This window comes from Vidua chalybeata, chromosome 1 (assembly GCF_026979565.1).
Source record: "Vidua chalybeata isolate OUT-0048 chromosome 1, bVidCha1 merged haplotype, whole genome shotgun sequence".
In the NCBI taxonomy this organism is placed as follows: domain Eukaryota; kingdom Metazoa; phylum Chordata; class Aves; order Passeriformes; family Viduidae; genus Vidua; species Vidua chalybeata.
This window is the reverse complement of record NC_071530.1, coordinates 74,038,245-74,182,423: the sequence shown is the minus strand read 5'-3', so window position 1 is coordinate 74,182,423 and position 144,179 is coordinate 74,038,245. Positions and strand designations below refer to the sequence as shown.

The 144,179-nt window shown below is 34.8% G+C and overlaps 1 protein-coding gene across 1 annotated transcript; it reads right to left on the bottom strand.

The window, feature by feature from the left end:
• Positions 1-43,822: 43,822 nt before the first annotated feature.
• Positions 43,823-139,465, bottom strand: CDH9 (cadherin 9). The gene is made up of 12 exons (XM_053951267.1): positions 139,432-139,465; positions 109,564-109,879; positions 89,254-89,548; positions 69,360-69,479; positions 67,049-67,216; positions 63,157-63,344; positions 61,547-61,800; positions 60,130-60,266; positions 58,649-58,770; positions 48,437-48,554; positions 48,098-48,349; positions 43,823-45,279 (listed from the first exon to the last, which is right to left on the bottom strand). Exons 2-12 carry the CDS (start codon positions 109,792-109,794, stop codon positions 44,792-44,794), a joined length of 2,373 nt encoding a protein of 790 aa, XP_053807242.1. The 5' UTR covers positions 109,795-109,879; positions 139,432-139,465; the 3' UTR covers positions 43,823-44,791.
• Between the last annotated feature and the right edge of the window lie 4,714 nt (positions 139,466-144,179).

Here is a 144,179-nt window from a genome sequence, read left to right as displayed (position 1 = left end):
GAATCTCATGCCCAATGAATGAACAGAGGTAATTTAACTGGAAGAGCCATCTGCTACCTGGGGATTGGCTGAGTATCAGTCAGCAGGTGGTGAGCAATTTTAAGTGTGCATATTTTTTTTTTTTTCTTTTCTTTTGCTTTCATTTACTTTTTAAATGACTAGTGGTAGTTGTTACAGTAGTTGTTGCAGGGGTTTCGTTTGTTTGTTTGCTTGTTTTTGTTTTGTTTTGTTTTAACTTGTTTCAATTATTAAGCTGTTCTTATCTTGACCCATAAGTTTGTTGGTTTTTTTTGTGATTCTCCTCACCATCTCACCTGTGGGTGGTTGCATGTAGTTAGACCAGGACACCACCACACCATCTAACTAATAAAAAAGGAATTAGCTTTCAGTGCATCTTGGCTCACCACATATCCTCAGAGAATCAGCTGGCCACAAAGGTATTGATAGTAATTAAGAAAACAGATATAACCTTGAAATCTCTGAAGAGACTGGTCAATCTAAACAATATGAAAATTGAAAAGGTACACAGTACTTTCTTTCCTATCAGTTATGAACAAGAATGAAATAGGTCTCAGCTGAAAAAAAACCTGAGAGATGCCTTTATTTTTGGTGATTTTTTTTCTCTATCATTTGAAATTGTTACTTTGAAAGCTTATTCAGAGTCAAAATAGTGGGTATGGTGTTTTTCTTATCATAACCAGACAAATGAACACACAGAGTTTTCTTAATAAAAAGTACAGGCACTGCTAACAGTGGATCTATCATTAAAGAGACATTTAGTAAACATTTTTAAGGACTAAGAATGAAAACAACAGTTCTGAGAAATTCTCATGTTGCATTCTGAAGGCCTAGAAATGGTACCGTTCCAACCTTGCTCCCAGGATGCAGAGAATCATTGCAAAGAATTCCACATATGGTGGTTGGGAAACAAAAGTTTTAGAGTGCTTCACAGTAAGGTGTTTCCTCCCTTGGGATAATGTTTTGGGTTACGTTTGTTGTTTAAATCTTCTGAAGAAAAAGTCATTAAATTTAACTTATTAGCCCTGTTAACAATATTTTTTCTCCATCCCTTCAAATGGGTAATCTGAAGGGAAAAACCCAAAAAGTTGCTGCAACATGTAAAAAAATAAAATGCCTATCATCTTATTTTTGTTTCATTTTTTTCTCAGTGCTTTCATAATATATGCAGTCAGTAAAAGGAAAAAAATCCAGAAATGACTGACACCAAACATAACTCAGTGTTCAATCAGTGACATACCACGCGTATTGTGTTAACACAGATTGTAATTACTTTCTCACCAAATGGTATGCCAGATCTTTTCACTGAATAAATGTATGCAAGTGATGTGCCATCATTCTATCACTGCCAGTTTAATAGGCATCTCTTTGAAGAGAAGAAGGAAAGTGAAGGTATTCAACTCATTTCTTTGAACTTGCACAATCAGTATTGAACAGCTATGTTTACTAGGGAACACAGAGGCTTTTATTAAAAAGTTGTATAGAATTAACATGTAAAATGATGATGAACATGAAGGAAAAACAAAAGCCTTGAACCTAAGGACCTTTGACAGTACTGGGACATGAAATTCCGTTCACTAGGAACACAGAAGAAAGAACAACACAGATGGGATGAACTTATTAGGTCTGTACTCATTCTTTCTTAAAAAAAAAAAAAAAAAGCATAATTAACATTTTGTCTCAAATCAGTATTGCAGATCCTTTTGGTCTGGAATCTCTCCTTAGAGGAGTATACTATTTTCCTTGTATGTTTTTTCTTGTGAAACAACCATCTGATACCTGTGAAGATAAAATAATACTCTAATGGTCTTTTGTGTGATTCTAGAGCTGACATAGCATTGATGTGTACTGCTGAACATAAAACATATTGTGTCCACAGCATGTAGATTGAGCTGTCTGACACTGCAGCATGACAGGACAGTAAGGGAGTGAGAAGGAACAGCAGATACTGACAAAATGCTGAATTATAGCAGGTTAAGCCATGTTTGACATGCTATAGGGTAGCACAGAACAAAATCAAGTGATCTTGGAGACAAAGCAGCAGCAAGCTGTAAAACAATTTCAATTTGACAGCTTCTGAACAGCTACAAAACTTCTCTCAGTTCTGATTCCTCTCACTAGGATTATGGGATGGATGTCAGTTTTATGTAAGTTTGTGGGCTGAGGGGAAGAATCTGGGAAGGAAGGGAGTTTCCCAGGTGAAATGGATACATAAATAAATTAGCTTCACACAGACAATAGATTTCATTTTACATGAAACAAGACTTAGGCATTTTGTTTCAGGCACTTTCAGTAGAAGGAAAGCCAATGCAAATAAGGAGTCTAGACTTCATTTGCGCTAGACCAATTTTTGGCTTTTATATGTTACTCAAGGATTTTGGTAACTCAGCTTGTAGAAAACATCTTTTAAATCCATTCTCTGTCTGAATCCTACAAACCCTGAAATTAGAATGTTATAAGATATTTTGGAACAGAAAAGGCTCTCCTTTTAATTCTTCTAAACTGATGGAATGTTTATCACTCTAAATCGGGACATACAATTCAGATGTTGAGTTAGGCCTATTTTGGAACATAGATTTTTTTTGTAAAAATAATTTTAATTCCTCACATCTAGATTGTAATCCCTATATCCAACTAGCTCTGAAAGAAGGGATTCAACATCAAGTCTTGAACTACAGGAGATATATGATATAATTGACTTTCAAAAAATACACCTCTGCATGGGTTTTTCAGGAAATTTAAATGTTTTGTTCGAGTCTCTCTTTTTGACTGTTCAAGTGGAATATTTGTGAAAAATATCTGCTGTTTTCCTTTTCAGAGCATGGTGCTAATAATGGCAGGATCATAGGTTTGATCCCTGTATGGACCATTCACTTAAGAGCTGAACTCGGTGATTCTTCTGTGTTCCTTCCAACTCAAAATATTCTGTGATTTTTGTGATTTGTTTTCAAAGACAAGACCAGGATACATTATGGGAAATAAAAATGTGATTAGGACCATTTTATTAAGTACAAAGTCAGGAGAGACTACAAGACTTTCACCTCCTACAAGAGATCACAAGGTATTTCTAAGTAGTATTTCCTAATCTAACTGTTTCATGATGTTATTCTTTCTCATAAAAAAGTAAAAATTTTCATATAGGAAACAATATTTTTTCCAGTTAAGTATTTCAAAGGTAGCTTTAGCCTACTCAGGGTTTTGAGGCTTCATAGTTTCAACAATGTAATGCCTTGTCCTGGTTTAGGGCAAATTTTGGCAAGAAACTTCTGAAGTGGTCTTTTCTAGAAAGAAAATTCAAGACACCTCTCCTCCAGCCTGTTTGGGAGGTAAACCTCTTTTGACAAAAGTGGAAAAAACTTTTTATTTAGCAAGAAAAGTATGGAAAAAATAAATAATATTAAACAATAAAACCTCTCGCTGTTCTGAAGAGATGACAAATTCAGAAAGTCCTTTTTGTGGGGTGTAGCTCAGCTTGCTCAGTCTCTTATCAGTCCCTCCTGTGCTGTAAATGTCACATCCCAGGCCCAAATTTTTAGTCCAGAGCAGGACTGATCAGTTCCAAGAAAAAGAAAAAGCCACAGTGCAGGTAACCTCTCTGCCTCAGCTAGCTAACAAAACTAACTAAAAGCAAAGGAGAGCTCTCTTCAGCTGTCTGTGCTGCAGAAAACGCGCATCTAGAGAAATAGAATTCCAGGGGAGTTAAAATGAAGTTTCTGGACTCACAAACTGTGCACCACTGCTTCCCCCTCCCTTAATTCTCAGATCTGGTTTTAAAGGTGCAGAACTTATTTCTGCATTAAACAGACAAATGGGGTTACAATTCAGCATCATAAAGTCACCCCCGGATACGCCTGAAGAGTTTCCATGGTTTCTTCACTTTTCTGCATTAATTGCCATGAAAAATGATGATATTCACAAACACCTCCCTGTTACAGGTTTCTTCTCTAAGCTCACAGTATTTTTGAGGATTTGACCCAAAATTATTCCTTCAGTATAAGGACTACTATATCTATACATATATAGTTATATTTTTTTTTAAGAGAGAATTTTACACTGAAAGAATGCCACAGGAATAAAAACTTAAATTCTCATCAATAGTGAGCCATTATAAGAGCAACAGAAAAAGAGACATTTGTTACTTTGAAAAAAACAATCAATGAATGAAAACACAAACATAAATTAATAAAAAAATAATATGTAATCATAAATCAATATCTAGTAGGTCTCTATTTCAGGAGGTAAAAAGATTCTTTAATCCCAAAAAAATCCCAACCTGAACTCTCAATCTCATTAATATATCTCTAAGAAAAATAATGAAAGCAAATTTGGAATAAAAAGAAAGATCAGAAGCAGGCAAAAGCTTTTAGATATTATTAACACTGACTTAGAACAGAGGATTATAAAAAATTTGTCAAATCAAAATAGATCTCAATTGTTTGGGATAACTGATACAGTGCTTTTTGTTTTCTCTGTTATTTTTTAGTATAAGTCATTTTAAGTTAATTAAGTTTATTTCTCATTGGTCTGTAATTGATCTTTATTTTTTTTTCTTTTTAAAATTATCTGTATTGATCTGTTTATATTCTTTAAGAAAAAAATCTGACACTGAAACTGAATTGGTGGAATTAAAAATATGAGAGACATACATGAGTAAAGAGAATATAAATAACCTTTTACTCCATAATTTTGTCTGTTATTTATATAAGTGGAAATAAAGGATCAAATTAGTAACTAGATCAATCTAGGTCTTTGAGTGTATGTTAATTTATCTGAGAAGAACTTAGTACCCACTCAATGAAACTAAAAAATAGTACATGAAAATTTCACAGAGAAATGTGAAAGCTAAATGTGGATGGACACTTAAGTCTAATAATCTAAAACATAATAGAATAAACTTTTAATTCATCTTGGAAGTTTCTCTACAACTCTTAAAACATACATCTTGAATGATTTAGTGTAAACATTTATTAATTAAATTGAGGTGGAATTTTTCCTTTTACTACTCTAATTTTTCTTGATGCTCAGACTTCCAGTCTCTATTGAACTTTATTATGTTTTTGTTTGTTGGGGTTGCTTTTTATTTTTGTGGGTTTGGTTTTTTTCCTGGTTTTTGAGGTTTATTTAATTAGGATGGTTTTGTTGAGTTTTTTTGTATATGGAATTTTTAAAGTTTTCTCACATTGTGGTAATTGCTAAAGTCATATTTATATGTCAATATTATGTGTGAAAATTTAAGAATTGGGAAGCCTCAGTAATTTTTCTCTTTGTACTTTTTATCAATACAACAGGTTCTTTAATGTCTGCAGGGATCTTGGGGATTTTTTTTCCTATGGTATAAATTACATAAACATTCCTGAATTTTGTACTCCTCCATAGACCATTTAAGTTTTTTTCTATATATTTTTTCCCCCACTGAAGTTTGTAATCTATACTGGATTTCTATGTTACCTATAAATCCACTTAGAGTTCTTAATAGTACATCAACTATTAGAGTAGCAAATAAACTAAGGCTGTCATCTCTTGAAATCTAAGATTTGAAACATTTTCAACACCAGTTTTTCATAAAAAATGCTATCTCAATTTAAAAACAAAATTACAGGTACTTTGATTTTCTCTGAGATATTTTCAGGGCTGATAAAAATTTGTGGTAATTTCAGTAGCCCTAATGAAAGATAAGAGACTAGATTCATGTCTCCTTCAGGCAGGAACAAAGCCAGAATTCCTGCTATGTTTAGATTTCTATATTTTTTTTTAACATGTATTTAATGTTGATGAAAAATTCTTGACCGGAAATTCTAATTAATACTGTCCTCCAATGCAATTATTCTAATAATGGCAGTAACACCATGAATAATCTTATGATTTTGTTGTGTATCAACAAGTTTATGTGGTAATTGCTGTGCTTATAAGAGGTAGGAGATCATTCTTCCCACTTGCTGATGAAGAGTTGTTGTACAGACAGAATGAAACTGCTTCCTTGGTTTCACAGGAGAAATCTGTAAAAATCCCAGGGATTGAACTGGTACTTCGATTTGGAATCCAACTGGAATCCAGATGACAAAATCTTCTGGGTATCCTGAGACTTAATTTAGACATATTGTATGAATGCATATTGTTCCTACACAAACAGTGCTGGGTTAATTTGTGGAGAGGTAGCTTGCTGCACTGACACAGAGTACAGTTCCTGCAATCAAAGATAATGATGATTATCTTCATAGAATCAGTGCTAAAAAAGAACCTCAATGGGTGTTGATCAAAGTTCAATAATGATTATTGAACTATATATTCACTAATGACAAAAAATCCACAAGAATTCAAAGACTGTGTAATCACGACTTGATGATCTATGAGAAGACAAATCTCAGCCCACTGCTGAGACTCATGACTGGATACCAGTGAAGCTCTTGATTTTATTTTTGAGATATAGGTAGTGTTCACAGAGAAAGTAAAGAAACTAAGCACATATTCCCCTGACTTACCTTTGGAATGGACTAAATCTAGTAGATCTTTTGAAAATCTGAGCCACTGATTTCTTTTTTCAACATCATCCATTTGAATCTGTCCTTTTATAACAAACTTTTATTTCCATTTTGTAATCTTAAACCCAGTAAATATATCATATAAATATATATCTCACACTGTCATGATTGTCTGTTTTATCATGCTGAATTGTTTTTCACACTTCAACAAATAGAAAATCCAGCAACCTTAAATTCATGCAGAAGATTATTATGACATAATTCATTATATTGTTTGACAAACATTATCTAGCCAGGCATTATTATAAGCAACACTTATTGCTTGAGTCCTAATTATTTCAAAGGTATAAAAGCTGAGTTTCCCATAGCAACATGGGAAAAATTACACAGGTGTCATATAATGAAACATCTGTGTTGGAGTTTAGGATTTTTTAAACTGAGGAGCAAAGATGCTTCCCAATTATGGGTAAAAGAAGATTCATCTTCCTACTAATTTGGCACAAATTGAAAGGTTAGGTTTTTAATTGCTTCAAAGAAGAAATTGGACTAATACAGTAAGAACAAAAGAGCAGAGTGCTGTTGTAAAGAGCAATGCAGTCTCTAATTCTGTATTAAGCAAAAGTAATCAAAAGACATTTATACAGAAATAAACATAGCTGTGAGCAATCTGTTTCCACTCAGTGTGCTTAGACCTTAAACCTCAAGCCACTGAAACTGGTTTTATGTGATAAGTATTTTAGAGCAGACACACAGCAGGTGCTTGCCATTGAAGTTTGAAGTTGACTTTTACACGTCCTCCCAAAGGAGCAGCAGATGGTGATTCTGCACTCTGTAGGTTCTTGGGAGGTAAGAAAGAAAGCAAACACAAGAAATTTGCTTAATTTTCAGAAGTCCTGCATAAGGGCTAACATTCCACATGCTTACCTTTTCAAGTACTGCTCATACAAGTTCCATTTGAGGTGTTATCAAGGAGGAGGCAGAAGCTGTGGCCTTTTCTGCTTGTGTACAGACCCAGCTGGGTGAGGACTCTTCTCCAGGAGCTCAGGCCCCAGCATAGATCCTCACTATTTTTTTTTTCCCTTCAGCTCACTTTCAAATCATCTATTTTATCTACTCTGTATCTTATCCCTTTCTAGAACAAAATGCCCCAATATCAGAGTGGAGATATCCTTCTATGTCTTGTTATGCTGATTGTTATGTAAAATCAGTAATGCTGGACAGAAAGGTATATCAAATTATCAGCAATTTTCCAGAGTAGATATTGCTGATCTAATTTTCAAAATCTAGAAGCATTCCTAAACTTTAAGGCTCAGATCTATAACATATTAAAACATTCATAAAAAGTAGCTTAGATAATAACAAAATTTTCAGTCAAGGTTTTGTATTTTCAGGAAAAAATATGGATTTTCTACTGATTTGTTTTTAGTGCAAAATGTTTCTTTCTTGGAAAGCTCTTGAAGTGTTTGCAAAATAATTTTTTTGGGTGAGAAAGAGTTTAATTTTTTTACTCTTCAGACACATTCATTCTGTCACAGTGACTGTCAGAAGAGCTAAACAAAGCAATACCTTTGAGTATGTGTCTTAACACAAAAGGATTACTTGTGGAAGTTTTAGCAGTTGCAAGGGTGCAAATTCTGGATAAAAGTCTAAACTCTAATTGACATTCAGTGAAAGGATGTTATAATTCAGAATGTCATGGTCAGGATACAGAAATCATCCTAGATTATATAGGAAGATAAATGAGATACTGCGTTGGAATCTTTTTGCAACACAAAACCTCTTTTCCAGGTTTTCCAGTCCTGTTCTCATTCTTGAAAAGTATTGCAACAACCACATCATGTGTCCCCTGGCCTCATACAGGTGGAAGATCTATTGCTGAAAAAAGAGAAGAGAAGAGAAGAGAGAAGAGAAGAGAAGAGAAGAGAAGAGAAGAGAAGAGAAGAGAAGAGAGAGAAGAGAAGAGAGAAGAGAAGAGAAGAGAAGAGAAGAGAAGAGAAGAGAAGAGAAGAGAAGAGAAGAGAAGAGAGAAGAGAAGAGAAGAGAAGAGAAGAGAAGAGAGAGAAGAGAAAGAGAAGAGAAGAGGAAGAGAAGAGAAGAGAAGAGAAAGAGAAGAGAAGAGAAGAGAAGAGAAGAGAAGAGAAGAGAAGAGAAGAGAGAAGAGAAGAGAAGAAGAAGAAGAAAAGAAAAGAAAGAAAAGAAAAGAAAAGAAAAGAAAAGAAAAGAAAAGAAAAGAAAAGAAAAGAAAAGAAAAGAAAAGAAAAGAAAAGAAAAGAAAAGAAAAGAAAAGAAAAGAAAAGAAAAGAAAAAGAAAATCTCAGATTATGCACTCTGATGAACAGCAGGCATCCCCCTTAACTGATGCCATATTCTAATTTTTTTTATTCTTGCAGACTACAAGAAAAAAAAACAATTTTTTTTTTTTTTTTGGTATCATTTAGCAGGCTTTTGGGGCCCTATGTATACAGAGCATTTCATGTGTCATTTGCGGGGGCTGGTGATTGATACCCAGATACAGAATTGGCTGCCTTTGGTCTTGACATATTTAAAAACTGCAGGCTTCCCAGTCTTCCCCATATGTTCCATTTATATATTGAAAACTAAGAAAAAGAAGGCGGATGTACAAAAGAAACAAAATGTTGGGTAAAGTGAAAGTTTGTTCCTTGGTTTATGTCTTATGTTTACAGATTCTTTGGCAAGAGTTGCAGACCCATGTGGATAAAACACTTCTTTGGAAAGCTACATTGTACATGTGGAGTTTAATTTCTCATTTGTGGTTGTGGTCTTTTCTCTAAGATTCAACCTACTCGGTTGCCTGTTGGTAAGGTGGATCACCAGTTTGCTAGACATCTGGGAGGATGCTTACCAGTGGCTACAAGGACTTCAATACTCTCTTAATTTGACCCAGTGGTATGACAAGATTATGTAGAGTTTCAATGCCCTGGTTCTCCAGCTGCAAAACAATAGCAATATCACAGCTTTACTTTAGAGTGGTGATGTGAAGACAATTGTGTTAAAATCTGTGAGGTATTTAGTTATTATAGTAATGATGTTTCAGAAATATATTTAAAAAATAGGAAAATGGATTTTTTCCCCTCTCAATGGAATTTCAATTAACTTTTGTGACTTTTGTTTTTTTAAATTTGAAAATAATTGAGATGAAAGTGTATGATTTTTCTCTTCTGGAAAAGTTAGCAATATTGAGAGAAACATGTGTGAGCTTGTGTACAGGCTGATAAAAAAGGAGGATCACCAAAGGCTGACATCAGATTAAATTAATCTGAAATGAAACAATACCATATGACCTGTGGGACATGTACTGAGATATTCTAATGTCACGATGTTGGTTGTCAGTAAAGTCATTAATCCCATAGGAATACTCCGTCTTTTTATATTAGGAGAAATTTTAACTGATTTCTTAAGGAGCTGACTATACAAAAATAATCCTAACTTACTTCATTAGAGTTCATCCTATTCAGCATCATTTATTTTATATCAGAATTACTCTTGGTTGGAAAGATAGATAACACACTTCAATTAATGTCTTCCTAATATAGCAAGATGGGTATAGTATAACATGCTTTACAAGATATTTATCTTCATGAGGTGCCTAGTCTGTCTTATGTGATTAAGAATTAATAATACGACATAAAGCAGATAATGGACTTGCCTCAGATAAAGTATATGTTCATACATTGTCATGAGATTATGGGAAATTATGCCTTGATGATTGTCAAGTAAAAAAATAAAACACCTTAAATTTGGAAATGTGAGGAGAGAGAAATGCAAGAGGAGCTCAAGGTCTTGAGGATGGGTGGAATGAAAGAAAGGACTGGTAACAATCAAAGAATGATTGATGAAATAGGTTTCATGCATTCCTCCATGTAGCTTCTTTCTTCAATGCATCTTGATACTTCTGTATTGAAGCATTATTCGCTTCCTTAATCCATCTTTGAGGATCATAGTGGTCCTAGAAACAGGAGAAGTGATACATTTTACTGAGTAGCATAAATAGCTGCATCTAGTGAGCCAGACACCTCTGCACTGTAACTCTAAACCAGGTGAGGGCTACGTGTTAAAAGCAAATGTCATAAGAGGAATACTGGTGAGGAGTTTTCATAAGCAGTTGGCTGTACTTGGGATTGGGTGAAAGCTATCTCAGTTGTTGCTGACAGCTTTTCACCTGTATTGAGTCCCTTTTTCAAAGCTTTTTGGATTTCTTAATTTTTTTTACTCTAGTAGAATAAAGGCCAGAAGGACAAGGAAAAACATGTCTCTTGTGGAAATGTTTAGCTCCTCTCCTTTTGTTCTAAAATCCATCTCTAAGATGGCTATTGTCTCCTCTCTTGCTCTTGTCAAGGGCTGTAGTGCTTGAACCCTTCTGTCAAACAACTGTACTGTAAAACAGAGAGAATTATCAATTCTGCTCTTTTCTTATTTCTATCAAGTTCATACTACTTGTATTCCTCTGTATTTTGTAAATATTGCTCTTTCAAGCACTGTTGTCCAAAGGCCAATTTTTTTTCTTGGTTATGTAAAAAGTCTTAATGTGTCACACTTACAAAAAGATCTTCTGAAAATAGTAACCAATCTGAAGCTTTGCATGAATCAATATTCTTTGCTAGCTGAGCATAGCCTGTGAATTTCTTCTTTTTTTTTTTAGTGAATGTCTTCTTTTTTTTTTTTTTTTTTTTTTCATTTATTTTGATATAATGAGAGAATAATACCGAAAATTTTTGGTCTAAACATTTGGTGTCATATAAATAGTGTCAAGAAGTGTGTTAAAGTTCATGCTTATTATGATAATCCTAAATTGACGTTGTAATAACAGCAAAAATGTGTCTATATAATAAGAAAAGCCTATTTTATTTCAAAAAAACAGTACACTATATTTTACATACTAGTTTTGCTAGGCATTACTCTATTTTTCTGGCAGCTTGTAACTGTGGAAGAGTCTTTTTCCTGGAGGGAGCAGCCAATTGTATATGGCTGATGAAAAATTTGAAAATCTATAAAAAATTGTGTTATGATTTTTTCATTTTGCAAGTAAATAGATATTATAGGGGAATATAATTTTTGCCTTGCATGCAAACAACCTCATTGCAAATGTTTAATTCAGACATGAAATCTTGAATGTCAGGTCAATGACTATGTAAATTTCTTAGAGTCAGAAGTTGGAAGCACTAATTACTGGCCTTTGTGCTTACAACTGACTTCAGAATTGTTCAATTCATTATGCTGCTTTCACAATAAATCCCAGAAGCAAAGAAGCTTGTCATTCAAAATGACATAGCACATTTTATCCTGATCAAGACAAAGAGTCAAGGAAGCTGACCCAGCAATGAAACTCTGACACTCTCTATGTTTAGTGGCCCTGGCAGTCCTCTGCTGGTAAAATCAACTGTAGTTTAAGTCTGTGATTATGTAAGATTTCAAGTATCTTAATTCCCCTTGTTTTCTACAGAATTCCAGCTTCACGGTACTGGCTACCCATAAAAAGGAGGTGATTGATCAAATTTCTACAGTGTTCTCTCTATGTACAGTCTTGCACAATGCAACTCTTGCCTGCTTTTAAAAAGTCAGTGCCTTTTGCTAACTGAAGTAAGCAACACATTTTCCTGCATTTTTCACAACAACAGAGTTCCATTATTATTGGTAATTTCTTCCTATCATAAACAGTATCTGAATCTGTGAAACACTAGCAATGCTTGTTTTTTAATTGATTTCCACACCCACACTCCCCACACGCTAAATGGCTGATAAATGAGAATATATTACATCTTTGAGGCTCTTTCCTTCTACTGACCCCTCACTTCAATGAAATTGCCACGAATGCCTTTGATATTACTTACTTCTGCATATTTGAGAGAAAAAAAATCTGACAAATGGAAAAGTCCCTAAAAAAAAATCCAACAAAATGGGTAAGATAAATTATCTAGATTAATAATTTTAATGACTTTTTTTTATTTTTATTACACTAAATTTGGAAAATAATCTACATATCATTGTGGCTTAAAAGTAATCCGGGTATAATAAAATAACAAGGTAGATTTAAAGAAAATATTTTTTGTATTGGGTTTTGATAGGTATTTTTACTTATTTTGAAGTTTTATAATAGATTTTAAACATGTTTTGAAGATTTTCTCTGAAAACATAAGGACTGGGCACTTGGTGTGGTTTTAAATGAGCCTCTCACGTAAACAGTTTGTTTCAGTGAGCTGTTTTTAAGAAAAAGACCAAATATTTTAAGACTTACAGTATAATTATTAGAATTGTTGATATTGTAATTGGGTCCAAATGTGGCACTCAGCTGCTGTCAAGTATGCAGCAAGTATACAATGTACAATTAAATCAGTCATGACAATGCAGAATGAACTTTGGTGTTAAAGAATGAGAGGTATTTTCTGAAATTGACTGTAACATTGTTTGCAAATAATTGTTACTGCATAGAAGAGTTTCCTCCCTAGTCCTTTTCTACTCTCCCCACTTGACACCAGAGATAGATGTAAAGAAGCAGCATATTTACTTTTTGTATTTACAATTTAAATAGCACTACAAAAATTTAGAAGAAGAGGAAAAAAGTAATAATGGTGTTCTGAGGCAGAGTAAGAATAATAAATTGTGTTGTGGAAATCAAAGTCATTGTCTTATGTTATTAAAAGACATCACTTCTCTCTTTTTTCAATAAACTTTAGCAAGTGTCAAATGCCTTGAAACGTCTATTTGAGTTAAATTTTTGACTCCGTGCCAAACATTTGCCTTTTAATTCTAGCATTATCAGCTTACTAGCTAAATATGATCAAAAACAGAAAAATCACCATCTGTGGTAATATCATTCATAATAAAGATATTGTCAGAAAGGATGTGGAAAGATTCACTCACACTCATGGTAATTTGATATCATGGGCACAAAGTCATATACCATAATATATTCAGTTATTTTTGGTGTGGAAATAAAATTTCCTCTCTCTGACCTATTTTTTTTTTTTCCTTCATTTTCACCCTCCATTTAATCTGATAAAACCCCTCCCCAAAACAAAACAAAATACAACAAAAACCTACCAACCCCCCCCAAAAACAAAACAAAACAAAAAAAAAAAAGAAAAAAACCACAACCAAACAATCAAAATCCCACAGCTCCCTTCCCCAAAAAACCCAAATGCCCAAATCCTTTACTCCAAAATATCTTTAAAACTGTGCTGGTGTGGGGTTGGTGTTTGTGCTTTTTTGTTTTTTTCCCCCATGTCTAGTTTACAAGGGAAGAGAAAAAGAAAATACCAAGTTGTGAATATATTTTTCAGAATCAAATTTGTGGGGCTTTTATTTAGTCATAATAATTTAGTCATTGTCCTTCATATAGCTTGGAGGAATCTATCGTTCTTGGAAGACATTTTTCACTTAGCACGGAGAATTGAACCATTTCATTTATTCTTGATCCTGTTCACCCACTTAAGTCAAGCATATATGCAGCCCTTCTGTAACTGAAGCCACAGTTCATGCACCATCGACAATTGCTGTGAGTTTGTATCCACTGATTTGTGGAAATTGAGGTCACACTTCATGGTCCTCCAGTTTCCCCTCTGAAGATGCTCCTGTGGTTGGGTGCCCTGTGGCTCTCAGTGGGTGGGGTGTGTCTGTCTGCAACACATCTGCTACTCCACTTTCTGCTCACTCCATTCGTATTCAGACCTTGTGAAACAAGCTGACAGTTCATCCTCAAGGAGCAGCTGCAAAAGTATTCAGTTCAAAGGATACTGTTAAAAAACAACTGCAATTCCTTTTCAGTCTTGTTAGAGCTGCTCTCTTTTTTACTCCAGTTCAAGCTAAGTCGTATGAAGAATTACCAGCTGTGCAGCATTGATTTGAACTGTAATAATGTGCTTGAAGATTCACTTCTAAAACTAAGAGGAAAGCTGAGCATTCTTGCCAGTGTCAATGGCAACAGTTATTGAGGTTGTCCATAGGCTGAGGGTGAAAGGTTCAGTTCTCTTTTTTCTTCCAAATCCCTATCAAAACTTTTATGTCAGTTGTGCAGAATTATGGTGTCCTTTCTTTCTTTCCATCAGACATACTGTGCAATTCCTGCATGCCCATGTCTGTGTTCAGACTGTGACATAACTCAGGAAATCAGCTATTTTATAAACTAGGATTAAATGTAGCATTAATTTTGCAGTAAAGTCATTAGTTGCAGGTGAATTACACCATGAGTTCTGTTTACACAGTGAAACACTGTTTGAAAATGTCATTTCAATGCAGCATGTTTCTTTTTTGTTTTGCCCTAATCCTCATTGTTTCAAGCATCACTGTTCCAGAAAGAATGGCTGAGTACATTTCTTTTGGTAGTTGTTAAAAATATACTGTTACTGAACATAAGTGACAGTTTGCTTACAAATAGACTATTTCTGGGTCTCTGGGCGGGAAAGTCCCATTGTACTCCCAAGACACAGCTCCAGCTATGAGTATTGCTCTTGCAAAAGATTGAAATTCCACTCCTCACAGCAAATGATGTTGTGCCTTACATGAAGAATGCCAGACTGTATTTCTAGCTTGATATTGATCACATGAAGGTGTTACAAATGTTGCATAGGAGTACATGATCATGCATTCTGGAACCTTACCTATGTGGCAGGTAACAGCATCCCCTTTTAAACGCAGGGTGTAGCCTAGGCTTTCTCTTTGTGCATACAATCTAATTCACATTAGGTCTTACCCTTGTGTTTCTGAGGGTAAATATTATGGAGCAACATAAAACTTGGCCTCAAGGTCGCTAACACACTGCCATGTAGATTCACTCAGAAGGTATTGAAGCTCAGGTTTTGCAATAGTCAGGATTTTGAACAATTGCACATATGCTGGCTTTTCTGGAAATGGCTCTATCAATAATGGTAATGAATCAATCAAGTGTCAATGCTTTATTTTAAGCAATCAGTTCTATTTAGGCTCTGTTATGATCTCACTCCGACAATGCTGACTTAATATATTTTAATGGCTCTGAATTAAATGTTTTGGAATTTCTACTCCATGGGAAATTCTTCAGCAGCAATGCTTAGATTCAAGACGAGTAAAAGCAAAACAAAAGCCTAGTCTTTCTGAGAGATGAAAATTTAATTTTTTGAACAGCTCTAATAAGCAGTGACATTAGTTTAGTTTATGCAAAAGATACATTCCTTCTTGAAGAGCAGTATTTTTCCATACTTTAAAGTTTGCTTGCTTAGTTTGGTTAATATATCCTCTCTTTCACAAGACAACTTGATATCTGTGTCCTCCCACCATGGCCTCAGTGAGACACCTTTTCTGTTATGCTGAAGCAACTGATCAAGAGCAGCTCTCTATTCTGCCAAGGTAAGACCTACTTGGATATCTGTACCTGAAAGGACACCAAAGATAAGCTCAAGATTTCCCAGAAAACTCTTTTGCATATAGCACAAGTTAGTAAATATGTCACAGATTGCTGGCTGCAAAAGGAGATGCACTAATTATATTAGGGAGCAGGATGTTGAGTGGATTATGAAAGGCAGTTTTATAGTTGCTTTTTCTTTTTGGCTATGACTGTTTGGGAATGTTGTCTCTTGGGACCAAGAGGGAGTGGGACTGGATTTTTCACATGGTCTTTGTTTTGCTGTGGAGAGATCCGCTAATTATTCCAGTTACTACTAAAGGGAAGATGAGAAGACTGAGAGCTGAAGGTAAAACAGCTGCCTTTCTTTGTAAGGGGATAATGCCCTGTTGGAAACTGTTCCCTACATAGAAAATTCTATGTATCTGTACTCTTCTGTGAATTCTGTCTGACTCTTTTTTTTTTTTTTTGTGTTTTTTTTTCTTCTTTGTTTGTTTGGTTTTTTTGTTTTGTTGTATTGATGTAGCATCTTGTTACATTTTTATTTATTTACTTATTCTTAAAAATATTTAGTAGATATATGGTCAACCTATAACAGCACAAAACTGGAATTGAATTACTTAGTTGTCTTTGTGGTCTGCAAGACACAAGAATATTATATAGATTCAAATCATACTGCCTTGGTTTGCCTGTCTGTCAAATAGGATAAAGATGTGTTGGAAAGATGTATCATAAAGATTTTATAATTATTTGAAGATGAGCATCCAGTGCAAGCATAAGATGGAAATTTTGAGGAAGATATAGGAATTTAAAAAGGAAATTGTAAAGATGCTATATAATATTACATACTATCAATCTTCCCTAATGTAATTTTGTAGATATTCCACTACCTCCCCATAGATTTTTTTTTTCTTATTTTTCTTTTCTTCCTTCTCCAGGTACCTTTAGAAAGCATCTATTCCTAGGTCTCAACATGACATAGATGGAATTGATTGTAAACTCTGAAGCATTTTACATGTTAATACCATATGAATGCCAAGGTGATCACTTCAGCTGCACTGTACAGTTTAAGGTCTCTGTATGGTATCTGGTTTTGTTCAGTTCTTGAAAAGGTTTTTGTTGTGGTTTGACATGGAAGTGAATTTTTTTCAGGAAGTTGGGTCAAACCAATCAGTGGTCAGGTTTGGATATTGGCACCTGGAGTGACCACTGAAAGTATGGACACGCCTCTGAGAACACAGGGCGTTAAAAGCAAGAACTCCCAGGAGAACTGTCTCTTTGGTTCCAGTCTTCAGAGAGTGCAGACTCTCCCCTGCCCAGCCACGGGCTGGGTGCGGGAGGGGAAGCCACGCGGCCTTGTCCAGGTAGGCCGAGGGGCTGAGGGTCTGGAACCGAGCCAGCTCCTGCCGACGGAAGGGTGGAAAGAAGCGGAGATGCCTTTGTTCCCCCCCTCAGAGGGAAAGAGACAGAGAGCCTGACGGCACCTAGAGATTTGCTGGCAGAGGAGAAGCAGAAAGTGGGGGGATGATGCCCAATGTGGGAGTCGAGAATGCTGGGCAGAGATTTCAGCCATCCAGGGAGTCTGAACTTTTAACCCTTTCTGGGAAATGAGAGCTTTGTAAAATATTACTCCTCCTCGATTTGTAGTGGAAGAGAGACAGTCCGGGACCTGAGATGTTAGAAGAAGAAATTTTCAGGTGGGAGGAGATGATGGAGTAGCTTTTGGCTGGACTTTTCTTGTTAGCCATAGACTGAACCAAATTCTCCTGCAACAGAGACTGCATTTTAGGGGAATGCAGTAGTGACCCAAGGAGACCTGCTTCAGCAACCACCAGCGAAGGAATGACAAGAACAGAGGAAAGCTGAGGAGGGAATGGTGATGCCCTCTGTCTTCAGGAAGAAGATGATCTCTGTTCCTGGACCCTTGGCCCCAGGGGAAAATGGGGGGAAGTGTAGTCCCAGGATGAGAAGCGGAACTGTTGTATCTTTGGGTCCGTGGCAAAGCATCCTTAAAGGAGCCCTATGGGCAGTCTGTCCATGCACGGTGGTGAGAGCACTGTGACATGGAAAGGAGAGTGTCACACTGGCAGATTTTCTCCAGGCAGTTGCCATGTGTGACATGGAAACACAGGAGGTGGCAACTGTGTTTCCTGGTGGGGGGGGGGGGGGGGGGGGGGGGGGGGGTCGTCTATGGCACAAGAGAGACTCCTCTCTCCCTTGGTAGATGGAGTATTGATTATCTGAAGGGTTGTAATTTGATCAGGAATCCCGGGTGATGTTTCATGGTGGTTGTTTTGGAAATTGGGAGGAGGAGGGTGTTTTAGAGGGTCTTCATCCTGGATTTAGTCCGTGTGTCTTCTGTAGTAGTAGTTTAATAAAGTTTTTTTTCCCTTTGTTATTAAGCTTGGGCCTGCTCTGCTCTGTTCCTGATAACATCTCACCGCATTTATTTGGGAAGGTGTATTTTCATGGGGGCGCTGGCATTGCGCCAGTGTTAAACCATGACAGTTTTAAACTGTATTTCCTATGGCACTAAGGTTATCTGCTCATATTTCATCTATCAGTAATTTCTGAACTGTTCTTAAAATGTAACCAGATTTTAGATGTGATTGGAAGACAGACTCATCAATCAATTCTACATGTGAGGAGCAGACAAGCAGCTATTAATTTTGTCAACTAGCTGTTTTCAAATGCTCAACTTCTTCAGCATGGTCAGAGACAAGTCCGTGCTTCTAACAAGCTATGTCATAATTATCTCTGTCAGCAATGTTCTTCCTTGTCTCTGGGGATGAAGACTTAATGCTACAGCCAATGAAAGGAAGACTAAGGAAGTACTTGCATATGGATAAACAAGTTTGATCAGTTGAATGACTTTTTTTGTCATTTCTGTCAAATATTTTCACTCACTAGATCATTTTTTGTTATAGATTTGAGATCTTTTCCTTCCTTTGGAGTTCTATTTTTTATAGTCTTTACTTCCAAAAGCCTTCCATTCCCAGCCTCAATTTTTGCTACCTTTGCATGAGTTTCGACAGATCCACTTGCACCCAATACCTCATATTTTTTTATACCATTTTGTTATTTATGACATTTTCTGTCAAACTTGCATTTATCGTACAGTCTGACAAGTGATGTTGTGCAAACTAGTCACGTCTCTAACTATTGCTAAAATGCATCATGGGGTTATTTTGGGCAAAAAAACCATTACAGGTTTTACTGGAAATCTTTGGGTTTTTTTTCCCTGGAAATCTTGAATCCAGTAAGATTTGAGCAAACCTGATTATTTTTTTTTTCTACCAACAACTAATTCAGCTGAAGCCTTATAACCATTTCTCCCAAGCTTGCAAAGTATTTGCATGAACTTTGAGAACAGATCACAAGAGTGTTCTGCATTATTCCCAAAATATTCAAAGATTGCCTTTAAGGAATATACACATGAAAAAAATTGCTTGCCATAAGAGAGTATTTCCTGTGTTTCACTATTTTTTAAAAGTCATTGCCTGAAATTGCTCATATTTTATCCAACAGTAGGTTCAGAATTAATTTTCGTTTGTTTCTCTTCATTATTTTCTCTCCTATGGCTTCTCATTTTTCCCTGTACAGAGAGCTCTTCTCTGCCTTGCTATATTGCATCTCTGGTGAGGCAGAGATATATAAATAACCTCAAGTATATTCAATTCTCATTGGAATTGAGGACAGGTAAATAAAAGTTAATGGAAGAATTGGGCTAGAGAAATAATAAACCAAACAAAATATGTATAAAACCCATTTGAAACTAATAGACATTAACTTACATTTCTGTAACCCCTGTTAGGCCATCATCTGACCTAAGAAGAAGATCTGGATTAGTAATAGGTAAAATATGGAGTTCTATCAATGACAAAAATACTTATGTCCCTAATTCCTTGTAATATCCATGTTGTGTAGGTCCTTGTGGTGTATTGTTGAGTCTCATTTCACTTCATGAGGGTTCTTTGAATAAATGTTTCTAATGCAAATGAGGCAAGGTAATTCTTCAAGGACTCAAATAAATTTATTTTTCTTTCATGTCTTTTATTTTTTAAAGTAATTTTCATTTTTAATATATGTCAGTCTTTTTAATACTGTTTAATAGAGACATCATTGAAGTGAAAATGAATAAGTAATACTGTAAATTGCTGGTTCCTATATGTTTTAGTATATTTATCCATACAAATTAATTTGCAAATTCAGTATTTTTGATCAAGGTCAAGGCAAATGATTTATTAGGAACTTTTGAAAAAAATCAACACAACAGAAAACAATTCTTCTGTTAGCCAGTTAAGAAATGGTACTGGTTTTAGAAAGAAATCCTGGGGCTCTGCTTAAGCCTCATTGATTTTTAGTGGGAGTTGCTGGACCTATTGAAAAGAAAATAGATACCTTTGAATGTTCAGCAACAAAGAAACAGCTCCCATCTCTGTGTTTCTCTAGTGACAAATGTTGGCTGGCTTCTCAGCACAAAAGAAAGGAGCTCTTTTAATAGACAGAGCTTATACTTGCAATTCTGATGCTGCCAAGCTTGAAAAGGAAAATCCTACCACCTCCACTTTCCTTATTTCTGGAGTCAGTATCACTTGTAGGTAATGAACCAATGGACACATTGCAAATCTCTGTGTACCAAGATGAAAAAAATCAGGATTCAGATTACAAAGACAAACAGCAATCCCTAACAGCAAAGTAAAAGTAATCATTGCAGTAACGGCATCAAGAACCTTCTGATTTGATAGTTCAATATGAAGGAGTTTCTCATGCAAATGAGGAATATGGGGATTTCTTATAAGTAGTAGAATGAAACAAATATCACAACAATTGCTGGATTGAAGCAAAGTTGTGATTTACTTGGTCTGTTACACGTTAAATCAGCATGGAACAGGTAGTAATAGTAGTTTTGGCTAGCAGGCAGAAGGGCAAAGCAAAGATAGTTCCTGACTATTTGGACTGTAACCTGCAGTCCTGCATTTGTGTGCAGCTTTTCAAAGCTGCTGGCAGGGCAGGAGTGGGAAGAAGCCACTGGTAAAGGGCCAGTTGGTTCCCTTTGCTGAGCATGGAGAGAACGAGGAGTGAAGTTGTAAGCAGGCTCACAGCAGTTGATTAGGATAACAAGGGATCACCCCTGACTTTGAGAACAATTGTGAGGACAGTTTACAAAATTAATACTGGCACAGTCCTGCAAAGTTGGCTTTCTTGTTTAGAGTGTGGTTATTTATTCCTTTTAATAGCTAAAATAAGCTATTGTGTAGATGTAGTGTCATATATTGTATAACGGAAAAAGAAAATGTTGGTATCAAGTCATTCTAGTGCTATTCTTAATATATAATGGGATGCCATTGAATTTAATAATCTGTAGTAGATGACTTAAATGCTGTTTGGAGGAAGAAGCATTTCGTGATAATGGTGGCTTCAAATATTAGAGTGCTATCTCACCCCAGTCACTCCTCTACTAATTATTTATGTTCACCCTTGAAAGCTGCTCCATTCGCAACTAGAAAGGAATATCCAAGCACTTTGTCCTGTGCTGTTTTTGAATATTAAATTACATTCATATAAGCAGATTTTTTTATTTATTTCTCTAAAATGCATAATTTCTTCATGAGTTTAAGTGCATAATGCTCTCTGTACTTTACTATGTGACTCCCTTTACCTCTATAAAATTTGATTTTATGCATAGAGGAGATGCTTTTCAGGAACTTTTCTTCATGTTGAGTTTCTGTAAACATTTGAACTATTTCTACAAAATAAAACAATGACCCTAATAGTATATTCTTAGGAGAAATAGGAAATAAACACACCATACTGCTGTAACAGCTTTTATTTTATTCTTTCCGTAGGTTCTAACTTTCTAATTAATTTTCTGTTAAGTGTCGTAGTAAAAACAGAGAAATATAAAAAACATTGTATGTGATTCATTAAAGCCTTCATTGGTTCAGTCCTCTACTTCTTTACAAGTCCAATGAATTACTTTCAATTGCATATATGTGATTATTTATATCTCAGCCAATTTACTCAAAGGATGTTGCAGAACACATTAATATTTCTGCCAAAAAATATAAAATAATCATCTCTATTGTGATCATTGTAACTTTGATTTGCATCTGTCCATTTAATCACAAAGAAGAGGAGTATCATCATTGTGCTCTTGCGTGGGTTGTGGATATCAGAGAATTGTCCTATCATACTCATTTCTGATATTTTTTTTTTAGGTTTTTAAAGCAAGTTTTTTTTTGCAAATCTTCATGAATTCTGAAAGACATAAAATGTCAGTTCACTATTCCTATAACCCCTGTTCTTCTGCCTTGCATATGACATCTAAAATTCATCACAGATGTTTTTACATTTTAAGATGGCCCATTTTAGTGGGGCACCACATGAACTCAGTGATACTAAAGTTTTTTTCCAACCTAAGTGACCCTATTTCTGTGAATATATTGTTTTGTATAACTTAAACCACTTAAATATATAATTTAAACTCAAATGAATAGCTAAACTAATAACAGAACTAATGCAATCATTCTTTTCTAGCCTTTTCTCTAAGCCTTTAGCATTTCCAGGAATTTTCTCAATCCCAGCTACTCATGAACACTTTTATAATAGTGATGTGAGGTTTCTCACTTTTTTTTTTTTTTTTAAAGAAAGAAGAACAATATTTTGGTAAACCCATATAACTGCCATAATACAAATAGAAATAGTACACCCCTTTTCTGTCTCTTTCTAAAATCAGAATGACTATCTATTATAGAGGCATATTTCCTAGCAGAAAATATTCAAGGTGTTCCTTACTAACTAAATTTGTATTACGGTGCATATAGGGAGCCATGAAATTCCAGGAGGGTAACACAAAGAACAAGGGCAGTCAGCATGCTTTTCACAACATTCTGAAACATAGACACAAGAGGATGAGGCGTGTGAACATTAAATTTTAAAAGCTTCTTATACTTCAGAAAGCCTTTAAAACTATAAAAAATTTAAAGGACTTATAACAACTACATATGCACAGTCATCAAAAGAGGTTGAAATATGTTTGGAAAGATCAAAGAGGAATATCTTACATTATCATATGATGGAGGAAGGAGAAGAGAGGGAGAAGGGAGAACGAGTTTCTGGAGTTTGGTGTCGCAGGTGAAGAACAGAACTGAGGATAAAGGTCTGCTTTTCACAGTCTTTTCTGGCACGCACTGTTTGCCACCTTCACTTTTTATATCTATCTTAGTGCTCCTTAGAAAATTGTAGAAGGAGGTGGGGTGTGAAAAGTCTGAACAACCCATGATATTCTGTGGAAAAGAAATGTGCCAGTTTTAGTGCTTGAATGGCTGTAATTATCATATTGTGGGCGAAAGTGCTGAAAGCTTAACATTTCAGTGAAGTATGGTAGGATTATACAATGCAAGATGTTGATATGTACCTATAACTTGCATATGATATAGTGTGCCATTAAAAGCAACAACAGAACACCCTTTGCCTTTAGGCTAAAACCATATGTGAAATTTAGGTATTTTCTAAAGGTCCCTTTATATGGATTCTGTGGATTATTTTCAAAAGGCTTACATTGTGGCACTTGACAGTTCAAAGTGTTCCTTTGGTTTTACTATGGTGAGTGTACTGCCAAACTTGGGATTTCAGTGCACTCCCTCCTAAGCAATTACAATGTCTTTCAGGATATATACGGAGCTATTTATTCAACTTGCATCTTTCTCTCTTTTCTTCTGTCTTCTTTCTTTTTTTTTTTTTTCACCTTAACTTAAGGGGTGATGTCAGGTTAAATTTTGATTGAGTTTTATATTTATGAAGTTTTCTTTAAAAATATAAAACAAAGAAGCCACAAAAGCAAACCAAAAATGAAATTGACAGAAAAACATGCCATGTATTGGGTTTGCATGGCCAAATTTTAGTAGCAGAGGGGCTACAGGGGTGGCATCTGTGAGTAGGTGCCAGAAACTTCCTCCATGTCTGGCAGCACCAATGCATGGCAGTGCCAAAGATGGATTTGCTGCTGGTCAAGGCTGGGCCAAATAGAAATTACGGTAACACCTCTGTGATAACAGATTTAAGAAGAAGAAAAAGAAAAGTTATTGTGCTGTTGTAATTGCATCCAGAGAAGAGTGAGGTGAGAATATGTGAGGGACACTCTGCACACACCAAGGTCAGTACAGAAGGTACTGCAGGAGATGCTCCTGGTGCTGGGTCTGAGATTCCCCTGTTCATGGTGCAGGCCATGATGACACAGCTGTGCAGCCCTTGGAGGACCACAGGGAAGCAGAGATCTACCTGCAGCCCATGAAGGGGAGCCATGATTGAGCAGGTGGATGCCTGAGAGGATGCTTAGAACCTGTGGGAGGCCCATGCTGGAGCAGAGTCCTGCCAGGGACCTGCAAACTCATGGAGAGAGGAGCCCATGCTAGAAGCAGGCTGTGACTGAAGGGCTGTAACCCAGGGAAAGTGACCCACATTGTAGCAGTTTGTGGAGAACTTTTGCCCATGGGATGGACTCACGTTTATTAATGGAGAGCTCTCTCCCATGGGAGGAACCCCATGCTGGAGCAGGGGAAAGACTTCTCTCCCTGAGTAGTGGAAGGGATGTATGATGAACTGATCATAACCCTCATTCCTTGTCTCCCTGTGCCATTGGGGAAAGGAGATAGAGCTGAGAAGGAGGGAGGGTTGTGGAAAAGGTGTTTTTAAAGTATTATTTTATGTCTCATTTTCCTGCTCTTTTATTACATTTTATTAGCAATAAATTCAATTAATTTCTAATTTGAACCTGTTTTATCCATGATGGTATTTAGTGAGTGATCTCTCCCTGTCCTTATCTCAACCCAGGAATCCTTTGTTATATTCCTCTCATCCTCCAGCTGTGAAGGGGACTGATAAAGAGGCTTTGGTGGATGCCTGGCATCCAGCCAGGGTCAACTCACTACAACAGCCCCCACCCCAATCAATGTGAAACAAAGCAATAGTCTCACAGATATATTTGAGTTTTTTTGTGTTTGTAACTGAAATATTACGTTGTTGGTTAAGTGTTGAAAAGAGATTAAAAATTAAAAAAAAAAAAAAAAAGAGAACTAAATAATTAATATTCATTGTTCAAGTGGGTGAATGCAAGTAACCTTCCCCAAAAACAGCAGTGAATTCCTCATGGTAACTTATTTCTGTGTACTGTTTCACTTTCTGTTTGTTGCTCTTTATGGGTTTTTCCAAAACCATTCATGGTTTGTGCTCAGATAGATCGCAATCGTTTTGTCTCCAGATTATCTTGCCCAGACAGGGAATGCATTTTGTTGATTCAGAATTCAATTTATCCCAAACACTTACAGTTGGTACCAATTGCTACTACTCTGTTCTGCTAAAAAACAGTTTCTGCTTCTTTATGTTTTCCATGTTATCACTCTAAAATCTGTACCTGCTTACTGGATTTTATCTTGTGAGGTCTGGAGTCTTCCTGTGAAACCTATACGGGCCATCAGTGAGGTGCCTCTTTCACCACTTTCTGCACCTGAAGTCACGTAATAGCTCTTACCATACACTGCACTGAATATGAAAGATCCCCTAATTTGTCAGTGGTAGCTGCTCTTGGTATTTGGTGCTTTGCAGTGAAGAGCCAGCAAGAGTCTAAGAAGATTTTTGAGCTGTTTGAGAGACAATAGCTATCCATGATAGACATGAAAGTATAAAGAAACAAATAAAGAACAGATTCCAGTTACTTCCACTGTCTGTTCCAAACTCACATATATCAAAATTGTTTAACCTGTAAGAGCCATATTTTGAGATTTTAATATTATCAGGCCACTGAAATGAGCAACTTCATAAAAGTGCTTAGATGCTTTATATACTTAAAATGTCCATGAGGCTTTTCATGATCTACTGAGGTTTTCAAAAAGAGGTGCATTGCTTTATGATGCCATTTATTTCCTCTCTCATTTCCTCTCTCCATGTGTTTAATGTTATATTACAAAAAACTACAGTATTTTTCCTCAAGAATAACCCCAACATATTTTGTACATGGCATAGTTTGGATTTATTAAAACTCAAGGTAATTCTATTAAGTAACCTCTGAAAATAGGTGTGTGCATGTACAGTTCCATATTTCTGGCTGCCCTATGAGGAATACAGAAGTGCTGCACATCATATTTATAAGCTCTATCTTGAATTCTTTCTGTAAGTAAGACTCCCACTGAAGCCATCAAGCAAGTTACTTTTACAAGGAATGCAGACTCATACTCAAAGTGAATATTTCTTGTTATAGAGCAAGCCAGGGGATTCTGAGGGAATACTTAGTTTTGCCTTTAAAAGTTACAATGAAGTTTTAAGCCTCTAAACAATAGCATTACAGAAGAAGAGGAAGGGCTGCTTCCCAGCAGCACTTCCCAGCATAAGCAGCAAGCCAAGTCACTTCTCATCAGATGCCTCATAACAAAATATTGGATGATGATTTCTGAGGAAAAAAAAAAAAAAACAACATTTTTGTAAACAAATAGGCAGAAAAAAGGAAATAAAATTATACGCCTGTGTCAAAGTGTGGCTTTAACTTCTTATCCTGCACATCTTTACAAAAATGACAGACTAGATGTGTTTACTTGTGTTTGGATTGGCATATGCTTTTTTTTCTGCATGTCCTAATTGCCAGCAAAGACTTTTGTCAGAGGCTCTTGCAATCTTTCTGTCCCAAGTTATCATTTGCCTGTTTATTATGTTCACATAATGTTGTGCTCTCATTATTCATACATTTTGAAACATGTGAAGTCTAAATGCATTATTTTAAAAAACAAAAAGTAAACATACTGTTGAAATATTTTGAAATTTTAAAGCAGTTTTGGCTTCACCAGATCAGAATTCTCAGTTGCCATAGTAACAAAATTATGCAAGAGGGAATTAATCATCATTACAATCATTCCTAAGTGTTGAATAGCTGCTCAAAGTTTTGCCTCTTGACATATTGCAAATCTAAAAGTTCAGAATTTTTGGAAAACAAACCAAATGGCCCTTGGTTGTTTTTTTCTCTACCAGCTCACTCTGACATACAATAGTTTAGCAGCCTTCCCAAACATAACAGTCAGAGTAACAAATTATTATAGTTCAGTGAAAGGTGGTCTAATATTCAGGAACAGTAATGAGCCCTTGCCTTTTGTTCTTTTCTCATCAAGCCAAATTCCTGTAATATTCTTTCACTACATATGCAGAGTAAAAGATAATGGACAGTATTTTAATTCCATTAGCACAAAAATTGTAAGACATTTATCAGTGTCATAATTTATCATTATCATCTAGTGTGTATATGCCACCCACTAATTTGTATTGGGTTTGGATGGCCAGGTTTTGGTAGCACTGGGGGCTACAGGGACAATTTCTGCAAGAAGCTGCTGGAAGCTCCATCCCCTGTCTGATAGAGCCAGCTCCAGGATGGACACATCATTGGCTATGGCCAAAACCATTAGTACTGATGGTAACGCCTCTGCAGGAGCAGATTTAAGAAAGGGGAAAAAGTTGCTGCTCAGGAGAGATTTCAGCCAAAGAAGGGAGGAGTGAAAATATGTGAAAGAAACTGTTCCAGATGCTGGAGCAGAGGTTCTCCTGCTCAGCCCATAGTGCACACCATGGTGAAGCAGACTTTCTCCTGTGGATACCCACAAGTGAGCAGACATCCATCTGCAGCCTCTGGAGTGTCCCACGCTGTAGCAGCCACAGGCCCTGCAAGGCCTCCCTGGCAGTCACTTGCCTAGGATAAGACATGCTTAGTCATAATGACTGGACCAAAGAAGCCCCTCTTCCATCTTCGGACCCTTGTTATCTCTCTGTAAGACCATAGGTCATATTTGCCTCGACCCTTACTATTGGACAATTTCCCAAAACCCCTGCACCCTTATATAAACCCCCATTTCTGCCCAGTTCAGTAGAAGAGCTGTCACTGAAACCCTTCTGACACTTCTATTCCTATAAACTTTTCAGCTGTGCTCTAAACTTCTGTCCAACAAGGTTTGTGTATTTACTAACTGCGCAGTGCACGTATAGAGACTTCAACTAGCTCTGAACATGCCAAATGCAGTGTGAAGCCTTTCATAGCACTAGGATGCAGAGCTACAGGAATTATATTTTTGGGAGGTCTGAGCATCATCCACCTCTGCTGGGAAGGTAGCCATCTGTTAAATGATCTTTTACAGAACTGAACAGAGATCTTAGTTCTCTCCTAAGAGATAGGTAATGGCAGGTTTTATATATGTCTGCACATATAAATACATACATCAACATTTACATGCATACACATACATACATATACATATATATATAATAATATATTATATATATTATTATATATATATATTATATATATATATATTCCCTATTAGCTTTTATATATATATAAAAGCTAATAGGGAAATTTCCAGGCTCCAAGGCCAGGTCATGTTTCCACATGCTGAGAATTGTCATATCTGTAGCTTCTTTGTTTTGCTATAGCAAAAAAAAAACTTTTGCAGGTGAGGGGAGGGGATGTGGGAGAAGTTGGACACAGTAAATTGAATGGAAATGTTTCTTTCGTATATTTGAAACTCCATCAGTACTAGTCAAAAGAAAATCAACAAAAAACAATCTTAAACTAAGTTGCCTGAGATGGAGAGAGTGATTTGAAGGGAGTGCAGTTTGACAAGCCTATTTTTTAGACCATCACTTTAAAAAAAAGGACCAGCTCAGATTCTTGTCTTCTCTCAGAAAAATTTCTATATTTTTTCAAATAGTTTTTCAAGTAAGTTTTTCAGGAAAAATTCCTTGGATTAGGGATTTTTAATATTATTTTTTTTCAAGGCCCTTGATTTTATACCCCCGAATGATTAAAACAGAATATCTAGTAACTCCCTGACACATCATATCAATTCACAGCAGCATCCCGCAGTAATGCGTCTTCTTTTCTTGTATTTTTTAGTGCTTATGCAAACCCTCTTGGAAAGATGATTCCTACAGCTGAGGTATACTGCAATTAGTATAGTATAGATAGAGAAGTGCATAATATGCACAGTCTATAATTTGTCAATGGTAGCCTAAAAAATTGGTTCCTACCCTGTAAGAATTCTTGAATAAAAGTATCTGATATGCCAGATCCATCTCAGAGAATCAAGAGTGAGAAAATTTAAAATTCTCTGTTCAGTGCTTTATCTGCAGAGTATGCAGTGGATAATTTATGTGGCAAATATTAAGTAGTAACAGTATAAGAAAATATGAAAGAGTTCTTCTTTTATGAAGCTAGTTATGATATATATGAAATGGGAAGGTAGAGAAGGTCCTTTGGGAAAATACTATACAAATAGCAATTAAATACTGTATTGTAATGAATATACTCTAGGGGATAAAAGAAAAATTCTGCAGGCATTTGTAGTAGCATGTCCTAGCTCTCCATGAGTCTGACTTTCTTACAGACTAATAAGCAATTTCTGCAATCGCAGAATGGTTTTGATTGAAAGGAACCTTAAAACCACCTTGTTCCAATCCCCCTGGCATGTTCAGGGACACCTTCCACTAGACCTGGTTGCTCAGAGCACCATCCAACCTGGCCTTGACCACTGCCAGGGATGGAGCATCCACAGCTTCTCTGGGCAACCTGTTCCAGTGCCTCATCACCCTCACAGTAAATATATATTTTGTAGAGAAATCTGAAATAGTTTGCTTTTTTACATTAACAGATTTGCCTACTTTTTATTAAAGATAGTAGAAGAAGCTGTTCCCAAGAAAAAAAATAGTGATCTCTGCTGTACTTGTATTAGCAGCAGTTGCATGTACAGTATAAATTGTGCTATTTTTTTTAAATTTATTTTTAGCATGCAATCTTTAGGGCTAGTACAGGTATTTATATATTTTTAGAGTAGCTTTACAATAAATTTTAAATTTCTTTCATTAAAAGTAAAAAAGCCAATTCTGCATTTGCCAGTTATAGACACAATGGGGAAGAGGACACTACTTTATCAGAAATATGGTACTAATGACTGCTGTTTAGAACAAATCATTAGTTTGGTAAACATGAGCAACACATTTCTGCCAGATTAGTACTTTTAGATAAAGAATAGGAGAATTTAATATACACAGGGACATTCAAAACTGTGTATTTGTTATGACAAAAATGCTTCCAGACATTGATATGTTTCTAAAAACATTAAGATTTCAAGTTTTGTGAAACCTGAACTTACTGGTACCATTCAGTATAATGGTAATATACATCTTAACAGAAATTTGAAAATTCAAACAAAAGTGGTTTTCTATTTGCATTTTTTATTTTTTTTTTTTTTTTTTTTGTTAGAGCAGAATATCTTAAGTCAAGAAAAACACCTAAAAATAAAATGTAACATTGATGTCATTATCTAGTTATTCAGCTGTCAGCAATACTGGTCATAGTTTCAACAAAATAAGCAGTAAAGTTGCTGACACTTAACTAACTAGCCCAGAAAATTAGATCCTGTTTTCCTGTGTATATTTATGTTAGTCGGTTTTTATGTGCTACTTAACAGCGGAAGCAGCAACATAGTAAGTCTTTTATCCACGGTTTCAGTAGTGTAGCAAGTTTTCTTTCATCTTTTTTACTATTTTTTTTCTTCTAGCAATAATAATATTGATAGTTTAAAAATCCCTAGTTTTGTGATTGATGTCAGTAAATGAAGACTGCATCCCTCAACTGTAAGAAGTAATTGAAGTTTTCACAGTATCTGAGAACATTCCCATGGTGCTTTATCAATAAACCAGAATTTCCTGTATGCTACCCTCTCGCTTAGTGCATGAAAGAACATGCTTGAGGGCAAAACCAAAGGCATTTTTTGACACATCAGTTCTAAACTTTCCCAGCCTTTTAAAAGTAAGTATTAAAATATGTATAAAAATTCTGTAACTTCACTATAATTATGAGATCAGGTGGCAATTATTTTCTTTATGTTTTTATTGTGGTTCACAAATGGGTAATAAAGAGTTAATATATTTAATGTATATGGCTTTAATGAGTTTTAGTTTTTCATACTGACATAAAATAACTGGCCTTGGAGAGTAATGCGAGATTTTTTTTTTACAAGAATCTCCCACAGGTATATCCTGTGAACTACAAAATCTAATTTACAAGTCTTTCAAAAAGACAAATTAAATAGCCTATTTTCCTTTGACTTATTTCTGACCCACCTTTCCTCCATAGATACATCTCCCAGAAAAATACAAAGAACTTGCACCATTTTTCTCTCCAGTCCCTTTCCTTCCTACCTCTTTTTCTCTTACTTTTTTTTTTTTTTTCCCTTAATTTATCTCTTAACAATGTCTTGCTTATAATCTTGATTCTGGACATGACAAGAAAGATCAAGAAAAAAGCAAAGTAACATGGGAGAAAGTTCTTTTTTATCCTCTCTCACTCTTGCTCATGATGCTTTGTGTGTGTAATAGTGTGTAATAGTAAATTCTCTTACGTTGAACTTCAGGGTATTTTGGAGTGTGAAATGTATTGTTGCTCATCAGTTCTTAGATGTGTTTTCTTACCCTGGGGCAAATTATTTGTCCAAATTCAATAAGCGTTCTGCTGTGGCTTCCTTGGAAACCACTTTCCCTGAAGTAGTTAATGTCCTCTTATTCTCTGCTATTGAAAAGATTAATGACCCTGATTTCAGTATTTGGCATTGCTGATAATCTGATCTTCCTTAATTATTTCCATAGCACTCCTAGTTATCCTACCAATCTAACCCATTTTTGTCCTACTTCTTTGTGTTGAAAAGCCTTGTGCTTATAACATAAAAAAGTTAGACTTATCATCTTCCACTGTACATTCCAGCTATACAGCCATCCTCTATTTCCTTGTCTACATTTAGCAGGTTCCCATTATTGTTTGACAATAATAAATTCTGAGTGTTTTATTACATGTTTTAAGGACAGGAGTACCAGGTTACAAGTTTAACTGTTTGCATTATAATTATTACTAAGACATGAGATCAAAAAAAAAAAAATTGGCATCTTTGTAAAAGAATATGGAAATAATGTAAAGCAGCTATATAAAAAGTGGTTACTTAATCTTTCAAAAACTTGAAAAAACTCCAATGATTTTGCCATAGCTGTATTCATACAATGACTGTGATCCAAGACACTGTTTTTTGGTTTTTTGGTTTTTTTTTTTTTTTTAATATAGGTGCATTGAGTTGCTGTGAAAGGTTATAATTACTAGTCATATGGCCTTCTAGAATACATGTTCTGGCAGTAACATTTATGATGGCATAGGCTTAACAGTTTTAGTAGTTGACTCAACAAATCCTATCAGCATTACAAAATCACTAGGATACTGGAAGAATTCTAAACCAATAAGAACTAAGAGTTGTATTGGTGTATCCTCAAATCTACAGTCTTGTCCTGGTGAACTTGGAGATATTATCCTTCTAAATGGAGAATTAAATTTAACTTTCTCTAACAGTTTGTCAAAACCTATATTGCATAAAGATTTGAAGGGAGTTGTCCACATGATGCATATGCAGATGGATGTGACTCTTTTCTAAGAAGAATGCAGATATATTTTACAGAAAAATCTAGGTGTAGTTTCACTTAACAAAAGCAGATTTCATAATTTCTTTTTGTTTTGTATTGCTTTTTAAATTTGAAAAGAGTCAACAAGTTATATAACACAATTTAACAAAATCCCAGTTAGGTTTTTATATTTTATTATTTATATCATATTATATTTATTTTATTCTGTTAATACATGCCTCTGAATATCAGGTTCCCTCTCTAATTATTAAGTCCCACTACAAGACTGAAGCTAACAAAATCTGTCCTGACCACCAACGGAAAAGAGACGTGGCATACAAAACTTATGTACTTATGTAGCAAATGCAAAATAACATCCCTTTTCTACAAAAAAAAAAAGAAGAGAAGGCATACATCTCTCTTCTACAAAAAGAAGGAAAGTAGGCATAAAGACTGGCTGTGGAAGAGCTGTTTCGACTTTGAGAGTTCTGATTTCTGATCTGATGTAAACACACTCTAAATTGGTCATGTGTGTTCCTTTTGCCTAAGCTGCATGGTGCTATGTAGCAGGCTCTTTGGCTTGTATCTTCATTTTCAGACAAGCTGCTTCAGGTGGGCAGAACAGCCTTGCCAAGGGCAGCCGCATCCTTTTCCATGAAGCTGGGGAACTGGAAGAGTGGAATGTCATATCTTACCAAATGTCTCTGAGGAGCACAGCAGGCGCAGTGGGTTCTGCAATGTATTTCTGAAGTTGTCTGCCTATCTAAATATTCATTCAACTGGAAAGATGTATTGGGATACAATATCACAGATTTGAGTATGGATTCTTGTAAGAAGCATGTGTCAAAAAAAAAAGATTCAGAAATATTGCAGAAGGGTAGGGGAAAGCAGTAGTCTTGACTAGAGACTAGGTTAAAGAGAGAAATGTATTGAAATAAATACATCCGATTTAGCTCAAAGTTGGTTCTTGAGGCCTTGATTGTATTTTTTTCTGCATTGTGGTTTAACCCCAGCTGTCAAATGAGCCCACACAATGGGGTCATTATATCACCTTTCCCTCTGGATGGAGGAGAGAATAAGAATGGTAAAAGGTAGAAAACTCATGGGTTGAGAGGAAGATAATTTAATAGGGAAAGCAAAAGCTGTGCACACTAGCAAAGAAAAAGAAGGACTTAATTCATTGCTTCCCATGGGCAGGCAGGTGTTCAGCCATTCCCAGGAGATCAGGGCCCCATCATGTGTTACAGTTGTTTGGGAAGACAAACACCATCAATGCAAGTGTCTCCCTCTTACTTCTTCTTCACCCAGCATTATATGCTGAGTATGATGTCATATAGTAGTTCAGTTGATGGATTTCAAAATGGCAAGTTTCTGAGCATTTGCTTTTCTTTAAACACAACTTTTTGTAGAAATCACATTCTTATTCAGTGATGTCTTATGGAAGATAGTTAGTCTAGGGTTTTTTGCCCCCTATGGATTAAGACTGCAACCATCATTTTGACCAAAAGACATCAAAATTGCAACAATCCGCTCTTCTTCTTCAATCTATGGGTGGTCAGACCTTCCTACTATTATAATTTGTCTCTTCCATATAGATTTTCTTAAGCAGGATCCTTATTTATCTATCTAAATATCTATTATTCAGATAATAATAACTAAAATCTCTGTGTACCTCCTTTGCATTGCAAACAAATTCTTCTAAAATAAACAAATATATATATTTCTATATATATATAAACGTTGATAATTCAGTGTCATTTCACTCTAATATGCCCTAAGGGGTCAATTAACAACAACCTGAGATACCCTCACCTTCCAGGGTGGGTTACAACACACTCCACAAAATAGGCTTCAAAGTCAAGGATTTGGCCTCAAATATTTTATTGTCAATATAAGCCAACAGCAGCAAAATTGTGGACATTTTCCTCCAGCTTTCCATGTGGGAAGCTCCATGAAGAAGTAATCCATGTTCCTAAGTGTGTTTTTCAGGTTCTGCTTTATTTTGACCGTTGTCATCCTCCTCCCGAGTGGCACAGACTGTGATTCAGGGCAGCGAACCCTGGGTCTATTTCTCTGAATGCAGAAGCCCATCCTTTCTTCTTGTTAGGGTTAGCAGTTTTGTCTTTGAGTGATATTTTTGGTAGCCTTCTGGGTGACAGAGGAAGTGGCATAGAAACAGCAGAAGCCTGTGCTCACTAGGCTTTTCCTAGAGAAAAAAATTAAACTCTCTTCCTTTTTTTTATGTTTTTGTTCTCTATATATCTCAGAATGATAATGGCAGTACAGCAAATAATTTCAGTGCTATATTATACAAAAAAATGGGAAAGAATAAAGGAAAGGTCCACATGGGAATGATAATATTTATATGTGAATGTGGTGTATGAAATGTGTTTATGCTACTGAGATTTAAATTTCCATATCTGACATATTGGTGATTTGTTTTTCTTTGATTACATCCTGAGAAGCAGCACAAGAAATGTATGCTGTTAGCAGTTGATACATTGAATGTCATGTTTAATGTTTTTCAAACATAATCAAAATATTTAATATTTTCTTGTGGTTTCTTCTGTATAATGCTGAAATTAAAGCAAATGAAACATCATATTTTTTTAATATTCCTCGGGAGTGCAAGAGAACCTATAAATGACACATACTGTGCTGATTCAAGCATATTGTTGTATTAGCATAGGCATTTCTTTTTGAAAATATACACATAAAAATCGCAGCAGGGTTGTAAGTCTGACATTCTCATGTCCCATAGGCTTTATGCTTATGTGCTCAGAAATGGAGACCCTTTTCTTAAAAAAAAAAAAAAAAAAAAAAAAAACCAAAAAAAAAAAACCACCAAAAAAAAAAAAAAAAAAAAAAAAAACACCACAAAAAAAAACAAGTAAACAAAAAAAATGACCAGTAAAGACAATTTAATAGGGATATTTCAGATGCAAAGAAAAGTTTCTCAGTGGAGAATCTCTGCAGGACCAGGTCTGCGCCTCAATACTATGCAATTAAAAAAAAAGGAATCTATGTACAATTATTTAATTTTGCATATGATACTCTGTAAAAGGGTAATGTTTTTTTTTACTCCTTCATTCTCTTTCCATTCCTTATGTCATAGCACATGGTTCTCTACTGAATTACTATTTGGTCTTATCATAGTAAATTTTAACTGTGAGGAGGAAACAAGCATCTACATTTTTCTTGGGGAAATAATTTTATAGTGTAAGAAATATCAGTGTTTTGATATTGAATTTCCTTATAGTCCATCTATATATCCCTATTCATACTTCTATATTGAATATCCTGTATTTCTTAAGAGAAATATCTTGTAGACCAGCTCTGTTATTTAGACTTTTTTTTCCTTTGTTCTTCTCAAATTTCAAAGGTGCAGTTCTAGTGTGGAAAATTGTTTGCTCTTAAGGACATTTCTTTTTCATTTATTTAAGTTATTTTAAGCATGTTATAGTTCACAAACAGGCCAAGTTGTTTCTTAACCTATGTGATATCAGAATAAACTTTATCTTTTTAAAATTATTTTTATGCCACAAAATCTTCTCCTTCCTTCTGTTTCACTTTTCACTCCAAAAGTTTTAATTGCAGAACTATGGGTAATGTACGAGCAGAAAGGAACACAGCTTGACTTTCTTCTTCTGTGCTGCATTTGGTGCATGACTAAGAACGAAAACAATATCTCTACTAGGATACTGAGAAAATATGATCTTGAATATGCTGCCAGTTAATAAAATTTGGAATCCTCATTTTTGTTGAACTATTTGCTAGGCTAGAGCTATATTGCCTGCTAACAGTTACAAAATATAAGATACTGTCTTAGGAGAAATTGCACTTGAAATTCTTTTGAAGTTACTACACAAAATCCTTAAGGAAACTCCAAGCTAGTTAAAAATTTTGTTTTTTTAATTATTAATATTTTGAATACAAATTATAGAATATTTTTTATGATTGATGGTTGAAAGATGTCTGAAAGCAATTGCTGTTGAAGCAATGATAAACAGTACCAATTCACAAATTTAGCGTTTTCTGGTTTTGTGGTTATCCCTATTGCTAAAACCAAGAGCCTAATGCAGACACATAAACAGATTTCTGGTTACCCAGTTTCTATTCTTTGCCACTGACCATATTTCTGACAGTCCATTCTTGGTCCCTTGATCAGTCCGTATGCATTCTGTGACTCTAGCTTTTAAAATATGCCCAAAATGTTTTTGATTTTTGCTCCCAAATTTTCATTATCTTTCATCTTCCCACACATGTATCCTTTTTCATGTTATCATTCTGATATATGTCTCTCTTTTATGATATATTCTGATGTTTCCTAAATTGTAACTTGAAATCTGTGATCCACAGCAATTAGTAAAAAACTCACATATAAAGAGTCCGTTTTTGCCTTGCTCCTTCTCCAAGCACGACTATTGTATGAAAGTAAAAAATAAATTTCCAGGAAAAAAAGATGGGCAAAGAAATGTGCAGTAAGTCCTAAAGACTGCAGAAATATGTCCTTATGAAAAGGCAATATGCCTAAAAGCATGTCTGGCTTTATTAGGGCCGCTAATATAGCTGGATAAAAGATGCTACCTCTTTCCTCAGGCTTTCACTCTATTGCAAATATATAAGTGTATTAATTAAATTAGATTGCATCACCAGTAGAAACGTGCTTATATCAATGATGTAATGCAAATCTCATTTTTGTTTTATTTTTAAGGGCTTTTCATAAAATCAAGAGAAAGACCTTTAACACATGGTTTTTTTACCTCTAAAAATTACAGTGTTTATAGTACTTTGCAATGAGTATAGTGTTGGTAAGTACTGCAGCACATCAATGACTTGGGAAGAAAAATGCAGTGGGTGAATTCTGGCCCTTACTGCTATTGCTGTGCAAAAGCTGGCTGCAAAACAGTGCAGGGTTGGCTGAACATCAGTGACAACAAATATTCTGGCACTGTTGTGTATGATGGCTGAAGGCACTCATCCATGGCACAGAAGAAAACACACTGGCATTGCTTTGGAAAAGATCAAACTTCCCCTTTGGTCAGTAAGTTGCAGATGGCAGCATATGTGTTAGCAGGTGGGGAAGCTGTTTACTCTCTTTGGCTCTCACTCTGTTTCCCATTGGATGTTGCTGTGTTGCCTGGTGCTCATTCTCTATCCTAATCTGAGCATTAGTTGAAACAAAGCCCTTCATTTACAGAGAGGATGGGGTTGAAAAGCCTCTTCATGTCTTGCTTTCTCTCTGCATCCCCGCTGAGTGCTGTTCAGGCTTGTTCCTAAAGATTTGTCATTAAATTACAAATCTGGAATTGCTGGAGAAAAATTAATTTTTTTTTCAGTAATCAAAAGATAATGTCTCATCAAGAAATCAAATGAAAAGGCATGGAAGGAGTCCTTAGGAATAAAATCCAATCAGTTCTGAAGGAGTGGAGACCAGCTGGTGTTGGGTACTACAACCTGATATTCTTCTACTGTCCACGCTTTCTCTACCACTGTAATCTGCTTTAAGTGAGAGATTAAGGATAGAGCTACTACTTTTTCAAATATGAGCATATTCCTGCAGTCTTCAGGGTTCACTGCACATTTCTCTATCAATCCTTTTTCCTTTGTACCTGGAATTAAAAGCCTCTTTCATTCACTTTCCTGCACAAGGCAAGACCAGGAAAGCAATTGAATTTGTCCTCTGGAAACTGTCTTGGATTTGTCTACAAAACACATACTTGTCCAAGAGCTACTTAGTTTGGAAATAATCCTTGATTCACAGTCACATGGAAGGTTTTCTTCTTTTAAGATGTCTGAAATTTGTGGGGCAGTGAAATTTAATTACCAGCAAAATTTCTGCTTACTTTTATCAGTGAAGGTACATAAACTAATATCTCCTAAATTGTTAGCTCTCCTCAAGGCAGTATGGCCTGTGGAGAGAAGAACAGGTTTTTGCTTTTCTTCAGTATTGTCCTGCTGAGAGTTTTTGGGGGAACTGGTGCACAAATAAGAGCTTTTCCTACCTGTGAAACAGTGATAATGACACTGACCTTCTTTGTAAGAAATCTTTAAAAACTAGGAATAAAAGCATTATATAAGAAGTAAGTATTATTATTGTCACCCCTAGCAACTATCAGCCTGCTTCTTGACAGCTGAAAGAACAAGTCTCAAGTGACAAAAATCCCAGCCCTAAATTTCTTCTCACTGTTTTTACTCATGAAACCCTTTCACCCCTTTTTCCACTAATAAGTGCCAAAAATCTACTTACATTATTAAGTGTCTGGGGTGGTCATTCTGCCTCCAGCTGCTAGAGGGAAGGGAAGGCTGTAATGATCCTGGACAGATTTTGAAATTCTGTGTTCCTCCAAAGATATCCTTGCACTGTTCAAACAGATCATGAACTGTTTCTAGTCTGGGCTAAATGTCTACCCATAACTCCAAAAGTAAAATGAAGGACAGAACTTTAAGCAGTGAACAATGTTATTATTTTACCCCCACTAAAATCAAGATCCATGTTTTTGCAGGCATACTTTGTACAGCCTGTCATTCCCCTGTGAGAAGTGATGGGAGAAATGCTAGCCATGCTGACTCTAAAAGCAAATGCTTTTAAAATTACAGAGTTAATTCGAAGCTTGATAAAGGTATATTAATATGTGTTATGACAGGAGCTGTGTCAAATTCCATGATAAAATGAACAAATCAGGAATATGCTCATGTTTTAAGTTACAGGAATGTTATGAAAATGTATTTCTTTCTAAAACAGTGCACAAGAAAAAGACATTGGAGTTGTGACAAGACACTGTCACTTTTTCGGCTCTTACTAGTGATCTGAAATTTTTCTAAAAAGCATTCTAATGAATTTTTCTGGAGTGGGAGAAAGGCTCTTTGCTTTGAATGGGGATGATGGGGGGTGGAAAGGAAAAGGAAAGAAGTACATGTTCCTGGATTTCCTGGGCTGCAGGGTGCCTTGTGACAGCCAGTGGGTTGATTCCAAGCAAAGGCACTCACTTCCCATGTAGAAATAATGTCAACATGATTTCTTTGGAACACAAGAACCTTGATATTCACAACATTCTTTTCTGCATTTAGTTCCTGTGACACGTTAATGAAGATGAAAAATCCCAAATTTGGAAGTGATTTTTAAGTAGAGTTCAGGCCAGATCTCTCCTCATTTGAATTTTGATTCATGAACTGCAACAGAATCAAAGTGTAAAATATACCTTCTAACAAAAGGATACTAGAACAGCATAAAACAATCTGTGAAATCAGATTATTTTATTTCCTCCAGTTTTCACTTAGTTAAATGTGTCTTGTGTTCTGCTATGGATTTTTTCCTTTTAGAAGGGCATCTCTGTTTGATGAGGTGTGGTACCTTAAGTTGCTGTTGGTAAACATTTTAGATGATAAAGTGGGTATTTTTTAAAATATATGTATATATATGCATTCATGCATGCATATAGAACAAAAAAATCAGGTACCTATAAAATAATATCTATGCCTGTTCCTGAAAAATTCTTCCAGAATTCCTCTATTTCCTATCCGTCTTCCTATGGCAGAAGCAAAAAATGTGATATCCCCATTCTTTTTTTTTATTTTTGTTTCTGAAACTTCTCATTTGTCTACAAAATGAATTACAAAACATAAAAAATAACAATACTCCAATATGCAATGACCCAGACACTTATGTGCACTGTCTGTCTGCTTAGCACGAGTGAGAAATGAAGTGTAAATGTAACTTTAAAATATGACTTTCACTGTAAATTAGACTACTAGTAGTTGAAATACCTTTGGTAGAACAAAAGGTGTTAATGTCTGTTTTCATCAATGCATAAGAAATATGCTGATGGAAGTTTCATATACTTTTCTTTGTTCTGTGTGTGACTATTCTGTTCTAAAAACAGTCATTTAATGAAAGGACTAAAAATTTTATGCATTTTATGTATGATGGTGGTTGTATTTAGGTTACTTAACCTGGCATAATGAGGAGCCTGCTTTTGCATTTCACTGAGAAATGTAGCCTTCTGTGGGAGATCATCTCCAGTATTATTTTGTGCTAAGTCTACTTATCAGAGTAAGCTTGCAAGTCTATGAGAATAGCACAAAAGCCAGTTTAAGTGAAAAGAAATAGAAAATACATAGATATTATTACAAAACAAGACCTCCATCAAGCTGAAATGGCTTTATGTTTGTTTGGTTTTTTTTTCCCCTTGGAATATTCACTTGACATTTTTCTGTATTCATTTTTACTCCTTTTTCTAAGCTTATTTGTTCTTAACCCTGGAGAGAACCCATTCAAAATCGATTTAAGTCTGTTCAGAATGATCACTAAATCTAACAGTATTTCCTTGGGAGTTACTAAATTTATCTTGGTCCTTTACAATCACAAGTAGGTTTTCTGCCAGAGATTGAGTTAGTCTTGTAAATTCTAAGGTTTCCCAACTGCTTCTTCTCCTTTGCAGTGAACCACAACAGAGTGGCTCTGAGTGGCAGAAAAGAGATCCTTGGCAAGATTAGCACCATAAAAATTACTTTTCTCCTTTCTCTTGAGCCTCTTCTAAGGTCCCAAGCCCTTGAGCTCCCCAGAGAGATGTCTGACGTATTAGTCAGTTCCATCAATCCGTAACTTTGGTCAACAAGCACAGTTAACTTCACAGAGGATGAAGAGGTGCATAAATATGAAATGCCCAGCACTTCAGTGCCTCAGTTCTCTCACAGAGGGAGGAAAATCTGCAGAAGCATCACTGAAAGGAATTGCGACCTCTCATCTCTCTCTTTGCTTTTTGATGCTTAACCAGTATGGCATATCCCACTGTCAATCAGCACTTGTGCCCATTATTGGACCTATGTTATTTGCCTATCCAGCTGAATCCTGGTTTCTACTGGTCTTTTTTTGTTGTACCTTCTCTAAATTGTATATATCAATGTCACTCATCTTGAAATGCCAAGGAAGCTAACAACTTAATCAGTACCAGTTTGTATGGGACAACTCCAAGGCATTTTCTGTGTCAGTTAGCTCCTTCCATCACACTAGGGTAGGGGTATCCATGCTGCATCCAGGTGTAACATGGAGTCAGTGGTTGGAGACAGAGAAGACACACACTCAGTGGTCCTTGTGACAAACAGCCTCAAGTTTATTCCTGTAGCGCCTTTTATAGGAGCTCAAATTTCCTTAGCTTACACGTGTGATTGGTTGAGGTCTTAGCACCATCCAGCTCTCTGGCCAATGATACATCTGCATTTAGGCTGAATGACATTGGCTGAGGGGCCCTGTGTAGATTTGAATCCAACCTATCCTTGCCCACCCAGGGACTGCAATGCTACATCCAGGTTTTCCAAATGTAGACCTGTAAAACCAGCAATAGCCATCAAATTCTAAAAGGCTTCTCATAAGATTCTTTTCCTCCTCCGTGTCTTTAGGAATCAACTTTGTCAGCTACTTTTATTTGTTGGAAGAATGCTTGAAATTGCCAATAGTTTTGTGAAATTACTTGTTTTACTATGTCAACTACATGAATTTCTGTGATCTGTAAATCCATGTAGGTAATTTTTTAAACACATATTGCTTAAAGAATTACAGGACTCTTGGACTCACAGGAAAGCATGGCAAAGTCTCATTCTCTTGCTGAAAACAAAGGCTCTGTCTCTCTCTCTTTAGTGGCTATGACTCAGGGTATGAGAAAACCTAGGGTGAGAGAAGGGGAGTGAGGTACCTTTTTTGGTTGATTTTCTGGACTTTCTGCTCTTCCCAATTTACCACGGTGGTACCATGACATGGTGATACTGAGCACATGTCTCTTTGAGAGCATTCTGTGAGGTGACTTCTATTATACTCCTTTCTGCTTTCTGGCAGTGAAGAAAAAACAAAACAAAACAAAACACCCCCAAAAAAAAAAAAGAGAAAAACCAACACTCCAAAATACAGAAATGAACTTGTTTCTATATGGAATATAGAATTTTTAAGCTATTTTTGTGTCTTTAAGGAAGAAGAATTTCTCACACCCTGTTCCTCGTATTCTGCCTTTGCTAGTATCCTCATTGATGCCTCTCTGGTACCCCTCCTGCTCCAGGTCATAACAACTTAAAAACTTAGTCAAGTCCACTGGCATATACTTTGCCCGTATCAGTTCTTGCTTGAGGATAGATTTCCATTTTCCTCTCCACTGTCATTTCACTTTGCTGTGTGATATTCAGACTTCTGATGACAATTTACAAGATTGCTGAAAGATGTCCTCTATTGTGTAACATGAAGTTTGGTGTACAACTTCTATAAGTCAGAAAAGTTTATTGTATATTTTCTTTCTATTTTGGTTTTGTTTGGGTTTCACTCCTCCCCTCTTCCCCAGTCTTTTCTCTTCAGGGACATGGGTTTTTATTGTCCCTTTATTTTTTCTTCCATCCCATCTTGAGGCAATGTCTTAAAGTTATGGAAATTGAATTCAAAGAATAATGGATTCCTGTGAACTTTCACTTTCTGAGCAACAGGTTGAGAACATACACTCCATAACTCTTTTCACCTCCAAAAGACACAAAACAGAAATATGCATTCTTATGTCATCAAGATATACAGTATTGCCCTGTAACTGCATCACATCCATGTAAATAGCTGCCACATATTTGCAGGTTATTTTGACATTTCTATGATGCTAAAGTTTTTTTCTTTTCAACATAGTGTCACACGGACCTGATGTGCATCTCACAGCAAGCTGTTCAGGTGCTTGTTTGGAACCATAATCACACAGACATTCCTTCCCCCCAAAAGAAAGAATTCAGTGCAAAGAAACTTGAGATACATCCTTGGGGCTGGCAGAAGAGTATGGTTGAAGGACTAAATAAAGAATAATAAAGAAATATTTTTGCTAAATAATCTGACAGTCAACATAGTAGAAAGGTAATTAGGAGTGTGTTCTTATATCTGGCTGAAGGGTCTCTGAGGCTGAAGCCTCTTTATTATTTTATGGTAAGAGATATGTGCCTCAGTAGTCCACATAATATTGTCAATGTATATCTTAAGTTTCATTATAAAAAGACCTGGAAAATGGCTAATTAATATAGAGAAAACCTTGAAACATTATTATTTTGTAGGTGATTTTTTTGAAAGACCTGTAGGTGTTGGTTTTCCTTAAAGTTAACATTAAAAATGTATATGCTTTGGGTAATGCACTTCCTGTATTGTCTAAACTGTTTCTTTTCCTTAAATTTGAGGTTTTATATTCTTCTTTTAACAAATGTGGATAAACCCTTCAACTTTGTTAAATCATGTGATCCACTTATATTCTTTTTATTCTGTGTTCTAAAAAATAAGTGTATTGCATAAAAGCATATCCAGCAAATATATTTTAAACAAAAATATGTACTTGATGACTGTCATTAAGGCTGTAGGAAATATGCAAAAGAACACACTTCTTTGAAGGAGTAGAACATTAATAACTTTAATAAAGTACTAGTTAGACTTTGGTTTTATTTCTTGGTTCCCTTTTATTTAAAAGAAATTATCAGTAATATACCTGATTTTTCTAATTGTCTCAAAGCTCCAAAATAAGATTAGTATATAATAACCTTCCTTTCATTATTCATACTAGCTTAATTATTCAATTTCTTTGAAGGTATATTAAAAATTGCTTTCACATCTACGAGAATAAACTTTAATAGTTCCTTAGATCCCTAGGCATCTATCTGTTCAGTCCTCTCAGTGGTCATCTGTTCATGTAAAAAGGCATGTGTATGTGAGCTTCACCATGAAACAGTATTATGCCATGTAGCAATACACATTGCAAGTCAGAGTGCATTTATTTATAATCACTTTTTCAAAATAGTTTTTTTCTGTTTTCTACACTGCATTCTCATTACAGAGCCCTCTCTCCATATCATTCTTGCACAGTAGATTGCAACCACTAATCTAAGAAGATGCATTCAAAAATGAAGTATTGCACAATACCAAGTTTCCTTTGTTCAGAAAGACTGGACAGTTCTTTATGATTGACAAAGTACATGAGTAAGTAGTCTTTTTATAAATTCTAATTTATTTAATAAAAATACAAAAATATAAATATACATATATAAAAATATCAGGATGAATCAACACACAGATATTTTTAACTCAATAAATATGGCAGTAATATTAATCTTTTTAAAGTGTATTTTTGAGATTAAATTACAATGCAGATGCACACTGTCCAATATAGTAGGAAAGGTAAAGCAAAGCAATTTAAAAATATGGAGTTTCCATGTCATTATCAAAGGCACAAAAAGCCTTTTGTTATCTTTTCATTTCCTATAAAACCCTTTAATCAGAAGTTTCTAGGCAGAGAGGGTGGGTTATAGTGTTTTTTAAAATCTCAATCGTTCATATTCATTCACGTTGACCTATTGATTAAGCAAACCCTTACTAAGACAACACCTATTTTTTGTAAATTTTTTATTCCCAAGTATGAGAGTAGGCCACTTTATTTATCTAGGAACATAGACATGAATTCCACTAACACTGACCAGGTCACAGATTACTTTCTCAGTCTCGATCACTGTCCTCTCCACCATACATATCTGCTAATTTTTTAAACCGAGGTCCCCAGTCACTGAGGTAATCATAGTCTTGGTTGCCTTCTGTGGTAAGTGATTCCAGGGAGCTGAGTGAATTTGCTACGGAATCATTTCCTTCATAAGCATATGTTGCTAATGAATCATAAGGAGGGGCAGCTGGGTCTGAATCATTTTCCTTTAACCTTCTATGAATAAAATCTTGGACATCGATGTTTTCCCAAAGAGGTGCAGTCCGCCTTATCTGAAATATTGCTTCTGGGATAACATCTCTCCTCATCTTACTTTCCTCCCTTGCTTCAGGATTTCTCAGTGTGCCAATGTCAAAAGCCTGGGTGTCTTCTTCCCCACCTCCTTCATCATTGTAGGTCACAATATTGTCCCGAACATCATCTTTTGAGATGATCAAGGGTTCTTTCTTCCTCTGTCTCTTGAGAGCCGTAAACAAGACAACTAATACTAAAAGGAAACAAAAAGTGAATGAATAAACAGATTGTTAGAAAGTAAATAAATGAGGCAAAATTTTACCTCATGTTTCGACCTAGAAAGGTTTTAAGGCTGGAATGGGATTTTTAGTAGAAATGTAGCGATAAAATCTATTTCCAAGTTAATAAGGGAAAGTATAAATGATTTGATAGCAATCAAAAACTTAATATTTTTTTAAACCTATGGGAGGAATTATCAAAATATTTTATATTTTAAATAAGTTTGCAACTAAGCTGAAGGTGAAAAGTAAACAATACCATACAATATTATCCTACTAAGGTTTGATTTTGATTTTAATTTTGTAAGTACTACCTTTCTGGCAGTCACTAAGGGTCCTTTCATCAAATGTAGTTGAATCTCCTTGGCAAAAGTTATTTACACTCTTGAAAGCTAGTGATTTAGGTATTCCCAAGTGTCTAATTCACTTCTGAATATGGGATCTACAGGTCTCTCTGACAATAAGCACCTGAAGACCTTAAGCTATCAATATAATTGACAAAACTACTTTTGCTTCAATGACTGTGAGAATTGAAATCCAAAGCTTGTTACTAAATGTTTCTTTTGAAAAAACACGATCCCCTTAGTTTATGAAACGCTAGTAGAATAACTCTTTCTTCTGAAGAGGTAAGGATTGATACAAAAATGAAGCTCTATATGCGGAGATAAAAAAATGAAGTTAGGATTTTGTAAATACATTCTGGTGTCTAAATGCTATTGATTTCAGTAGAAATTCAATGCTTAAGTGCATGTAAAAATCTGACTCTCTCTCCAGTAGCTGGAGTAAATAATAGAGGCCAGAAAGACCATCTGTCAATGAGACATAACAGTGATTGCTGAACCATAAATTACAACAGTGCTGACTGGTTTAGTTGTGTCCTAGGAGCTAAGTTTTTACTCTGAATCACCTGAATACTGGTGAATATAAGCTAAGATTTGACATGCTGCGGGTAGGGAGAGGGAAATAGAGATCTTCCACATGCCATGATATTATGCTGTGAATATAAAATTAATAAAATATGTTCCTTTTTGTATTGTTTGGGTTTTGTTCCTTGTACTGTACAGAGGCCCTTCTTTTCATAATGCTAGATGAGAAACTACACACTTTAGTAAGATTAAGAACTCCATGTAGGAGAAAAGGGCAGATCACTAAGAAGTTATCATGAAGTGTCTTTCACAGCCTGGTACTTAATTTGTCTCACCTATATTGGGCATGTTGTTTACTATTATAGTTATAGTTTACTATAAGAGTTTATAGTTTACTATAAATAGTAAATAGTTTACTATAAATAGTAAATAGTTTACTAGTTTACTATAATAGTTTATTATTATAACACAGCACCTTGTTGAAAAATTAAATAAGATGCTGAGTATCATACTAGCTGTAGACTAAAAGTTCTGTTTAGATACTCCACAGTCACATGTTTCATTGACTTCATATATGTCAGCAGTTCTAAGCAGAACAGGGCCTCTAACCCTGGGGCTGAGACACAAGTGTCATACTTGTTCTGCACAGCAATGGTCCCTGATCCTCTTCTGAGTCTCATATTCTATTGCTGTGGCCCTAAGGCACATCTAACTTCGATAAGTTCAAAGTTTAGTACAGATTTGTTCAATCTGTACTAAAGCATTGCAGCCAGTCAGGGCAATGATTTTATTCTGAGTGAGTAAGGGCATGTGTTTCATGCTCCATTTTTTCCTGCTCTTGTCCAGGAGTACAGGATGGCTTTAAAGATGCAGAGCTTGTTGACATGATGATAACAACTATGCAAGGTGAAGAGCTAGGTCTGGCAGAGCTTGAACCATAATTTTCTCCTGAGAATGGTGCCTTTCAAGTTCTGCCTCTCAGCAGACTATCAGCAGATTCCCTGACTATGCCTGGGCAACATCCTGGGGAATCCAAGGGGGCTGGTGCTGAAACCAGGCCAGCAGCAATGCCCGAATCTAAGTAGTTTATCAGTTTGTTAGAGCTCAAGTATTCTCCCTCCCTTAAGCCCAGTACAGATAAGTTTATAGATAGTGCCCTTCTTCTAATACCTATAGCAAATATTAGGAGGATCACAGAATTATCTTGAATCCAGGGTAAAAGCTAAAAAAAAAATATATCCCCTTATAATTATATAATCTAACACCTGTATCTTCCCACTGACCCCTTGGCAAGCTATGTTTGCTAGGACAGGTGGAAAATGAAAGAGGTTTTCTGCAGTTTTACTAGAAAGTAGAGGTGATGACACTTGCAAAACATGCAAGTTGAAATTTTTATGTTCTTAACACCAGATAATGAGCTAACATTTATTCTACTTCCTTCATATGTAACCACATCTTTCTAATGCTTCTACCGTCCAAACACTCATTTGACTTCTGTTCTCATACTTATTTAATCAGCCGTTCTCACTATCACTTGCAAGAAATTGAATATTTCTATCCTATGCTTTTGAGCTAAATATTTTCTGAACAGGAAAAACCAAAATCTTTCATCATTAAATAGTTAATATAATTCATAATATTGTTGCAAAACTTAGCACAGCATCAGAAATATGATTTTAAAGTTCTGCATCTAAATGAAGATCTGATTGAACATTACTCAAATGAGCATGGTAACTAAAAATTACCCTATATTTTCAATTGTATTTAAACCAAATAGCACAGTCTCACTCTTCTCACACAATCTTCTAAAGAGTAATGATGATATTTTTCTGCAGGGTCATGTGAATATGGGCTTTAAGAATATCAGGACTCTTGAAGTGACTAGATCTTTGTCTGGTCAAGTAAACAACTCATCACAGGTACCTACTTAGCAGGATAATGATGCAGAGGAGAATGGCCACCAGTGCCCCCGTGCTGAGGCCGGCAGGGAGGAGCAAGGCCTCAGCACTGCAGGACTGCATGTTCCCCCGGCTGTCACAGGCACACACCCGGATGGTCAGCGTGCCCGTGCTGCTCTGGATTGGGTAGTCGTTGTCAAATATTATGATTGGCAGAAGATAGGTACTCGTCTTACTACGGCTGTAGCCATTTCTTCTAGTCATAATTCCTGCTGTGTTATCTAGAATGGAAACACAGAATCAATAAATGTTTCTGAATTAAGTTTTATGTGATATTGGGGAGGGGGGGTGTTAGGGTCAGCAGTTACCTTTGTTGTCTACAACAGAGAAGTTCGGATGAACAGCAAATTCTGGCACCAACTCAAAGAAAAATTTGTGTCCTCGAGGAGGCTGATCTTTGTCAATTGCGCTCACAGTCTGTATGAGCTATAAAGGAAAGAGTATTTCATGCTATTTTAGAAAACTGGTGTTTCAATTCTCTGCTTTTCATGTCCCATAAAAATCCAATGAATCTCTATCTGAAGACAAAAACTGATGTCCTAAGCCAAATGTTTCCCACATAAATACAGTAGAGCTTACACTAAACAAATTATTTTATGGTTCAAACATATAACAAAGGAGGAAATAGGGTCCAGTCTGCACTGCAGAACAACCATGTGCTTTGATTTGTACTCAGTATCTTGCAGTGATACAGAAACATTTGCCCTTCTGAATAAGCCATAAACCTCCTGTGGCTTCATGAAGCAATGACAGAGAGTGCTGTGTAAACCAGTTGTTAAGTGGGTCTAATTCTCAATCCACCTCATCTGCTCCTGGCGATAAATTGGAGTACTGCACTGGCAGGATTCTCGATTCTCCTGGGGTAATAAAAAGAGAAGCTTTACTCCTTCCTAAATTGAAACCTCTGGCTGTGGAGCTTAATAGCTGCCCTAACAAGGCCACTCAAGCCCAGCTGGGAAGGAGTGATAATAGTGCCAGAATAGGGTCAGAGCAGAGTGGGCTGAAAAAAGAGAGGCTTCAGCAGTACATCTGGATTGCATAAGCTTTTTTTTTGTTTTGCATCAAAACGTGCAAACGTGTGTACTCATGTTTATGTAGACACACATAAATGCTAACAATTTGACTATTTTTTTAATCTATCTGCTGGTGGTCTGACAAAGAGAGGCTAAAGGAAACATCTGCAGAACTGAGGAAGGAAAAGTTACCGAGGAACAGCTGTGGTTTATGAATTGACTTGCAACATTTAACACCATGCCACACGGTGTAAGTCACAGTAACTCCAGAAAGCTCTGTGAGTGGCTGTTCTGTCATTTGCCCTTCCTGGTGGGTGTCACCAGAGAGTAAACCATAGTCCACCTTGGCTTGCAAGGACAGGTTTGCATCCAATCACCAGATTACAAAACTGGTGGTGCAAAAATAGGAGTCAGTCTCAACTGAGGATGCTATAACTCAGTACAGGTGCATTTCTATGGAACTTAAAGGCAGAATATGTTCAGCAGCCAGACATTTTTCTTTCAAAGCCAAGAGGGAGCCAATGACTGTCTTGAGTTTTCAGGTGTTTCCAGTGTTCAGGGTGTCTTGAAATTCCACAGATATCAAAGCCACTCGTTATCAAAGACTTTGGTTTTCCCTTATTTCCAGAGAAGGTGCACCTTGACTTCTTCCAGAAATACAGTAATTAACAAGCAGCACTAATGTGATCTATAAACTTTGTGCCAATCAAATAAGGAATTCCTTTTTCATATATACTGTCTCTGAACATCAGCCTTAATGGGATTTGAGGATAATGGGATTTGAGAGAAATTTTGGAAGGTATGTAGTATCTCACAGAACGGATCATTATGCTAAAGTGGTTTTTTGCTGTTATCATTCAGAATCTTGCTACCACTAGTGCTGTACTGCACCATGAATATTTGATCCATTTTTTCTAGTTAACTTTGGATAATTTGATAACAATTAGTAATATTGAATTATAATTTTAAAAACCCCATAACAAAAAACCAAACCCAAAACGTAACACAGAAACAGTTGAGAGGTCTGAGTTTAGCTCATTCACTTTCTAACAGCTCCTTCTAAAACAAACACACAATATTTTTTATAATTTCTTTTTATTTTTCAGGTATATTGAGGAACTTGAATGGTTATCTGTAAACATCAGCCTTGCACAAAAGGATTTGACTATGCTCAAAACACGATTATGCAGTTTTTCTAAGTGTAATTAGAATTTATATGTAGTAATAACTACATATAAAAATCTCTTCATTTTTAAAGCATTTAATGTTCATTGATCTTTCATTTTGAATTTTTTTTATAATTTTTAGTTGTTTCACAAGATTTGTCAAATCCTTGTTTATGGTGAAGTATCCTGTTTAGAGTGTTTCTAAATTGCAATTTAGAAATTGCTTTTGTTCAGTTGCTTTTGTCTTTACTGTAATCTGCTTCTGAGAGTGTTAGTACAGAAAACAAGACTAGGGCTGAGTTTAATTTCAGTTTTCCACAGTTTAAAAATATTGCTAAAAAAAACCCAAAACATTTTGAGTGGGCTAAGACACCAAATTTAAATGAGAAAATTTTCCTTTCACATTAGCACAAGTTTGAACATACAGAAGAAATAGAAAAGTACCAGGGATAAGAGTGGTAGAATAAGTGACAACATTTGTGCAGTTTACAATTACTTGCTGAAAAACTCTAGGAGAAAATATCCTGCTGCAATAACTATCAGAAACTGTAGTTGAGTATCTTGGGTCTTTTTTGAGATGTAATCATTGGGTGTTTGTAAGATTTGAATCCCTTCATGTGCAAATCACATGGAGAAGCACAATTGTACCAGGCACAGAGGAACCTAATTACAACAAATAATTATTGTTGAGGGTAAGGCTGAAGAAAAAAAAACCCAACCTCATTACCTGATCTAACTATTGACAACATAAAATGAGAGGCTGGTAGGCTGTTTGCCTACCAGAAAAAAAAAGGAGATTAAAAGAACAATGAGAAACCATGATTTCAGGTGAATTGTTCCAAATGACGAGCAGGTGAAAGGAAATTAGAAATCTTATCTAATTAAGGAAATTTTTTTTCAGTTATACAGCTGTAAATAAAAGAAAATGATGTCAGTGATAATCACCACAGAAATGAAAGTGATCTGGCTATTTTTAAGTATCTCATTTATATGAAGAAAAGTTAGTACTCTTTTGTGTACATTTTTTGATTTCATTTCAGAAATATATTCACCCATTTTGATGCACTTATGGACATTGAGTTATGATCACTCTTCATCAGGACTTGAGAGCAAGATATCTGATGATGTAAGATTTATGATTGAAGAGTTATTTCAAGAAAATTACTTTTGCTCAAATATTTTTCAAGCATATCAAGCTTAGAGGAAATAAAACCATTCTCATTATTTTCTTTTTTTCATACCTTCCCACATGAATGAGCACAGTTTAGGAAATACAGCCGTATTGTCACTATTTTGAGGGTTATGCATGTGAATAAGCATTTCTGTGTATTTTAAAAAAACACTGCCATACTCTCGAGTGGATCTTAATAGGTCAATTCAAGTTTTTTAAGGGTCACTTTTCTTTGAGGTAATGAAAATTTAAACATAAGCATTGATATGAAGTTTTCTCTTTTACATTCAGGACAAGGTGCTTGTAGCAGTTTGACAATGTTAAATGAGTAGCAAGAAGAATTATTCCCAATGGAAACATTTCTTAATGATCTTGGGACCAGTGCTGGTCCCAAGCTTTAGTAAACAGCTTTAGTAACAGTCCCACTAGTAAAAAGCTTTAGCCATGCTGTTTACTAGTGCTCTGACAATGACTGGTGTCTTGGGACAGGTGTTCTTTAATATCTTTATACATTATATAGGCAGTGAGATCAAGTGCACCCTCAGCGAGTTTGCAGATGACATGAGTGGTGTGCAGATGACACGAGCTGAGTGGTGTGGCTGACACAACAGAAAGAAGGGATCCTGTCCAGAGAGACCTGGGAAATTGTGAGAAGTAGACCTATGAGACTCTCACAAAGTTCAACAAGTCCAAGTATAAGGTGCTGCACCTGGGCCAGGACAATCCTAGACAAGAGCATAGAATGGGAGAAAATATCATTAACAGAAGCCTTTCAGAGAAGAGCTTGAAGGTTCTGGTAGATGAAAAGCAGGACATGAGCCAAAAATCTGTGCTTAGAGCTCAGAAGGCCATCTGTATCCTGGGCTGCATTAAAAGAGGAGTAGCCAGCAGGTCAAGGGAAGTGATTCTACTGCTCTACTCTTCCCTTGTGAGATCCTACCTGGAGCACTGAATTCAGGTCTGGAGTCCTAACCATAACGGAGATGTGGGTCTATTAGAGTGAGACCAGTGTAGGGGAACAAAGATGGTTTAGGGGTATGGAGCATCTGTCCAGTGAAGACAGGCTGAGAGAGTTGGGGTTGTTCAGTATGGAGAAGAGAAGACTCTAGAGAGATCTTACTGTCAGCCTCCAGTACTTTAAGAGGACTTATAAAAGAGTGGAAGATTGACTTCTTACACAGGCAGATGGGGATAGGACAAGGGGGAATGATTTTTAACTAAAAGAGGAACAATTTAGTTTAGATGTTAGAAAGGAATTCTTCATTCAAATAATCTTGAGACACTAAACCAAGTTGCTCAGAGACACTGTGAATGATCCATCCCTGGAAGTGTTCCAAGCCAGGATGGATGGAGCCCGGAGCAACCCAACCAGTCTAGTGGCACATTCCTGGCCATGGCCAAGGGGGTTGGAACAAGATGGTCTTTAAGGTCCTTTTCAATCCAAATAATTGTATCTATTTATTGTTTCTATTTATTTCTTTCATGATGAAGACAGAGATTCTGCTAAAGGGTTTGGACCTGTTTTCCACTGAAATATTTTTTTTTCAAACATGAAATACTTCAATTACAATCCTGTTTCATGTTGTTTGTTTTTTTTTTTTTGACCTTGATGCTATTACTTTAGGACTTACACTGCAGTCAAAGCTATCACTGTAGTTTATGTTCAGGCTATTTTATAGTTATTTGTACTCATGTCTGAAAAAGTGGTTGGGGGTGAGTGGACTGCCTAGAAACAGATTCCTTTTATGTATCTTATACATCCTTAGGCAAAGGCTGCTCTTCACGTTGTCTTAAAGACAGCAAGCAAGTAGAAGCTAGGTGGGGGAATTCTGAAACAGGAAGGGTCTCTGTGCACTTAAGAGCATGCTGTTAGCATTCCTGAGGCTGCATATGTATACACAGAGAGCTGCACAAGTAGAAGGCTTTGGTTATAGGCACAGCCTTGGGAATGCCTTTAAAAGAAATATAGGAACCATTAAAGCAAATGTTAAGCTTTATCAGCACAGAGGTCAGAACCATCTAGACACTTTTAAGATGGGCTTTTCAGTGTGTGCTGGCTTGGCATGTCATGCAAAAAAATGGCTGTTGCACCTTGGCTCCAGGGTGTACTCTTTACAAACTACAGCCACGTGCTTTGAAAAGTTCCTTGGAGAAACATGAACAAGATGAAGTCCATGGGTGGACACATGCAATATGTTTTCAGGTTAAACATTTCTACTAATAAAACAAAAGCCGAGACTAATAGAACATTTGCAAAGAATTCTGCTGCTACTTCTTTTCAAAACAGTAATGTATTAGTGGTTGTTATTTTATTTCTAAACATTTTTCTTTTTCAAAATTCCTTTCTTCAAAATTCATTATAAATGGTGAAAAATGATGTCACTTTCACAGAAATTTAAAGATGGTCAGTGTTGTAGATCGCCCTTCTGAAGTTTAAATACAAGATGATTATCATATAGCATAAAAATTATACTTCCAGTCACAAAGACCATTGGAGAAAGATATTGTTAGGGTAGAGGTACAGTAACAACTGCTGAATTTTTGTTGTTTCTGTATGTAACAGAAGAGTAGAGCAGGCCTTTAATCCACTTGAAGCATTTGGGCTTTCATTTTTTGTTATATCATGCTCTTAGTTAAATCTGGTTGTTGTACAAAAGAGAAATAGACTTAAAAGTATCACTAAGCATTTGAGAAAGGAATGTCTAGGAAATGTTAGTGTTTATTTTTGTCTAACATTTTTAAAGAAGTGGTATAGAAGAGAACAGAACAAATTCTGGATTTCGAAGCACTGGCTTTCTTGAAAGTTATTGAACTTGTTTAATGCTTCCAGTGTTTCTCTAGGAATCTGGAAAGACCTCACCACTTTGCAATAAACTATGGGGGAGAAAATCCTGTGAGAGAAACTATGTATGGCAATCATGAGAACAATGTGTGCAAATGTTATGGGGAGATGATGGAAGAACAGCTTTTTTTCTCCTATCCTCTCTTCCTCTTACCCCTTTTCCTGCCTGTATGATCTGGTAGGGTCAATCATTAATTAACCTTGAATGTATTACTAACAGCAAGTGTAAATATGTGGGACAAAGGTTATGTAAAAGACATGATGATATGGCCCATAGGAGTGTTTCAAAATCAATCCAGCTGTCAGTGGACGTCCATCTTGTCATTATGTGGCCTGAGTGATCACACTTGTACAGACACAATTCTAGGCTATACCCCTGTAAGGTGCTAGCTGCAGAAAACAGTCTCCATCACACATGTGCAAGCTTGAATAGATGCCTGCCACTTAACAAAACTTCACGTTCAGTAATGCAAAGCAGTTTGGTTTCCAGGTCTTGGCTCTGTTCCACAAATGTGTTGGCAGTTTTAAGCAGGAGTGAATGCTTATCAAAAGTTGGAAAACTCGCACTTCAATTCTTACTTAAAAAGACAGACTGTTAACATGGGTCTCTCACTAAAATAAGCCAAAAGGTGTCTACCTAGTGAAGCAGCTACAATGCATATGAAGTCATGACTGATAATTAGATATTCACCCTTGAGAAAAAAGTGATCTCTGCTCTCTTTTAAAAAGAGAGGGAGGGTATAGAGAGTAATGAAAAGAAAAATCAGGCAAGTATCTGAAGAAGGAAAACTTTCTACTTTCTGACGTCTGAAAGCCTGTGAATGTCAGGAAAGAATATTGAATCAGAGGGGAAAAGAGTGACCCAGGTTGTTTTCTTGATGGGTGTTGAAATTAGCTAAATTTTTGCCAACAATAAACTTTGCAATAAACTATGGAGCTAAATTTTTACCAACAAGTTGTTCAGCTAAATCAGTCTCCTTCTCAAGTGTATCTTCCTGGTTTCCATGGAGAGTACTCATCCTCTAATCCAGCTAAAAAGACCCAATTAATTCCTGCGACAAGGGCATGAGAGAACTTGTACCAAAGCCTTCCCTACAACAGTCCCTGAGGTTTCAAGATTAAGGGTTTCTAAATTGCATGAGAGGAAGGTTGCTTCCTACTTTTCTTTAGCCTGTGTATTAGCCAATGGAATGAGATTCTTATGGTGACAAATGTGTTTCAACCTAATGAACATAGATTTTTATTAAACTTTTGTGATAAGGTTTCTCCCCAGTCATACCATTGTTGTTAGGAGACAAGAGTAGGAGAAACTCTGTAGGATTTTCTTTCCTCTGACCCTTCTAAGGCTATCTGAAAACCATGAGTGAAGCCTCTATTATCTGTTGATGTTGAGAATGAGTAATGTTGCTTGGTAGCAGAGAACAATACTTGATCATTCTGATGCTTCCTGATGCACCTGAGACTTAGAGAGCAGTGTGACTAGTAACTGGTCCTGGTTAAAAAGAAAAAAAATTAACTAAATATATTTATCTTCTCAGTCTGATTCTTTTGTTATGGTAAACAAAAGATGTAGAAGCAGCGCTGTGATATATCAAGAAGCAATAATGATTATAATAAAAAAGCTGGTTTGGGCAATCTCTAAAATAGGCTGGAGTAGTACTAAATGAACACATGTTTCTATTTTTCTTGTATTATACAGGGACTGCTAGACATGAGCAATACAGGTTGTCTGGAACTTAGCACCCTTGGTCAAAACATTCAAGTTCATATATCTATATTCATTGCTATTTTAAGCACCAAAATAAAAGTACTCTCATGTATTGAAGGTAGTCTCTCTTCTGAAATACTAAGTCAGTTACATGTAAATGTCCAGATACAAACTCAGGTGCCTTTTTTGAAGATCCCAGCTGTTAAAAAATAGACAACCAAAATGAATCTCTCATTTTTCTGTAGCTACACTTGGTGCACACTGTGTTTTTAGTATTTCGTAGGTTTTTCCAGTGAAGGAAAATAATTGCTGAAATTACATTGGTAAATTAGATGTATAGGAGATCTGGAAAGCAACATGCATACCTATCTAATGGGTCTCTGACATATCTGTTATTAGGTAAGCACAGAATTTACCAGAAAGATAAATGATATTTCATACATTCATGGATATTTCACCAAGTATGCTAGACTAGATGGAAATTGGATTAAGGAAATTGACAGCCAGTATGCCTGGACTGAACTTCTTCAAATATATGACAAAACCTCTATTTGCTGGTTGGCAAAATTGCACAAGATTAATTTCAATTAGATCTTAATTTCTAAGTTTTTGAACGTTTCTTTGTGTTATGTGAATAAAATACATGACTCACTTTTCTACCAGTCATGACACTGAGATTTTAAGATTTATTTGCCTCAATTTTGTCTTGTGCAATGAGACATTGTTACACTAACAGAATTTAGATTCTGTGGCAGCTGTTTGAACTTAATGACTAGAATTATCTGAATGTATTCAGCATGAAAAAAACAGCTTACAAGTCATAAAGTAAAACTTTATGGATCTAATAGCCAAAAGCTTGGAGAATTTTTGTACCTTCTGTAAGACTTGAACTGTATTATTAAGTGGCAATTTATGTCACTGGTTAAGACAGGACGATGTGATTATAAACCTTAGTTGTTGTGAAAAGTATTCTTTTTTCATTTTTCTGGTATGATAATTCCTTCCACTGTTTTAATTTAATTCATCACTTCCTTTGATGTGTATATTCATCTATTTATATAATTTACATAAAAATAGTCAAACTTCCTTTAAAAAAATGAAAAAATTGTCAAATACCTCTTCAAAGGGTAGTGATTTTTTTTTAATCAAAGTATACTCTTCCATCCTAACCCATTTTGCCTGAATTCTGATATTATGTGTAATGAATGAAAAATGAATAGAATCTTATACACTATCCCAAGAAAATATTGTATCCACTTTTTTTCCCTCTTTTTTTTTTCTTCTACCTGTTAACAATTCATAAAACACCACTTGAATTGAATCTGAATTGAGCAAGAACACAGGTTCTTGCTCTGCATGGAGTTCTGCAATACCTGAAAAGCTAAACTCATCTCAAGTAGCATCTATGCAACTTTTGGTGAAGCCCCTGTGACTTAAAAAACACTGGGCAGAAAATCAGGTAAAACATGAGCATGGTTCCTGATGTGTATCCATATCACCCATCTTTGTAAAGTCTTTGAATATTGCATAGTCACTGTACTCTAAAGAAAAACAAAATATTATACATATTATGCATATACATATACTTTCCATATATTTTCTGTGAAGCCAGACAGTTTTGGCTGGATGATGACAGCCTAAAGCTAGTGAGACCTGAGGACAGACCTAAGCTGTCCTTAGGGCTTCATCCTGGCTTGTCCCTCCTAGAGTAGGAACCCACTCATGTTTGTGCTAGTGAAAATAATAATCTCAACTTTTTTCTTCCAGTCAAAAATAAATCAGTCTAGAGAAGAGGCTCATGCGTGGTGTCAGGTCCATTTTGGAGATATAATCTTAAAGTACCCTATCTGCTACTAAATCCAGTTATTTTGTAAATACTTTAAAAAAAAAATCTTTCTTCACAAGATTTAAAACTGAAGGACTGACTGCCATCAGCATAAATAGATGATGTTGTAATGGCAGCAATATTAAGACATTTTTGTAATATGCTGGCTCTGAGTTCTGTTGCTTTATCTACTTACTCAAATCCAAATTATCACTTTGTTTTATCTTCAATTTTTTTCTTGTCTCTTATAATTTTACAGAATTCTGAGGTCATTTAGAAAGGGATATACATGATCTTTGATCAGACTCGACTCAATACCAGACTGAGTTTTAACCTACAATGGAAACAGTTGCATTTCTCTTTATTTTTGAAAAAGTTTGGTTCACACCTCTTCTTAACTGAGACATAATAAAGATTTTCCTGCTTCATATAATTGAAGGTGTTGCTACATCAACTAAGATAATGATAAAAATCCAGAAATAAATGGAATTATTGTGCAGCATAAAGCATTTTGTAGCATTTTGCAAAACTATTTCTGAAAAATATTTTCTGATATTAGAAATGAAAAACCATCTTAAAGTATCATTTTTTATTATATCCTATGCTATTCTACTAGGATATTATCCTTCATCTTTTATGCCCTTTTTTGAATCAAACTTGTATTTTCTGCAGAAGATAGGAAATGAAGAGGCTGGGTTAGTCCACTTCTGTTCAAACTAATATATTGAAGTCTTCATAATGGCACTGCAGGATAGTTTCCTTACAAGTTTTTTGGTAATATTAGTATTGGTTTACCTGTCCTGCTTTTGCATTTTCACAAACAAATGTTTCATAGTAGTTGGCAAACTCTGGTGCATGATCATTTATGTCTAAAATCCGTATGAAGACAGGTATCTGGCTACTTTGTTTAGGATTATCTGAAAAAAAAATAATTATATTAAAATACAAAGAGATATGTATATGAAATTAATCCAATATTTTTTTCCCAATAGATATTAGAAATGTTCTATTTTCTTGATTATACTAAAACAATTAGATTTCATTTTCTGATGACATACATTACATATACATGAAAGTCCTATTTATAATTGAAACAATTTTTCTATTATTTTATATATATATGTATATATAATATAAAGTATGCTTAAATTGATTTGCATTAAAAACAGGGCACTGAGTTGTTATGGAGGTGTATTCTTTATATCAGTTCAGCAAATAATTCATTGCAAAAGTCATTCCATGAGGCTGAGCTATTAAGAACATTTACCTTTTCAAATCAATAAAGCAGTAAGAGTGTCAGTAAACAATGCCACTACCAAAAACACACACAAACACAAAACCAAAAAAACCCAAACCAAAGCTGTCCTTTCTCCCCTAACTGTAAAAAACAAAATATTATAATGATAAATGCAGGATATGATCATCAATCAGTCTTCACAAACCTCCAAACTCAAGGTATTGCCAGAGAGGATTCTCAAACTATGCATATTGAAAATGTAGAACATGTTTGACCAAACAATGAAAAGCATTTAAGAGGAAAAGATAAAAGATATAAATCTTTCTGAAAATGGGGATATGACTCATGTCTCCATATTACCCAACTCTCAGACTCTTAAGCTCATTGACTCCCAGGTAATCTATAGGAGAATAAAGGAAGGCAGAAAATCAGTCTGTTTCCCCCTTTGATGACTGTTGCCTCAGAAAAAAAGTAGGCAAGACACATCCATGCCTGAAAGTATCTTACAGAATAGTAAAGAATCCAGGTGAAAGATTAAGCCCAGGGTTTGCTTCAGAAATGGAGGGCAAAAATTTTCCCTAGTCTTGACTTCAAACAAAGCCATTTTCTGAGATATGTTAAATCCATTGAGGTAAAGCATAACTTTCTCCCACTTACAGAGGTTATTCTGACAATGTATTTGTATGTCAGGGACATTTTTTCTCCCCTTCCTCCAAGGATTTTCCCAAAGACTTAGTGCAACACACCTGCACCATATTATTTGATGTAAATTCTCAAGGAACCAGCTAACTTATCTAATGTATATTGTATATGGTTTTGTTGAGCCTGAGAGTTCCTAAATATCCTTGCAAAAAATGGGCAAAATGTATCTTAAAATAATAAATTGGACTTTTATATGTGTGTTTAAAGATGTCTTGTCTACCAATAACATCTGGATAAGGACAAAACAAATGAAACAAGATAAGTCACAGAAACTGTAGAATTTAATTCTTTTCTCAGGTCAAATATTCTTCTGAGATAAATTCTATCTTCATCTTACTGATTTCAGTTGCTATGACAGTGATGTTGTGCCAGGGAGTTTCTTCTCGGTCAAGTGGCTTTGAGAGGAATAAGGATCCATTTCCTGAATAGATGTTGAATATTCGGTCAAGGTCAGTGTGTCGATCTAAAGAATATCTGTCAAGATACAGTAAAATAGCGCATCACAATCTCTCATTGCAGTCTCCAGTTTAGCTCACAGCCACCTCTAAAAGTTTTCCAATTTTAACTGTGCTTAATCAAGCATGTTTTCTTTACAATTAACCTAAGCTTTCCCATAACTACCTGTGTGCTACAAATACTTAGAAACAATTTTAAGACTAGTGAGGAGGATGAAGAGCAAATTATTATGTGAGTGTTTTTTAGATTGATAAATGAAATTACATTTTAGCTCATAATGTGAATTTTGGAATAATAACTAAAAGTTAACTTTTTTAGATAAGATTTTTTGCAAATTAATTGTTTCTTAGAGAACTCTGTCACCAAAGGACACATATTGCAGACACAAGGAAGTATCAGTTTAAAAGATCTATTTTGGAGATGTCACAAGGACCACAAAATTTGAGAGAAAAAACTTTCAATTAGTTGTTCTTTAAGATGAAATTTCTTAAAATCTTGTTTTGTGATACTTGCTTTTGCTTTGTTCTTACCCAGCAAGACAAAACTTGGTTTACAGCTGTTTTTTAATCAGCCTAGTAGTTAGCAGTTATAATCAGGTTAAATTGAGATTTTATACATATTTTATTTAAAAATATTTTATTTTCCTCCTCCTCTCACACCTCCTACCTCAATACATACTGCTGCAGGACATAGGAAGCTTGTTCAGAAATGCAGAGATCAATTTTCATAATCACTTGCATGGTAAATAGTCAAATTTAGCTGCTGTGCTTGTCACTGCAGATAATAATAATAGAAGATTGGTAACAATTACAGCAATTTCACAACACTGAACTTTTAATTCTAACTGTTATTACTTTCTTGCAATGATTTCTTATTCAATATACTGTGATCACTAAATAGTTAAGCTATGGAACATGGGCGTTATGTACAGAAGTGTGACTTATCAAGCATCAGGGAGCACAGAATACACAGAATTTTGAATGTTTTAGATAGTATAAAAGAATAATTTTATGAACAGCTTGGTGAACCTACTAGGACACACTGGCAATTAAATGCTGACATCTCCTTTCTTTTTACCTGGTGCCTGTAGACTGTTCTTAAAAAGCATTCTCTGCACCTCTCATTGTGCTAATTGTGTTTGCCTTCACAAGCTAACATAGATATTTCTTTTGGAATTTTCCAACAGCCCCCATGTGCTTAATTACTCAAACAGCCTCTTTCTACCTTGCGCTCTCATTGTTCTCTGTGTATGAGATTTGACCCACATCTAAAGAATTTTATATTGCATAATGGCTTACTTTATTGCATTCTTTGCTATATCTGGGTCTTGGGCTACAACCTGCCCAATAATGCTTCCTTCCTTGGCATCTTCATCTACCTCTATTAAATACCAGGGTCTGCTGAACACTGGAGGTTCATCAGTGTCTTCAACAGAAATTTTGACAAAAGCCGTATCTTTGAATGGCCCCAGCTGAAGAAAACGAGGATCAGGATGAGTGTTGCTTGCTTCTACTTTTAGGGTATATAACACCTTGTTTTCAAAATCCAGATGCTGAGGAGCAAATAATAAAAATAACAAAGAAAATTACATCACTTTACAAAAGAAATGTGAGTAAGTTTTACAATCTGAATCAAAAGGTAAAACATTTTTAGGAGCAAAAGCTCAAAATTTTAATCCATCTTGGGGAAGATGGATTATATTCAATCTTATTCTTGACATTAAAATTAAGGATTATTGTAGGATAGCAAGGCAATTATGATCCCTCTGCCTATTAATTGTTCAGGTTCCTGAAAAAAAAAAAAGGAGGTTTTGACCTTTATAAAAATAAAAATATAGAAATAGGGAAGTTTTACTCAGTCCACAACAAGGAGTTGTGTAAAGTCATATTTGTCTCATCCCATTGACAGTAAATAGAACAATTATTCCAGTTCTAAATGCTCTCTGTCCTATTTATCTTTTCTTTATTTTCTTTTACCCATTACCATCTACCCTTGCCTGTTTGGCACTAGGAACAAACCAGACTTGTCCCTGGTCTCTGTGTTCCTCAAGAACACAGAAAGAAAAATGGTGTTTGTAAACTGGTGTTTGTAACTAGTGTTTGTAAAAAGAAAATCTGTGAAGTTTGATTTTCAATCCATGTGACATTTACGTCATGCATATCCATATATGGCACACGTTCATATATACATATACATAAACAAGTATACCTGTTTCCAAACATGTTTATACATCGATATTTTATTTTAGGTAGTTATTAATTAATGTTACTGATATATTTAATAACACTAGAATCAAAAGGAGTGTTCAGAGTTTAAGAGGCTGAATTCTGAAAAGCAATCAATAAATTTGTCAGACATGGTAGTTTGAATTAAATTTCTGCGAATGTCTTGGCTCTTTGAAGTTTCACTGACATCATAGGTAACAACTGAAGTATCACCAAGACTGGACTTAAAACAAGACAGATTTTAGGAACTGGAGATAACAGACTGTAGAACAGATTAGAGAGGGAGAGTTTAGTATTGGATGTGCAAATTCATCAAGCTCCAGGTAAGCCTACCACTCTTGTAAGTCTTAGAACAGCAATCAGCTGATGAACCCCACTGTGAACTGAACCTCTCCAAGTTTTCACAGCCCTAATTTGAAAGTACTGTGTGTGAAAGTCTATATATTGAACAGACAGCAGCCCCTGAAATATTGCTTTATGTGAAGTGACATGCCAGTAAATTTCCCTTGAGACTTGAAAACAACAGATACCTGCTGAAGAAAGAGAAGAACAAAACTAATACAACAGCTCCTTGGCAGCCTGACCCCTTGTGAGACCTACCCTCCCTTTCCCTGGAAAGAGGAAAAATAACCGTAACACCTGAAGAGCTAAGTACATATAAAAGAGAGGGAGAAAAAGTAAACCTTTTTGACAGTTATAATCCCTTCCTGTGTGTCCTTGTCAGTGATGATATCAAACATGTCTGATCCATCCCCATTGGAGATGCTATACTCAATCTCTGCATTTTCTCCCACATCGGGGTCATTGGCTTTAATTCTGCCAAGAGGAGTCCCAGGTGGTGCAGATTCAGGAGAGCTGAACTGGTAGGAGCCTAGAAGAGCAAAATCAAGCATTTATTGTTTTGAGAAACATTTTTTTTTTCTGAATAAAAATTATCTTCAATTTCAACTGGATTTTTTAAAGTAACCTGAAGTTCCAAACACTGTAAGAAAAATGCTGCTAGTCATCACATTAAACTTTAAAACAGGATTCAGAATTGATTGACAAACTGTAAAAAAAAATTCAAGCTATTCTTCCAAGCTATATAATACTGTGTTTCTTTGGTTTTTTCTTCAGTTTTAAGGGAAAAAGGTGCTAAACAGTAAGGTACCAGTTCTTACCCTGATTATTAGCACTATATATGTTTTTTTTTCTCTAGAAATGTTCCTAGATATATTTAGAAACAGGAAAGGATTTTATTTTGTTCTCTCAAGGTTGTTCTCAGACTAGGGTTGTAGAAATCAGTGAGGATTTTGGAAAGAGACTAAAATAGAATAGCCTTTTCTTTTAATTCCTTTGAAATATATTGCAGTAAGTGTTCTGTTTTAAAATAATAAATTCATCTGTTATTGATAATATATGCTAAAGAGTAATGGTAAAGGGCATTTGGATACATGTTCATGTTAATTGCTATTGCTATTTTTATAATCAGAGTCTTCTAGAAAGAAATCTGATTACACAGACCCTTTACTCTTGCTTGTGTGCGTGAAAAGTGAATTCACACATATTTTCTGACAACATTTAAAATAAATATAATTTTAAAGACATGTTGTAGCAGAAAACCTATTAATCAGATGGATTTATTTACTGGGAAAAAGCAGACATGGAAGATGTTTCCTCACTAGCAAGACAAAAAAAATTCTAATTTGGTATTTTCTGTTGTTTGCTTCCAAGAAAATGTAAAAAAATCCAAACACTTCTGATGGATTCAGATTTTGCACATAATGTGTCAGAATTTGATGTTTCTTTTGATCTGTTTTTTTCATGTGAATTCATATTACTTTACTGAGTGAAGTAGTAGCATTGGAGAAATACCTTAAAAGTCTGACAAAATTATCACCTAATAAAGTGTACAACCTTTATTCAAAGGATCCGAAGAGGACACATATAAATTTTACTGACTTGTAGTAAAGTACAGTCAACTCTCTTTGTTGCAACAATCCTATTTCCTCTATTTACATTCTTTTTTAAAACACCTAAAGGATCCTGACCTGATTCATTTAATACAAGGAATATATAAAAATTCTAAGTGCAGAATGAGTTTCTGTCCCCAGTTGTAAAGAGTAAATACAAAAGAGAGCTCCTGAAAATACCTTATATTTATATAAATGTATAGCAAATTGGAAGCTAATGCCTGATGCTAAATTGTGATTGCTGTTACAAATTCAAGGTTGTAAGTGAAAACTCAGCAGTAGCCTGTTTGTCTGCAATCCACACAGAATAAAATGTATATTGCTCCCTCAAACCAGTCTGCAAATGGGATGAAAGGTAGGATTCCTGGCAGCTAAACCATGAATTTCAAGCCCTGAACCCTTGACAAATTCTGGGGTTTGGCAGCTGAGCCAGACCTACCATAAGAACAGATTCAGTCATGTTACTTATTACCCCTTCCAGATAAATACCTCCCTTCAGTGCTTTTTTGTTTGAAAGCATTCCTATTTTTGTGGTGCTGTGTGAATGATACACATTTCAGCATGTGAGATGGCTATTTGGTTTAGAGCTCAATAGAATTCAAAATGTGTAAAGCTATCATTATAGTACCATCTTAATTCCCTTTAGGTCTACGTCTTCTAATTTTCCACAACTACTTTTAGGAAACAAAACAAAACAGAAAATGCTTCTTCTTGATGCAGTCTGAACAACCACTTCTTCACGGTGCTATTTTACTTTCTTCATTAAGAAATTAATTTTTGGTTTTTAAATACCTTGATATCAATTGGTGTTGCTTGCAACTGCCGTTCACCCTTTACTTTGGGCAACAATTTTACTTATTGTTGCTTCACATAAGAGAAAATGGAAGACAAATGTTTTCATAAAAAACAAACTTCCAGAACAGATAGTTTTTTGAATGTGTACCCCTCTTTATAACTACCTAAGAAGAAATCAAATCTGCCTGATATTTCTATTTCTTTGATTTCCTAGAAGTATTAAAAACCACCCTGCTGAGGAGAAAGAAAATGAGAGGGAAAGATCATGAGCACAACTGAAACTGCAGCATCAGAAGATCCCACAGCAGGCCTTCTGTAGGCCACACAATGTGTATCAGTGATGTTCAAAGTAGAATACTAGGGAGAACATTGTATGAGGCATCAAATTGTGTAAATTTCTCTAAAAGGTACTCACCCCAAAGTTTATTGAAATAATCAGAAAAACTTTCATAGACTTGAGCCTTCAGTTAATTTTGAAAGAAGAGTATCATGAAGAACACAGGCTAAGGGGACTGGAAATGTTAAATTATTTTGCAGTTCTATATGTTCTTCACCCTTTCTTTTATCTTATTTTATTTTATTCAACAGTGAGGATTACAATGCAATGTGCCACCATAAATTATAGTTTAGGTTCCAGAATTCCTATTTACAAAAATATTATAGGCTGCATCATGCTATACATTTTTAAAAAGTATCCCCTCATGAAGTTGAACAGGAAGTTCAATTAAAAATTGATGTTTGAATTTACCATGTGAAGGTGATTCTCATCAAATGAACTCTGAATGTGAATGGAAATTATATTTCTTTATGAGGGTTGCAGTAATTCCCTTCCCCTCTCTTCTTTTAAAGCAATGTGTTATCATGGATAGAGATTAAAACAGTAATTTATCATTCCAAAGATCCATTCTTCCATGCTGTCCGAGTTTTCCAATATTTTTTTTAATCTGTGCTACGTTGGACAGTTTGTACTATTCTGGGTGTACTTACTGCCATGGTACTGAAGTGCTTTTCAAGTCCAGGAGAGCATTTTATAAATCAGCTCTCTTTGTTCAGTCCTTAGTGGATCTGTAAAGAGAGCCAGGTCTCTCATCATTGTGAACAAGCAATTCAAATTTTATTATGTGGACACTTTTCTGGCAGGAACTGAACTGAGGCTGTAAATTTCTCCTATTTGCAGCCTATCAAATAGTTATCAGACACTGACTGTAACATCATGAGATTGGATTTAAACACTGTCCTAGACTAAAAAGATCTGAAGCCTTCTGTGTTGTGCAAGATTCTGCTATTTGCTATTTTTTTTTCTTCTACAGAGATATTTTTAAAAACCTTATTTTTTGTGTCAGACTGGCCTAGATTATCAAAATCATTCAAGAACTGAACACCCATTACTAGTACCTAAACCAAATGTTTAGACTGCCAGCAGAACAAATGACCTGATCAACTCTGCCTGTGCAAGTCAGAACATTAAAAAACCTGCAACATGTTTGCTTGCTTCAACAAACAGAACTAAAAGTATTTCCAAGAACACATCCATATATTTTGTTGTTAACTTCCTCTAAATCCCTTCAGTCTGCCTAAATTATTGTTACAGTTTATATTTCTATAAGCAGAGTATGAATGAGAAGTTTATCATTCCAACAAATAATTTGATATTAAAAAAATGTAGGCAGAGATTCCCATTTGACTTGGGATGCTGCAAAATAAACAGATGCGGCAGTGGGTAAGTACTACAAAAACAATGATTAAAAAAAACCTTCCAGATAGCCAAAGCAAACCAGCTGATTTTTGAGAGGTTGTTTGGAAAACCAAACTATTAGATGCTCCATACTCTGGGGGAAGCGAGGTGGATTGTCGTTGACATCAGTCAGTGTGATGTTCACGGTGGTGGTTCCTGATAGTCCTCCCATCTGGCCTCCCATGTCTTTAGCCTGGATGACCACTTGGTATTGCTCCCTGTTTTCTCTGCTCATGTCTGGTAAAGCAGTCTTGATTATGCCTTGAAGGAGTGAAAAAAAAAAAAGAGAGATAGAGTGGTGAAGCACCATCCACTATAATCTCAGAGCTCTTAGATTGATTAATGTCAGATACACTGTGCAGATAATAATCCATAGCAATCACAACAAGGTATACTGCAATAAGCCTTTCAATCTATGGATTTTTTAACGTGATTTTAAGAAAAAAGACAAAAAATGTAACAGACATATTATTCATTGTTTTTGTTTTGCTAAATCAATTTGATTATTCTTTTAATGACAAAAATATCAATATGTTCATTGTATTAATAAAATTTTTCAATTTCTATCCCCAGTTATTATTTACTATATTGTGTAGTCTCCAGTCCTGGGGACATTTTGATATTATAGCACAAGGCTGAACTCTTAACATATCCAGGATTCATTATTCTGGGTTGTAATAGATAATTGATTTTGATGCTCAGTGATGTCCACTGTAAGTCAGCTGGGGCTACAGCTAATAAAAAATTGGACAAGAGTCTAAAATTAGTTTTGAAAAATATTTTTTGGGGTGTCCAATTTGAAGGATTTCAGAACTGTAATTTGAGTGTCTCAGAGACTTTCACAGTACACAAAAAAAATAGAGGTCTCAGGTGAGAAAACAAAAAGTTGTGCTGTACACCACTTTTCATTAAAGTTCCTTTTAGAAAACCAAGCAAAGAGTTTTATTTTTATTTTTATTTAGAAGAGTGTTGGCTTTTCAAATCTGGAAAGAGCAGAGCTTTCTCTTGTGAAGTGAGAAATTTTAAGCATAGTGTCCTTTTCTGCTTGGAGGATTAATATCCCTGCCTTTTCTTTCTCAGAAGAAGGCTTTCATTATAGGCTCAGTTTGATATTACACAAAAATAAAGGGCAACCCTGGAAAATTTATACTTCTAGAAAGTGAGTGAAATAAAGAAAAAACCTTTGCAGCTTAGTGGTTATGACATTTATGTCTGAGCCAGGATTACCAGGTTCTGATTATCATACCTAGGCTTGTTAATACATGTAACATAAAAAAGCAAATTGAATTAAAATGAAAAAATAATCCCTGAACCAAAGATGAGAGTCCAGGTGTTTCCCTTACTGTCTGTCTGCCTAAACACCTGCTGCCATCAGTTATTGCTCATGTGGTACTGGTCTTGTTTCCCTGCTTATGCCTGGTAATGATGTTTGAGTAGGGGACTGGAGAAAAGAGAGAAAAAAAAAGAGAGAAATTGAAAAAAGGGAGGAAATCCAAACACTTTTATCCAATGCAAAATCATTATCCTCCCTTTTAAAATTGTAGCCTTGTGATTAATTATCTTTTGCATATTATATCTTTGCTGTATTTAGAAAAAACCCAAATTGTTTCAACAGAAAGTTAGCCATCATCTGAGTACTCTCAATGGATTAGGAACTTCAGGGATTCTGGGCAGAGTTGCACTTAAATTCTCAGTTAGCAAAATTAGAACAATTTTGATAACATGCAAGAAAAGGTAATGCAGTGCCTACTGAGTCTTGGGTGCCTTAGGATCAAATATCTGGAAGAGGGGAGTTTCTGGTGACATCTTTCTTTTCTGAACCCTAATTTTGAATCATAGATATCCAAAATTCACACTTTGTTTTTTTTTAGTTTGTGTTTGTCTCTTATCTAAATTCTTGCTTAACAGTGAAAGAGGCTTAAATTCATTCTTTTCAGCTTGAAAGCATTAATGGTACTTGCTTCAATTCTCATAACTCTTGGAATCATAATGCAGTTTCAAAAAAAACCCCTAAAGTTAAAAATTAACTGATTAAAAATCAATGGTAAGGGATCTATTCCAAACTTTTAGAAATATTTAATTACCTGTGAGATTTTTTTTTAACCTTGTAGTACGAAAATCTCCAGCTCCTATTTATGCTTTTCAAAAGTAAACAGATGAAATTCCCAGAAACTGGTGTAAAATAGACGTCTTTGGACCCTTTACAGTATTATATACCTTTTTTTTTTTTTTTTTTTTTTTTTTTTTTAAACTTTTGGCCTTTACAGTTGACAATAATTTTCTGGAAATCTTAGTTACACCAAGAAAAGCAATTTTTCTGCATTAATATTATTTTAACAGAAAAAAAAAAAAAAACAAAACATGCTTTTATTTTTATTCCAGTGAGACTGAATGGATTGCTAACCTGTTTCTGGATCCACTGAGAAATATGGCTGTCCCTGGAGGATGCTGTACACCACTTTGGCACTGTTCCCGTAGTTGGCATCATCAGCGTCTGTGGCTGTCACCTGAATAACAGATGTACCTAAATGGGTACCAAGCAAAGAATCAGCAGATTTTAGGAAGGCATCTACTTCTTGTAAACCACATACAGATGTTGCAGCATTGAATTCAGTAAGAAATCAAACAACATCCACTGGAGCAATGCAGAGTTATCCTACTCAAGAGACAGTAAAATAAAATCCCATATTCCTGATGACTGGACTTAAAATCATTATCACTTAAGATTCCTTTTGCTTCAGTTTAACAAGATAAACATACAGGGACTGATACATCTTTGAAACCCAACACAGCATTAGGTTTTTTGATGTTCAAAAAAATTTGAAGATTGTTCTCTGACAATAACACAAACTCAGTTGAAACTGTTCACTTAAAGGTTTGGCTTAATTAATAAATCAACCTAAAGCAAATTTCTCTATACTCATTTTCAGCCCAGATGACAAATTGTCAAGTGTCTGAATTCTGATGCAATGAAACACTTTGTCTCATCCTAAACTGATTTTTGAGGTTCTATTTAAAAATAGATTGGTTTTGCAGTAAGAAATTCTTTTTGTGGGATTTTGTTTGTTTTTTCTCTCTTGCTCAAAGTTATTTGGCAAATAAAGGACATTAAATGCTACTGATTTTTTTTGGCATTCACTTATTTTATGTGACAATAGTTTACCTTTGTCCTGTGATCATAGGTTATACGGGATTATGAGTACTGTGAGCTAATACATTTGGTGTAGTTTATGGGTTGGAAGCAAATGAAAGCTTCTGTAAAGCCTTTCTTATAAGATATAAAAGCACAAAGGTATCATTCACAAGCTTTTTTTTTTTTTCTTGGGGTTTTGTTGTTTTGTTTTGTTTTATTTTGTTTTGTTTTGTTTTTGAATCTCACTTTCTTTGCAAGGAAAAGTTCTAGGAAGGACTGTCGACTTAATTGATATCATTCCCTATTCCTCTTTTTCTATACCTTCAGTCTCTCTAGGTTGAAGCTCCCTCAGATAACTTGCAGGTAAATGTCTGTCTTGACTGTAAGTTTAGAAGACCCTAATTTACCTGTGATTAATTACATTGAAGTGAATCATTTGTACTATTGCTTGTGAGCATATCCCAGAGATTGGGAAAAGTAGAAATCTGGAGTAATGAAAACAGATTTGTGAGGGTACATTATTATCAGGTCCTGTTAGATGCAACTATTTTTTTCATAGTATGTAATACAGCTTTACAAATAATAGTTTCACCTACACAACATTTCCCAATATTTCCGGTCATCAGAAGAGCATGTCAAAAGAGTATGAATACTTCTTCCTCTGCAAAGAAGCAGAGAAATGTTGCAAAAGTTCTTTGTCACAAATCATCAGACTCTGAAGATGATACACCATCAGGTATCTGGATTACTTTTTGCCTGGTTAAACAATTAGAGGTCGTCTGTATGCCAAGCTGAGCTGTAAAGATTATCCTAAAGAAGTGAATATTTAAGGACATTTTAATCACTAGCAGTGTCCAGCAGAACTTCTCATCTGGACAAAAAAAATCAAGAGACTTCTTTGATAATCATAAGTTCCATTAGTCTCATCTGCTTTCAGAAAAACAAGTTAAATCCCCTGCCTTCTCAAGACAAACAGGGAAAGAAGAGTCAATGTCCCTTGCTAGCCTATAAAAAATCATAATCCATAGAATAACATGCTTATACTGTGTGATATTGCAGCATCTAGAAGTTAAGAATCAAGAGTAATGTAGCTGTCCGTCCCAAAAAAACCCAACCCAAAATATCTTAATCAGAAAAGGCTTTTTCTGTAGCGTCCTGATCTAGGCTCTGTCACGGGACTGACACAGAAGTTTGAGTATGGTTATAGCAAACAAATGCACATTAATGTTCTTTTTTTTATTTTCCAGTGTACTGTTTCGGTGAAGAGAAAAAATGCTGAATTTGTTTTGAGTTAGTTTCTGTTTTTCCTTTTTTAGGACAGTTATTACAGGGCTTAGGGCAGTCTTTGGGAGACTTGTGTATTTGTCTCATTGGAATGTCAGTCTTTGTTTTCTGAGGCTCAAGTGCCATATAATTATAGTTGCTGAGGAGAATACAGAAGATGTAACCATACAGAAACTTTTCATGCAGTGAAAAGATAGTATTACAAATCTCCTTCTTTCTGTTAAACTATTAGTACAACTGTGAAAAATTATCAACAAGAGTGTAGCCTCAAAAAATTCAATGTCAGCAGGCAATTAACTCTCTTTGCCAACTGTCTGCTGTGTCATAAAGAAGGATGCTCACAAATGATAAACAGTACTCATGCAAATTTCTTTCATGAGATAAGAAACTTCTCTTAGATTTTTGAGTCAGAAATGACAGTAAAATAAAGGCAATGAAATAAAGGAACTCAATTATTGAATAATTGGTAAGGAGGCAAAACTTTTTAATCAAAGAAAAGTATGTCTTATCTTTATCCCACCTGAATGGTAGCCACAGTATGGTCTGTTCATTTATTTGTTTATTTTATAGTCTAGATTACCCCATAAGCAGCCTTTTACCACATTTGTCAGAGGAAATCAGCTTGATTTAAAGTACAAATGGGCTGTCTGGATGAATATAGCAGAAGTGAAGGAAACAAGTACAATCTGGGAAGAACTGGGAGTGGGGGAAGCTATTTTTGTGTTTACCTTTATTTCTCACTATCCAGTTCTATTTTCAATGTGCAGTAAATTAAATTAATTTTTCAAGTGAAGTCGGTTTTTACCCTTGTGGTACTTGATAGGTAATCACTCACTCTTTATTTCAACCCATGAGCTTTTCCATTTTCTTTTCTCTCCCAGTTTTGTTGAGGAGGGGAGTGAGAGAGCAGTTGGGTGGGCTTCTGGCAGCCAGCCATGATCAAACGTGCCACAGAGTAAATTGGTGTGAAGGATGACACAGAAAATGTGAAAATAACTGCAATGACAGTCTAAGTAGTGATGACATCGCTCTTCTGCAAAGCCAAGTATACTTCAACCCAATCCAACCCAGCAAGTCTAATCCATTTTAGGATGGTAACTAAATCTCAGAGTTCTCAAGAGGTACGTCTCCTTTTCCTTTTCCTTTTCCTTTTCCTTTTCCTTTTCCTTTTCCTTTTCCTTTTCCTTTTCCTTTTCCTTTTCCTTTTCCTTTTCCTTTTCCTTTTCCTTTTTTTCCTTTTCCCTTTCCCTTTTCCTTTTCCATTTTCCTTTTCTCTTTTTTCTCTTTTTTCTCTTTTTTCTCTTTTTTCTCTTTTTTTCTCTTTTTTCTCTTTTTTCTCTTTTTTCTCTTTTTCTTTTTATTTTTCTTTTTTTCTTGAGAATGGAAATTTAAGCACTTTGCTAACATATATGGTGTATGATATATGGGGTCCTAATGTAGGGGCAGCAAAATGCACAAGGTAAATTTTTCAGGTAACCTGAGAGAAGACAAATCTATACTTAATCTGTGTAAGGAGTGCTTCTGCATGTGTTTGTGTATGCATAAAAATTCATGTAAGTGAATGTAAAAATGTAGAACCCAAAAAGGAAACCTATTAGAGTTAGAGACAACATCCCTTCATGTCTAGGAAGTGTCAGAATTGACGGTCACTAACACAGATTACTAGAATTCATGAAGAGTGAGCCATAAATTTGAAAAAAAAAAACCCACAACATTTGAAATGAGAGTGCTTTTATGAATTATGTTTAAAATGCTTTCTGTTCCTTTGTGCTATTAAGTGTTTGAAATAGTCCCTCTGGTATAATTTGGTCTTCAAGCATGATACCAGAGTCCACCACAAAAATGAAGTAAAGAGCTTGAGGAAGATTGTTGCAGTGCAAAAGAGGTCTTCCACTAGATGAGACAGGCACATATTTTTCTATCTTTTCATATGAAGTCATGCTGTTCAGCATGCAACTCTTGTTCCTACTTCGCTCTTTTGGCTGATGTGAATTACAACAGCTTCTGCCAGTCAGAAGGATATATCTGCATCTACTGGAAAATTTTAGTTTTACTGATAACTTGTTCTGTAACCTTTATTTTAAACAGTGTTCTCCATCTTTGGAGAAGAAAATTAGTAGATTATGTTGTTAGTAATGTGTGCTTCAAGATTCTACCATGAATGTTGGATAAAAAATGACAGTGATTTAAATATCATTCAGAACCATGTCTCTCTTTTATTTTTTTTTTTTTTTAAGGAAAATCTGTAACTTCAAAATGCATTTTGATTCTGACATTTTTTATAAAACTAGTATTTCAGAACAATTCAAACTTCTGATTTTGAGAAAAAATATGATGGCTTAGGCTTTAGTTGGCCAGTATAAAATATTCAAAAAGTTGTTTGAAAATAAAACAGTCTGAAAATGCTGAAACAGGATGTTTTTTACATTATGAGACAGCTTCATTTCTATTTTTTTTTTCAAGTCGACTTCTGTCAAAACTGGCAATTATTGAAAAGTTCTGACTTTTACAGAGGAGTTTTGCCTGTGTATGTGCAGAAAGTCTTTTTCATTTTCAGAAATAGAAGAGCAGCTGGGGTAAGTGGAGAGGCAGGAAGGACTTTATCTCCCTAAACAAGAAGCTCTTATGCTTGTTTCCTGTTTTCAAACACAATGGCAATCTGCAGTTTGTCAAGTTTATTTACAGAGGGAAGATTTCAGAAGAGGGTTACTTTTACAAGTGAAAAAAATTTGGGTAAGCTCTGGAAAACCTCTGGAGGCAAAATTGGGAATTTTGTGTGTCTAGAAACCTAAAGAAGATGAATGGACACGTAGTTTGCTCAGACAATATTGCTCCAAGGATTATGCAGGTGTAGTGTGGAAATGCCCCTGCTGAAAACATGAGTGAAATTTTAAGTGGGCTACAGAAATTTTGAGGGGTTTTAAACGACTTTTGTCTTTGAGAGCAGGTTGTTCTCTCTGGAGAGCAAATGGACAATGAACTGGAGAAACTATGGAATAGGAGCTATGTGGCACTACCCAAGCCTTAAAAGTTTAGGGAGGCATTGGGCTCACCACCAAGTGTCTCATTACCACATCAGCTGGATGACATCACTTCTGACGACTTGGTATGTAAAGGACAGGATTAAATAAGGTTGAGATAAAACTCTTATATTTTGGTTGGAAGACGAATCTACTTAGAAAGCTAAAAGAATAGTGAACTGCAAAGTGAACTGTGGTCTTTTGTACGTGACCACAATTTAGTGGGGCTTTCACTAGACTGGTCTTCCTTTTCTATAGAAAGGGCCAGAAGGTTGGTAGCATGAAAGATTTTGTAGAACACAGGAAAAGAATGAATAAAAGCAGAAAAGGAGTAAGTTTTAACAGGTAAATAGATACATGATCCAAGGCAGAAGAGGAGTCAATGGGCATGACCAAGAAATAGAAAAAATAGAGCCAACTTAGAACAAGTAAGCCACCTGAGGAGCTAGACTCCAAAGAGTAATATCATTAAAATGGAAAAGTAGAAAGGACCTTAAAATGTAGTTCAGTCATATATATTGAGCAGAAATTTTGTAAAAAGACAAAAGAGAGGAGGTAAAAAGATGACATAAAAGAGGACATGCAATAAATAATTAATGAATTACATTTTGCCAAGTTTAACAATTTTTAATAATCTATTGCATAGTTATGAGGTGAAGCTTAATTTCACTTGAAAACATGTTGTCTTATTTTCATGTATCTTGTCTCACAAATTTTTTGATTGAGAAACCAACTATTGTACATGGTTACACTGCCCTTGTTTTTGATATCCACTGACCTCTAACCCAGGAATCACAAATTTTGCACCAGTGTGGTGTAGGTAAAGAGTCATTGCAAACCCTACTAATGTGACTAAAAGCAATTTGTGAGAGACTTAAGAAAATCAATCTATGCTGCTTACTGTAGCCTTACTTTCCCTCAGAACTACTTTTTCCTCTCCATTTCAGTCCACAGCAGTAAAAGCATATGGACCAAACTATTCATTTCAGAAATATGAGATCCTATTTTTCACACCTTTACTTCAGAAACAGTACTTTATATTTTGTAAACAAAATGAGGAAACAATGCTCATAATTTATTGTGTCTGTTGCATTGGAATGGTTTGGGGTTTTGTTTACTGCATCATTTCCTATGACAAAAAGAAACCCCATTTTAGATTGTGTTATGAGAGCTTGCATTAGAGCAGGAACCAAGTGCTCATGCTTGTCTCACCACACCGAGAGATGAAATGTGACTAAACTGTTCTGTCTATATTCTGCCTGCATTTGCCAGTGAATAAAATATGTACACCATTGTAACATAATGTCAGAAACTGGACTAGGAAAGAATGGCTAAAGCTGAACAAAGTCTCCAGCACTCACCCTCCTGCTGTTTGATACCTTGATACAGTAACTTTAGTTTTCCTTTGGCAGTAATTGTAACTGTGAAGTGCATCAGATGCCCTGCATGAGAATTTGAAAAGCATTATGGATGCAATAACAAGTGGGAAACAGTAAAACGAATGAGGAATAATTTGAAGGACTGGTGAGTGAACAACGCTGTGCAAGTTTATTCTTTTGTGAAGCTCCTTTTTCCCCTTCTCACCACAAAATCACTTCTGAAACAGTAATACTGATGCAATCAAATGGCAGAGATGAAAAAGACAAAAGAGTAGTCAGTCTCATTCAAGTGTTAATGTAAATTAGCGTTTGCATTTCATTTTTCTGATGACTAAAGAGGTACAGTAAAAAATTATCTGCCATCCTTAATAAATGACCTGCAGCTTAGAAGTCTTGATTTTGTTCAATACGCTGTACATCTTTACAATTAGAAAATATATTTTTTTAAGGCAGAATAAGTGTCTACAGTCTATGTTTAAAAATACACTAAGTTCCAATTAAAATAATCACAGAATTATGCTCAAAATTTCAATTCAAAATAATGGTGAAATTCATCGGTAATATGTTTCTGGATCTGAAGCTGCTGTATGTGCAGAGGGTTGATCCAACTAGAAGCAGCTGCTAATGAAATTGACATGTTGAAGGAGCCACAAATAATGCTGTAATATGGCCATAAATCACCCTGATGACTCCTAATATGCCCACAGGGGATGTGGAAATAGGCCACCTGTATGAACTAGTAGCTGCCCTCCATGACAGGTCAATCACAACAACTCCACAACTTGTTTCATCTTTAAACATGAGAGTCACAATTTTCACTCTATGACCCATCTTAATCTCTGGAATACTCCAAATGAGAGGAGCAACATTCATCTGCCTTTATGATTAAACATAGGAAGAGTTTACCCTGTTGATCCTATTAGGAGAAGAAGTAGTTCATAAAGGCTGCGGCATGCTTAACTCTTGGTTAAAAATCCCTACTTCTAGCCAACAATTTCAAAGAAGGCTTTAGTTTTATTTGTAGGTTTTTGTTTTTTTTTTTTTTTAATTTATAGAATAATGGCTTAATCATATAAATGTTATTTCTTCACTACTCTTAACTTTCTCCATTCATGTAGTACATGTAGTACTGTAATACAGTAAAATGCTTTCTGCTTTGCCCTTTTCTCAAAAGTAGTTGTGGTCCTCCAATTTCTAAAGTGTTTACTTAAAAGAAAAAAAACAAGCTTAAACAGTCTTCAAAGTTTGAGTTCTGATGTACATGTCCGTACTGTTTTGTATTTTGCAATGCAACACTAAAAGTTATGATTTTTTATTTTTTGAGAAGGAACAAGATAACTTTCTGCACTTATTTTTCATTTGCTTCTTTTTTGAGTTTAGCTTATGTATCTTTTTATGAGTTTTTGAATTTCTATCTATGAATGAGAACTAGAATCTTAGTCTCATTTACATTAATCAAAATTAGTGTATAATACAAATTAATGGGAACCTTTACAGAGCTTGTACTTTTGCCAGCTCTGCAAACAGGTGCATTTTAAAGTCACGTGTGAATCTCTATTATGACATGAGCAAGAACATAATTTTTGCGATGATAGGCTGGCCTTATCTTTATGTTACTTGCGGTTATTTTTGTCATCTGTTGGAACTCCTTTTTGGGTAGTGATAAAGTTTGTCTCTTTAAACATTAATGCAGCTGTGGAAAGAAGCAATTTCCATAAAAATGCAGTCAATGAAGTATTATGGCAGCCCTAAATTTACATTAGTTTATAACATGTGATTCATGAAAATCTCTTGCTTCTGTGATGTTTAGATACTCTAGATAGTGTCTGTTAAAATAACAATGAAGACCTATAATTTTGAGGAGAAATGGAGTCTAAAACAAAGCAAATTAATAAATTCTAGGGTTATCTCAATCATTTGCTTTTTAAAATTACATTACTTAGAGTACCATTTTCACACAAAAGCAGAACACTTCTAGAGTGTACATGTATATGTATAATTAAATACAGATGTAAGTACATACATATGTGTGGGTGTATTGGTGTAGGTATATGTCTAGAATATTAAGTAGGGTCAATCAAGAGTTTTTGCTATTATTATCTCTAGGCACTACATTTCCCTTCAAAAGTGTTCAAATGCCTTAAGTATAATGTGTCAAAGGCAAAAGTGTTCTGCTAAAGACTGTTGAATTTTCACTATGTCTGCAAATCAAATGGAAGTTCATTGGTGATTTAATGCAAGACTCTGCTCACAGTAAACGATTATGGGGATGATCTCATTTGGACATATCAAACAGATGGGCATGTTTCTAGTTGAAAAAAATTAAAGGTGTTAACTACAAGTTACTTGCTTGGGAAATACTCTTAAAAATGCCTGAGCCAACTTGAAAATGCTTAGAAACATGGTGATTTAGACTCAGTGAGAATTAATTTGGTATATGCATTTAAACAGTTTGTTTATTTTCTTCAGGTAGACACACCTTCCTGATAGCCAAGGTGTGTTTTAAAATTGTAGTCATGAAGTCAGTATCAGTCTTCTGGACCATGAAATATAATATTATTTTTTAACCTTCCTCTCTCCTAAACATGTCTATGAACTAAAAAGGTGGCTATCCTTTAGATGTGTGGTAATTTCTTTTCACGACTGTCGCATATTTTGACTTTATGAGGAAATAAAGCTTTCAATTTTTTTTTTACTGTGTACATAGCCTCATTTATCACAGGTTTTTTATAATTTTTCTTGGAGTAGAATGAAGTAAGTGTTATTGAGCTGGCTTTCTGGCAGGAAGCGTTGATGAGAATTTGGTGTTTATTGGCAGTTAAATGCAAGATATTCACACGTGCATACTTTGGGGACATTAAGTTAGATTGTATTGTTCTGGTTTGGTGCAGGGGGTTGTCTGCTTTTAATCTCCAATTAGGTGTGAGCAATGTATTTTGAATATGAAGATATTAACAACTTTCATAAGGAACAAAACGGATACTTGTACAGATCTTAATCATTCTTGATCTTAATTTTACAGCATTACACATCTATGAGGTTGTAGGAAAAAGCTATTCTGGAAAGTGTTCTGAGGCATCTAGTAAGAGAGTACAAAATTAAGTAAATGTGAGCATCAGGATTTCTGTCATTGTGGAAACTTGCAGATGTACATTTTGCAAGATATTGAGAAAAATACCTGAGAAATGCTGCAATCTATTTGTTCTCATGCTTATTAAAAGATGAGTAACAGTGGGAATAATATCAAGTACTTTTCAAACAAGAAGTCAGACAAGAGAGTCCAGGATAACACTTTTCTTGCCTTCATTTTCCTGACTCTCTGAAGGCTGTATACGGTACAGAAAATTTCCAAAATGACTATATGATTGGTAAGAAGGAAAAATGCTCTTTTCTAACAGAATTCAAGCTGAAGTATTAATTGAATTAAGAAAAGCACACATGTAACTGCCATTCCTATAATTGATCTTCTGTGTTGCTATAACTTGCAATCAATTATCATACCTATTTTAATGATTTAATTGAAAAAAATAATATTTAAGTAATATATAAAACATATGATATAACATATATAGATATGATAAGACATATCTAATGTGCATGTATATGTATATATAGGCACATTTTAAGTGAAAAAATTTCTTATTTAATAATATTGTGTCCATTATGGACAGATATTGTATCATACCTATTAAGGTGAATAGTGGACTTCTTGGGGGCAGGTAATGTTCTTTTCCTATGTTTTCTATTCTTGGACTGCTGGAATTCTGCATCTAAATAATTTTTAATTGAAGTGGTACTAATCAAACAGATTTACATGAGGTAAAGCTTTAACTTCCCAGTAAACCTACTAAAATTGAGGATTAGGGTGGAGTGAGATAGCTCACAAAAAGAGGTATAGAGGACAAATGAAGGTTTTGGAATCTAGAACTTTGTTTTGTGAGAGATTGATCTATTCAATAGGACTGCTATCTCTTTTGAAGACTGAAAATTATGTCAAAGCATATATGTGTTCTCTCTGTGTAATTAGTTAATTTACATATTTTTTGGAAAAAATGTGTTTTATCTTGAACCAAATATGATCTGTTGTGTTTTATTTATATATTTTAGAGATTCTTAGAATTTATGCAGAAATCTGGTAGGGAAAAATAAACAAACCAAACCAAACCAATAGAAACAACCCTCTCTCTGTGTTTTAGTTTCAAAATAAATGCTTGCAGGTGTTAGTGTGATTTAAAAAAAATCCTCAACTTTATACTCAGCTGCATAATATTAGCAACTAAGGTGTATACTGAGGCATTCAGAACGCTGTCTTCTTTTAATAAAAAAAACTGAAAATATTCTGCATTTAATAGATTAGATTAAGTAAGCATCCCAGATGGGCTTTAATTTTACAAATAATAGTAACTTTAAAAAAATTATACTTCATAATGTAATTTGAAAAATCTCTTTTATGGCTACATATAAAAAAAAAAATCTCAGATTTACTTTTTATCTAGTTAATTGCAATTCTTGACTTAGATCTGTCTTCCCAGCCAACTACAGAACAAACACTTGAGAAATCCCATTCTCAAAAATCATTTAAATGAAGAAAAGGTTTTTTTTCCGACACCTAAAAGTGCACATAAAGGAACATAATTACATGGTTTCAGAAAAGAACTCTGTGCATTAGCTTGGTATAAAAAGTGACACTAATGTTAGCACTTTTAATGCATAATCTGTCCAATACTAAGCTGTTTAATTTAATGTCTGGCATATTTTAGTTGTAATGAAGGCTATAACACACATATGCCTCTGTTTGACATGTTCCTTCTGAAAAAGACACAGGGGTTCCTAATATTGGTGCTGTTAATTAGTGCCAGCTATTCCAGTCCTTAGTACCAACATTTCACTTGCTGTAGGCTTCAATATGGTCCCATAAATGTGAGAAGGGTCTCACTGCAAGTCCTATTCTGTAGTATGTCTTAAAACTAGGAAGACTATTTGGTCATTGGTAACTTCAAAGGCTCATAAGGGAATAAATTAGGTGCCTACAAAGTGGCATTGTGCATAGGAATTCTATTTACTGTGGCTCTGAAAACAGGTTGCGCATGGTTGTAAATAGTAACATGTTTATATCAAAGGATGTATAGAAGGGTGTATGTTAATATCAAGAGGTTTACACACTGGCTGAAGCAACATGCTGTTTCAGAATGTAAGTGATAATTTTGTTTTCAGATGTGAAGCCATGAAAGATGAAAGGGTTTAACATCCAGTCACAGGGAGAGCATCTCTAATCAGGCAGACCACATCCCATTGTATTGCCCTGCAGTGTAAGCAAAAGTGCTGATGTCAAGAATCCAGGAGCATTATGCATTTGTTCACAGATTGTGGTGTTATAGCCAAAAATCTAATGAAATAAAAGTAAGGAAAATTAATGCATAAAAAAATATTTAGTGTAGGTATGAGTCAGGAACTTGTAATGCTAGTTTCAAGCAGAAATTTAGAGATGCTCAGGTCTCTATTTTGGGGGAGGGGGTGTTTAGTGTTTTGGGGTTTTTTTGTCCCTTTTTTTTTTTTTTTTTTGGTTTTTGTTTTTTGTTTTTGTTTTGTTTTTCTTTTTGTTTTCAATGTACACAGATAATGGGGAATAATAAATTTGTTGTAATAATGTAGCCAGGCAAACAGTTTTGCAATGAGTCATTTCAAAGAGATAGAAAGGGGAGGCACATTTAACACAGACCAGGTCTGAACATTCCATTTGGCATGACTGTCATTCCAAGGCTGTCATTTCAATATTCATTGCTGCAGTAGCTGAACTTATTATGACATATCTATGGAGTAGAGCTGTTCTAGTATTCTATGAAATAGCAGGAAATTGAGTTTAAATGAGTTTGTAGTCAGCTTAAAACTGCATCTCCAAAATTTAGATCAATTAGTTGACGAATCCTAAAGTCCTGTATAGTGCTATAAAAGTCACCCATTCTGCTTACTAATTGCTGCATTTGAACTTCTGGCACCTTCTTTCTTCCTATGAAAAATATTTTAGACCAGAACACTGTGAAAGGTGGAGGTCTAAGGGAGCTCAGAGGTAACAGACTGACAGTGAGTGGACAGTGGCTCAGTTCTCACAGGACAGAAATAGAAAAATTGTTAATACCTTCCTGTGTTAGCAGCAAACACAGGACATGTTACTTACTTTTACTTGCCAACAGCACTTATACAAAATCCCAATTTCTTGCAGCACCGAGTCAGCTGTTACTCATAGTGGGTGACTCAATGGTTCTGGTTTTCCCAGTGTGCTGCCTCAGATTTGTGGTGTCTTAATAAGAAATAAAACTTGTCCACATCTCAAAGGAAAAGAAAAAATAAGAAAGTGGGGAATCCTGTTTAGGTTAGAAGGATTTTGTAGCTGAAGAAAAATGGATATGTCAAGTGATTATTTAGCTGAGGTTAGACACTGCTGGATGAAAGAATCTCACCCACTTTTACCTGCTATATTTTGCATATTCCTGCCACTTCCCTAACACTAGCTCTAGCATCTAACCTCATGTTATCTGAACCAGGGAAGAGAAGTAGTAGGAAGGGAATATTGATCTTGAACAATCCATCTTTATGATGATTTAGCTCCTTAAACTTTCTTCTTCTGGTTCAGAGGACAGTGGGAAAAACATAAGAGATCACACCTGGGAGGGAACAGTGAGGAAAGGAGGAAAAAAGTGCCACTCCTTTTTCTGTAGCTTGAGATCTTATCTGCAATATTAAAATGTTCTGTAAACTTTAAATTTGTGAATTATTTAAAATCTTCACAAAGATGTTACAGGTGTTTTCTATCTGGGCTTCTGTAAAGCCTTTGACATGGTCCCCCGCAACATTCTTTTCTCTAAATTGCAGAGAGGGATTTGATGGGTGGACTGTTAGGTCCATAATGAATTGGTTGGACAGTCACATCCAGTGTGTAGTTGTCAATGCCTCAGTGCTCCAATGGACATCAGTGACAAGAAGTGTCCCTCTGGAGTTTTACTGGGACCAGTGTCAGTTTATATCTTAATTAATTACATAGACCAAGGGATCAAGGGTAGCCTCAGCAAACTTGTAGATGACTCCAAGTGAGTAATATGATTGACACATCTGAATGACAGGATGCCACCCAGAGGGATTTGGACAAGCCTGAGAATTGCACCCACAGGAATCTAATGAGGATTAAGAAGACTAAGTGCAAGGGGGCTGCACCTAGATCAGGGCAACGCCCCATATTAACACAGGCTGAGGCAGGAACAGATTGAGCAGACCTGCCGAGAAGGACATGAGGGTGTTCGTGGATGAGAGATTGGACTTAACCCAGCAATGTGCACTCACAGAAAGCCAAACACATTCTGGTCTGCATTGAAAGCATCTTGGCCAGCATGGTGAGAGACAACCTGGAATGGTGCATGGGGATCTCTGGGATCCCCAGAACAGGAACAGCTCTGACTAGTTGGAGGGAGTCCAGCGTAGGCCATGAAAAAGATTAGAGGGATGGAGCACATTTCCGATGGGGAAAGGCTGAAAGAATTGGAATTGTTCAGCCTGGAGAAGAGAAGGCTTCAGGGTTACCTGATTGCAGCCTTCCAGTACCTGGAGGAACCCAATAAGAAATAGGGAGAGAGACTATTCACAAGAGTCTGTAGTGACAGGACAAGGGGGAACTATTTTAAACTGAAAAAGGGTAGGTTTACATTACATATTAGGAAGAAATTCCTTAGTTTGAGGATGGTGAGGAACTGAAACAGGATGCCCAGAGAAGTAACCCCATTCTTGGAAGCATTCAAGGCTGGGTTGGATGGAGGTCTGAGCAACCTGATCTAGTAAAAGGTGTCCCTGCCCATGGCAGAGACCTAGATACCTTTAGGGTCCCTTCCAACCCAAGCTGTTCTATGATTCACATGTTCTGTGTTCTATGATATACACAATACATAGATATTAGTTTTAGATGTGATTACTTATATTGTATTTTAGGTGTTTATTTTATCTTCACTCCGTAACAAAGAACAATAGTAGTTTTAAATGGATATTTAAGTTTTACAGAAATTATACACATTGAATGTGGAATGAACAACATACAGGGAAATCTTAACAATTCTGTAACATCCAGCTTGAAATCAGTGGAGCTGTACAAACTCAAAATAATCTGATAACAGTACCAGAGCTGTCATAAGTTCCTTGCAGACATCCTTTTTGCTAGGAAGATGCTATCCATATTATATACATAGATAAATGTGTAGACAATTTAAGGTAAAAATAATCATGATTCAAATAAGATTCTTTTGGTGTTCCAGTGGTTTTCTTTTGAACATTGGAAATATGAAGTTTTAAAGCATCCATTCATACTACTCTTTTAGAGTTTTGCCTCATGCCAAATGCAAAATACTTATAAATACTTCCATATACTTTCCTAATAAAAATACTATACATGTTGTTAACAGACTTCATGCCCAAAAGTGAAAGAAAAAAACCCAAATATTGTAAAATTTTTTGAAAATATCCTGGAAAGATTTATGATTTTGACTACTTAATAAAAAGAGGGTTTTGACTTTTTACCTTGATGGCTTAAGAAAATGTTACTAGATATTAAACTCTTATTTTATATATTTTTATTTATTTCATAACAAATAAATTTTATTGCATGAAAAAAATAAAGAAATTAGGATAAAAATTCTGTATTTAAAAAGATTCTAACATTTACAAAGATCTTGAAATTCTTTAGTTCTAGTGGCTAATGCAAAAAGAAATATTGAAAGTATTCTAGTTACAGAATTTCTGCCATCATGCTTAGTTTGACTAAAAGGAATTCTAATTCTTTCTTGTAAAATATGAAGTTGTGGATAAAATATTTATTTGAAATGTATCTTTCTCTTAAAGCTAACTCAATAATTCATTTTAAAATAGAGTGTACATTAACAGAATTCAGAAGTTTTGCAAGCTAGCAAACTAGATTTTTAGGCTTGTGTCAAAGTCAAAACAGTCATTCATAGCTTCTTTTTATAAACATCTGAAACCAGGGAAAATATGCAAAGGAGAAAATATAAATATTTCCTGCTGAAACATGAAAGATGAGAGCTGCTTCTCTTTAGTTGTTTTTACACATCTGTAGACTAATGGTTACTGACATAAGCAAATTCAAAAATAGAAAATATCATGGTTACTGCATTTGGTTCATTTTCTTCCTTTCCTCTTTTTTTTTTTTTTTAATTTTTTTAACCACAAGGCCTAGTTGTTCTTCTAAGAGCTTCCCATACAAAATAACTAACTGTTCTCGAGAAGTGCACTTGGGATTATGTGATGCTGAAAACCTGGTGTAACTAAAAATAATAACAGAATGGGGCGCAGTCTTACTTAAATGAAATAGTAGTCATGATGATTATAGATTCCCAAGAGATGCTATAGAAATATTGAACAATGATAATGGAACTTCTAAGAGAATCATTGTATAATTGGTGTTTCAGGATGTACTACTGCACTCAAAGACAACAGCACAGTAATAAGAATGGTAATGTTAATGCATATTATCCAGTGTGTTTTACTGCATTCTCATCTTGCTTTTTATTCATGTGTATGTCTTTTACATATATATTTTATTTATATATTTTTATTTAGAATAGGTGTTTAATACAAGGCATGTTTAATCTTGCTATAATCCTCTACACCTCAGTTGAAAATGGCCATGTTTATATTTTGTACATAACTTTCTTCTTACAAACCCCACTGATCGGCTAAAGAAAAACTCTTTGATTATTTTCAATAAAAGTGATATAATGGAAAAATTGTATGCTCTAAATTTAACCATTTAAAATATGCTGTGCTGTGTAGAAATCTTAAAATATGTTAGGTGTTTTTGGATAGAACTGTAAATTTAGAAAGTACCAGTTTGAAGAAATGACTGGTAAACTAAATTAGGCATTGTCTCTTTTCTTAATAGAATCAATGCAAAGGTTAAAAATTTCTTGTGAAATACTTATCAGCTGCATGCTGAAGAAGCTTAATGAGATAAAACTGGTAAGCCTTACTCATTAAAATTAGCAAAGCAGGTACAGAGGGATGTAATAATATTGACCTGGGTGCCAAAAGGGATTAACTACACAGGACATCTCATTGCTAACTTTCCTTTTCAAAAATTCTTAATAACTTTACTTGTAGCCTGAGAAAATTGGTTTACTCAGTGAGGTGCTATGTTAGTTTTGATTGTATTTTATTTAGGGTTTTTTTAGAAATTTTTCACTTGGAAAAATACTTGGACTGATTTTATACTCATGTAAGCCTTGAAGATGAAATGAGTAATTTTAAGTGTGATCAAGACTGTATTTTTCATTCTACATGAAGAGAAAATGAAAAAAATATCCATGATGTATAATATGTATTTAATTTCTCTGACATTTTTGGGGATTTGGATAGATAGCTCAGACTAGATCATGCTTGTAATCCACCAATTCTTCATTGAGACATGGACTATACCTTAGAACTCTGGCATTCCATCAGTTTAAAATGTTGAACCTCTTTTTAAAATTTTCTTCTTTTATTATGTTTTGATTAACCTTTATGGATCTTTCTAGCCTCTTTTTCTCATTTTTTTTAAATTATTTTTTATTTAATCAATTTACTAAATCTGACATGATTGACAGGATTCTTCCAGTCCACTCTAGTATTGTTCAAAAATATAGCTACAGCAGTTATTATATTTTAGCACTTCAGTACGGAAGATGATTTTAATGAGAAGTTCCATGTTATTGAGTTTTAGAATGTTTTAAACTAACTTTCTCATTCAATTTCTTAAGTCAATATCAGTTTAACATTATTATTTCCATAAAATGTATCTGAAATGACTCTGCAGTCAGCTCACTTCAGTGGTTTTGATTACTCCCAGTACTAACTTTGCTACACAGCATTTTAGGTCTACCCATAACATGTTTGGAATGGATCCTATTTAGGCATAGCAGGGCTAATTTATATATAACTTGATGGCTGCACAAACAAGTGCACAAATAAGCATTCATATTTCCCCAGGGCTTGAATAGGTTGTGCTGAAAATCCACGTTATGCTTTCACTCTTCTTACTATCAAACTAGTTAAACATGACGGCAGTTTGCTTATTGCTACTGAAAATCACACATTCTGTCAGAGGTGTTGACTTACCATTTTCCCTTGTGTGTTCTAGACATAGTTATTCCAAGAAACAGTAACACACTGAGAAGTACATAGTATGATTTCAATTTGAATAACAGATATACACACAGCTGGAGACATTGCTAATGATGATTCCTCTTCAATTTCTCAATCTTAGTGACATTTTCCTGGGCTTTCATAAATATCTGCTGTCATATTTGTTGGACTTGGCAAACATAATAATATAATAGTTAAGAAAAAAAAAAAGTAGTTTGAGACAGAAAATTGGGAAGAGATAAAAAATTGAAAGAAACTGGGATTTTCCTGCAGATTTTTGACCTGCTTTCATGAGTGTATCTATTTTTATAGTGTGTATAGTGCAACCATATAGTGATTTCCAGTCAGAAAACTTCATTGATTAGATATGCAAGAATCTCTAAAAATATCCCTCATAATATCAAGTGTTTATGTAGGAAGTGCAGGAATACTTTGACTTTTTCATTTCAGTTAGTCTTAATAAAGATGATCACTTATGACTGAAATTCAGAAATATAGAGTTTCTAGAATGGACTGGTCTGGATTTGGGTTCTTGTTCTATTCCACTTTAAAAAAATTACAAACTTATTCATTCAAATTCAAATGATAAAAATTCCCATTCCAGTGGTTTTTATATTCCTAAATGCCAATTAAATGTCAACTAAACAGAGGAAAGCATAACTTCCTTTTTTCTTCATATTAGAAGCCAAAGAACATTTTTTACAGTTTATATTCCTTTTCTTAAGGAAAAATACACAAACTCTTCTTCAAAGTATGGACACTCCACCAGCTTAAAGTACAGTATGCTGTCCTCTTAATCAAATAAAAACATTTCATAGACTTAGTATTTCTCAGGCAGTGCCCAAGCACTGGATCATATTCACTTCTCTTTTATTCATGACTCTCCGTTGACTCTAATAAAGTTGGACTAAATGATAATGTTAAACATGAACATCATTTTTTCCCTATCTATTCCCATAGAGTTCCTTCCTTACAAATATATTTCAAATTAAATATTTGGCAGACAGGTGATCTGCCAACATTTTTCTTTCAGTGATTATCAGCAAAGTAAATTTTGAATGAAAAGGATTACTCTATTTTCCATATATCTTTAAAAGAAGCATACTTGGGCTCCTCACATTACACATGGTAGTGTATTTGTTCCTTTCTCATGCTTACAAAATATTATTTTATTATTATAAAATATTTTGTAAGCACATTATAAATTATTTTATTTTATAAAATAAAAAAAGGTAGTATTTATACTCGTGTTTGTAAAATAAAATCTAATTCTGTTTTATTACTTCTAGTGCTCTCAGAGACATTAGCTTCTGGGAATTATTTTGTGCAGATACATATTAATCACAAGATAATTTTTTGTGTGTTTTATTGTCTCTCTTAACAATGCCATCATCCACAGCTGATTTTGCAAAACATTGCAGTAAATAATGAAAAGTAAATAACTATTGAGAATTTTTCTGTTAGTTGTTTGCCATAGCCTAGGGATTTTATGTTTACTTATCTTATGAGACAAACTGTCTCTGCTGTAAAAAAGTGGATTATTTAGGTAATCATGATAACTTCTGATGAATGTATGTTGGTGAATATTATCTATCACTTTATATATTTGAACAAAACTCAGAGAACTCTTTTCCTGTTATACTGTATTTCTCACATCTACTGTAACTCCACATTTTTACTTTTCATTTCAGCAGTTATAAATATGTGTAAGTTTTTACACATAAAGGCAAATATAATAATATTATAATATTCAAAATATATAATAATATATAATATAAAAAGGCCATATTAAAACATACAAGCAAACAAACAAACAACCTGTCAACAAGAACTATCAATACTGATAAGAAAAATAAGGAAAAAATTGTAAAAACATATTTTTCATCATTTTGATGTATTAATTGATTTACATACTTACTCACTTAAAGTTGTTTCTGTCTAAAGGTACAAAAGCTCTTGGTAAATTAGACCTTAAAATACAAAAACTCTTTATGCAAGTGTTAGCGTCAGATGTGATAAAACCATGTACTAACTGATGAGACAGACATACATGCTGCATTTTTTGGTGGTTCGAGTGGGCTTGAAAGAGTAAAGAGTGGCTTATAGCATGGAGAAAGGATTAAAAAGTGGATAAAGATGAAACAAATGAATAAAAGCAGAAACCAATTATTTATGGTACATTGCTGGCAACAGAAATTGTTCCATGAATATTCAGAGCAGCTAGTGGCAAGTGCCTCAAATGGTAAATTACTTATAAATTCCCAATCAGCTCAAGTCTTTTAGTATTTTACATAAGGAGTTTTTACCTACCAACTCCAGACATCTCCGGAATACTTGCGGTGTACATGTCCTTGGTGAATTTTGGTTCATTGTCATTGATATCGTGGATTTTAATGATAAATTCAGACTCTGGCTCCACTTGTCTTCCAGTTTTTCTGTCTATAGCCTTGGCACGTAGCACGTACAGGGACTTTTCTTCTCTGTCCAATTTCTTTGCAGCATGAATATCTCCTGTATTTTCATCTATAATGAACAGACTGCCAGCCCCATCTCCTGTTAATATGTATTTTAAATTTCCGTCTCCTTTATCTTGGTCAGTGTGTAGCTTCAGAGAGGTAGAAAAGAAGAATTTTATAAATACATGTATTGTTATTACAGATCAAATAATTCAGCATATATGAATAAGTCTGTACAATCTTAACTACAATTGGGGTCAGTAGTGGTTATCTTCTGTCAGTCTGTTGGAAAAATTGAAAATTTTGTGTTCAGTCATAAACAAAAAATAGCTGCAAACAAACCCATAAGGACAGAGGAGGATGTAGAGGTTGTTGAAATACTATTTAAAATAACAAATTTACAATAAAAAAATGTATTTCTTTGAACAGCCTGACCAGAAACTACCAGAATTCTCCTTTTAGAAGATGACAGGGACTATAAAACTCCCAAATTTCTATTTGTAAAATAACTCTTGCCTTCTATTTGCTGGTTGTTGGTAAGGCAATCAGTTACCTTGAAACAAAATAGAAGAAATGAGTTTTAAGGGTTAGAGATTCTGAACTTCCCCAAATCACCTATAAATGTTCTGATTTAAGTAACTTATATTTCTAGTTGTATTGTTTTCTTATTTTATTTTTTTAAGGAACATCTTACCTCTGTTGATTACTTCCTCCTTTCTAGTCCTCTCCACACAGAAGAAATAATTTTCAAGAACACTAGGAGGTAAATATTCAAAGCATAGAGAGGGCTTTAACAATCCTTTTCCTACTCAACCTCTTTGTTAGAGTTCAAAACATTGTCCCTGTGAACTTAGAGGCACTGGTTAATTTGCCATACAGAACCATTATAAAAAAATGTATAAAACCAAAATCAAAACAAGACATTGAAGCTTACTCAGGCACTAGAAATTCTCAAATAATGCACTTCTTCAGGAGTCTATTCCTCTTATTTTGTTTACAGGGATCTGTAGTTCATTTTAATGAACTTCTGCAGTAATTTTTTCCTTACATAAATCCCTACAGTCACATATGGCCACAAATTTGTGACTTGAGTGCTTCTCAAGCATGGACAGAGAGAATCTTACCTTGGCATGTTTTCTACTTCTCTGAATAGAAAAATATAGTATATCAACAACCTGGGAAAATATTGTTCAGTCTCAATAATGATATTACTCTAGAGAGTCACTAGAATAATACATTTATTTTTGCCACATCTTGCCTTATTTCTGTATTCCTGTCATTCCTCCATGTTTCATAGATGAGTCATTGAACATTTTTATTATTCTACCTGTATGAAGAATGATTGCAATAGATTTTTTCCAAATTATTCACTTTATTTTTTCCTCTCTTTTAATACTGTATCATAACACTAGTCACCAAATACTATCTGATTACTGTTTTGGTCTTCCAGAGATAAGACTGGATGAGACAGCCATCCAAGATAGGTTATCTCATAGTAAGTTTTAGTACCTACTGTGTTCAGTGTCTATCCATAATAAATACCTGTGAAAATTATTAACAATTGCATGGTCATCTGCTAAAAAGAGGTTCTATACACTAAAAGGTGCCGATGAATAGCAGGCTGTAAACATAAACATTACGAGCTTGCCAACCTCATTTTGACTGCTCGTATGAGCAACTCTGCTGGTCATCAACCAGGGTCTACAACCTTTTGAAAGGTACAACAATAAGCAAGTGGTGGAAGCAGTGATTTTTTCTATGCTAACAAGTGGTTCTGATAAAAAATCATATCTGTCCATTGCCATTCCGTTACCCACACACCCTCTAGAGATTACATTTGTTTATTTTATCCATCTGATCAAATTATCTACAAAGATATCAAGTAACTCAAACTGTGATAGGTGTTTTAAGCTTCCTACTTGTCTCAAATTTCTACCAAATAATAGAATTTTCAAGCATGATAAAATTGTGACTAGAATGTGATTTCCTAGCAATGAAGAATTCTACCACCTATTGACAATTTACTATTAGGAAGTACTACAAGTAGGCTTGCAAGCCATCACTTATCCTAAATGTGACAATTTCTAATTCCTATGTATGTTTTGTTTTGCTTTTCATATTAGAGGAATCTCCATTTATCTGTGAAGCAATTTTGCAACATCATAGCTTGTGAAAAAGAAAAGGGACCATTTTCATATATAAAAATAAATAAAGTAAAATATTATCTGGCATCCTATAAAAATACAATACTAGTTGTGTAAAACAGAACAATCAAGCCATCTTCTTACTATTTAGAATTATATTAATACAAAATATGCTTTCAACTTCTGAGACAGAGTAACTTCAAATAAGATTGGGAAGGTTTATGCAAAATCAGTATACTGATATATATGTATTTTTTAAGGGACACCGCAATGTAATTTTGACTAATCTATACTGTTTTTTGATGAATAGCAATCTTCTATGAACCGCTTAAATATTTTGAATTTGCAATATAAAATACAATTCCAGCTTTTCAAATGTTAATTATTCTACATAAAGTTCTACAGAAAATTGCCTGCAGTAAATCACATGCAAAAAAGTGGTATGTTATAATAATAATGCCTTTCATTGACTAAAACCAAGTAACAAGGACAGAAAAATTTTCTAATTCTTGTTTCTAGTTACAGTAAATAAATTTACATACAAAATAGTTTGTGGAATTTTTTTCATTAGTAAACTGTTTAGGTATGTTAAAGAGGCTCAGATGTTCAAATTGGAAAAATAATATTAATACATGTGATCTGAAGTAATCCTTGACTGCTGTAATTTCCCTCTACCTTTTACAGACTCAGGAGGTCTGGGAATGCTCACCATTCACAGAAAACAAAACACCATTCCTGTTATTTATTCTACATGACCTTTCTCTAATTGGATTGGGGTAGGTTAGAAAGCAAAAACTTCACATGAGTGGAACACAAACTTTTCAAACCTTTCCATTCTCATATCACAAATTAATCATTCTGCATATCAGAACCATGAAACACTTTGATAAATGAAAAAACCCCATGACCAACACCCCCCCAAATCAAACCTACAAAGAAAAATCCAAACAAACCCCGCTCAAAAATCCCAAATAAAAGCAGATAATACATTAGATTTCTTAATATGTATATATAGTACATAGTGGCCACTGATAACAAATGCCATCCCCATTAAGTCATTTGAAACATGTTGGAACGAAAATATAATCCAGATACGCTGTTGAGTATCTGGATTTCTTAATATTCCTTTGCACACATTTCTCTCTTTGTAGTCTTCTGTGTGACTGGCTAAAAATTTCTCAACACAAATTTTCCTGTAGATCCTCAGAGACAAAGATATTAGTAATGATTAGGGGAATTACAATAATCTATTTTTTAACATTGTATGTCTTATAAATATGGGCATACTTATAAATAGTCTCACAATCTTTTTTTTTCTTTTTTTTTACCTAGATAAAGTGTGCCTCTCAAATTAGTCTGTCTATCCAGTTTTGTGAACTGAATTTTTATGTGATGTGATAATTGAAATCTTGATATTCTCAAAAGTCTTGACATAATTTTACATGGATCACTGTTACTCTATTTCTCAATAAAAAAATGAGTAAGCAAGCAGAGATTATTTCAGTGCTCTGTAGCATAATTCTATTTTCCCTAAATCAAGTACCTTGCTCCACCAGTTTACACTTCATCCTTATTTAGTACTCAATATTTATCAAAAAAAGGTGTTTATGGCACATAAATTCTTGGTTTTAGGCAGTATTTCATTTGACTGGGCATTCTTAGTATGTCTGAGGCTAATTCATGACTTCTCTCAAAAGTGCTGTTATACACATTAGACAAGATATCAGTATTCTTTGAAGTGAAAATATATCTCAAATTGCTAAGCTCAGGAATTGGTATGGAATGTCAAACAAAATATAGAGTAAAAAAAAAATTGAATACTACCTTAGAAAAGAGTTCCTTAAACATCCATGCTTCTTATTAATTCAGTTTTAATTAACTAAATTTCCAGTAAACTGCAGCCGATCTCATTCTTAACTGTTTGTAATAGACAGTAACTCTTTACAAGTTAGGCAGACATATAATCAATGGAAGAGGAGGGAATCAATGGACACAGTTAACAAATTATATAGTGAGATGAATGCATTTTCCGCATTGAGAAGCAAGAATTTGCCAGACTTCGTTTAGATTTCATTTTATTTGCAGTTTACTTCTGTACAACTATTGTTGCAGAAGAAAAGGAGAAAAAAGAGCAATAAGAGCTACTTATTACTAGTGATGGTTATTAATAAATACAGTGAAAACACCTATATGGTTGCCTAAATTCAGAGAAGAGGTATAATCTCCTTTGTGGCGAGGGGAGAGGACAGACCCATGTTTATGTTGTGGTAGGCACTCTGCTAATGCTTACAAATTAGGAGGTTTACAGTGTACCTCTGTATTTTGGTGTAGAAAAAGGTCTATTACTGAGAGAGAGAGATCTGTATCTCTTACCTCCACTGCCTCCACCCACGCAGTTGTCTCCTGCAGAGGAATCCTGATGTCTTGTGGTCTATTTGCCTGAAAATGTTTTCTAGTAGGAGTGAACAATTTTCTTTCCTTACCTTTATAGTGAAGAAAATACAGTGGGGAGTTGCTGTGGGCAAACAAACTCTTTGGTGGCATTAAATTGGTATATCTGCATATTTTAGGGAGATGAAGACCAGGCTAATTTCCACATTGTCCTGGTGACACTACTACCAGAACACAAGTGAACACCCTCTTAAAGGATATGTTGATGAATCAGGATTGCATGGAGCAGCAAAGTTAGAATAGAGATGCACATGAGATGGTGAAAAGGTGCAGAGTTTTAAAGTCAGAAATATTATAAAAGGGGGAGGAAGTGTTCAGATGTTTCATAAACTTGAAGCATTATATTAATAGCTCTATAGCTAGAAAGTGTTGAGGTTTGATTGCAATGTGCCCAGACCTCCTGGCTCTGGGATATGTGTAGAGAAAGAATATTAGACTGTACATGGCATGATCTATCAATCTGAACAATGTTATTAGCTGTCAGATTTAGTATGATTCTTTGAAATATCCTTATATCTCTTTAAATTTTAAAACACTAAGTATTATAGCAAGCAATGGGAAGGGACGTGGAAGCATAAGCTATTCAGGTGTGTCCAAAATGACCCTTTCTAAAACTAGAGAAAAATAAAGAAAGTTTCTCTATTTGTAGTATTCTTCAAACATCTTTTAATCATAGTTTTTAGCTAACGCTCCTGGCCTGAGGGAACAAACATGCTAAGTAAAGGAAAATGTGTGTATATTTCTTCTACAAAGCCATGTGTCTATTTACATCAAATTTCTATTCATATATGGTGATTATACGATGCTATTAATTCTGAAACTGTGAAACAGAAAGAAATTGAGTTTTCCAAATTATGCCAGTATGTATTAAATCACAAATTGATTTGAGCCTGGGAATTTGACTATAATTATTGTTCTTAGCTTGCTCGAATTAAAGAAGGTTGTGTATACAGAGGTGGGAAAGAAGATAGTATTTGTGAAAAAGGATAAGTATTACTTGAAACAAAATAATTTCATTCTAATCAAAAAATGAAAGTGGTGTGCTAGAAATAAGGGCTGGTATCATCTCAGCCAAACCTAAAATCTCACACACAATGAATTGAGTGCTACTGACAGGCAGGATATTAACTAGTGCCCCTACTGTATCATTTCAGACCTATGTGAGATCCACAGCAGTTAGGATACAGCATCAAAAGCAGCTCAGCCAATATTCTCTTTCATTAGCATTTTAAGTAATTAAAAACTCTAAAGACATCTTAATAGCTGCAGTAGTTCTTCAGTGTGGATTCAAACAGCAGTACATGCATTGCTTTAATTTCCTATTTATGTGTGTTTAATCAAAAGTTTTATGTATGTGCTAAATGGCAATGTATTTACCTGACTTGAATTTGTGACATCAGCACAAACTTCTTAATTAAACAACCAGACTCTGTGTGTGATGGTAACCTAAGTGACTGTATATTAAACAAGGCAAATGACATTTACTTTCCTTATCTTCTGCTTTCCAGCATCTGGTTCTTGTGTTCAGCTGTCTATTGTTAGCAATTCTCTAGAGAATGATATTGTGAAAAACACTGCTGACATCAGCTGCAGGTTCAGATTTTTACTAAGTACTTAACGGTAAATCTTGTTTCCATTCAGAAAGAATTCTTAGTAGTCTTTTGGTTTGAATGATACAAAAACAACATGGGGAAATTCCATATATATATATTCCACATATGTAGGAAGGAGTCCTGGAAACCAGAGTTGTATCTCCATGTACCTCCTTAGCCTTCTTAACTTCTCTGTCTCTTGTGCAATTTATAACTTCTCTATCTCCTGTGCAATTTATATTTGTGTAGTCAAACCTGCAAAAATGGTTGCATCCTTATTCTGCACAAAGAACTGGACTTCAGAGCACATAAATTTTTTTCTCTCTACTCTCCAAATCAACAGCTTAGGTACAGGTTTTCAGCCTGATGAAAAGAGCCAACTTTTTTTACTATTATTTATGGTTTGCCACGCACAGTCATTTGTCTGTTCCATAACATAAGATACAGATTTATGGGAAGTGACTCCAGTCATCAAGTGTGTCTACAGGTCAGAAATTATGACATCATAACACCAAGCACTGTCACTTTAATCAATCCCTGGAAAAGGTGTTAAATCCATCATTATTTTAAAGGCTTCACAATAACAGAGGATATATTTTTCATGGATTTTTCTTTCACCAGAAACTCCTGAGTGAAATCTGTCTGTGTACATGACTTTCCTTGTTGTTTTAGAGGCATTCAAAATGTTCTTTGGTTCCAAAAGATGTGCACAGGGATAGGCAGGAATAAAAGTTCTGGCCTGGAAGCAACATGAATTTGTCATATGGATTATCCCCTACCCTCTGAAGAAGTATTTGCTCTGAGCTCAGATCTATACTAATAAGCTTATAAGGAATACTCTAATAGGGGAGACCAATACACCTTTTTTTTTTTTTTTTTTTTTTTTTTTTTTTTTTTGCCAAGTACTTTATCTCAGAGGCAACCAGGAGTTGCTGGTTTGAGAGAGTAGTCATTCTGATCACTGTACTTTTTGATTATATTAGTGTCCCTGCCTCCTGGCCCCAGAATTTAGAACTTTTAGATTATAATAGACCTGTATTTGGTTTTGTGATTTGTTCTCTTCTATTTTCTTTTATGAATCTGTTGTCTTTTGCCTTGTCTGGTTATCCATTGCCTTAACTTTGGACAAGGACTGTATTTACTGAATATACTGAGTGTTTAAGTGATTCCAGGAATGGGTAATCCGCAACAATCTCAAGAATATATCAATAACAGGAATATTTGAATATTTTGTCACTTCTGATCATAATTTCATGTGTTTATATTTATATATATATATATAGAGCGAGAATTGTGCACTGATCAAGACTACATGGTTTTTAGGAAGTAATACCTTATAATGGAATAGTAGGATATTGACATGTAAGCCAATATGACCAGAGTCCTTTTTGGCCTTAAATATGTAAACAGACTTCCAGGATTTCAGCACCAACTAAATAAAACCAGACTATAAACTGCTGACTGAATTTTTTTTAAGCTGCTGGATATGTAGTTTCCAGAAATATTCAAAATATATTATTTACTCTCCTTAAAACATACTTGGTTTTACATGAATGCATTTCAAACCTGAAAAGTTATTATGCTGAGTTTCATGCTAATTGATTTGCAATGATCTCTACCACAAAGATTAATTCTAAAATGATGTATTTCTCCTAAGATCCTGCTTTGCAAACTGGTAGACAAAATATTTTACAGACACTGTACACACCTCAAAAGAAGAAATTCATTAATTCCTTAATACTAACTTCAGAATTGCATTGTTACATGGTGGCACATTAAATATCCTAAATATTTATCTAAAACCAAATTTTCAAATGAACTGTACTGGAAAGAAAGTAAGGTCATTGTTGAAATTATCACTAAGGTTCTTTGTTATTGCTTATTTATTGACAATGTTCACCAAGCCAAAAAAAAAAAAAAAAAAAAAAGAAAGAAAAAGAAAAACACAGTGTGATGTTAATTTTAAATATGATACTGTTTCTCTGTTCTGCTGATTGTGTTGAAAATCTAAATTGTCATACCAACTCAAGAGTAGTCAGTGAAAGTATTCTGTAGAGTTATCCATGTTATACCGTCATCAGTGTGAGTGCAGTTCCTCTGCTCCATGTCTGCTCCAAGACAGGCACATGCACAACTCCTGGTAAAATCTGGGAACCAGATCCTCAAAGGTAGGTATATCAAAGAAAAAGGTTTTAATCAGGATAAGACATAATAAGAACCAAGCCTTGAATCTGTGATATGGTAAGGTAGCTTCTTAGGTGAAGCTATTTTTTCAAGAAGATTGTCATAAAACCCAGTAGTAGGGAAAAAATGTTTAGTGCATTTTTAAACTTTTTTTATTTGTCACTCATTTTGTCTTTATTGAGATTTGCATTACTTACTCATATAGTTTTTTTAAATCTTGTTTCAAAATTTGGAAAGTCATAACTGTAATGAGGGCAAAGACAAAGTGGCTGGAATAGTCATCAACACTCCTTCATGACTTCCATGGCAAAACAGAAACTGGTGAGTGTAACTGCATTTGGAGGGTGCCTGAGATGGACTTCAGGTTCTGCATAAACCACAGGCTGATTGTACCTGTCTGATTAAACATGAAGATTGTGGCTTAGAGGGGAGCCAGGACAAGGCTCCCTGGGGCTTCAGATGAAAACTCCATGAAAGAGAAATAGCGCCTAGAGAAATCAAAGCATAAGGCCCAAACCAAGCATGAAGCCCTGCATACTAACAGTGTTGCTTCATGTTTAATTTAATAGCTGAATCTGCAAGCTGGTCAGATGAAGTGAGATTAAGAAGGAGACATTTGACAGTGCAGGAGTTATTCAGGAGGGATTTAAAAAAAAAAGGTTTTTAATGCAAATATTAATGAAAAAAACAACTCAGCGGGTGGTACATAAGGGAATAGTTATATTATTAGTTCAGCAGCAAGAATAGTCAAAGCATTTGTATGTGGTTAAGGCAGATAAAATTCTGAATGCATTGATGCTAATTTTCTAAAAACTTTATGAAAAAAAATTAGTTGGGGGAGAACTGGAGACTTTAATGATGACTATCTCCATTCTTTTCTGAAATCCGTTTCTGTCTAAGTTCTCTTAACTTTGGAAAAGGACACAGCACACATAATAAAACTGGTTGTTCTGCTAATTGTCCTACAACTTCAACTGGAGTAAAATGTTGACCATGATCTTGTTAATCATTTGAAAATAGGTTTTAAGATAGAACTTGAGATTTTGTTATTATTTAAAATAAGGGAACAGAAGTGCTTTTCTTCAAATTGTTTTCACTCTTGATGAGTGCTCTCCTTTCTGTCTTGACCTCTCCAAATAGATAAGCCTTAATATTATGTGAATTTGTCCCTACCTAGTAGGTATTCCATTCAGCATCAAACTGTTGTCATTAACTTGTTCTGTGGCCTCAAATCACTGTTTCAGCAACTTTGTTGCAGTTTTCTCCTCAGAAGAAGAGATGTTTTGTCAGTGCCTGTCTCACAATAGGTGATGTTCATATAATGTAAAATACTTTGATAAATTTCATTGAATTATACTTATGGAAATTATTAATCCTAGAATCATAATTTTAACATTTGACTTATCCTTTTCTCTTTTATTTGCATCAAGGAGATCAATGTAAATCCTTTCTCTATCCTGAAGATAAACCAGTGATTTACATGAATACACACATGCACACACATACACACACACACACATTTTCATAATTTTTAGCACAATAAAAGGATTTTAAATTATGGGGGGAGGGGGGTTGTTGCTTCTTTTTCTTTTCCACAATTTGAAGTTAGACCAGATTTAGCCACCTGAAGTATGAAGAAAATTAATCACAGTATCTATAATAATAATAATATGAAAACAGAATGGATGATTCCTGTTTCCCTCCGTATTTTTGAGGGACTGAAGAATTTCTTCTGCTATAGATTCATATTTTTCCCTTAACTTCATGCCTTTCTATATGTGATTCGAAATTTTTCATATGGAGTGTGTGGGAATCAAACTATGACTCCTTCCATTTCATGATTACTAGCCTTTACAGAGATTAATGTATTTGCATGTTCTGTGAAATTTAGAGTTAAAACAAACAAACAAACAAACAAACAAACAACAACAAAAAAAAACCAGCACACTTTAATAATTTATTTTGCTTTCTTGAAACAACCCTCCTTCCATTTGCTTCAGTGACAATGGATACAGAAATATTTGTTCCCATGCCAAATTCCTCTTTAAATTTATTTTATTGTCCACATCAATTGTTTATATCTAACTAATATAGGTTTAAAATTAAAGGCAAATGTTTATTTTAGTCACTTGTTTTACACAGCACATACAGTCTTTTCCCCCTCTTTATAAAAAAAATATTTTTTACAGGGATTTTAATCTCACCATTTTAAATGCAAGCAATGTAATGGTAGAGAGAAAGGGGAAGCAAATACTTTTAATATTTTAATATTTTATTTTTCATTTCTTAATTTGTTCTTATCAGTCAGCTACCTCTTGTATATGAACATTTAATGCTCTGTTACCTCCTGGTATTTGACAGGGTTTATTCATCAGAAATGCTTATTAAAAAGAAAAATATGTTTACTTCCACAATCCTTGTAAGACTGAACTATCAGAAGAGCACCATTTTTAAAGTTTACATCAGTACTTGCAAAATTTTATCAGTGTGATATATTAGTGTTTAATTCCACTTTAACTGCGTAGAAGTTGTAAACCAGAACTTTTTTACAAGAACCAAATTTATTCTCAATATTTGGAAATTTAGTTTAATTCAGCTCTTAATCAGAAACATGTAGGAACAGCTAGAAGTTCAAAGGTAAAAAATGGCTACAGGTGGTGACAACAAATACATATTTTAAGTTATGTAGATTAATTTTATGAATGCTTGAGTAGAAGTATAACAATATCCCAATTAATATCTGTCTTGGTCATTGTTATGCATTAGGAAAAGTTAAAGCAATTGATTATATCACAAATTCAAGCATTCAAGCACTGTTCCCAAGTAAGTAGGTAGTAAATATTTGGTTCTGTATCTTTCTCCTTTTCACAGTGTACCCTGATATACCATTCAGACCAATACTTCATGGCTACTATTCCAGAGCTTTTTTTGTGTGGGAACAACTCACACACAGACATGTTCTCAAGAAAAGCTTCATTAGAGAAATATTGGCAATTACAGTTTACAGATGGAAAAAATAAAGTAAAATTTATATAAAACAAAAATTTAGTCAAATTTTATTAAATTATTTCCAGCATTACCAATTATTTTAATGGCAGAATATGGGCTAAAAATTCTTTCTTGTACCAGAATCAGCCATTCTAAAGACTTCTTTGAGATTCTGGCAAGAGTTTTAAGCTAAAGTAAGGGAGAGTTGGTGCCATTTCTCCTTAGGTTCCTCCTATGGAAATGGAGAATACATAACAAAACTTTCTTTTCAGTTAAAAGATTCAATTAATATTATCACCCTGGTTGTCACTTCCTTGCTTTCAAAATTTGAAAAAACTGCTATAGTGGCTTCCATCTGAAATGGGCATCCTTGTGTCTGAAATGTGAAGAAAGACAGAGAGGAATTTGTGACTTCTGAAATGTTCATGGAGGTTGTAATGCTTTCTTATTAATTTTACTACATTCTGCTGTGTAAAAACAGAAAATAGGGATTTCAGCTGGGTTTCTTGACCCTAGGTTCATGTAAGAGTGAGTAGGAGTTTGCCCAGTGTGTTTGTGCTGCTACGGCAATACATACAGAAATGATCGGACCATGGTTATGTATTTCCAAAACTGATAAGAGTACAGACATTCCTCTTTTGATTGATACCCAGCATAGTGTTAAATTGACCAATTACATGGACTAGGCTAACATTTTTTTTCAGTTTCCAGAAGACTGCAATGTGTGATGATTCCTGCAATACACAATATTTGATCTATCAGGCACATATAGGGAAACACTTGCTGTTCTTGGAAACTGCCTGTTGACAGCTTCGCTATTTGTTGTCAAGATGATTATTCATAACCCTCTCCTGACAGACATGACATTGCACAATACTGTCCTCTGATGCTGTCAAATTGACCTTTTTAGGTAGTCACATACTGTTTTGCTCTGATGGCTTTTGCACTCTATCACCAGGCTGGCAGGTATCAGTAAACCACAATATAGTCAAAGTACTTACCCTCTCCAGAATCATTCTCATAATGTAATCAAGGGAAGAAATAAGCAACATAATGGAAAATATCTCATGAAATACTTTTTCCTCAGCCTCCCACCTCTTCATGCACAATAAGTGCATTGCCTGATAATAAATAATGATAGGTCTGCAGATATCCTCTGGTCTAATCTTCTTTTGCCAGGCTTAATGCTGCAAGGTTTAGAAATACTAGCCAAGGAAGTTTTAATAAGATAGAGCTATTCTACGAATAACAATTGCCTATTCTACCAAGTTCCCAAGCCAGACAGATCTTCAAGCCAGACCTTCTTAGGCCTTTTCACATATGGAGCTTGACAAGAACAAGAGACTTTTAAGCTCAGAAAAAATATTTTTAATAAAATGAAAATTATGTTTTAACTGGCAGCTGGAAATTAGCGCTGCAGATAGAAGAGGACTCCATTCTCCACGCCCACCATGTCTTTAAAACAGGTGGTTTTACTTCAAGCCTTGTCTTTTTTATTAGTTTATCAACATGCTCAATTACAATGAACTCCACAGGGGAGGACCCCCTAATCCTGTGGTCTGGTCCCACCCCCTAGGTACTCTGAGCACACTCCCCAGGGAAGGGTAGCTGTGACTAAGTCAAGAGCAAGCATTGAGGTGAACTATAAAGTAGACTCCATACCATTGCTGCTAGGTTGGGTATTGGGTGAACATAACTTTTTCCACACCTGAGAGAAGCATGGAGGGAGAGAGGGAAAAGGGAAAAGAATTGGAGAAATATTGCTAGTTTTGCCTATGTTGAATTGTCTTGAATTGACTTTAGCTTTAAAAGTAGATTAGTAATTTTTTTAGATGCCTGCATTTTTGCTATGGGTGAACTTTGCAGTGTTGCGAAATTTTCAAAAATTACATTGAAAACTCCACTTTTTCCGTTAAGTATCTATAATGGTAACTATTTTGGAGCTTCCCATTTTATTCGTTTTAAATTGAAAATCATTGCAGTCTGGATGTTCTGTTCCCAAAGAGGAGAAGGAAGAAAGGACAAGCAAATGGAAAAAACAAGGGAAAAGAGAAAGGGAAAATTTTCAATGAAAGCTTTGAGGATTTCCTCATTTCTTAAATTTCTGGGTTTGTTTTGGTTCCGTTTTTTTTTTTTATTTGTTTGTTTGTTTGTTTGTTTTATTTAAGTTTTTCCCCTCAAAACAAGTTTAGCTGATTTAGCAGTTGAACTTGAAAACCGCACACAGAATCCTTGAGAACAGAACAGACAGGACCCTAAAGAGAAACACAGTCTTCATCCTCTGGGTAGGATCATTGTCACCTTTCTGGCATGTGGTTTTTTTTTTGGTTTGTCTTGAAAACCTTCAGGATCAATATAATCCTGTCTCTGATTCTTTACCTAGTACTTAAATGTATTGACTGTATTTGCCATCAAAAACTTTTTCCTGATAATAGCTGTAAATCAACTTTATGACAATAAAGTTATGACAATAAAGTCATAAAGTTCTCACCCTGAAAATGACAAGAACTTCAGATTGTTTTTTTTAACAGCTTTTTATGTAGCTGAAGAAACACAAGCTGTCAGATCTCATGACTGCTGCTCTATCTGTACCAAACAATGCCAACTCACTCTTGTTATTCATGTCTTTGAAGCCTCTGATCATTGCAGTTGTTTTCAAAAATAATTCTTTATTTTATATGACAAATCTGACAGCAAAATTCTAGCTTAGGCCCATTCTTGCAATGTAATATTCAAAATATTTCCTATTTAAACTGTTTATACTTGGGTTATACATTATGGGATTAGATCTCTAATCACTATTAGTGATCTTTGTCACTATTTTTGAAACTTCAGTCAAAAATGTGTTTAGGTTGTCAGAAATTACTGCTGTCCTTTCTAGAAAAACAGAGTCCCATTGTGTTTGGAAGATGTAACATTTGTCTTTCATCATTTTCTTCCCTGGCCCTCCAACCTTCTTTTTAAAATAGCAAAATTTATTGAAGACTATGTTTTTTATTATTTTTTGACAAAAATAAATTTTACTTCCAGTAATTTTTCAATAAGATTTATATGGAAAGCCTCCAGAAAATAAATTATTTTTAAACAAGTAAAACTATTGTTCCCTATTGGTGTTTGCAATTAATTTATGAATGTGTCTAAGACACGGACTTCTTGTGACACTTCTAAATTTTTTTTCCCTTCTGTTTTGTCAATTTTAGCTTCATTTTGGTGGTTCATCTGCCTACGATATGGCTGAGAAATTAGATCAAGTATTTATTGAAAATGTGCTAACTGAAGAATGCAGTGGAAGTGGAGATGATTTATTAATTAACAAATCAAAGAAGTTTTCTCTTTGTATTTTTAAATAAATATTTTTCTTGTTTCTTTGGTATTTACTGTCTATTTTTTTTCCTTTCTGTTTTGAAACATCATTATTTCCTTGTATTTGCTCAAATACAAGGGAAAACTTGAGATCTGAGAAATACAAAAGGAGACCCTACTAATTTTTCATCTTTTATTCAATCTAAAAATATTGGTTTTACTTTAGGAACAAAGATTCTAATGAAAATATTTTATTACACCTTCTTCAAAAGTTGTGATTTATAAGATGGCCTTGGCATACAGTGCATACTAGGTGGAATAGATTAAGAATACGATGAAGTCTTCCTCCAGTTTAAATATATCTTTAAATGGTAGAAGCATATAATTTTTTAATGATTCTGTGGGTGTTTTTCTTGTTTTTGTTTGTTTGTTTTTTAATTTACCGTAGTGCTAAGTTTAAACATATCAAAACCTATTCTATTTCTAGCCACATTTAGTTGCTCTACTTATTGCAAATGTTTTACAGGGATAACAAATGGAATGTAACTATAACAAAGCAGAGGTTACATTTGAAACTCTGAAAGGATAGTGCACCTGCATATTCTCTCATCCTTAGAGGTCACTCTTAAACTGTCCCTGTAGAGGGAAAGTAGCAAATTCTATAAAGAAGTCCTTATGGAAAATTGCATAAATTGTTTTAGGTCACAAGTGAAAAAGTAAGTTCTGTCTCTCACTAAAAATGCAAGATTAAGATAAAAATTCAGTACACAAAGAAAATAGTATTATGTAATTAGTAAAAACTACTGTGGAAGAGTGCATTATGCTTCAGGATGGAGTAACTAAGGTTACTGCTCATTTGGGCACTGCAATGTTGCCAGGAACCAGCTTTTTTGGGTCACCCCTGTGGGCCATAAGCTTCTTCCTCCCAGACTGCTCAGACCAGAGACTGAGTATGGCCAAAGCCTCAGCAATGTGTTCAGAGGACATGAATGGATGAGGATAAAACGAACAAAGAAAGCGCTTTACTGCTCTCAGGTTTCCAACTTCTCTGCTGCTTTTCATATTAAGAGGGAGCCTACTCTGTACTGGTAGGTGTACCAAAGGCAGAGAAGACAGTAATGTGAAATAATATTTTCAGCTATTAATACATTTACAGTCTCTATTTACAAGAAAATACTATCCAATTCCATTAAATAATACGGAAAAAAAACCTCAAAACTATTCAGTACAAAGGGGCATTTGAGTGAAATTTTTTATAAATAACCAAGTCTGGTGAGGTTGGCAACTCAGTGATACCTCTTTTATTGTTTTTAAGTTAAATAGTTATTAAGTTAATAATTCTTTATGAAGTTTAATTAAGTTCTTTTGGTTTTGTCTCTCTTTTAAGAGAGACTGCTATAGCATACAACCTTACTTGCAGATGTCTGAATATTTATAAATGTAGATTACAAGAATGAAATGGCTGCACTTAAATATATGCTGTACCTTGCCCTTCCAAAACCAAAACCAAATCAAACACCTTCCCCCATTAAAAAAAAAAAAAACACAAAAACCAAAAAACAACAACAACAAAAAACAAACAAACAAACAAAAAAAACCAACAAAACCAAACAAAAAAAACCCTACCCTTTTACCCTTTTATACGTCTTGTTAAGACATACAAACAAATGTCATTAAAGAATTTCCTTGGTTTACTGGTGATAGAAGAGACATATTTCTTCAGTTTTCATCCAATTTATATGCTGCTTATGATATGCAGAACCTAATTAATTTGTTTTTATGGAAGTTGTTAAACAGAATGTTATTCATGAGCAGCTAATTTTGAACAGTGACATTTATTTTTTATATTTTGGATTCCCCCCCCTTATTAAGAGAAAGAAAAGTTGCAGGTGGTGTGAAAAAAGAGTTTTTATTCTTGTTTGTTTCTTCTTTTTAAAATTCTGGGATATGGCAGGTGTTTGGTTGTAATGTTTATGATTGGTTCTGACATATATTGCATAGTACTTCACCCATTATCTGTCCATCCAGATTAGCAGCCTTTTATTAGCAAGGTGCCTCTTTGATATAGGGAGAGGAGAGCTTCCATGTAAAAAATGTAATTGAGTGACTTAAAGGAGGGAAAATCTCATCTCTTTAAATCACTTCAATATACTATTGCAAAGCATAAAGGACCATGTTTTCCAAAACAGTTCATGATTTTGATCAGGTCTATTTATTCTTGTCTAGGAATATTTCATAAGGAGTGGAGCTAAAGGTATTTGGCATTTTGCACAAGTGATGTCCATTTAGTGGGTATCGGTTATGTCATTTAGAAATGGAGACACATAAAATCAATATTATCTTTGGAAATTAAAACTAATTTTTCCTTGAGGTGTATTTGGTTAGAGTCTCTGTGCAAGTTTTTTTCTGTGATTAATAAACATCATCCTCATCAGCATTTTAATACTTCCTCAACTGCTTGTCCATTTTTTAAGATAATTATCTCTTTGGATAGTTTGTTAGGAAGTGAGTAGATTTGGTAAACTTTTCTCACAGAAGGTCAGTGTTTTAACTTTCATTTCTTAGGTTCTGCAAGGGGCTTAAAGTTAGTAGCAGCTAAGAGGCTGGATCTATGGCCCCTCCCTTGTAAAAGAAAAGGAGATTCCCAGATATGAAATACAGTCAGGTGTTTGTTTTCTCAACACCTTCTTATTTTATAACAAAAAACTATCAGGTTCTTTTTCTTCCTTTAAAAATAAATTAATTTCATACATTTAATTATTAATGCTATATTGTAATCCACTTTTTTTGTGAATTCTTAGTAGGCAGAATCAGGTTTTACAGTTCCTCTCACTACATCCTCTGAAAAACCCTCCCATTAAAAATCTTATTGAGATATACATCTCACTAAGCAACAGGTATTTGGAAAGAACATAGCCATTTTTATATTTTAGAATTTATTTTTTGTTCTTGTCCAATTTTTTAAATGGGACTCTGGTACTGCTTACCTTACATATGTCTGACTGAATATTTCATTTGTAAACTCATTAGTATCTCCTATGTATCTTAGAAACAATGTATTTTATGCATTCACCTGTATTTGAGACATGAACCCTCTGAGTTTGCAGAAGGAAAGAAAGACGTGAGGAGGACATACTGTAAATTTACCTTGACTCCCATCACATTCACAAGGCAATTGCTCTGCATATATCCCCCATCCTTGAAGGGTGGCTGCCAACAATCCAACTATAAAAATTACAAATTTTTTAATATTATGGCAATGATCCCCTAGAAGTATATTTTCTGATAAATTTTCTTAATTCAGTTTATTTAAATTTTAGTACTACGTTTGTTATTCTACCCCAGTAACCCATCTGCCTGTGCATATCCATATTAAAGAGGGAATAGATAAGAATGCTTGCTATGAACTAGTCCCCATGGGTTGGAATAAAAGTGCTCTTACTTCACACATGGTGGTTTGCTAATTACCATAACTTTGAAGAGGAGAATACTAAACCTGAGATTTAAGCCTTTCTCGGAATAGTGTTGTTCAATGAAGTTGTTGGGGTGCTTTTTCTTTCTTTAAAAAAAATTCCTCCTTTGACTTCTTGTTGTAGCAGCTCCCTCTTGGTGCTTTATGTTACATGTACCTACGATAATTTTGACAAACTCAAAATGGATTTACTGTGGTTTTATACCACTGAGGACAGAATTGGTATCATTTCATCATGGTATAAAATGTTATAAAATCAATGAAAACACAAGGAGTTCATCAGTTAAATGCAACTCCTCTTTGGAACACAGGATATTTGGGGTAATTTCCATCTTTCCAGTGATGTTGGCCTCTCTCAGGGGTCTTTCTGTAATATTTTGCAGTGAAGTGTAAAAAAATATCAACATGTAATTTGAGTTAAAAATGAAACACCTCAGATCCATCTGCTCTACAGTCACCTGATTTTTCTTCCTGGACTTAAGTCTATGGTAATAAGGTCCAACAGTTTTTTGTTAGTTTGGAACAAGTAAGATGCAATCTTACCTTACTCTGGTAAGTTTGCATCTGTTGCAATATAACATGTAAGCATTCCTTTTGTGAAACAGGGATGGTGGTGATGGTCTTGATGTAAGCTTAATTTATTTGACTGTTAAAGTGGTTTGAAGTCATTCATCTATATTCAGTGGGACTGAAATTGGAAGCAGCTCTAATGTTTGACATTTGCTTCTCCTCTATGACAGATTTCTACTGAAAAATCAGTCTATTTCTGTCAGTCTAGTGAGATTTATAACTATGGAGTTTGAATTATTGTGCACCTTTTTGTATGTTTTCTTGACAAGTCTACTCAATATAAAATAATACTTGCAAACACATTGTTGTTTTTAGAAGTATCTCTATGCAATTAGTTCATCCTTTATTGAAGACCCTTTTGCTTAAACAAACCTTTCTATTTTACACACTGATAAACAGATCTAGCAATTGGATTATTTGCCTTTGTCTCATTTCTGTTACTTCATGTTAGAATTTATTTCATGGAAAACATATTGGTATGAACAAGGTAAGAATCAAGTTCTTAGTTACAAGGGCTGACTTCTTTGACATTTGTTTCTTAATAGAGGGAGATGATTTTCATGTTTTCCAGATGATCATGTCTCCCACAACCAGAGATATTGTTCAAAAATATTTTGGAGCTTTTATCTACAAATGTCACCCGACAAAAAGAGCTAGTGACAGCATTGTGAATGAATGACAAAAACTGAACTGGACCTTTATTAATTTAAGCCATTAAGATAAACATTTCCTTAATTGTAAATCACTCTGGGTGTATTCTAGATCTCTGATATTCTAGATCTTGATAAAGATAATTTGGTTATACTAGACCATAAGTCAGATGATGAGACACCAGAGGGCTAAATATCTAGAAATTTTTGAGTGTTATCAGAAAAGGTAGGACTAGAGACAACTGGAATTCAGAGGTGCCATTGTTGATGACATCTGATGTAGATACATCTCAAAGAATGTAAAGCCTTTCAATTCATTAAGTAAAATTTTTCGTTTATTTCAGAAATCACAAAACCCAGATTTTTTCCCTCAAACACTACATCCCTACTTGGAATCATGGAGAGATAGTAATTTTATTGTTAACAGAATTCTATATTTCACTTGAGAAAGTATTCAGCCCAGCACTCTGGCAAAAGCCACAAGGTAGGTGAATGAAATCATAACTTTTATATTATCTTATCTAATATTTATGTTTAACAGTTGAAAAAGTGATAAAACTTGCATGGGTATATGTAATAAGAAATTGGAACGTTTTAGTCTGAACAGTTTCTTTTTTCACTGAACTTCTTTGTTTCTCTCACACACCTTTGAACAATCATGGAACCTCAGTTGGTCTGTGGTGTGCTTTGACATAACGAGAAATTGGGACTACTGCTGTACAAAAAGCAAAACAGCTGTGGAGAAGGAGTGAAAGTATCAAGAGTGTTAGATGCATTACCTTTAAAGAGTCCATTAAACACAAGGCTTACCTTGCCCACATATTGAGTGTCTGGACCTGTGTACTCCTCCAGCAAGAAAAATTGATTCCACATCCAACCACGCTTGGTGCGATGCAATGTTTTTCCATCATTCTCTGACAATCCTGTTATCCTTTCACTGTGTGAGTGCTTGTTAGTCCTTTTTTGGGATGGCGTCATATGAACCACATAAAGCACAGAGCTCCAAAGCAAAACTGTCAGAAAGGAGTGAGTCCTCATCATTTCCAGAGAAGCTGTTATCCTCCACTCCTCTAATAATTCACCAGAACAAATTTTTCAAATATAATATTCCTTTTGTAAGAAAAACCTAAGGGACAGAGGAAAGTGTTTGTGTAAGTTGCAGTAACTCTTTTCCCTAAGGAAACAGGAACACAGTCTAGTGATGACAACAATAGCCCATGGGAATGACAAATAACTGAAAATTACTCAGAGAGTTTTAAGTCAAGTTCTTTAATGTCTTCTTTAATCTTATGCTAGTTCACTCACTTAGTATATAGCCATTAATTTAAAACACAAGCTGAGTAAAATATTTTCTCTGCAAGCTTTGGCTACCAGCAGCATCCTGACACAAGGAAAAAGCTCAAATAAGAAATCTTCCAACCTAATCTCTTCCAGCTCAGCCTGATGCTATCTTCCCTTAGTATCTGTTCAGAACTGCCTGCAAATCTGAATTCTCTGTTACTTTGTGATTAATGCATCCCATTCTTCCCCTTTGATAGCCCCCAGTTGTCCAGAGAATCTTCTATTTCTGCAGAAAGGAAGCCATAAAATGAAATTTGTAAAGTATTATTGATGCTTTCCACAGATTCTTTAAACAAGAACAAAAAGTACTGGTTAGACAGCTGTGGGTTCATAGAAATCCTGCTGGGGTTAACAAAGCTCTGTATTTGGAAAAGAATTCTTCATTTGGAATGTATTTAATTTTTCCCTGAATAGTGTCTGAATGAATGGGAATTTTCATGATCTAGAACTTTACTGTAATTAGTATTTTTCTGAAAATTATTCTGATGTTTTCTGTTGGAGTTTATAAGCAATATTTATTCAAAAAAATCAATCTTATACTCTTTATCTGGCAGTACAATTGAAGTGCCTGATCTCCCAGTGTTTTCCATAAACTTTTTCACATTAAGTCTGTTTATGCTTTAGGATATCTTTAGCTGAGCTGTCATTGTATACTACAGAAATCATAGGAAAATAATTCAGAAGCAAAAGTACATTTTCTTTGAGAGTCCTGGTCCATTAACAGTGATAGTAGTGTGAGGCCATAACACTCAGATATTTTGAAATTAAAAAAAAAAATACAAAATTATGCTCCTTTCTTCTGCAAACTGACATTACCAACAGCTATTTTCACTATGTTGTTTATTTGTTTGGGATTTTTATAGAAGATAGGAATGCAGTCTTTTATGTACAAAAGTTCATTTTGGAAATACAATGCTTTTTGTGAAATTTATTAGTCAGTTGAGAACCAAGACTATTTAATGGAAAACATTTAGTGAATTGTACTCTAAAGGCCTTAATGATTAAATTACTGGAATTGTGCCCTTGTGTGAAATTGTCTTTAAATGATGATATCCTGTATGGACTCAGTGTCTTAACTAGCAATCCTGAAGGAGGATCAAAGTCTATGCATTTTAGGAACTTCAAAAAGAGTTTTAGCTGAGCAAGAAATGAAGGCTTGGAATATTTATCACTTTCTTAGATCATGTTAGAAAACAAAAAGAAAACAACTTATTAGGTGTCATATTTATGCAGAAGATCATGTGTATCATGCAGGAAAAGTTGTTTTCTTTTGCTTTTTATTTTAATTGAAGAATCAAAGCACTAAGTAAATTAATTTGCATAAAATCATGAAGGTACATAGATCTTAGAATACATTAATGAGTGTGTTTTCTTTCAATTCTGATTTTCTCTGTTATAATGCTCAGTATGTTACTGCTGCAGGCAGAGGGGCAAAGTGCACCTCTCCTGTGGTTAATTTAATACCAGTAAATTTTGATATTAACTGGAGAACATGTTTAGTACATGATGATCGTGTCTTGTGATTGAAATTTGCTGGATACAGATCAAAAGAAAAAACAAAACAAAAGTCAGCCAATCTTCCATCCATGTTTAAGTTTGATGAGTTGAATTCCTTGTATAATACTAGACTAAAGTAGATTTTATCACTGAATAAAGGTATTTATTAATGTAGAGCATAAGACATCATTGTTTGTACTTCAAATCCTTTCCACTGCATCATCGGAGGCAAATTGAAGGCACTCTTCACGCTTTGTAAATTAGATCCTGCTTAAGGTATTGCAGAATGAAAGTAGGCAGCAACAGGAACCTTTAGAAATACTGTATTTAGAAGTCAGACAATCAGTTTTGTCTAGTTAGTCTTATCAAGTCTCTTTTCTCTTCTGGAGACTTTCTTGCTTGATGTGTCCTCAAATAGTGCTCTTGCATAGCTGCAACTGGACTGTAGTTCAAGAATCCTCTTATGTACATTCTGAATGATAATATTCAAATGTTCATATTAATCAAATTTTGGATTTGATTATTTTTGCCTTGATATGTAACGTAACTATTCTGATAAAGATTGTGTTTTTATCTATTTAATGTCATGACTGATTTATTTCTCTAATTTCTTGGATCCTACCTTTTATTCTGCAGTAGGACATAACAAAGTATAAACCAAGCAAAAATTCCTAAAAATAACATGCATATTTGGTGAAGTTTTAATGCATAGTTGAATCTATAAAACTATTAAAAAATACTAAAAATATTCTTTGAAAACCTCTAACTCTTGAAAGACTGCTATGAGAAAGAAATTATTATAAAATGCCAAAGAGTTAAATTTTTCACTTCAAAATGTCCTTATTTCAAAACATAGACAAATCTAACACTCAAATGATTTAGTCTGCTTTGATTTTACTCTTTTTTTTTTCTGAAACTGAGAAGGGTAGGTGACATCAATATATTTTCATTTGGCCTTTTAGATATGTATGATTGCATGTTCAGTTTGGTGATAATTTAAAATGTAAATAAGATTTCAGTTGCTTCACTTTTACTATTTCAAAACTGCATATTTTTAATTTCCTGAAATTGCCCTCATTCCTTTCTGTCCAAACACGATTTGCCCAACTCATTGAAATGCACAAGAGGTTTATATCATTTTTTTCTTTGTACTCAGAGAAATACTTCAAGGTGGTCATTGGCTTATGCATCTTGTCTCATAGTCAGTTGTTCAAACAGGTCAGGAGTTGTGCTCTGTAGACTCAGAAGTTGGGGTTTAATACTGAAACAAAGGATTCTGGTATGGTCTGGAAAAGTAAGACCACTTTTCCATTTTAAAGGAGCTCAGTGCACCATGCACAGATGTTCTGACCCTGCTAGAATAAATGATCTCTCTGCAAACACCAATTTTTCACAGCAGTCTTTTTCTCAAAAGAATCTAGTTTACCATATTTTGTTCCAGCCAGGGCAGAAGTTAAACTGAGCTTGCTTTAAACATGTGGTTTTCTGTGTAGCGCTGCCCTCTACTGATTTCCTTGATAATTAGTAGGACTTTACTACCTAGTCGAAAGGCAGCATCCTTAATGTCAAGAAGAATGAAGCAAGAACAAAAACAAAAAAATGAATCTACAGCCCATGTTTTCCTGCTTTTTATTTTTGCAACAACTGGACCTTTTAGTGTAAAGAAAGACTTATCAATCTGGTTCAGTGTGTCTGCTGAACATTATGATAAACATCTAATTTGATTTTTCTTCTAAGAGGAACAAAGATCTTTAGAGGATAATTTATTTTTTTTCCAAGCAACTGATTAATATTTTATATGCAATCTATTCTCACTTCATTTCTGCTCCCATCATTTAATCAGTAAAATGTCAACTTCTTGTTCTTGTCAAACAATAGAAAATGGTTTTCTTTCTAGTTATCTTGGAAACTTCTCTTAAGATGGGGCACTTATGTGTTAAACATGTTAATGCCAAGCATTTTTGAGAGCCTGTTTTTCTTCCCCATTTTGCAAAACAGTGTATCTGAGTGGAAGTAATAAGTATTTTTTTCATTTGTATGGTTTGAGGGATATGTAGTGGTAGTGTAGAACCATTGCAGTCTCTCCTTGCAGTAAGGACTTTGGTATCAGAATCCTACAACAGCTCCAGGTAAATGAATAATCTCTGTATGAAAAACATTATTCTCCTGAGGACAGTAACAACTAGAAAAAATTATCTCTTGAAGTCCTTTTGAATGCAAAATATTCAATTTAGATTCTTCAGGTGTAGTGTGAAATAAACCTTGCTGGGATCAATAGCATGGATTTGTTACTGATGATGCCAATTTAAATGTTTCTATAGCAATTGCCATGGTAATGTTTTTAATTAGTACAGCACAGTCACTCTTTAGCGTGACACGAAGAAAAGCTAACCTTCAGCAACTCGATAATGTATCCCACATTAGTCTGTTTCATTTGTTAACAGTGAAGCAAAATTTGTGTTCTAAAAGAAAAGGTCTGGTGCTAAAATAGCTAAAAATAGCAGAATTAACTGCAGCAGCAGTGCACCCTGATCTCTAAATACGAAAGATGTAACTAATGTTCAGGATGATCCAAAAAATCCGTAAAACTAAGTATGTATTTTAACAGGATAGAGCAAATATAAATCTTGTGTAGCCTGCATGCATGGTGGCAGTCTCATTGGCCTTTTCAGCCTTTTTGAAAACGAAATATCTGAATGCAACTTTAATCTACCTAGACTGAGCACACTAAGAATGGTGAAGCTGCAGCAACAAAAGGCTGTGCTATAAACAGCACACTGCCACCGATAATACCAAGATTTAGGAAGAGGCTGGATCTGTGCCGCTGTAGGTTCACTTTTATCACTTCCCCAACTAATTAAAGATATCCCAGGATGCATACACATGCTTCCCTCTGGCTGCAGCATTCAAATATTCTCTGAGTGCAGTCATACTGCAGACATGAATATAAGTCTCTGGATGTATGACTTTCTAAAAACAGCATTCTTTTTTAGCATTCTTCTGCCCGAAAGCTTTTTTTCCTTCCCTCTTTCCTATTCATGGATAAAGATGGGGTTTGGGCTAAGGATGAAAAGATTAAAAGTAAACAACCAATGTGCATATGGACTAAACTTGAGGTAATCAAGAAATTATTTCTAGGAGAGCTGAAGTAGGTTTTGAGAGATCCCCAAAGACTGAGACAGGTTTTAACTGATGAACATCCATTCTTTGAGTACAAGTACTCAAATCCTCTTCAGGCACAGAAATGTGGGCCACACTAAAGAAGTATTTTCCCACTCAGCAGCTCCCACTGCAAACCTTTCAGAATAGATTTTCAGAACTGTTTTTTTTGCCTATTGGATTGCTTATCTGTTCAGCACTGCATACAGTGAAGCGCATTTGAAAATTTGCCAGCAAACAGCTGAAGGCAATTCTTTATTTCTGGGACACTAGTGCAGGTTCCCTTAGCTACATGACTCCAGGAGTCATACTAATAAAAATAATTGCGAATTTGAACTAATAGCAATTTGTATTGGAATATCTGTTGAGTTAATGTCTTTAGGCAAACGAATCTATGGTTTGCAGGTGCATTAGGAAAAACATTTCTCTTGCTGTGACAAGAGAGAGTTAGCATTTATTTTAGTTTTTCCAGACTCTTGGGTATCTACATTGGAGATACAGGTCCAAATTCACCTCATCATGGCCTAAGTCACCCTCTCAATAGCAGTCACAATGAGCAACTCAAATCTGGCAAGATCTGGTAGATCTGGCAAGAGAAGATGTTGATTCATATTTGGACAAATCCCACTGGCAGAATTGTACAGAGGCAAAGCTGTGGATTAAAGCAACTCTCCCTGGGCAGTGCAAATACCATCTGCCCTTCTCTGGAGCAAGAATCTTCTGAGGAGCAGATGAAACTGTTTCTAGACTGCTTGTTGCCCAACCATCCTTCCCTCAGCTAGTGAATGAAGCCTGCAGTACTCCCAACCCATCATGTAAAAGGGTCTCTCAATTCTTAGCAATGGTATTAAATGAAGAAAAAAGAGACTTTTAAAATACCTGCTTCAAAGGCAGCACGCCACTGGATTACACACGTGAAATGTGCATTTTCTCATTTGAAAAAAAACAAAAACAAAAACAAAAACTTTTTTTCTCCAATAGTGATCATTTTTACAGGATCTCCTTTTCATCAGCATGAGTGGAACAAGGAAATATAGCACTTGTAAACCCTTAAAGCAAGAATTTTTGAAGATATTCCTTTGATCTTTAGTATTGATTTTTCTCCACAGGGAACACATTTCACTCTTATATAATGAAGCTGCATTATAAATTTTTATGTCACACCTTATTTACAAATGCAACACATTCATCACATTCATGGTTTTAAAGAATAACCTTTAGAAACAAGAGGAAAAATAAGTGCTATCATCAAAGCAAAATTTTTGTCTTTTCCTCTACTTTAAGATTGTTTCATGTTTTGTCACTCATAACCTGGTTGTCTGTATTTTGACATTGATACCCGGCAGGTGTCAAAATTAAGGCATTTATTTTTGCTGGTTTTTTTGAGGGTTAGGGTTTTCAGGGGTTGGGGTTTTCTTGTTTTCTTGTTTGGTTTTTTTTTTTTTTTTTCATAAGCAGAATAGCTTTCTATCTGCCATATACAAACCCAAACCATATTTGGAGGTATAGGCCCCTATTTTCCAGACATATTGATTCTCATTATTCTCTCTGCATGAAACAGATGAGATTCATCTATGGCAGCACTGTAAATGACAGGATTTACCAGTTCTCCTGATAACTGGGACTACAGATTTTCTCTAAATTTCCTTTTCTTGCTGCTTCATTATGTATCAGTTTGCTCTGGTCACACATCAAGCTCCTAACGAAGCATACTGAGATTCCACATCTGGTGCCTCCTATCTCTGCATATCTCCTGGGCATGACATGTACCACAATGAGAGCTTGCTAAGCTTCCTGAGTCTACAGCTTGTATAATGGCCCAAGAGGTTGTTACAAGCCAGAATTTCTCACAATAAAGATATCTTCAAGCTAATATCTCAAGGTTTTTTTAAAAACTTCAATCTCTGACATTATTTTTTTTTTTTTTTTGTTTGCTCATGTACATCTGAGTCATAAGAAATCTTGTTCCTATAGAGAAGGACTTAATTGCTGCCTGCAAGGGATTATGCATTCACTTCTCTGGACTGGAAAAACTGAGTTGCTGACCAATTAAAGATGGTTAGCAAATTCAGAATGTAATTGTAGCCCATTGTTGCTGCTTCCTTCCTCAGGGAATTGAGCAGCTGCTGAATGCTGTCATTTATTAGAGCTCAACCTCCTTTATGTCCTTCTGCTGTCTCCAATGGGATCACAAAATCTAAAGTCTTATTCTTAGAGCTGAGCAGGACTCTTAAAAGCATAGGAATTTATACACAGAAATAATGCATAACATTAACATAATTTTTTGCTATTAGTTTATCTCAGGTAGTCTGAAAGGAGTCTGATGCAGCTGAGGTTTATCCTATAGTTCCATAATAAATGCTTTAAAATACCTACAAATGGTAATTCTCTCATTTGTAAGAATAAAATAGATCTCAGAAATATACATTTTGATAACTTTCCTTTTTTTTATTTCTAGGTCTGAATCTCTTCTTAAAAATTAAAAACATTCCCCTAAAAAAGAACCAAAAAAATCTTTCACTCAGATGTCATTTTAATGAAAAACAAACATGAAACATGAATAAATTCAAAATAAGTGTAATAAAATAGTGCTTATTTTATTAGTAACCTGACAGTACAAATAAGGATATTTTGAACAAGCAGACACTCATAATAAAACCTAAGTGTAGAGAAGCATATAATAGTTTTTCTTCTGTATGTTTTCTTATTCTCCAAATGTAGGCAGTAGTTCCCCATAGATTCTCTTTGCCATGACTTTCTCAAAGTTTTCTTTGAAAGCATATAAATGTCTCAGAGAAAAAGTACTCTGCAAGGAAACTCATATTTACCAATCCTGTTAAAAGAACAAACCCTTTTTTGTTTTGTTTATGAATATTGTAAGTGACATCTTCATTAGACAACGAGTACAGCCATTGGAAGTCATAGAAAACAGTTATTCCCTCTCCACTCTTTTTGCCACTGATGAATGTATGGACTTAAATCAATTTCTCCCTCAGCTGTCGTTTTTCCAAGATGGAAAGCTTTGGGACTTCCTGCTTAATAATTTCTTGTATGGAAGCTGTGCCAGACTTTTGATTGCACCTGTAGCCCTCCTCTGAATCACTTTTTTTTTTTTTTTTTCTGGTATATCTCTTGAGATCAGCAATCACCATTTGTTGCTTCATGCATTTATAAACAGCAGCTTAATTGCCTTCTCTACTTAATTTCATCATGATATATGGCATACCTTGCTTTTTTATTGACCACACAGCCCTGGGCTAAAGTTTTACTGTATTATGTCTTGTCACATTATGATGTTATTCCCCAATGGCAGTAGTAAGAATGTATTATTTTAAATGTATATTCTGGGTTTTACCTTGTGCGTGATTTCACGTAGTTTCATAAGAATTTGTCTCATTAAGTATCATTTGGGTGTCCACTCACTGTATTGCGTAGACTTCAAATGTAGGTATGTTAAACTCTGTAGCTATTAGACCATTGTAAGGTAGAGATTGGTTGCATATCAAGCCTCAAATCCCTATGGCTAAACTTCCTTCTTCTCTCCCCTGCCTCAGTCCAAAGCGGGTCTACCATGTCCATACCATCTATGAGATTTCATGATGGGAGTTTGCTGGGAGACAGTACAAGCTAAAATAATGTTACAGTCTGTAATTACATTGAAAAGTTACGGACAAAGTACTTTACAAATTTTTGGAGTTGAAGTATGTTAGTATAACCACAGTAATAAGATTCCTTTGTACACACACTTGGCTTTATTATGCTGTGTCGTGGTGGTTTATCCCCAGGTGGAAGCAAAGCCTCACACAGCCACTCACTCACCATATGGTAGAACAGGTGAGAGATCTAGAAGTGCAAAAGTGAGAAAACCCATGGGATGAGATAAACACAGTTTACTAGGTAAAACTAAAGCTACATACAAAAACAAAGAAAAACAAGGAATTCATTCACTGCTTCCCATGGGCAGGCAGGTGTTCAGCCATCTTGAGGAGAGCCATCTCCATCTCATCACGTTTAATGGTTACTTGGGAAGACAAACTACTTTATGCTGAACATCCCTTTTTTTCTTTTTCTCTGCCCAGGTTTGTATCCTGAGCACGATGCCATATAATCTGGAATAACCCTTGGATCAGTTGAGGTCAGCTGTTATGGCCATGACCCCTCCCAGCTTCTTGTGCACCTCCAGCCTGCTCACTAGTGGGGTGTTGTGAGGAGCAGAAAAGGCCTTAACCCTGTGTAAGCCCTGCTCAGCAGTAATGAAAATGTTTCTGCATTGCCAACACTGCTTCCACCACAAATCCAAAACACAGCTCCATACTAGCCACTATGAAGAAAATTAACTTTATCCCAGCACATGCTGAATGTCACTTGCAACGTTTTTCACCTTGATATTCAAACCTGCATTCAGTTTATTTATGGGTATGTGCAGTACTGGCTCTAGTACAGATACCTGTGGAACACTGAAATAGACACTTCAATGTCAAAACTCATTATTTACTTCTCCCTGCTAGTTTCTGTCACTTAATCAATAAAATTGATTGTTTTTAATTTTTAAATTATTTATTAATTAAATTAAAATAACTTGAATTAAAATTATTGTTATATAATCAATTACTGATATATGCAGGGACCTTCACTTTTAGCTCATGGGTGCTTAAGATCATTTGATGAGTCATCCTGTCAAAAGCCTTCTGGAAGCAGAACTCTATCATATCAGAGACCAAGTATACCCATATGCTTGATGATGCCTCGGAGAACTCGCATAGGTCTGTGAGGCAGGACTTTCCTATTGAACAGCTGCACTGAATTTCCCCAGTACCCCATGTGTCTAACTATTGTGTTCTTGATAAGTATTGTTAACAGCTTCACTCATTTGGGGTGCAGATGTAGTATCAGTTCTACCATGAACAAGTTGCAGGAACAGTTTTTTAAAACTTAGTATTGCTTTTGATTCCTTGAAACACTCAAGTAACAAGGAAATTCAAGTGAAAAGTTAGAGAAAATAATGAATATTTCAGCAGTTTCAACACTAAGATTTTTATGATTCCTGGTAGTATATGTGAAGTGGCTGCCAACTTGAAATCCCACTGTACTGAAATGAAATCTTCTGCTGAGCCCCTGGTCAAATAAATAAATAAACAAATAAACAACCCAATGTAGCATTTATTCCTTTAGGGTTTATAACTCCTTCTCTTTTTTTCCTGAAAACTGTGACAAATGAACCACAGAATACTGGGTAGCCACAAGCACAGTGTTGATGGTAAAGTGTTTCATGGAATTTCTCAAAGAAGTTTTTAATCATAGCAGTTTGTTAAATTGTTTCCCCATTCTCTGATGAAATGGCAGAAAGGATATCACACTGATACATAGCTCTGGACATTAGGTATACATGTTTTTTAGTGGAGCCCCGTTCTGCCATTAGTTCCCTAAAAGTTTATATTTATATTCTCTCCCAAGGGCTAATATCTTGGATGTGGTCCTTTGGTTTTGAAAGTCTGCAGAGAAGCTCACCAAGAACAATGAGCAGTAGCTCAGAGTTCACTTTTAATGTTCAATTTCATAATGAAAATTTGATTATAGTTTTCCCCATGAGGTTTTGAGATCTCCTGTAGTATGTCCTGAATTTGCCCTCCTCAAATTTGTACGATTAGTGAAGACTTCATATGTTTAGAAACATATTTATTTGTTGTTCCCATGGCAGGAAATTTCAAAATACTTCAGACCCACGTGGAGCTGCATCTAAAGGTAGAAAAATATGTAATCTGCATATATCTTTAATAATTTAATTGTGCTCTGATGCCAATGTGGTTGTTATTGTTTATATCAACTATTTTGCGATCTGTTTTGCTACTTTGTTCTTTTGTTTCTAGCTACCAGAGAAGGAAATAACTAGCTTATTTCTTTTAAAATACAAGTCAGCTTTGAAATGGGATGTGATATATTTTCTTTAGTAATTCCTGAACCAGAATTGAGAGTTTAATAATCTATATCTCAGCATGAATTTCCAGAACATTCAGGGTTTTTTTTTATTTGGATTAATTCAAAACACACAGAGTGCTATTCAGACAGCATTTCAGAATTGCCTCCTATATTTTCCTTGTCCTTTTGATTAAAAGTCAGTAAAAAGCAAAATTATAACTGCATGAAATCATGTATATGGTTCCAGTTTCAGAGTGAAAATTGAGTAGAAATATGATTTTAAAAAGTTGATATAGCAAAGTATTGCTTTATGGTTTCTGGTCTAGTACTTGTGGTCTAGCTTTACCTGAAATGGCAAAGTACATTTGGCTTTAAAACTTTTTTGCATAAACTCAAATGCTTGTGGCTGTCTCGCTTCCTTCTTTCATTCCTAGAACATCGAGGGAAAATGATATATGAGGAGTCATATCTTTGTCTGGGCTTCATACGGCTAAGACAAGTCATAAATATGTGACTTCATAGAAAACAAATTAACTCAAGCATATGACAGGAAAAAAAAAGGTGCATAGTTAATCTATTCATAAGGATGTGTCAGGCTCTGGTTTTTAATTTTTTAATCTTTTCTTGGTTTAAATAGGAATAGATATTGCAAGTGAAACAAACTTATGCCTCATACAAATGAATTTATTTTCTCTTTTTATCTTTTGGATTCTGCAATCTTTATTACAGCCAAATTTTGCTGTCTTGTTTTAGTGGTATGGCTGGGAGTATGCAGCTTAGTGAAACAGCCTAATTTCTATTTTCAATAAGGCTTGCTAAATTGCCTTGTTTTTCCTAACTCTGAAACATTGTCATTATATGCACTATCCACAGGCAGTTTTTCATGGGAAAGATATACCTTCATCTAAATCTCATTACTGCAGTGTTGATAATAAAATGAACATTTTATAGTAACTGTTACTAATAAATAGAATGAATGATAATGACCCAGTATATAAAATGCAATTGTCCTATTGCAGTTCTGGTATTGAGAAAACACATTGCAATGGTGTAACCAAAATGAGCATCATGACACAATGATTTTAAGTTAGTTGATATAAATCCAGCTAATTTTATAATTGTATAGCTCAACATCTTAATGAATGTTAAGGAATGACTATTTTAGTAATAGAAAGTGCTAAACAAAACTTGTGAATCCTTTCATTTCTATGTGCCTGCCTAACATCAATATTTTTATAAAGGCAATAAGAAAGCAATAGGAAGGGGTTTTGAGTGAAAAAAACTCTGCCTTATAGCTGATGCTGCTGAAGTAATTGAATAGTGCTAATGAATTTTGCAAAGGCATTTAAAAAAAAAAAAAAATTTCCAGTTGTATCACAGCAACAGGGATATATGAAGACAATTGAACCTGGAATTATGGAATTATGACTAGATATTAATGTAGGAGAATGGTGGTATGCTTCCAATACTAGGGAAAACAAAATCCAAATTCAGAATTAAATACAACAATATCTATAAAGCCAACAATGTTTGCTAATCTCACATTATAAAAAGATCTTAAACCATAGACGTTTAATGTCTGTCAGGAGTCATTATTTTATATTGACTGATGCATTTCAACAGTTCTACTCTTTCCTCACCCTTCACACTTAATAAAAACCATTTTATTTTACACTTTTTTTTATAGTTCTAAACATGTTACATTTCTTTTTCTTATTCAATGGTATGTTCAAAAATTTGCCAAAATGAATGCATATAAATCTGTGGATTTTTAACTAGATTGCATTTAAAATGGAAATTCCAAAAGAAGAACCAAAGTGAAGATTCATTTCATTTTTCACTCACAGTTACAAATGAAGTAATAATAGTGTAAGAGTAAAATTTGTTCCTTTATGGTCACTTTTTTCAGAAGCTAAGTTAAATTAAGTGCTTTTGTCAATCATCTTTTTATTGTTCTCTATTTTGTATTAACAAAGCTGCTAAAATAAGGAGCAATCCATCAGAGTCTCATGTTCCAGTTTTTATAGGTACTTGATAGACTAATGTTTAACATATTTAAAAAATATTCTAACTACAGTGCTATCTAGGAAATGCATGTCTATTTTATAAAATTGACACCTATAATACATTTTCATTTTGCAAGAAACTTATAAAACCATGTTTTTATTGATTTCATTAATAATTTCTAAGCAAAATCTTGGGGAAAATTTTAGAGATTTTTTGTTGTTAAGTACATGATGCGTTTTTTTTATTATTGCATACTAGATATCTGCTATCCAAAAGAGGGAGCCATAACATTATACTATACCTTTGCACCTTTTGAGACAGTGAAGCTGCATAAATTTTTTTATTCCTTTTTCTTAAAGATGATGCTTGCTCTGAGGTGTCTTTTGTTTGTTTGTTTTCTACTAATAAGTGTAACCCAGAACTGGATAATACATGCTAATAATCTCATTACATCTGAGTGAAATGTTTACACTAAAGACAAATATGCTTTAGCAAACATCCTGTTGTGGAAAAAAAAAATAGTTGGAATACGTTTTCTTGCTCTTGATTTCACCCACATTCACTTTTACCAATTTTGAGAAAAGAGTGTAGTGTCTTCTTATGAAATTCACATCTTTTAAATTGGAATATATATACATAAATATCAAATGAAAGTGCCTAAGGTATTTTCTAAACATACTTTGATTATCTGTCTCTGTAAAAACTGAGATTGACATAAAATACTACTCTTAATAATGATGAGACTTCCAGTTATTAAGCATTTGCTTAGAGGAACACAACACATAAAGGCATTGCCCATATTTTGGAAAACATGGACTAGATTGAAAGGTCAGTGGACAAGAGTATATCTGAAAGAGTAGAATGGAAAAGCACAGAGTGATCAATAATGTTTGCTTTACTTTCACAATTTCTTTACAGCATTCTCTTTTCATGAGTTTCATGTGCCACAATGGGATTCCAGTACAGCCTTGTAACCCTTTGTGAGGAAGGACTTATGGGATTCTCAGCATCAGAGGAGTATTGATACTTGTTTAATCCCTTTCTAATCTTTTTAAACTAAAGTATAAGTTTGGTTTTCCTGTTGATTTACAAAGGGGAAGCTCTCTTTGTGATTTGTCTCTGACTATATCTCAGTAGTTTTTAGCAATGTATTTGCTGAAAGTAAACGCTGATTTTACAGACCTATTTGGTCAATGAGAAAAGACATGACAAGTTAAAATTCCAGAGATGCAAGTCCAAATACATATTCTGTGGATGAAACCATATATGCAAAAATATGTTACCCCTTGTATGGAATGTGATTTCTTCTAGTATTTTTCTTTTATTCCTCAATTAAACTCCATAGAATAAAATGTTATGTAATTTAAACCACTCTGTCCTTTAGTTTCTTTGTGAATGTTGAGTGAGGTGAATGCTGAGTAAATAAGAAAAGAGGAAGGTAAATACTGGGAAGGGAAAGAGCAAGTGAGAAGATGAGGAAAGCACCAAGAAGATGAGGAAAAAGGAGGAGAGGATACAAACACTTGAGAACAACAAAGATGCAGGAAAAGAGAGAATAAGTGTTCTTCAGAGAAGAGTATAAACATTCCATTCATAGCATCTATTTCTTAGATGAAGCATGGCTGTCTGCTAGAAACACTTTCAAGTTACCCACCTCGAGAAATGTGGATCTGACGTTTTCAGAGCTGCAAAATATCAGCAAGTCCATGAATTAAGCTAATTAAGTTTTACAGATGGTCAGCAGTTCTGACAAAAGTCTCTATTACACTGGATCTATTGTTTCATTTGTTTCAAGATTTTTCTTACTGGAAATATTTGCAATAGCACTACTTTCTCCATGTATTTTAAAACCCTCTGCTACTTTCTGTGAAACTTTAAAGATAACATTTGTCTGGGAATAAGCATAATTCACACAAATTGGTATTTACCACAGTGGTATCTGATGTCGCCTAACAATTTCTACTGCAATAAAATATATAGATCAGTTTTAGGAAAAGTTCTATGTTATTGAGGTCATGACAAGCTTGCAAAGCAGACAAATAGGACTGCAGATTTTCTCAAAAAAAGTAAATGGATAAAGCATGATGGAATAAATATTCCACCTTAAAATAGCTTAGCTGAAAAAAACATCTAGGCAGTTTCTTCTCCCCTCTGAAATTCATTAGACTGTTTTTGCTTATCTCCTATCTTATTGTGACAAACAGTCAATCCAGCCTATGATGCACCTTGATGTAAAAGCTTGTGACTTGGCCTCCAGGTAATTTGCTCCAGCAACATATTTGAACTGAAAATTTACAAAAAATGAGAAGTTATTAATCTTCATCAAGTTATTATTTGTTAAGAATTTAACAAAATTAAGCATTCACCATAATTTACTCTCATTACCAGTATTTTTTTTTTCAAATTTCCCATGAAAGGAAAATTCTTTAGTTGGTATATTTTAAAATTTCAGTCAAACTTTTCAGTTTTACTATTGATATTTTATGAGCTTTTATTGTATTGCCTCACAATATGAAAACAGCTTTCCACTTTATCATTTCTATCGTGACATGAAATATGAAACAATCTAATCACTTCAGTTATATCTAATACAAAAATTAAATACTTCACATTAATTTCCATATTGGACCCCTCTCCCACTTGTGTCATAATGAAAGTGAGCAATCTTGTAGAGCAGATAATTTCATACCATAAAAAATAAGTCATTATGTCATCATAAAAGAAATTATGAACTTGAGGTTAAACTTATTTCTTGTCTTGAGCCTTCTATTTTTGTTTTGAATACATAAGAAAACACTTTTGTTAATACTACCTTGAATGGGCTGAAATTATAAAAGAAAATACATTGAAAATTATATTATGTATGAAACTTTCCTCATTTGGATGTGATCATTATGAATGCAATTAAAAGTGCTTACTCTAGCCATATTTTCACTGTTTGTTTTCCCTCTTGGCATTTGAAAATATGTTCATGTTTACTTCGATTATGTTCAATGAAGTTCTTTTATGTATCATCAGACCTACTTTGAATACTCGATAACCAAGTCAATAACATTCATACTTTCAATTTATTGTCTTGTTTTCTGTCATATAGTGAACTAAGATTACTTAATTATTGTCTGATTCTAATGCAGGTTTTATCTACACCTACACTAAAAAGTGGCCTTAATATGAATTTAGGTAATGACTTCATGATTGGAATTCCCAATTTTTAGTGATTTTTCTATGATGTGTAAAATTATAATTTTACATTTTCTTTCTGAAAGCCAATGTATTCTGCATTTTTCTAACATATTTATTTCAGTAGATCTCTGTTTTGATATACATTTAAATGCTAAGCATGGTGAGGTGCTCTTTATTTCCATTCATTTTTGCTTCATCACTTACACAGGACATTATTACAATAACCAATTAATCTTTGTAGGGGTGTTTTGGTTTTTTCTCTTACCTACATTTACTGCATTTGCTCTGCCCATATGTGCATAATACTGCTCATATTTTTCTCTCTTTTAGTGTTTAAAGGACATTTTAGAACTTTCTTCCTAGCTGTCTAAGTCAGTAAAAACATTTTGCTATCTACAATGGCTTGAGTTAGGTTTCTGTTGCATTTCTATGGTTTTTCCACTTTTCCTCTGTCTCTACCTTTTAATGAAATTTTCTTTGAAATATATACATTCTAATACTTTCTAAAGTCACGGCTTCTTCAACACATTACTAATGTATACATTTGATTTTGAATTTTTAAATCAAAGATTTTTAGCCCTGTGTATAATTTGTCTATTTTTCTTGTTCTGCAGTACTCATGAGTAGCAATTTTTTTTCAATCTATTATTTTATTTTAATAGAAGAATGTACTACTTTTATAAACACTATGTTCACTATAATATATTTATCTAATTTAAAGTTATATTAAAATTGTATTTCAATCTCATTTTGGTAGCTGAACAAGATATATGTTCCCTTTCTCTGCCAGCCTATGCAGAAAGAAGCCTCTTTATATTATCTGTATTTTCATCTAACTTTATCCTCTGCTCTATCAGAAATCACTATCTGTTGGCATTTTGCAATACTGTTTCGTCTGACATTTACCTTGAAAGCAACATGGTTTTTTTCCACTTGTTTGCTTGAATACCGATGACTTCTGCACAGAAGAGAATACATTAAAAAAAGATAAATCCAAATACTTTTGTTCACATAATATATTCTAATTGGCTTTGTCATTTAATGTTATCTATCTACTCGTATTTTATACACATGAACATGATATAAATAATGTGGATTCTGTGCACATACCAATCCCTATGCAGAGGGAAGGATGTGAAGAGACTGGAAAGGAAAATTTGTAATAGTTTAACATTAGTCCTGATTACGCAGCCATATTGACCATTTCCCACCTATTGCTATTGCCCAGCTTGTGGAGCCTGGTGGGGTACAGGAACTTCAGCTGTTCTGAATAAGCTGCTGCTCAGCTGTGCAGTGCATTCTGCCCTTTCTGTCCCTTTGCAGCTCTCAAGTCCTCTGCTTGGCCTTTTAATGACTGTAACAACATTTCTTCCCTTTATCAAGATTGGATCTAAATGTTACTGATGTCCATGGGAATATCAACTAGACCATGATGAGCTTTTCATCAGAACTATATGCAATTCTGTTGTTTACCTGAAGCTTATACTTGATTGCTGTCATAGAACACTTTTGAAATACTTTGTTGTAATTACTGACTGGTAATTGGCGATTTCTGAGGGTCACCACAGGAATACTAATTTGTCTGGTCTCTAATAAAACAGCTATATTTTTTCAGATTCATGAGATTGAACCATATTGTTATAAAGACAAAGCATGTGATGTTCTCATATTATTTGAATCGTTTTCTCATGTTCTAGTATTTCTTGCTTCAGGATTTAAATTCAGTATTTTATTCTGAGCTCAATCAAAAATGTGTTGTTCAAGCCAGTGTATATTTTTTTCTGAACAATAAGCTATGATTGTTTACACTCTCCCATTGTACCTGTAAATTAACAGGACTTCAAAAGTAAAATCATTATGTTATTCTTATCAAAGGTGGAGTCAAAGGTAAAATGTAAATTTTAACAATGCGAGATTATATCCATGCAAGGTTTGGAACTTCTTAATAGCTTCATATTAAAATTAGAAGGGTTTAAATGTCTTGTTTTTAAAACTGCACTGTCTGTGCTTTCCTCATTATCCTCTTGTCCTTTGGATTTCTTAGTGATATCAAAATCCCAACAAAAGTATGAATAAAAAAAATCTCCATTCCCTGTTCTTTTACAATCTCTTCCTTTTTTTGTTTTGCAGTCTATGGTCTAACAAAAACAAGGTTACTTAGGCCACATATCTTTTTTTATAAGCCTCTAATCTGTTGAAAATGCAGTGGACACATATGGTTCTAAATTGTTCCTTTTTGATTCCTACAGATTACAGATACTATAAATATTTACTGTCAGGAAAGTGCAATTCTGTATGACAAATTTCAAGCTGTTTGTAATTGGACTACATTTTTTTTTTTTTGTGTGTGTAGTTCTCTTAGAAGCAGGGTCCTGAGAAGTTTCCAGACTCACAGGGTAAAAACCACTTAAACCAGTGTATCCCTAGACATCTAGGTAGTGCTGTGTTGTTCTACTAGAGCTGGGTTCATGACTAATATTCAAATAATAATTGACTTTCATTTAAGTAATAGGCAGTATTTTCCATATTGGCGGAATGCAAAAATATTAACAATATTTCTAGTAGTTATTAGTTACAATTTTTGCCAAGTAGTTACTATCATTGGGAATAAATGTGATGGAGTATATAACTCGCCTTATTGATGACTGCTCTAATAGCACAGCAAGCTATGGATATCCAGTGATATGAATACATATACTTAGGCCAGGTGTGATCCTATGCTTAGCCCAATCCTCTTCCTTTTCTGGAGTTCTCCTAATGATGGAGTACAGATGTCAGTAATTACTCTTACCCTTCTCAATAGTAACTACTCTTACCCCTCTTTCCCTGTTTCAATATCAATAAATTGTTAAGACATACATGATGGTGGCATTAATTCTTTTGGACAACAGGTCAGGAAGACTTGGAATAGGGGGAAGCACCAGTTTGGTCTCCAGAACATAGGGAAAGGAATTTTTTGCTGACAGATCATCTTTTAGTTGGGGGTTCCACCCTCTTTTTCCTCACTTCCATCAGGTTGAGGATCACCCAGATACCTCTGAACCCTTTACTCTCCTCTTTTCAAATCAACAAATCCCTCTGACCCCAAAAACCTCAATAGCTCAAACCACAGCAGAAACACAGAGACACCAGTCGCTGGTTGTGCAAGAAGGCAGTAAAGTTACACCCTAGGGAAGGGTACACAGCACGAAAAGAGTTGAAAGTGTTATGATACTGCTGCCATTCTGGCAGGTAATGATTTGTAACTGGCTTCACACCTATTAAATTTCTACTGGGATCTTGTGGTACTCCTGCTCACTACCAGATGAACTCAATAAAGTTATAATGTACATGACTCTCACAAATAAGAGCTTCAACTTCAAGTTCTTATTACACTTATTTATACCCATAGGTGCACACACATATATATACACACACAAATAATCTAAGGAGAGCACATGTATGTTTCTGCCTTTAAATATTGAGGTTTTGTACAATGACTGTGTTGAAATATCCTTTGCGTGTAATTTCAGAGGACTGTAGACAGTAAAACAAATGAACATTGACAAATACTTTTTAAATTCTCAGTGACATAACCAAGAAGTTTTAACATCCATTCCTAGTATTAAAGAATATGGTTGGTGAAATATTAAGATTTATTAAGATAAATCAATTTCCAGTCTCAACTGTCTAACATACCATATGACATTATTCCATTTTTTTGAGGAAAAAAAGTTACAAAACATGCTGCCTTCAAAGATGAAATACAATGAACACCATTATATTTCAGGGCAAATAAAAATTCTTTTTTTTTTTCCTGAGTGGGATTGGTGCTGCTGTTTGTCAATCACACCTGGGAAAACAATTGCTTTTATATGGAGATGATAACTTTGTCCTATGTCTACCTTATCTTCAAATCTTTACATCTTCCATTGTCTTTTTTATAAATAGAAAAAGAAATCTTGGATGTTCTGTGGCAATTCTGGAAACCCCATGCTTCCTTCAGTGTGCCTTAGAGTTAACCACTACAGACTATCTGCAAAAAACCAAAGAACATGTCTATGCTTTCCTTGTCCTTCCTGTTCCTCAGATACTTGATAGTGGTCACTGGGATGGAAATTTCTGATTAAAAGGAACATGCTCACATTATTTGATCTTTCAATTATCAGGATAAAAATAAACTTCAGGACCAATTAAGTGAAATAGAAATTAGAAGACAACTTTTATTTGCATTGTGAAGGACATTAAAATTAAAATTAACAGACATATTGTTTACCTTGGGGCTGATCATTTAGATGACCATACAGTAAGGATGAAGAATTCAAAAAATTCCATTATAGCAAAAAAATTTCAGGTTTCCTGAACCTTTGCTCATTGAGGTGAGAAACAGGAATGGAAGCTTAAAACTCTATGTCAAAATAACTGCCTAAATTTTGTGAAGGTGCAAATTTTGTCAATATTTTTACTGAGATACAAAGTGCATGGGTATTAAAGTGATTCACTGAAAGTTACCATTTAGTCATGCCACATAATTCTATTAATGTGATTTAGTCAGAAGTTCCTCTTTCATGGAATTTTGGCCTCAAAACAAATGTGTTGAATGAAGTAGAATTATTTTCTAGAAATCTTGAAAGAATAAATTGAGGCTGATTTGCTGGAGGATCCTGGGAACTGCCGGCCCACCAGTTTTACCCCTGAACCTGGTATGATTATGAAACACATCACCCTGCAAAATGTATTGAAGCATATGGAAGACAAGGAGGTGATTAGGGACAGCAAACCTGGCTTTACCAAGGGCAAACTCTGCCTGACTGATCTCATGGCCTTCAGTGATGGACTTACTGCATCAGTGGACAAGGTACCTTCCAATATCATGTACCTGGACTTCTGTAAGGCCTTTGATATGATCCCCCACAACAGTCATGCTGCTCAATTGGAGGCATGCAGGTCTGGTGGTTAGACTATTACACTAAGAAAGAATTGGATAGTTGGCCTCATTCAATGATTTACAGTCAATGGCTGTGTCCAAGTGGAAACCAATAAAGAGTGATGTCCCTCAAGGGTCTCTACTGGGGTCAAGACTATTTAATGACTTTTTTAACTACACAGACAATGAGAAAGACTGCACACTTAGCATGTTTGCAGATGACACCAAGCTGTGTGTTGCAGTTGATACACTCAAGTGAAGTGACACCTTCCAGAGGGACTTTGACAGACTTAAGGAAGCTGCCTATGCAAATCTCATTAAGTTCAACGAGGCCAAGTCCAAGGTGCTGCACCTGGACTGAGGCAATCCTCAGCATCACTACAGACTGTGGCATTAAGAGATTGAGAGCAGCTCTGCTGATAAGGACTTTAGGGTACTGGTAGATGAAAAATTCAATATGAGCTCATGACTTTAACTGAAAGAGAAGAAGGTTGGACATGAGGAGGAATATATTTTACAGAAAAGGTGTTGAGACACTGGAACAGGTTACCCAGAGGATTTGTGGGTATTCCATCATTGGAAAAGTTCAAGGCTAGGTTTGATGGGGCTTGATGAGCACCTGGAGGAAGGTGCCCCTGCCCATGGCAGGGGAGTTGAACTTTGCAATTCCTTTCTAACCCAAAGCATTCTATAATTCTGGAATGACGGTATAGACAGAGCAGATGTTTCTCTGTGTTTTTCTCTGATATTTACCACTCTAGGTCTGATGTTATAGAGTAAAAACTGGACCTGAAAGATCTTCTCAACTCAGCACACAAGAATATTGCTTTAGCTGTTAGTAATTAGAGAATATAGCTCTGGAAAACTTACAGTGCAAGTATATGCATGACTTTCCTAACAGAGATGTTGTACACATGAAAGAACAACAACAAAAAATTTAAAATCTACACATTAGAGCTATATTTACACAGACATATGTAGGTATATATATAGATATATAGAGAGATATAAGTATACCTAGATCCCTAGATCTTTTAATCTAACCTCTGTCTCTAAAATTATATCAAAATAATGATAAAACTATATTAACACAGATACAGATGCATATATACACAAATATATGTAAATCTTCATCAAAGGTAATGGAATTTCATGATTTTTTAAATTTTCTACTAAACCACAGGCTGACTAGCATGAAGTTTAATTAGTGCTAATTAACTAGAGGTGAAGGAAGCAGAAAATTAATGTGACTTATTTATTTTTCCATTCTACCACAATGTCCCCTTATTTATGTTCCTCTAAAGTGTATTTTTTTTTCAGATTTCAGCTTTCAGTCTGAAAAATTATTGATTCTGATACTATTTGCGAAGAAAGGACATAAACTACAGCAATCATTTTGGTCCTATTTTTATTGTAGCTAGCCACAGTATTGAATTTTAAATTATCTCAAAATAAGTAATCCAGAAATGTTTATGCTGCTTCGGCTTTGTGAATCCATTCTTCTTGGAGAGGAAGCCTTCCTTCCTTCCTCCCTTCCTCCTTCCCTCCCTCCCTCCCTCCCTCCCTCCCTCCCTCCCTTCATTTTTTTTCATTCTTCTCCAGAGAACTAGAGATGCTTTCAACCAGGTTGGCAAGGTTTCTTATAGTAGCTCTAGGCATGTTCTTTAACATTAATTACCTTGGTTACTCAATGCATGTTTCTGCCCTGCTTTCTTATTATTTGGGACCCCCACATGTAAATCTTAGAAAAGTTCTTGGTCAGTTGCCTAAGACATAGCTACTGTTTCAAACTGCCCACATTTGTAGAAAAATATCACTTTATCTTGAGTTTATATAATTTATCTGCCAGTTAAAAAATAGTAAATACTTTTTAAATACAAGATGAGATTCATTTTAAGTCATGAGACCAGGCACTTGAATCCTGTACTGGTTAATACTTAAGACTCATTTTAGTTCTAATCAACAGTCAAACTATGAATATGTTTTATTCCTAGTATGCTACACACACCAGTAGCATATGCACACAGACCAGTACACGGATTACACAGGAACCATTTGTTCTAGTATGCAATTGTTAGCAAATCATCAGCTGTATATTCCTTTGAAATCAGTATTTATGTATTGCTAGACATTATTTAGTATATCTCTTGAGTAATCAGAGTAACCATGATCCTATGTCTCAATAAAACAGTGCAGGTCTCTATTTAATCATATTACTGCTTTGCAAACATAAAGTAGTTAAAAAAACTATTCAGCCTGCAGGCTTTTGGTTTGGGGAATGCTATGAACTAGAGTCTCAACACATTGGAGGCAGAAATAAACATAGAGGGACTTTGTGTGTTTGAGAAGTTTATTCTTTACATCTATATTTTTCTCTATCCCGTATTTCCTAAATTCTTTGGATCTCTGTTGTAGAGGTGTGTTAGGAAAATTTACTTGGAAATGTAAGTGTGAATTTCCTAAGCATAAATTCAAATGGCAAATAAATTATCAGAGTATCATTGTTAGAAGTGCTAAATCTTTCATTCTACCAGTGCTCGCATTTATGTTTCTGAATGTGGAACACTAGGCATGTTCCTAAATCATTATCTCTTAGAGTCAACCTTTCAGTAAGGATGAACATCTTTTAATTAAATTTTTTTTTTGGCAAAAACTTCAGTCTGTGGTGCAGTCTAGCAACTTCCTAATTCACTCCCACTTTTGAGCTAAATGGTGTTTTTTCCCCTTTCCTGAATGAAAGCTTCAGGGAAAGATTCTTAACCAGTAGATATTTTTGGCCAGTGAAAGCTGAGAGCAATTGTACCAACTTTTTTTAGAGTTCCTTTTCTTTAATTACCTTTAAAAGTGATTATAAATACATTAAACATAACACATTTTTTTATTTGAAAGTCACTTTGATTACTGCAGGGATGGTTTGATACCATGAGTAGATTTTCAAGAAGACAATAACTGAAAGAACAGGCAGTACCAGGAGCTTGTGATAAATGTAATTAAAATATCACTAAATCAGTAGTTCAGACAATGTGTGAGTTTTCAGCCTTGATGCTACTAGTACTATTACATCCACTAAGCAAAGAACAATTACCTTCAGTTTTGTTTTATCTCCATGAAGGAACTTGAGGAGATTAATTTTATTTAGAACACAAGGGATTTTACTTATTATCTTACTCTAGAAATGATGTAAATCCAACTAGATAGCTGTCTTGACTAGGAAAGAAGTAATATATAACACAAATTTGAAACTATTAAGAGCAAGATCAAGCTCAATTGCAGGAAATCCATGGATTGCAGACAACAGGAAGGAATGAGGAGGCTACATTATTTTTTACATCGAAATCCATTTTTCCTATGAGTCTGAATTCTAATTAGTAATGAAATTAACTTTTATATCTGGGAAACAAATGTAAGGATTATTGCAAGTCTTCCAGGAAATGGGAAAATATTTTCTGTAATTTAATATTTTTATATTTACTCTGAGGAAAGTAGAATTTTTTTTTTTTTTTTTTTATCAGATAGGATCATTATAAGAACACAGATTCAGCACTCATTTTTACTTGGGGTAAGGGAAATGCACAAAAGTAATTTCACTGGTTTCAGTGGGACCAGTCTTATTGCAAAATGTTACCCGGTCTGAATTGCAAAATGTTACCCGGTCTGAATACAGGTTCTGGAATGCAGCACAAGCACAAACAGCTCTCCTGACAAATAGTTTAAACAACTACAAGAATTTCCTTTTTAAATAAGTATGTTTTCCTTATTTTTTTTTTCATTTTGCTACACAGGCAAAATGATTTCCATGATATTACCCGCAACCAGCACCTGTGACTTAAGAATATTTTTCCAATAGCATCCCACTACAAAGCTTGATATTTAAATCCACTAGTATGGAATATTGTGACAAAGAAAAATGCAAACCATGTGAAAGTATTGTAATAAACAACAAAGTAAGCAGAAAGATTGAGCCAGAATTCAGCACTATAAACTTAAGCAAACCCACTGTAATATATTGCTTTCTACAAATATTGCGGGTTTTTTTCTCTAGCATTTGCATGAGTTATGCTTGGGTTTATGTCTCTAGATGCATGTATACATGTATGAAGGTATATATATATATATATATATATAAGGTATATATATATATATATATATAAACAGTTCTGTTCATAAACTGGGGCTATTTTTATCTACTAAGATCAGATGTAATTAGATTACTGAAACCTTCAAATCATAAAGAACTTATAACTGCTGAATTTTAAAATGCTAAATTTCACTTGTTTTATGTCTATTTTTCTTTCAAAACAGAAGTAATGGGATTAACTTCACCCTTATACCCAACTCAGCCCATTTTTGCTTTGCCTCTTCATCTCCTTAGGAGCAAATATTGAATGATGGAGTATAAAGGAAATAAAATCCAATTATTTTAGTAAGATCTTAAGCTGAGTTTTTTTAGATCATTATATTTTTAAATTTCCTTTATTGAACACTTTTTATACAATTTGATGATTGATTGAATTATTTTTGAAAACATGTTGAAGTATAAATGTCAACTACTGATTGGTTGTGCATCACTGATTATCAATATAATAGATCATATTTTTTTGAAAGTAATGGCTAAATCTAATTATGCCTGCATATACTGCCGGAAGACTTGTATACATCATTAATTGACTTCAGTTGAACTACTAAAATACGCAAATTCAGATAATCTCCTTCTGAGAGCTGTTATGTAATTTGTTTAAAATTATGGGAGGACCTACTGTTTCCATCCCCAAATACAAATGCATTATCCACAATTTTCTCTATTTCACAGAATCTCTTCTTGGGTGTAATTTACGAAGATTGTGTTTTAATCTGGACAAGTGCTTTAGGAGATCTTTCTCAACATACTTATGTACAATGGCAAGATGTTGTCAGTATTTTTTAGAAAGTGGAATCCTTTAGAAGCAACATGCATGGCCCAAAATTGCAATTTCATTACAGGCAGAATTTCCATAAAGGTGGTCGTTCTTTCTCTTAACTACAGCCTTTGAGGACAAAGCAACCTGAAGACCATCTAGCATCTATAGAATTTGTGCTTACCTAAACCTCCTTGACATTTGCATATCAGGAGATAACATAATATGAAAACTATGTTTTTCTGAGATAGGGAAAGACAATCTAAAGTGATGTTGTCTTGATGCTGCTATTACACTTACTGCTAAAAGGTATGAAATTTAATCATAGAAGTTTGCATTTTACTAGCAAAGGAATACATTGGACACCGCTTAAAGAATTCCATTTTTCAGTTGCAGTAATACATTTTCTGAGAAACATTTGTGGTTATTGATGGTGTTATTTAAGTATTCAAGATAATTTTTTTTGAACATTGATGTAATCATACAGAAAAATTAGAGGACTGGGAAAGTGGAGGCCAAATTTTATCCCTGTCTCTGACACAGAGCTACTCTGTAACTGAGACCAACTCAAGTCTCTGTGTGGCACTGTGTGGGTATGGGATGACAACAATGCCACTCACGTCCTTTTGTAATCTTCCCAAAATTGCAGATGAGAGATTATAAACACTATACTTCCTGACATTACTATAATAAAATTACATACTGTGTATTAAAAAATCATTTTTTTCTAAAACATTTTGAGCCTTCTTCTGAGACGCAGTGTACATCCAGTATTTTTCCTTTTTCCTGAAGCTAGTAACATTTTCCTAGAAGTAACCAAGTCTCATTTTTGCTAGGATTTTGCACTGCAGACACATAGTATGATTTGATCAAAGTATGTCTCTCCTGTTCAGTCATGCTCACCAAGTAGTCCTCAATGCCACTGGGGTAGTTTTTATCAGGATCAGTCACTGAAAGTCAGGAAAATAACTTGCTTTTTACCATTCAGCAATTTCCTATGTGTTTAAAAAGCAAGAAGAGAGATTACTCTGACTGCTTTTGCAAAAATTTATTTTGTTAATTTCCCTTTGCTGTATTTTCCTTCTCCTCCTACCAACTTTAGCAAAATTTTGGATTTATTCCTATAAATTATTTTCTTAAACTCTCTTATTCACATAGAGAATGCAGGCAGCTTTTACTTGGGCATCTCTATTCATGTTAAAATAGTAGTGTTTCTGCAGATAACATTTGAATATAACACCTGCTGCAAGCCTTAGAAATTCTGAAGGCATTCTGATATGTGTGGGAGATGCATTTTTCTCTAGGTTTTTGCTCCAGTTACCTTCTGCAGTTAAATATCTCTGACTGCATGAAAGAAACACATACATTTATATATCAACTATTGTCTTGTAGTCTAGCTTGCATAGCCCGGTTTTCATATACACCTCCTGAACAAACTCATCCTCAGAGAAAATTGTCAGTCCTGTTACTTTCTGGCTCTGCTTCTCAAACACTTCTGCCAGTAGATTACCTGCAACCCATGTTGTGCAGATTCAGAAACCATGTACTGATGCCAGAGATAAACGAATATCAGAATTAAGTTGTAAGGTCCTTTCAGCAGCGTTGTGGGTGATGACATTTAAACTAGTGGATTTCGGTTATTACATTTTGTTTGGTGGATAGGTCAGGGAATGAAATCATCGTTATTGGCTGATCCCATGATGAGAGGGTGTCTCTGCCAGTACCATGCAACTGCTGCTGAGATCAGCATCCTTGTGGAGCAACAGCCAGGTGAGAGGAGAGCACAAATCCCTGTACATGGGCTGCTGTCTGGAGAGGAGGACAACCTTTTCAGAAGGGTCACTTCTGCAGAAAAGCATGAAAATTCTGAAAGCTTCAAGCAATTTTAACATGGAGCTGTACGAAGCATATGGCAGAGATGTTTCTCCCCACATTTTCTCTGCAAACTGCATCACCAAACTTCTTTTTGTGTTTAGGTGAGATGTACCGGTTGCACACAAAGCATAACATTATACAATTATGGCTACAAGAAAATCTCTGAAATTAAACACTCAGTTCACACAATAAACATATGAAAAATTTTGATTCTTGAATTCACTCCATGAAGTTGAAAAAGACTTGGCAACTGTTTTAGGTACAAGTAGTAATAGTACTGATACAGTTACATTTATTAATTTAAAATTAATCTTGTTTACCTAACTTAAAAAAGCCCCAACCAAGACTTATTTATTTCACAGATATTTGACTGTATAATGTTTTATATTTTTGTTAATAGAAAATCACATTAGCTGTAAACATATATAATTCTCTCTTGAATTTACATTATTACACAGTGAAGTACAAATGACAGGACAACATATTTTATCTGTCAGATTGACATATAGATAGCAATATGCCTTTTTTAACAATTAACATAATTCATTAATAAATTTCTTAATAGTCATAGGCAAATTATAACACAAGTCTTCTGAACATTTAATTTGTTCACTCAATTTTTGGAATAAAATTATAATTTCAGATATGGAGAATTACTTGGAGACAATGATTTTTAAAGATCATTAGCAATTCCTATCACTATGACCAATATTATTTAACAAACCTTTTGATCTCATCTCCAGAACTAGTGCAAGTATTACACTTGCCTTTTTATCCATTTTTATCTTTAGCATGAGTAGCTAGTGTAGCACTGAGCAATGAAGTATAATCCTACTGTGGTTTCAGTAAAATATTAGTTTTATCACTTTTATCCCTTTAATCAGAGCAAGACTCATACATTGGTTGTAAATTTTTCTATTGAAAATGGAATGTATTTTAAAAAAATATCATTCTATTTTCTGAACTATGACTGAAATCTGTGACAAGGTCTGCTGTATGCATATTGCCTTACAACAGCAAGGGATATCAATTTCCTTTTAATTCATATACATCATTCTTTCTTTGAAGCTCATACAGTGAAATTGAATGGAAGTGACAGCATGTTTCTTGCATGTGAAAAGGCAAAATGTCATTCAATTGTTTTCTGCTGGTTACTTCAGAGTCAAATGGTCAGTATGACCTATGCTTTCTGCCTTGCTTTCTGTGTGATTCTCTGAATATCTATATTAGGCTGACAAGGTAGTTTGAAAGGACTTCTGGAAAGAATCCTTGTACTTTTAGCCTTTGACTTTGACTTTCTGCTATGGATATCCAAAGGGACATCTCCCTCAGTTCTCAATCTTTCTGAACCCTAAGCTGCACTTCCCCCTGTAACACATATAAAAAAATTTTCCTACTTTCACTAAAGAAAATCAAAAAAAGCATTAGTACTTCATTCTTAGTAGTAGCAAAGACCTCCTATTTTTTCATCCTTCTTAACCAGAGTTGTTTTTATTAGGTTTATTGACAAACACATAGGTGGGAAAAAAAAAAAAAGAGAAAGGGGATAGCTTCTATCTGGACAGGTGAAAAAGCATCCTGCACGAAAGTTAGGCTACATTGTTATTTCTATAGGGCAGGAAAAACTGAATAATATCTAACAGTATTACCAGAGGGCATGTGCATTTCTAATTTTTTAATGTACACAAGTATTTGTCACATATACAGTATCAGAAGTTTGGATTTCAGCAATTTAATGGATTGTGGTTTTTTGAACCCTGTAAGAGAAATATCCTCAAAGTGCCCTGCTGACACTGTCCCTCCACTCCCCCTTCCCTTCAACATTTTAGACACTCCTAAAGAAAGCGTCTGCTCTTTGCTGTCGGCAGTTCTCATGCTACAGAAAGTTGATCTACTCACCCAGGCTGTCTGTGTGAACCCAATTCTGTCCGTGCAGCGCTGCTTCTCTACCTGCTTCTTGCCTTCTGCATATTACCGTGTCTCCAGCGCAGAATGCACTCGCGTCTTACCAGGGCTCCCTCCCTCCCGGCATCACTTTTAAGTCAGGCAGGCATCGAGCAGAAGCCAAAGGATCTCTCTGTCTGATTGGTTTCCATTCAGCGCCCCTGATTAATAAAAAACGTCCCTCTCAAGGAGAGGTGTCGCTGCCCCTCACGGAGATGTTGCTGCTGATAGAGCCGCAGTGCTCAGCGTGAGAAGGTTTGGGGCTGGGGGGGACAGCACGACGGCTTTGCCAGCCAAACAGTGATTTGCAACTGAATGCAGTGGGAGGGTTCAGAGAGGAGGGCTTTGTTAAGGACCCTCTTATTAACTGAGGCTTAAATACAGAGACTCATGTTACCAGCTCAGTTTGGTCTGATTTAATAACAGGGCTAAAGGTATACCTACCCCTAACATGTGAATTATATGGAGAAAAACAAGTTACTCTAAATATCTGTACTAGCAACACAGTGTCATTGGTGTGCAATACACACTGGAGAATGAAAAATTATCCTCTACTGCTACTACAGTGACAAATGATTTTAAGGTGAAAGAAAGCAAGGTGTGTGATATTTCCCTGTGTGCTCAATAGGTTTACAGCTCTACTGTCACTTACAGCTATTGTTAATGATGGGCTTATCACTGTACCTGAAAGTGAACATAATATGAAGTTGCAAGGGATGTTTTGGGAATTGTGACTAATAATGTTCAAGTCATTCACAGAAATAAACAGTTTTGCCAGCAACAATAATGAGTTTCCTGTCTTCTGGTGCAGCCTGTTTGAGCACAAGTCATCACTGCTCACTACTATGACACAAGATGTTCAATACTACAGAATATTGTGGTTTGCTTGAACAATCATTTTCAATTAAAGCATAACATTGTTTACTAAAATAAGAACACTAAGTTCTGGTGGTTTTTTTTGCTATTTGTGCTTTTTTTTCTGGATTCCTGGGTGCTAAAGACTATTACAGTCAATGACATAAGATACAAATTTGCGATGGAACTTCTAGAAACTGGTCACCATTACTTTCTGTACTGACAAACCCTGATGATAGCTATTGTGGGCACCAAGAGAATAGTAGGAAATTCTGCAAGGTGTACTTGTCTTGTAGCATAATTAATTTAATACCAATACTTTCTTTCTTAGAAAGATGAATCATGAGGCTAGTTTTATTAGGGCTGTGCTTTCAGTAGTTGGGGTGAAAAAAGATATAGGTATGATCTGGTGCTGAAACTGTACCCAAGTGAGAAATCTAAGGTTTTTTTAGGCTTTAGTACTATCATTGATGAGCTCAACAGACTCATATTCACAGTGCACTGCACCTAGTGACAACTAATTTACCATTAGGTCCCATCTGAAATTATTAAGGTATTGATGAAATTCACAGACACCAGTCATAGCCTTTCCATCGAATTAAGTGGCAGTTAAATTGGGGTCTGAATGAACTAGTCTTCTCTGAATGCTACATATCCATGAAAGCATTATTTGCATACATGTTTCAGAGTGCAGAATTGGGTCTAATATTGGAATATCAGAAAGCTAAATCCAGATCCAGAACAAAATCAATTACTATAGTTCAGGTAAAACACATAAAGTTCTAATTAGTATTTTCATTCCACAGTGGATCCACTTCAGCAATGGAACTACTGGGAAAAAATATTTAGTATAATTTTTGTCCCAGTAAATATATGGGAGACTAAAAAGAAAAGCTCCTGACAAGTGTATATTTCTGATGTCTTAAGGTCCCGGTGAAGATTTAAATCTTGCTGGTCCTAAAAGGTATTTTCTTAATAGGAAGATGTCTGATGATAAAAAGGCATGAGTAGTGGCTGTACTTTTTTTTCATTGTGCTGGCTTTTTTTCACTCTTTTGGCTCCTGTTCGGGAACATTGTGGCTACTCTAATCAATATTAGGAGACCATCCAGGTATGAAGGAATCCCTGAAACTGCAAAGATGAACAAAGTATCTTTTCATAATATTTTCTTGAGCTTATTCAGTGGCATCTGGGGACTTGGCCCCTGTTTAAAGGTGGGCTTAGATCTGATCAATACTAGTTATAGGACACTAAGATAAATGGAAATCACTCCATTTGATGTTGATGTCATCTACAAGTTTGTAGTAAAACCAGCAACTTCATTTATATTAGACAGCCTGCTCTCTCATATCTATTTTTCATTGTTTTAAATACAGCATGGTAACTACTATAGGGAGGAAATATTGAAATTATATGCTATACATTTACAGAAAAAGGAGCATTTCTAATGCAAATAGTGTTGCATGTTGGGGATAAAAAGTTTTGCAATATACACTGTAAGTGGAATATACATCAAAAGTAGGCCAAAAAGGAAAAAGTGTGGGTGTGACAGCAAATAGGGAGAGATGGGTGGAAATCTAAGGCTGTGCTCTAACATGCAGAAGGCTATTCCATACAGGGGAGGAATACAAAATTCTCCTTCTGAAAAAGAGTGGGCAGTGGAAAAAAATGGAAAAGCAGAAAGTGCACCAAAAGGAAAAGGCAGGAATGCTTGTATTGCAAGATAGGCTTTACTTCAGTTTTATATTTTATGAAGTCATTTGGAATCAGGTCTCTTCTCTTTTCATCCCTATTCATCTTTCATTCTTTACCTTCACAAAGATTTGTCTAGCATCCATGGGAAGCAGGAAGCAGTGATTACATACCTAATCTTCATTGAAATTCTAAACATTTCCTTGTTTCACAGAGGCTAAGATCACTCAGAAGTGCACATGGAGTTGGGCTGGTTGCCATGTTAAATCATTCCGAGTTCAATCACTTTTCCCCATCAGTTTTTCTTTTCCTGACATGTTTATACTTAACTTGTTTAAACAGAACTAAGTGCAAATAAAACTTCAGAAGGGGAAAGTAATGATCTATTTTTATCACTAGGTTTTTCCATCTATATGTAGTCAGAATATGATGTCTAGGTCTGCTGGTGGGACTGTTATTTCATCTCTTCTGACACTTCTGACAAGACAAGGCAGACCCAAGTTTTCACAAATCTCTGTTCCCACATGTCCTAGGGTCTGTAAGGAAAACTTGGCCTGCAGTTTGGCAGTAAAAACTTCTCTTAATTATGCCACTTCAATATGAGTTTTTTTCTATTGTCAGAAACCTTAGATATGTATTTAATCTTTCTCAAATAAGAGACTGTGTGCTGTCAAAAAAAAGAACAGTGCTGAACAGAACAATCAAGAAACATATAGATAAATAAAAGCTTCCAGAGTTTCGCAAGAACATCACCAGCAGTTTTGTAGCTTCAGCTCTGCTGATTTTCACCAGAGAATTTAAGATTATGAAACATAAAGAAACTGGACTGAATAATTACCACTAGTTGAAAAACTAATCTTAAAAAATCTGTATTTTCAATTAGTCAATCAATTCAGAAGCATGCTATTAGCTTCCTTTCCTGATTTTCTCCCAGCTTTCTTCTATTTTTCTGTGAAAGTCTTTAAATGATCCATTTGTTAAAAAAATATGATCAAGTGTATGACTTAGAAAGATTGGTGGAACATTACTGTGTGAGTCAACACAGACAGGCAGCTGGAACAACCACAAAATCACAGCTGAAACACAAAGAGTAAATTTATTTCTTTACTCACTAACTAGAGGATCCTGAATCACCTGGACGGAGACATCCAAGTGGGAACATAGGCACCATCACTCTCAGTTGATCCTAGTGAACAGTGAACCTGTTGTTTGCACACAATTATCAAGAGCCTGTGCATGTGTGTTTTACCACCATGCTGAGGTCTCCTCAGCTTTGATCTTCTGTCTCCCAAGACAGGGAGCTGAAGCATGTCTGTGAGAGTGCCTTTGAGTCTCTCAAAACACCTACATCATCTTCACACAGAGATTCTTCTCCATACAGATGGAGGACAAACAGCAGTAGGTGTAATAAGTGAGGTTTCCCACACTGTTATTCTCTAGGCCTTGGCATTCCTAGTTGCAAGGTCACTTGAGCAAATCTACCATCCTCCTCACCATTCTTCTGCTTTTACAATTTCCTCCCAACTATTGCTAAATCAGAACTGACAAGCATGAGATTTTGGCTGCCCCCAGCCTATGTATATTCTATCCAAAGGATAGGACATAAGACAGAGAATAATTTTCTCAACTTCCCATAATTCCTTTGATAAAATTATGCAAGGAACAGCCACTCTGTCTTATTTAAAGGGGAGTTATATTTCTGTATATGACTCCAAGTTCCCAAAAAAGACATGAGAGGAGGGAAGGCATGTATGTGGGAAGGAACCCATATCAAGACCAAACCATCATAAGAACAATTAGACATTGCTAAACTCTGAGCTGTTTTTAAAAAATATGAAGTTAAAACATATGTATAAAACAATCCGGTGTCACACAGATCATTGGATTAGTCTAAGATATCTCCAGGGTTACTTGTGCTTCTGATTTGAGAAACAGAGTAGTAAAAGCTTTAGTTAAGAACATGTGCAATAATCAGTTTTATAGCCTAATGAGTAAACTCTCTTTGCAGGATTTTAAGGTAAATTACATCCCAAAATTTGTTTTTTTACCCAGCTTTTTAAAAACCCAATAATTTATTTAGATAGTTGGCACAAAATGATTGGATTTATTTGCCATGTAGATGCATATTTATCTACATGCCCCTCTTCTCCATTTAT

Excerpts from the sequence above, each read along its gene's own strand:
- CDH9 (XM_053951267.1), bottom strand. The coding sequence starts at position 109,794 with ATGATGAGGACTCACTCCTTTCTGACAGTTTTGCTTTGGAGCTCTGTG. Across the intron at positions 69,480-89,253 it reads TCCGGAGATGTCTGGAGTTG|GTACATCTGTTATTCAGGTG; the intron begins GTAGGTAAAAAC and ends GTACCCATTTAG. Across the intron at positions 45,280-48,097 it reads CTGCATCATTATCCTGCTAA|TATTAGTTGTCTTGTTTACG; the intron begins GTAGGTACCTGT and ends GTTTCCTTTTAG.